This window comes from Panthera tigris, chromosome F3 (assembly GCF_018350195.1).
Source record: "Panthera tigris isolate Pti1 chromosome F3, P.tigris_Pti1_mat1.1, whole genome shotgun sequence".
Lineage (NCBI taxonomy): Eukaryota > Metazoa > Chordata > Mammalia > Carnivora > Felidae > Panthera > Panthera tigris.
Genome location: NC_056678.1, coordinates 2,924,037 through 3,045,932, shown reverse-complemented (window position 1 = coordinate 3,045,932; position 121,896 = coordinate 2,924,037). Strand labels below are relative to the sequence as shown.

Below are 121,896 nucleotides of genomic sequence, written 5' to 3'. Positions count from 1 at the left end.
CAGGGCGCCGGGAGACCCCTGTCAGTCCACACCAGCGTCCACGGAGTGCTCTCTGGATACAAACGCAGGGCAGGGAGCCCCGCCTTCGAGAACCACCTGCCGCCAGCACCGGGGGGACCGTTGAGAAGAAGGAAGCCCGTCTCTGCTCAGCCCCGGGGCAGGTTCGCGGTCAGCAGCGGCTCCAGACGGCTCCCGCACGTGCAAAGTCACGGTCTCCAGGGAGGGTCACAGTGCAGCTGGGACCCACCTGCGGTCCCTCTGAGGAAAGCCCTCCGAACCAACCACCAAGCGGGAGTAATAAATACGCTGAACAAGGTCTGCGGCCACCACCTGGGGGGCTTGGGTCTAAGTTCCGGGTCCCTAAGCGGTTGACGCGACACACACAGGCTTTCTTTGCCAATGCCACCAACGGGGTGAAAACAGCGAGTGTCGAGGCAGCCGGAGGGGCCCGGGGCGCAGGATCCAGGCAAAACCAAAGTAACCCTTGCAAACTCACCCCTCTGTGCAGGGATGGGGGTTCGGGAAGAAAGCATTTGAGACTTACTTTTGCATTTTAAAGAGCTGAGCTGTGGCAAAAGGGACAGCCTTCCCCCTGGAGAGCCCCAGGCCTCAGGAAGGCCTTCTCTCTTCCTGGGGACTCAGCCCCGCCTTGCGCTGGCCTCAGGGCTCAGTGTTGGGATTTTCCTTCTGACGCCTGGGTCCCTGTTCTTCCCCGGGCGAATGGTGACCCTCTACGTGTCCTGCCCGCTGCTCCTCGGCCCTCGGGGCGTCCGCATGAAGCTGAAGTCACGGCCCTGCCTCTGGGAGTGGTGGTCAGAGCGCCTGGAGCCCCCAGGCCTGGGGCCTGGGGGCCTGGTCCTCCGTGTTAGGACCGGGCAGCGCCCCCGTCGTCGGGGCTGACACACGGCTCTGGGGCCACACAGGGAAGGCATCTTGCTCCTGATCCCTTCTTTACGCCCCCTCAAGTGCAGCCGGGGACCGGCTCCAAGGCCAGGCCTGCCGCTTCTGAAGCCGGGGCAGAGGGGCAGCTGGAGCGTGTCGGCCCCACCGTGGCCCCCGCCCCACAGCGGCCAGAAGGGTGCAGGGACCGGGGCCCGACGTCCCCCGTCCCCCGCCGCTCCCACGGGGCCTGGGCCTCCCGGCCGGAGGTCCTCGGCTCTACCGCGGACTCGGAACTGAACAGTCTCCACCATGCACGGGACGCCCCCGGGTCCCGGTGGCTCCTTCTTGCCCCAGGAACTGCCGCTCAGGTCCGAGGGCCACCGCAGGGTCCTGGGTGTGTCCCGTGTGCTGCGACCTTCTCTGCGTGCCTGAAGTCCCTGCCCCAGACACCCGCGGCTGGGGGGCATCCTGCAGAAGCGTGAGCACCGAGAGGCCGCACCTGGGGTGAGCCCGGGACCTCGGGGCCACGCGTCACTTGCTCACGGGAACCCTACTTTGCAGCCGGCTGCCGTTTAATGAATCGGCTGAACTTCCAACAGCCCGAGCGGCCACCTCAGACTCCTTGGAGGCCACTGCCCACTGGCCGTCACCTGATGACGGTGACACTCAGGCCACAGTGGGCTGCTCCCCGGTGAGGCGATCCTCACGGACTCTCCAGTTCGGAAGCAGGTGGCAGCGGAGGGGAGCCTCGGAGGCGGGGGTGCCCAGGGGAATGGGCCTTCCGAGCCCACCGAGCCCTGTAGTAGGCCGCCCCCACCGGGCTCAGGGTGACACTTGTCACCCAGGAAAACCCCGCCTGTGTCTGGACTGCCACTAAACGTGCCACGGAGACTGCTCTTGCCTCTCTGCCCCGCCGCGGCCGGAAGGCAAGATCCTCTGCTCCCAGCAGCCTCCTGGTCTCTTCCTGGCCCAGACGACCCCGTCTTCACCCACCGGAAGGTTCTGCCTTTCTGCAGAAAACCAAGCCTGGTCCCACGCGTTGAAAACACACAGGATCGCATACACGGAAGCAGCAGCAGAGAGGCCTGGCTGGGTCAGGGGGGGAAAGGACAGGAAGACGGACACAGCCAGGGGTTTAGGAAGTGCAGCCCGGCCCCGGGCGGCCACGGGAGCAGACCGGGTGTTGGTCAAAGCCAAGCGGCTGGCCGAGGGGCCGGATCCGGCTGCCTCCGACTCGGGGCTGGGGGTGGTGGGTAGGGACTGCGGCTGGGGGGTGGGGGGTTCCACTTCTCCACGGGGAGCCCCAGGCCCGCAAACAGCTTGGAGCCAGACCCACGGTTTAGCAATTCCCGCGAGACGAAAACGGGCATGCAGATGTCCACCTGTCACATGACCTTGGATCTCCTCTCTCTTAACACTCGACCCGCAGTGGCCCAAACAACTTCCGTGAGCTCCTGCCCCCCTCCCCCTCCAGGATCCAACTCACAATCTTTACGCAGGTGCCGCAAAGGCCCCGACTGTCCCTTTGCAGTGGGAGGAACCCCCGTCACAACAGCAACGTCCCCGGGGACTCGTGCGCAAGAGGGGTTTCCGGAGAGAAGGGCACGACTCCTACGGTTTTCTTTTTTTTGCCACTCTATATCCCCGAACGCTCTCGAATGCTGGGTTCCCTTCCGTCGCTTCCTGAGGCCCAAATCTGACCTGAACCAACAAGGTGACGCTATTTGGCATTTTTATTGATCCCAATCGGCCCGACTGTTCACACGTCTCTCCGCAGAAACGGTCCTGTGCTTGACGGCGGGGAGCTGGTCCCGACTGGGCAGCAGGAAACGGGCGGTAAACGTCTCTCGTTCTTTCTCGGATCCGGGTTTTTGGAATTCCGAGACCCGTCCGGCCCCGAGGATTTCCGGAGGGCCGCGGGCCAGAAGCGGAGTTAAGTGTAACGAGAAAGCTTCTGGCCTTCGTTGGGGATTCTGGTCTGGGGGGTGGGGGTCACTGGCCTCCTTCCAGAGAAGCAAAGATCGAAACACAACCAGGCCCAGAGATTTCAGGCGTGAGGAAGGGAGTGGGCGAAGCGTGGGCTGCAGAAGGGAGAGGCAGGGTCAGGAGACGCTTAGGGGGACCCAGGGAGCCGTGCGAGGCAGGGGTGAGCCCAGAATGCCAGCTTCGCTGTCAGCAACCCTGACCCCACTCCCTACCCCACTTGAGATGCTCGGGGCTCCCGCGTCTTTCTGGAGCAGGGGGAGGGGTGGGCAGCCTCACAGCCTGCCAAGAAAAGCAGATGTGTTTTCGAAATAAATATCTTTCTAAATCGCCCCCACTTGGCGCTCCAAACCCAGGACACGGCAGAAGAGAAGACGTAAGGGTCCTTGTGCCCGCCGCTGCCTGGTGCGCCCCTCACGGACCACCCCGGAGTTCTTGGCGGCTCCTTCGGGCTCACAGCTGCTGTGGGATGCCCTGCTCCTTGTAGCCTGCGAGGAAGAAGCAGAGAGACGGGGTGAGGCGCTAGCTTCCTCCGGGATTTCCCCAGGAGGTGCCTGCGAACCGGAATATGTTAGTGAGGTCTTATTCTCACTGAAGTAGAAATGACTGCTATGCTTGAGGGGGAGGGGGGGTCCGACTTTTCCCAGGGGCATGCACTTTTTAATGGGAAACAGAAGGATGAATGGAGAGCCATGGAAATTTGGGTTTACTGGGGGTATCGGAGAGGGGGGTGTCCGGGTGGGGGCGGTAAGGTATTCAACGAATTCAAGGTATTCAAGCCACACCCCAGAAGTCACTGCCTGGTGTGACTTCCCAGGGCAGAGCCGTGGGAGGCAGTGGCAGTGTGACAGGCACCTGGGACGTGTGGATGGACAGGAGGACGGAAAGCAAAACAGAAGACAGGACGCAAAAGACCGTCACCGCATGTGTGAGCTCAAGCAGCCGGACGTGTGGGACACAAAGGGCTCCAAGCCTTTAAAACACCGTCAATCATTTTGAGGCCATTGGGAAAATTCAGCCACTGGAATCTGCTGAAAGGCTCCCCCCGTTAGCTGGTCACTCAGCCCCCAGAGGGAACTTCTGTGGACTTGACTGCTTTTTGTCTATTTCCCAAATTATTCACCAATTTTGAGTCCTAATTATGGGGGGGGGCGGGGCGCGGAAATGTAGGAAAGAGAGAAGATGTCCCAGATGACACAGGAGTGACCGTGAGTTGGCAGCTGTTGAAGCCGGTGTGGGCGCTGAGGGGCTCAGTATACCAGGCCCTCGGCTTTTGTCTATGTTTCAACGTTGTCCAAAGCAAAAGGCTAAAGATCGAAACAAAAAGAAAACAAAAGCAAAACCCGGGATACACAAAAGACGCAAAAATAAATACAAACAGATCTAAAAAACAAAAACAAAATAAAAGCCTGATGGCCAAATTGGTGGCGGGGGGGGGGGGGGGTAGGCGGGGAGCATCCGTGTTCTGGGGACGGTGAGGCCAGTGGCGGGTTCGAGGCCGCCCATCGCCCATCGGCAGACTCACCTTGGGAAACTTGGGGGCGACACAAGATGTGAGGCCGCAGGAGGGAGCGGAGAGAAAGAAAGAGAGAAAACAGGGTGAAGACAGGGTAAAAACAGAGGCCACGGGGGCTGAGGAGGAGGCTGTAGAAGGACTGTGCCCCGGTCCAGGGACCAGCAGGTGCGTGCTGGGCTGCAGGGGCTCACGGGAGGCTCCCATGGGGCCACCCCCAGCCCCACAGCTCAACCAAGCCCACTCCTCCCTCCGGGACCACCCCCTGCCCCTCACTCTCTCCTCGCCGCCCCCCATGGGCGCCTGGAGATGAATTCCAGGTGGGCCCAAGGAGAGATGCCTGCAGGACAGACTGAAGATTTGGAAGCGACCCATCCTGACCCCAGCCTGGCTGCGCCTGAGCCACACGGTCACCCTTTATAGGGACAGGAGCCACACACAGAAAACCTAGCGCCTCGGGAAAGCCCGAGGCCGGGTGGGGGGATGGCCAACAGATTTTGTCTTGTCGACTCTCCGGATCAGCGGGCAGCGGTTGTCCAAAGCCGTGTATCGAGAACACACACGACTCATCAGCAGGAAGCGTCCTGAATCCGATCCGCAGCGTCTGCCCCGGGTGCAGCGGCAGAGGGAGAGTGCCAGAGAACTGCCGAGGACGAATGGACCCGCGACCAGGACGGGCTGTCGTGGGCCGTACTTTGTCGTTATTCACATCAGCAGAGCAGCAAGCTCCTGCGTCCTCGGTTTTAACGTCTACTTAGCTCTGGGTTTAACCTGGTGGTCCTCTTGCTGGGGGGGTGTCTCTTGGGGGTATGTTTGTCGATGACGCTCGGGACAGGGCTGTGTGAAAATCATCCTGCTCTGTTCCGACCGAGAAGTTTCCTTCTTTTTTGCGGCGAGGGGCGGGATGACCCCAGAAAGGACAGCCCCCGTCCACCTGTTGATTCGGGCGGACAAGTCAACTGTGGGTCCTCCCCTCAGAGTGTCCATCCTGGGTGGTTTCCTCCTGCAGCCAAGTCTAAAGACTCTGGCGCAAAAAGAGCATCCCCGGAGCCAGTGTGGGGACATCCAAGGAGCCCAGTGACCACAGCGAAGGCCTGGGGAGGGGTGGAAATGGGGGTTCTCGCACTGGTATCCCATGGCCCACCCAGAGCGGCCACCCGGACATGGGAGGGGTTTCCGGCTAAGACCACAGTCTGGGGTGATGGAAAGAGAGGACGTGACCAGGTTTCCCCCCATCTTCTTGGGGTCTGGGCGGGGGGTGGGGCTTTCAATTATGTCTGAGATACAGACCCCGTGGTCCCTGGATTTTAAGGGTGACCCAGATAAAAATAACCAGAAAGCTCTAGGGATTAGGCGCCACCTCACTTTTACTGAGACAGGCCGGTGACACGACACGTTCCGCTCTAGTGGAAGGTTTCCTTCCTAAATGCCCAAGTGCCCCGCCGGCCATCGGCGCGATGGCAAAAAAGGCAGTCGAGGGGTCAGGCTTTGCCACTGAGGCTGAGGACGCTTCCCAGAGCAGACACACCTCCCAGGTTCCAACTGGGGAAGGGTCAGGAGCCTGTGGGCCGTCCCATAGGCCCCTAGGGAAGCGGCCAGTTCCCTCTAGGGAACTGTCAGCCTCGCTGCACCGCCTACGATCGATCGATCGATCGATCGCACCCTCCCCCCGAATGCCTGCGATGGCCCGCACCCTCCCCCGAGCACACAGGGGGAGGCTCCCATGACGGGCCTGCCTCGGTCTCTGTCTCCTTGCCCACCTCCACCCTGACTTCCTGAGGGGGGCGGTGTCTGCCCTGAGAACGGCCCTCCCCAGCCTCCCGACCACTCCCCTGCTTATCCCTCCCACTGCTGGCCAGGCTTGGTGCTCCCCTCCTGTTTCTCTGGCTGTCCCTGTCTCCCAGGGTCTGCCTGGTTTGCCCTGACTCTGGGACCCCCTGGCAGAACAGCCACCCCACGTCTTCCCTGACCTCTGCTGCCGGACGACCTCCTTCCCGGAAGCCAGTCTGACCGATCAACCACTGGTTCTGCTGGATCCCACTCGGGCTCCGGTGCCTGCATTTTCTCTGGCCGGGTGGCCTGCCCGGTCGCTGACCCACGGCCCCGCCTGGCCCCAGCATCTATGTGTGCCCCAGAGCCTGGACCCTCAGGGGACCCCGAACCCAGGCACGACAGTTGTTCCCGATCCTTCTAGGGCTCCCGAATTCCCCTCCTGCCTCTGCCGTCCCTACCTCTGACACTGAGAGTCGCACCCAGGAATGGTTTGCTGTGTGCAGGACACCACGAGGAGCCTGGGGTGTGAAGAGAGGGGCAAGGTGGCGCCTTGTCCTCGAGAATCCGTGGCCCCAATGAGGTAGACGGAACGCGTGGAAACAGCAAACCCGCACGGGGGCACCCGGCGACGAGTGTGGCTGTTTTCAGGCACGCGCGGTGTCTGTTCTGAGGTCTCGCTAAGGGGATTATTATTCTTTAATCCTTTCACTTTTCAGGGTGATGGAATTTCAGATTTTGGGCGGTTTGCAAAAATAGCACAAAAGCATTCCTAGGTACCCTTGAGCCATGTTCTCCCAATGTTAGCCTCACACATAAGCACGGGGCAGTTATCAGGGAAACTGTGCGATCCGCGGACTTCGTTCTGTTTTCGCGAACTGGTCTCCTAATGCCCCTTGGCTGTCCAAGGATCCAGTGCCCGAGCATAGACCGCACTTAGTGAATGCGACTCTTTCTCCCAAACCCGTCCAGTCTGGAAGTTCTCCACTCTTTCTTCCTGAGCCGAAATCAAGAGTCAGGCGCTCAACGGACTGAGCCACCCGGGCGCTGTGAGAACAGCTAGTTTTAAATTGAAAAGTGTGAAAGAGAATTCCCCTCTGATACACATTAAAAGTAAAGTCGTTTCCCCTTGAAGTGATGGCCAAGGAAACTGAACAGAAGCAGAAACTCAGATTTTAACGGCGGCCTTTCCTGGTTTCAAGGTCAACAACAGCACCCCCCCCACCCCCCCGGAGTGGGAACCCACCGGGGAACCCACCGCAGGGACGGACGGACAGGTGCCCTTCTCCCACCGGTGGTTTTCGTCACCAGAAAGCGTTTATCGAACATCTAGTTGCACAAGGTTTTTTCAACTATGTTCTGCAAAGGGAAAAACTTAATCGTGACATCCAAAGGAGATCCTGAAAGTAATTAAAATTCCATATATTTCTAGACATGGAAATGTGAAACAAACAAAAAAAAAAAAAACCTCACCAAATTTCAAACACGAACGATATCCATAAAATAATCCAAATTTTAAAAACTGCGTAAGATACATTTGAATATATTCTGTAAAGGCTCTGGAATGATGACCCAAATGTTGCCAGGGGTTCCTTCTGAATATCTTTAAATATTTCCTTATTCGTGCTGCTATTTTTTTTTCACTCTCTTCCTCATTTTCTGCATTTTTTTAAATAATAATAAGCAGTGGTTTTACGCTTAGAGAACATTAAGCCATTTTCATTTTACTGAAAAAATTTCCCCTGAGGATGTTTTGTACTTCTGAGAAGTATTAGTCACTAAGGTTACTAACACGGTTCCACATAGAACTTTTTTTTTTTTAATTGCCCTGGACGTCTTTGCAAGAAAGTCGCAAATATCTGGAGGCCTGCTTGTGTTCTTACCTTGAGGGGATATTTGTGAAACCACTGGAAACACGCCAAAGCGTTCTTAAATGAAACAAAATGGCTCCCTCCATGTCTGAAGAAAGACCCCGCATGAAACCTCAGTCACACCTCCTGCTCTCCTGCTCTGTCCAAACCACGACAGGAGATGCCTAGAGCTTAAAACACATCATGCTATTCTGCACTCGTGAGAATTCCTTAATGCACCGAGGGAGGTCGGCCTCATAGAGATCTCTCCTCTACTTGGCCAAAACCGTCTGCTTAGAAAGTTCAGGAAAGTCCCGGGAAAAGCAGACGTTGGGTGTTACCACCTCACCCTTCAGTCCATTTTTGGCAAGTATGGTTGTTGTTTCTTTACAAGTCATTTTGGAAGATCTCTTTTTATCGTTGTAGAGCCAAACAGCGGTGAGTGGTTTTAGTTCTTTGTGTGTGTGGGGGGGGGGGGGGGGAGAGGGGGATGTTATCATTTATTTACTTATTTATTTTTAATCAAAATATCTTTTTTTTCCAGGAATAGAATAGTGATTCATCACTTCCACAGAACACCCAGTGCTCATCCCAACCAGTGCCCCTCCCTAACACCCATCACATCACCCCTCAGCCCTTCTCCTCGCTCAACACCCCACCGGCAACCCTCAGTTTGTTCTCTGTATTTAAGAGTCTCTTACGGTTGGTCTCCTCTGTTTTTATATTATTTTTGCTTCCCTTTCCCTTATGTTCATCTGTTGTGTATCTTAAATGCCACACGTGAGTGAAGTCACGATATTTGTCTTTCTCTGACTTATTTCACTTAGCATGATACCCTCTAGTTCCATCCACGTAGTTGCAAATGGCAAGATTTCATTCTTTTTGATCGCCGAGTAATACTCCATTGTGTGTGTGTATATGTATACTCCATTGTTTGTGTGTATGTGTACACACACACACACACACACCGCTTCTTTATCCATTCATCCACCGATGGACATTTGGGCTCTTTCCATACTTTGGCTCTTGTCGATAGTGCTGCTATAAACTTTGGGGGTGCATGTGCCCCTACAAATTACACATCTGTATCCCTTGGGTAAATTCCTAGCAGTGCTATTGCTGGGTCATAGGGTAGGTCTATTTGTAATTTTTTGAGGAACCTCCACACTGTTTTCCAGAGCGGCTGCACCAGTTTGCATTCCCGCCAACAGTGCAAAAGAGACCCTCTTTCTCCGCATCCTCGCCAACATCTGCTGTTCCTGAGTTGTTAACGTTAGCCATTCTGACAGGTGCCAGGTGGTATCTCACTGTGGTTTTGATGTGTATTTCCCTGATGATGAGTGACGGTGAGCATTTTTTCATGGGTCGGTTGGCCATCTGGATGTCTCCTTGGAAGAAGTGTCTATTCATGTCTTTTGCCCGTTTCTTCACTGGATTATTTGTTTTTTGGCTGTTGAGTTTGATAAGTTCTTTGTAGGTGTTGGATACTAACCCTTTATCTGATATGTCATTTGCAAATATCTTCTCCCAGTCTGTCGGTTGCCTTTTAGTTTTGCTGATTGTTTCCTTCGCTGTGCAGAAGACTTTTATTTTGATGAGGTCCCAGTAGTTCATTTTTGCTTTTGTTTCCCTTGCCTCCGGAGACGTGTTGAGTAAGAAGTTGCTGCGGCCAAGATCAAAGAGGTTTTTTGCCTGCTTTCTCCTCGAGGATTCTGATGGCTTTCTGTCTTACATTGAGGTCTTTCATCCATTTTGAGTTTATTATTGTGCATGATGTGAGAAAGTGGCCCAGGTTCATTTTTCTTTGTGTCGCTGTCCAGTTTTCCCAGCACCACTTGCTGAAGAGTCTTTTTTCCACTGCATATTCTTTCCTGCTTTGTCAAAGATTAGTTGGCCATAGGTTTGTGGGTTCGTTTCTGGGTTCTCTATTCTCTTCCATTGATCTGTGTGTCTCTTTTTGTGCCAGTGTCTTGATGATGACAGCTTTGTAACACAGCTTGAAGTCCGGGATTGTGATGCCTCCTGCTTTGGTTTTCTTTTTCAAGGTTGCTTTCTCTATTTGGGGTCTTTTCTGGTTCCATACACATTTTAGGATTGTTTGTTCTAGCTCTGTGAAGAATGCTGGTGTGACTTTGATAGGGATCGCATTGAATATGTAGATTGCTCTGGGGAGTATCGACATTTTAACAATATTTGTTCTTCTAATCCGGGAGCATGGAACGTTTTTCCATTTTGGGGGGTGTGTCGTTTTCGATTTCTTTCATAAGCTTTCTATAGTTTTCAGCATATCGATTTTTCACCTCTTCGGTTAGGTTTATCTCCAGGTATACTGCCAAGTTATCTTTTAAAGGTTCATCAAGTCATTTTTGGTAAACTTGACTTTGTAACATTAAGCACTCGCACAGAACAGTTTTGTGTCTGCACCAAGTGTGGGCCAAATGATCGGCAAGGGTTCACGCAGCACAACGAACAACGCTGAGATCCCAAGGAGGAGGCAAATCGTGCTGTCCTGGCTGTCCAACGAAACAAAACACACGCCACAGTCACAGGGCGTCCCGTGGGCAGAGATGCCAGGTAGGCTCTCCTTCTTTCTGGAAAACTGCAGGATGGAGACAGGGGATGCCAGGCACGGGGACCTCAGCTCACGCGGGCCACACCCCGGCCACTCAAGGTCCTCGGGGGCTGCTTCCTTGATAAAGAGGAGGCCGATGCGTCTGAGCTGATGAGCAGCTCTGTCTTTCTTGCTCATGCCCTCTGGTTCAGGTCTCTGCCTGTCTGCACTCAGGATTCCCTGCAGGCATTGGGCCGGGCGCGTGGGGAGGGTCCCCTGTGCCAAGGGGCTGCAGACTCCAGTGACGAGGACACCCGTGAGCCCTCCTGAGCCCCGGGCTCCAGAGAGGGGCGGGCCTGCCTGCAAAGCGCCAACACCCCGCAGGATCACAGCCGCCCAGACCATTCGGCGCCTGCCCCCTCCCCCCGAATCCCGGCCCCCGCCCCAGAAAGCAGGGCGCTGGCGGGCTACTCACTGGCGAGGATGACCATGTCCATGCCCCAGAAGATGCTCATGATCCAGCCCACCATGACGATGGCCGTGAGGGTCTGGATGAGGGCCGCCGCGATGTTCAGCCAGAAGACGCAGCACACGTGCCTGTCCGGGAGGTCGGTGCGGGCTCCGCAGAGGACGGCGAAGGCCGAGACGAACGTCCCTGTGAGAGGCCAGAGGGGACAGCTTTCGGAGGGTGCCGGGGACACGGTGGCCTGCGTGCTGACGGCCGGCCAGGGACCCAGCTGCCCAACCCCCCAGGAGCTCGGAGAGGAGCGGCCGGCATCCAGCACCTTCCCACTCCGGCCCGGCCCGCCTCTTAGCCCCACGCCGGCGAGGCCCATGTGGCAGCCTGATGGGGGCGCACGGTCCTGGGGCCACGACGAGCCGTCCCTGCAAGTGGGGGAGGGGACGGGGAGCCTGAGATTTACCGAACATCCACGGGCACACAGAGCAAGGTTGTGCATGTGTCCAGGGCCCTTACCGGGTATGACTTCCCAGGTCCCTATGGGAAATTTCGCGACGCAGCTGTCATTTGCCTGGAGCCAGGCTGCCTTCCTACCGGGCCCTGGGCCTCGCGGCAGCCCACAGCAGGACGAGTGGCCGTCCCCTGTCTGCAGCAGCCACCACAACCTCAGCGGCTTCGAGCAGCGGGTACCATCCTCTTACAGCTCGGGAGGTCGCGAGTCTGGAACGTCCTCAGGGCTGGGTCCTTCCGGAGGCTCTTCGGCTGCCGCGTTTATGGGCTCCCGGCCCCTCCCGCACCAGCCCAGCCAGCGCCCACATCCCTCCTCTGCGACCCCTGCTCCCACACCCCACACCTTCACGTCTCTCCCTGACTCTGACCCTCCCGCCTCCCTCCTGTAAGAGCCGTGATGACGCTGGGCCCACCCGATCAGCCAAGGAGACCCCCCACCCCCCGTCGCAAGGTCCTTCCCGTAGTCACGTCTGCAGAGCCCCCTACGCTGTGGAAGGGAACATTTTCCCAGGCTCTGGGGGTCAGGGTGTGCACATCTCTGGGGGGCATCATTCCGCCTTCCACGCTAAGCAGGTGTCAGCCAGGAGTCCCTTGAGCTTTGACACCTGGTGTCCTGCCCCCTGCCCTGAGAGACTGCCCCCCCCCGAGAGACTGCCCCTCCCCCCAGAGACTGCCCCCCCAGGGCCAGTGATGGACTTTCATCTGCGAACCAACCAGTCCACAGCCCACACGCCAATCCCCTCCTTCACGGGCTCTCACACTCCGGGCCACCAGGTTCACACCCAACACGGAGCCCAAAGTGGGGCTCGATCCCATGACCCCGGGATCATGACCTGAGCCAAATTCAAGAGTTGGATGTGCAACTGACGGAGCCACCCAGGCCCCCCTAAAACCTAGGGGGCGTCTTTAAAGGGGCTGCCGACTCCCACTGCCTCGCAGGCGGGGGTGACTTGCCATAGCAGGTCCAGACGAGAGAGCAGGCCATTCCGGAAACAAGCCAGGAGACCGGTGAGCTCCCTCACCCCCTTCCTCCTCACGGTTCCCACGCCTCAGGGAAGCTTCCCCGGGGGCCCATTTCCTCCCTCTCTGCACCCTGGCTTCTGGCCTGTCCCTGCCCAATCTCGGTGGCCCACGCTGGCTTCCCGAGGTGGCCCTTCCCACGGGCCCACCCCTTGGTGCCTCAGATCCAAGGCTGACCCGAGTCCACGTGCTGATTCCTGATCCCGACCCCTGCCCACGCTCCTCCTCTTAACAACTGCCACCGACTGTGTTTCTGCCGCCTGAAGGGCTGACAGTCCCTCTGGGACCCCAGGTGGCACCCCATTCACCTTACTGTCCCCAGCCCCCAGCGCAGCGCCTGAATACGGGAGGTGGAATTCGAGGGTCCAAATGCACCCAGCATCCCGTGCGTGTCAGACCACCTGCATCACACCTGCTCCGTGTGCTAAACCTGCAGACGCCTGGAGGGAGTGACGTCACCAAGACGGCACCAGAGGTCCTTGCTGACGTCACTGCCTTTCCCCAAAAGGAGAGCCAACAAGTATTCATTAGCAAAACACCACCGAAGACTCCAAGAATGGGGGCGGTGAGGCGAGAGCACCCTCACACCGCAGAGACCAACACAGGCCACGCCGGACGGACAAGAGCAGCGGCTACACCCTGACCCTCCAGCCCCTTCCCCGGGCCAGCGCGCCACCACCAGAGGTCCCCCCGAGTCCCTTCTGGGCGCCCTCCCTCTGATCTCCTTCCACGGGACTGCAGGCACATCTCCGGCTCTGACGGGGGCGGGGGCGATCCAAAGCACCCAGCACAGACCCGGGTGGCCCACGTCACACCCGCAGGGCCCACGTCGCAATCCCCAAAGCCGGTGACACACGCTCACCAGGGGTCGGTGCAGAATCCGATCTGCCTGCTCTGGATCCCCAAACAGGATTCTGCCGGCCTTACAGCCCGGCTTGCCCAGGGAGGGAGCTGCATCCCAGCCCCACATGCTGTGCAGGGGACTTCCCAGCCACTTGGAACCCCGCAACCCTCCAGGCCAGAGGCCCCGGTAGGCTAATCACCCCGGGGGGCAAAGCCAGTCCCAACTGGAGGGTTTCCCTGCTGCGCATAGGCAAGAGGATTAATCCACAGCCAACCCCAAGGCCGGCTCCAGCCCCTCCCAATGGAAGGTGTGTTTGGAAAATTGAGAGTTGCTCTAAGCTGCCCTCCCTAGCCCCACCTGCTGCCCCATCTGATGAGCCCGGCCGGAAGCTCTGTGTGGGTGCTCCCGCCGGGACAAGGGCAGGCAAAGCCAGCAGAGGGAAACCAGTGCACCTGCTCACCCAGGGAACTAGGGGCATGGCTTGGCCAGAGTTAAGACAACAAGGAATGAGTTTTACCAGCCTCAGAGCTGCTTCTCCCGCCACACCAGGCCAGGACACTAGTTTGTAGCCCCGCTCACTGTGGAACACGCCTCCAGCATGCCAGGTACACGGGACACTGTGCGGCCCACGCAACAGCCCCGCTTATGGCAGCACCTGGACACAGAGCACAGCCTGTGGCTCTGCCCATCTGCAAAGCAAAAGTGGTGACCTCAGCCGACCCGGGAACTCAGGGAAAGGAGAACGAAGTGGGAAGCGTCACACTTCCTGATTGCAAGCTGTACTGTAAAGCTACGATCGTCAAACCAATATGGTACCGGCATAAAAACAAACAGACCAATGGGACAGAACTGAGAGCCCAGAAAGGAACCCAGGCGTAGAGTGTCGACTGCTCTTTGACAAGGGAGCCAAGAATACTTGACAGAGAGAAGACAGTCTCTTCAATAAATGGCGCTGGGATAAGTGGATATTCACATAGAAAATAACGAGACTAGACCCCTACCTCACACCACTCACAAAGAGTAACTTGAAATGGACCAAGAACTTAAACGTAAGACCTGAAACCAAGAAACTCCTGGAAGGAAACAGACACAGAGCTCTCTGACGTGGGGCTTGGTGATGGTTTCTTGGAGAGGACCCTTAAAGCTCAAGTAACTAATGCAAAAATAAACACGTGGGGCTACGTCCAACCTAAATAAAGGCTTCTGCACAGCAAAGGAAACCATCGACAAAGCAAAAAGACCACCTGTGGAATGGGAGAAACTATCTGCACACCATACATCTGATAAGGGGTCAGTATCCAATATACATAAAGAACTCCTACGACTCAATAGCAGAAAAACAAGGGCACCTGGCTGGCTCAGTCAGTTAAGCGTCCGACTCTCAGTTTTGGCTCAGGTCGCGATCTCACGGTTTCTTGGGTTCAAGCCCTGCGTCGGGCTCTGCGCTGGCAATGTGGAGCCTGCTTTGGGATTCTTTCTCTCTTCCACTCTCTCTGCCCTTCCCCCACTCCAACTCTTTTGGGGTCTCTCTCAAAATAAATAAGTAAACCTAAATTAAAAAAAAATAGCAGAAAAACAAATAACTCAATTAAAAAACGGGCAAAGGCAGGGGCGCCTGGGTGGCTCCGTTGCTTAAGTGTCTGACTTCGGCTCAGGCCATGAGCTCATGAGAGCCTCGCGTAGGGCTCTGTACTGACAGCTCAGAGTCTGGAACCTGCCTCAGATTCTGTGTCTCCCTTTCTCTCTGCCCCTCCCCCACTCGCACTCCATGCATCTCTCTCTCTCTCTCTCTCTCTCTTGCTCACTCTCTCAAAAATAAACATTAAAATTTTTTTTTAAATGGACAAAGGACCTGAACAGACACTTCTCCCAAGAAGACAACCAGATGGCCAACAGGCACATGAAAAGATGCTCAACACCGCCCATCATCAGGGAAATGCAAATCAAAACCACACTCAGATTCCACCTCACGCCCGTCAGAACGGCTAGAATCAAAAAGACAAGAAACAACAGGTGGGTTGGCGAGGACGTGGAGAAAAAGGGACCCCGTGCCCTGTTGGTGGGAAGGCAAACTGGTGCAGCCACTGTGGGAAACAGGAGGGAGCTTCTTCAAAGAGTTAAAAATAGAATGACCGTACGGTCCCGCATTTCCATTTTGATCCAAAGATACCTGCACCCCCACGTTCACTGCAAAATTTACCAAGCAGGTGGCCGAGATACGGAGGCAACCCACGTGTCCGTGGTGGATGAATGAAGAGGATGAGGTATACACACAATGGAATATTATTCAGCCTTAAAAAGCGAAGAAATTCTCCCATTTGTGCCAACGTGGGTGGACCCTGAAGGCACTGCGCTAAGTGAAACACGCCAGAGACAGAAAAAAGACAAATACCGCGTGATCTCATTTATATGTGGGATCTAAAACGAAACGAAAGCCGAAATCGTAGAAAAAAGAGACCAGAGGAGGGGTGGGGGCGGGGGAGCCGGAGGGAGGGGTCAGAAGGTGCACACCCCAGGTCGAGGTGAGCCCTGGGGGCGTCCGTCCAGCCTGGTGACGGGAGCTGGCGCTGCTGTGGGTACGTAGGGAGGTTCAGGGTAAGTCCTGAGAGCTCAACACGGGGAGAGGAGTTTGTTCTCTCCCTGTATCGTCTCTGCAGGAGAAGCTGGATGTGAGCTGAACCCCCCCCCACACCCCCTCTCCCCCCACCCAGGCGATCACTTCACAGCAGATGTCAATCAAACCATCACACCCCACGCCTCACGCTTACCCGGTGACGGGCGTCAGTTACTTCTCAGCAGAACTGGAAACAATGCAGATGCCTGGGTCCCCCCCCACCCCTGCCTTGGATCTGATTTTAGATCTGGGGGAGGGAGGCAGGCGAACCTGCATTTCTAAGCAAGTTCCTCGCTCCGCGCAAATGCCCACTGAAGTGTGACAACCGCGGACTTAAGATCAACCCAGGAACCGGCCCAGAGCCGGCAGACCCTCCTCTCTCAGCCAAGGACAGCCCGGCCGGGGGCGCAGAGCCTTGCTGGACCCCCCACTTCTGCGGGATGTGGCCGGATACACTACTCAGGTCTCACAGCGGCTCATCCAGAAACCTGACTCAGTCCCTGCCCTTGGGAGCCCCCAGATGAGTGAGCAGGCCCCTCATCCTCCACCCCACCCCCCACCCCCGCCCCGGGTGTGCCCCAGTTTACAGAGGTAGGGCACTTGAACTCCAGCCTCCTCCCGCAGGCAGGAGCAGCGCGGGGTCCTGTGGGGGCAGGTGACACGGGGTGGGGGGTGCTGCTGGGGCACTGGCCAAGGGCTGGGAATGCCTGGAGAGGGCGCACGCCCCTGAGCAGAGGGAAACAGAGCTCGGCCAGCACTGGGGGCAGGAGAGTGATCTAACGGGAGCAGTGATTCAGGACAATTAATGTCAGCAGGTGCTGTGGGTTGCGAGTGTCCAAGACCGGAAGGCAGCGGCTGAGGAGCGATGGGGACACGGACCCAGGGCTCGGCAGTGGACACAGGATGAGACGGGGGACTTAGGGACTCTCGGGAAGCGTGCGCCCCCAGCATGTGGCACGTGGTGGGAAATGAGACAGACCCGCGTGGACAGTAGGGAAAAGAGAACGCTACAGGAACAGCAAGAAAGCAGACGCTGAACATGGGCACGTGGGGGGAAAATCAGGGAAAAATGACACAGATGCCACCCCCCACACACACACGTACGGTGCGCTAGACCGCGCTACCCTCCCCCTGCCTACCGCACCTCTAACCCTTACAACCGTCGGAGGGAGTTATTACTAACCCCACGTCTCCGAGAGCCTAGGTGATTTGGCCACACAGCTGAGCCAAGATTTAAGCCCCGAGCTGTCTAGTTTAGAAGCCTGAGCTCTTTGTGTTACATCCTTACGGTAAAAAAATAATAATAATAATAATAAGGTAAATTAGGTCGGCTGCTGTGGGAAACATATGGAGGCTTCCTCAAAAAATTAAAAATAGAATTACCACATAAGCCAGCCACTTCACTTCTGGGTATACACCCAAAAGAACTGAACGCAGAGTCACAAATAGATATTTGCACACCCATGGTCACGGCAGCGTTGTGCACAATGGCTAGAGCCTCGGACCCCTAGGGGCGCCTGGGTGGCTCAGTCGGTTAAGCGTCCGACTTCAGCTCAGGTCACGATCTCGCGGTCCGTGAGTTCGAGCCCCGCGTCGGGCTCTGTGCTGATGGCTCGGAGCCCGGAGCCTGCTTCGGATTCTGTGTCTCCCTCTCTCCCTGCCCCTCCCCCACTTGCTCTCTCTCTGTCTCAAAATAAATAAACATTTCTGGGGCTCCTGGGTGGCTCCGTCAGTTAAGCGTCGGACTTTGGCTCTAGTCACACAGTCTCACGTGGATCTCACAGTCCGTGGGTTCAAGCCCCACCTCAGGCTCTGTGCTGACAGCTCGGAGCCTGGAGCCTGCTTCGGATTCTGGGTCTCCCTCTCTCTCTGCCCCTCCCTTACTCATGCTCTGTCTCTGTCTCTCTCTCAAAAATACACATTAAAAAAAAAAATTTTTTTTAAACACGTGACTGCCCCAAGTGTCTACAGGTAGATGAATAGATAAGCAAACTGTGGTGCGTAATACACTGGAATGTCAATCATCCTTAAAAAGGAATGAAATCTGACCCCTGCTACGACATGGATGAACCTGGAGGAGGTCATGCAGAGTGAAATAAGCCAGTCACAGAAGGACAAGGACTGTGTGACCCCCATTTACGTGACCAGAACGCTCAAACTCCTAGAGACAGAAAATAGGATGGTGATGGCCAGGGCCTGGGGGAGAGGAGAAGGGGGCTTAGTGTTTAATGAGGACAGAGTTTCAGTTTTGCAGAACAACAAAAGTTCTGGGGATGGGTGGCGGTGGTGGCTAGGGAATAACTACGAACTCTCCTAATCCCACTGGACTGTGTGCTTAAAAACGGCTGGGGCGGTAAATTTCTTGCTGTGCGAATTTTAACGCAATAAAAAAAAACAACAAGTGAAGAACCCTCATCCTTCGTGATTTGCAAAATATCCTTGAAGCTCTCCCCACCACCACCCTGCCCGGGGCCAGAGTCCTTCATGGGAGACCGTGAAGCAGAGGGTCTCTGTGACCTGTGGCCACAGTGCCCGGACTTGGTGGGATCTGGCTGAATTCCTGTGACCCTCTGTTCTGTAGCTGCGGCCAAGCCTCAGGCTCCCGGCCTGTTTTCCTTGGGCCAGACCACGTGAGATTACCACGTTCATGGGTCAAGAATAGCCGGGGAACAGCGATTTCATACGGCTCAGCCTGCTGTATACACGGACGTCTTGAGCATCAGGCAACTGTCCCTGAGCTCAGAGGTTGTTAGAGTTCAAAAGGCACCCGTCCATCAGCTGCCCAAAGAGGGAACCTGGCCAGAATCACCAAGCCCATCAGAGGCCTCTGGGCCTCTACGTACCCCCACCAGCCCGCCACGGAACCGGCTGCTCCGTGGGCACGCGGGGCGGTGCGAAACGGCAACGCTGGCCAAGACACCGGCTCATCTGCCAGGAGGAGACGGGCTGGCCACGTTTTGTCTGAAAGAGGAGGCGACCTTTCGTGCGTGAGGTGTGGGAGGGGCGCCCAGCCACTGCCCTCTGACCCGCGTTGACATGCTCGTGATAACTCTTGGGCGCAAAAACACAAGCGTCGCGTGCACGCACTGACTTGTACGACACGTTACGTATGTCACCAGCAGCTGCGTCCGTGTGGATAAATGAAGAATCCATCATTGGGGCGCCTGGGTGGCGCAGTCGGTTAAGCGTCCGACTTCAGCCAGGTCACCATCTCGCGGTCCGTGAGTTCGAGCCCCGCGTCAGGCTCTGGGCTGATGGCTTGGAGCCTGGAGCCTGTTTCCGATTCTGTGTCTCCCTCTCTCTCTGCCCCTCCCCCGTTCATGCTCTGTCTCTCTCTGTCCCAAAAATAAATAAAAAACGTTGAAAAAAAAAATTAAAAAAAAAAAAGAATCCATCATTAACCGGGACCAATAACTTCGCTAATTAGGAAATGACGATCATAGGTCCCTTTTGCCATTATAAGCTTACAGGTGCCACAGGAAGGTTAGAGGTAAGGGCCTAGCTTCACCGTATGAAAACATCGTTTTAGTCTTTTCAGCAGTGAGTTTGAAAAACGGCTTTAGCACATTTCCGTACGAAGAGGTGTTAATTGTCTTCAATGAGTCTCACCCGCTAAATAAAGAGCGGTACCCAACGGTAACGTGTTAGTTCTAATTTATTCCACTTGAGCGCCAGCCGTGGGCCAGTGCCGGGTCCAGGGAATGTGGAGCCCAGGAGGGAGGGGGCTTGGCCCACCGCCGTCTCGGGAGCTCACACCCTCACGGGCACACGGTGCCTCAAAAGGAGCGGCGACACAGGGTGCACACAGGGGAGCGAGGGAGACAAGGCCGGCTCATGCTTCAGTAGAAAAAAAATAGGGGCGCCTGGGTGGCTCAGTCTGTTGAGCGTCTGACTTTTGATCTGGGCCCAGGGTCGTGGGATCGAGCCCCAAGTCGGGCTCTGCGCTGAGCACAGAACCTGCTTGGGATTCTTTCTCTCTCTCTCCCTCTGCCCCTCCCCACTCTTGCACACTCTCTCTCTCAAAAAAAAAAAATAATAATTTAATTTGAAAATAATAGAGTGGGGCCCAGGGGGGCAGTGGTCAGACTGGAGAGGCCCTGAGGCCTGGCTTCCCTCTCCAGCCGCTGGCAGCTGCTGGGAAGGGATTCGACAGGGGACTGATTATACGGTCGGGTTTTAATTACAGAGCACACGCTGTGACCCCGAGAGGAGAACGGGGCAGAAGGGGTGAGGCAGGAGGCTGCGAGGAGAGAGGGTGCCAAGATCCCGGTGACGGGTCAGAGGCGGGAAGCCAGGGTGGCCGCGGGGACAAGGCAGGAAGACCCGAGGAGGTGGTGTCCCCGGGACCCAGTGAGCGGCTGCACGGAAGGAGGGGAAGAGGGCGCAGCCGGGTCTGGGTTCAGTTTTCCGCTCTACAAGGTGACCCGGGGACCCATGGTCGGGAGAGCGTAAACAGGGACTCGGGATGCTGGGCTGCGGGCCCAGGGACCGGGTGGGAGCAGGGGCGCATCCGGCCACGAGTGGCCTCTGCAGGGAGAGGTCTGACAGGGTGACAAGGCGGAAGCAGGGGGTCAGAGGTCTGGGAGAGAACGAGGTGCGGGATTGCGGGACAAGGGCGAGGACCACGCTTTCAACAAGCACATTCAAGAAACGTAAGCTTGTTTACCTGCTGAGAGGATGCTGCTTGGCGGGGCGGGAGTCGTGGGCCGTGGGGAGTGGGGGGGTGGAAGGAGGGGTGAGGGCACCCGATAAGATGAGGAGGGGAGCGCGGGGGAGGGGTCTATAGCAGTTTCCAAACCAATCTGCCCATCAGAATCCTCTAACTGACCATGAAAAGGCAGGTCAAGGGCCCCGCCTCCAGACCACCGACGGCACAGGGATCCAGCCAGGAATTACTTGCTTAAAAAATGAAAACAAACACGCCCCATCGGGCGCTAACGTACAATCAGGTGTAAGAGCCCTTCTCTGAGGGGGCCCCCCAGGGGGGCTCAGTCGGTTGAGTGTCTGACTCCTGGTTTTCGGCTCAGGTCGCGATCTCACGGTTCGTGGGATCGAGCCCGGTGTCGGGCTCCGTGCTGATAGAGCAGAGCCCGCTTGGGATTCTCTGTCTCCCTCTCTCTCCTCCCCTGCCCTGCGCTCACTCTCTTTCTCTCTCTCAAAATAAATAAATTTGAAAAAAGAAAAAAGAACCCTCCCCCGAGGGGAGGAGAGAGCGGCCTCAGAGATACGGAATGAAAGCGTCACACACCCTGGTGGGAAACTAGCACAAGACTCTGATCAGCCCCCCACGACGCGGAGCCGGGGCGGGGAGGTCACCCTCTGCGGCACAGCTGGGGGACAGGAGCCTGGGGCCCGGTCCCGCTCCTGCCCAGAAGTGACTGGCACGTCCTCCCCACGAGGGGCGGCTCTGCTCCCTGCGGACAGGGCGCGGGGACAGAGAACGGGGGCCAATGATCTGTTCCTGCAGCCCTACAGGTTCACCTGGGTGCTGCGGAGGGCGCTGGGTTTGGAGCGGGGTCCCAGGGCCTCTTGGAACTCGGAGAAGGCCAGGGCTGTCTTCCGAAGTAACCGCTCCTGACAAAGGTGACCCCCAGCCCTGGGCCGGCGGGTCAGGCAAGTCTGATCCCGGACTCGGGCTCTGCGGTCATCGGTCATCGAGCCGTGCTGCTGTCAGCGGCCGAGGCTTGCCTCGGGCAACCCTCCGGGGACGGCTGCCTGTGCACAGCCCTGTCAGGGGCACAACCTTGAACCTGAGCTTTGGGGAGCACGGGGGAATGTAAATGGGAGGGTGACCGCACCCGGGGACAGAGGTCCCTCCTCACTGCGGTCTGGTCCGGCCGGAACCAGATGAATGGAAGGTCACAGTCGGCCCTAAGAAGCTGCGACTCTCAGGCCTCGGGGGCGGGGGGCATCAGAAGCAACAGAGAGGGTGCAAAAACACGGTCCAGGGCCCCAGCCCCAGAAAGGCCAAGACAGCTCGTCTGGCTGTCGGCTTCTCATTAACGTCACTAAGCCCACCCAGAAGCGGGAGGGAAGGCCTGCAGGTTCACAAACGATTCGGGCCAAAAGTCCTGGCAAGGAAGGTCAGGGAGGCTTGAACTAGGTGCCCGCGGCCTCGGTGAGCCAGGGGGCCGGGCCTCCACAGGGCTCGGCGCGTCCCTCCCTCACGCACACACCTCGCTTCTGGTTTCTGGGGGGGGACAGAAGCGGGGGACCTGGGCCACCTGCGTTCGCACCCTTCCATCTGGTGACCCCAGAGCAGAGTGCAAGGTCACGGCAGGAGAAGCGGGAGAGGAAGGGGTGTCTGGACCGCATCCAGTGGGACCGTGTGTGTCACGCAGGGTGAAGGCAGTCCCCAGGAGCCGGAGGACGACCGCCCAGGGTTCGAGGCTGCGGAGGTCGGTGGGGACGCTGTGTCCTCCTGGGTTCTGTCAACCGGCCTGTGCCTCACGCACTGCTCGACGGGGAACTTGCAAAGAGGGAGACTCTAAAAGCTTGAGACAGGAGAGCAGGGCAAACACAGTGCTCCAGCTCCAGACCACGCTCCACGTTCCGGAAAACCCACCCGCCGGCGGCTTCCACCCGTAAATGTCGGACCCGCGGTGAAGGGATCTGTGGACGGTTTTCCACACCCCGACAGCACACGAGCTCCTTAATGGGGGGCCCCGGCCCGTCGCACGCTGGAAACACGTCAGTGCGGTGATCAGGCTGTCGCCTGCGACCCTTCTGTCCCCCTCGACCACTCAGAGATGGGGAAGTGAATTCATCGTGACTTAAATCTTTCCGAGCACAGGTTTCAAAGGAGAAAAGGAATGAAGGGTGGCCGGGGTGCCTGTGTCCCTCCACAGGGACGGGGTGTCCTCGGCCTCAGCTGCTTGCCCGCGCCCGGCGCCCTCCCCGCCGACCCCCGGGTCAGAAAGCGCCAGCTCGGGGTACACGCTCCTGTTCTCCCCTGGGACGCACGCACAACAGAGGGCGGCTGGGGGACCTGCGGGCGGGGCGGCTTGGGGACAGGAGGGGGCTTACAGGTGAGACCCTGGGGATAACGGCCCTTAGCGGCTACCACTCCCTCCCAACAAGGAGGACAGCGAGCACCCCCCCCGCCCCGCCCCGCCCCGGGCTGCCACAAAGAAATCTGGCGTCCTTCTCGAGGACAGAGAAAATGAGATCAGCTCCCTCTGTCCTTCTTTGCGCCCCCACCGTGACAGGCTGATCACCCCGCTGGAGGCGAGGTCGACCGGAGCCGCTAATTGATTTTAGTGGCCCTGGTGCTGAATCGGCCTCCCCGGGCTTGTCCGCAAACCTCCTCTGCGAGCCCCCCAGATCCACGACACGCTCCCTGCCCTGGACGGACGGCGAACAGAACTGAACATTTTAGGTCTATCTGGCGGGGGGGGGGGGGGGTAGGGACCGGGAGGGGACCCCGGGATCTCCCCAGGATGTTGAGCCTGAGCAGAAATTCAACCACATGGAATTCTGGGTTCCCCAGCTCGGAGCCCTAGTCACGACAGAGTCTGGGCTTAAATGCCAGAGGGTGAGCTGGGGGGTGGAGGGCGGGGGCAGGAAGGGGCTGCAAGGGCGCTGAGGCCCTGGGGGCCGGGCTTTGTCCTCCCCGCCTTCCAGCCCGCCCGGTGTTACAGCTGGCCGGTCAGGTGCAAGGGCAGCAGAGGACACGTGTTGGAGGGGACGGCACACTTCCGTCTGCTCAGGATCCGCAGCCTGACAAGATGAAGTTTCCGCGGATGGGCAGACACGGCGATTGGAAACAGAGAGGGGCTCGGGGCCAAGGTCACAGCCGCCGGGAGCCTCCGTGAGATGAACGCAGTGAAAACTGAAACCCTCTTCTGGGGCCACTGGCCTCAGTGGCTCTTTGATCCACAGGGGCGCCGCTGAGACTTGCGGGCTCGTGGCCGAGCCTCATTCAGCCACTCGAGCCCCCGGGGAACACCTGTCAGGTACGACACACCTACTGTGTGCTCAGCCCCCGGCTTGTGAAACGGGGTCACGGGCCCCGGTCCTCTCAAGCCGTGGAGGCAAGATGCCCTGGGCCTCCAGCGCCAAGTGCGAGTGGGGCCCGGCGTGCCACGCACCGGGGACCTTCCCAGCCTGGCGGACCACCGCTGGGGGTCCAGGGGCGAGCGGTCCCCAGGCGCCCCAAGTTGTGCCACACCCCCTGGCATCGGGAGGATGCTACACCCCGCATCCTGCCCCTCAGCCCCCGGCAGCGCAGGCCTGCTGAGCCTCCCACGTGCATCGCGGGCAGGGGAAACGTTCGCAACCACACGGCCCGGGCCTGGAGGCCTGCACTTCTGGGCACGAAGCCGCCTCTTGCTTAAAATCGATACGATTCGTTTCGTCCATTCTGTTCCCCCTTGTATCCAGGTAGCACTTATGAAGCCCTTGCTGGGAGCCAAGACCTGAGCTGAAGCCACGTGTGCCCCCACAGAGAGGAAGCGTCCCGGCCCTCGAGACCCTCAGAGTAGTGACGGACGCATAAGCCACGGAACGCAGGGCCATGTGGTCAGTGCTGTGACGGGGGCGGCAGCAGGATGATGCCGTGGGTACAGAGGTGGCCGGGCACCAGAAGGCCAAGGGCCCGAACCCCAGCGGGACCACCCACAAGACGCGAGGTCTGGACAAGTGATGTAACTTCTCCAGGCCTCAGTTTCCCCCTGTGCAATCACGGTAACGACAGCAGCCCGTCTCACGGACGTGCGGACCAGAGAACACAGGGTGCACTCGGTAAGGGGTACGTGGGAGCATGAGGGGGGGGCTGCCACCCAGACTGCGGGTCAGGTGACCCGAAAAGTCTTTCCCAGGGGCCAATGCCAGAGCAGAACCTTGAGGAATAAGGTTATTTGCTGGGAATTCGCTGGGATTTGACGATCCCAGTGAAGCCCGTTCTTACAGCGTTTTGCGGCCACTGGTGGTACCCCTCACCCTACCGTCGAAAGAAACGTATCCTAATTGCTAGGTTCAGGATGTCCCAGCCTCTCGAAGCCCGAGGCCCGGTGCCCATCCACATGCCACGGCCTGAGGCAACCGGAAAAGTGGCAATCAGGAAGGCTACGCGGCCCGACACGCGAGTCTTTTCAGGACAGTTAGGACCACGGTGTGCGCGCTGTTCAGGGGGCCATCCAACAGTGTGTTCACGCTTGCGGACAAGGACCGCAGGGTGTGACGCTGCTTTTCTTTCAAAACGAGATTCTCTTCCCACTTTGACGGAAGTGCCCGGCACCTGTCAAGTGCATCTCAGTGGCCACAGAGAGGCCCACACGGCGGCCAAGCAAGCCGGGGGACAGAAGCCCACAGGCACCCGACACAGAAAACAAAGGATGCCGTGTGACTGTCCTGCTGCCGTGACAAAAGCCCCCGAACTTCCAGGAAGGGCTCCGGGATGTGGCCCCCATCCAAGGGCGTCCTTCCCAGTTAACCAGACAAAGCGAGGCTCTCGGCTAAACAGACGGTCTGAGCTCACCTGCCGGGGCGGGGGAGGACGCCGAGGGTTCCTGTTTAGAAGCCAGGGAAGGACTCCAGTCCCTAGAAACCCCGAGGAACCACCGCGTACCATCTAAATGGGCTCCAGCCCACGCAACTGAAACCAGCGGCCTGGACAAGAGGGGCTGGGCCACTCCGACTTCTGTGCCTCCTGGACACAGAACCTCATCCCCTCGAGGGACGGCGGCTGGCTTGGGTGGGGGGAGCGCAGAGCAGGACTGCAGCAGACCTAGAGGCCGTGGGGAGGCACAGGAGGGGCTCCCCGAGGACCCTTCTAGGTGCACAGGGACAGACTAATAAGCCACCGAGGTGGGAAAACAGAGACCGGCTTTACGCTGTCTTCTGGGCTGACCTGTGCACCTGTCAACCACCAATGCCATGGGGACCAGCGGCCCCGGGATTAGGACTACGAATCTGCGGGGTACGGAGCACTCAGGAGACGTCACTGTGTCACTGTGTGGCCCTGCCCGGTGGCCACAGCAACCTCGTCTTTACTCCCCCTTTGAACAGACAAGACCCAGGACAAAAGGCGCCTCAGCCAGTGGAGCTGACTGCACAAGTGACCCCGGTTCTGGAGAACTCTCCCTGCGCCCATGCCCTTCGACACGCGACTCCGCACGGCCTCTCGTTACAGGACGGGGTCTGCTTCCCCGCTCTTGGAATCTGGGCTGACCGTGACTTTCACGGGCAGACTAACGTGGCAGAAGTGGCACGCTCCGAGCCGAGGCCACCGGGGCCACACGGGCCTCCACCCGCTCTCGCCCTCTGTCCGGCCACCACGCGACAAGTCCGGGCAGCCTTGCTGGAGGAGGAGGAGGCCACCCTGGCTGAGCCCAAATCGCAACCCGCAGCATGCGGACTAAATAAGCGGCTGTTGTTTTAGGCCACGAAGCTTGGGAGGGGGGTGGTTGTTACACAGCAAAGCTGACTGAGACACCAGCACACGCCCGTCTGCACAAACCCGTGGCCGCCAGCAAAGGGGAAGGAGAGGCTGGGCACTGGGGCTTCTGCCGGGACCCCTTACCCTGGGGCTGGAGGACGCCTTTCCGGAAAACAACAGCCCAACAAACTCAGTCCAGCTTCCCACGGACCCCCAAGGCCCCCTTGCTTGTTTCCTAAAGGGGCAAAGAACAGAACGGATTTGAGAACCCCTCTTCCCGCCCGGAAACTTCTGTCAGGAAAGGACTGAGAATTACAACCGGCTGTCCTGATGACGGAGGCCTTCCCTCCGCGAATCCGGGCGGCCCGGACTCGACCTCCACCGGCGCGGGGCCACGCGGCCATCCCAGTGCCGGCCTCGCCACCACGGAGCTGTGGGCAGGACCCCCGGGACGGCAGCTTCCAAGGGGAGGCTGGAGGCGCTGGGGCCAACGAGCCTGCAGGGGGTAGGCTGAGGGACCAGGCCAGGCCGGCTCAGAAAGGGGCTCGCCAGTGGGGTGGCAGGACGGCGGGCCCACGAGCACCAGCTACAAGTCCCTGAGGAATCTGAATTGACTCGAATCGCTGCGTGTCACCCATGTGAGGACAAGTGCCGGGTGGGAGGGGGCCCCAAGAGCTTACGCCTCGTCCTCTGCACAAGCCATGAGCCCCTTGAGGCTGTGCAGCCGAGGGCGGGGGTGCCCTGGGGGGCTCCGTCGGCTGAGCGTCCGACTCTTGGTTTCAGCTCAGGTCACGATCTCACGGTTCGTGGGTTCGAGCCCCGCGTCGGGCTCTGTGCTGACAGCACGGAGCCAGCTTGGGATTCTCTCTTTCTCTGCCCTCCCCTGCTCGCTCTCTGTCTCTCAAGGTAAATATAAACATTAAAAAAAAAAGAGGGGTGACTGGGTGGCTCAGCCGGTTAAGCATCCGACTTCGGCTCAGCTCACAATCTCACAGCTCTTGGGTTCGAGCCCCGTGTCGGGCTCTGCGCTGACAGATCAGAGCCTGGAACTTGCTTCAGATTTGGTGTCTCCCTCTCTCTCTGCCCCCCTCCCCTGCTTGTGCTCGGTCTCTCTCTCTGTCTTTCTCTCTCAAAAATAAAGAAATAAACATTAAAAAAAAAAATTAAAGAAGAAAAGGATACCGACTCTGAACACAGGCTGCTTGGGGTTGAGCCCCAACCCTGCCACTCATCAGCGTCCTGTGTGACTCTGGACGGGTCACTTAACCTTCCTGTGCCTCGGTTTGCTCCCCTGAGAATGGCAGCAATCATGTCCACCTCTCGGCGTTGCCCTGAGCAGAAGAGGACGGGTGGGGGGTTGGACAGCACAGGGCACCGGTGCCCTCGCGGACCATCCCAGCTGAGAAGCCAAGGAGACTGATCGGCCCCTCCTGGTCCCTGCAGGCAAGGGACGGGCTGGGTCCCACCGAGACAGGCAGACTCCCTGCACACCCTCCAACCTCAGGGCTGCTTAGGAAAGGCCGCACGGTAAAGGGACGTGGAGCCGTGATCCTGGCCTCCAGACCGCCTCGGGCCCCTGCCACCCAGGACCTCGGCCATCACTCCCCCTCCTGTATTTCTTAGCTAGATTTTGTTTTAAAGTTTATTTATTCATTTTGAGAGAGAGAGAGAGAGAGAGAGCACGAGCAGGGGGAGCGGCAGAGAGAGAGGGAGAGAGAGAATCCTGAGCAGGTTCCACGCTGTCAGCACAGAGCCCGGCTGGGGCTCGACCTGTCATGAACCGTGAGACGGTGACCTGAGCCGAAATCAAGACTGACGCTCAACGGACTGAGCCACCCAGGCGCCCCCACCATCACCCGCCCTCCTGAGCACCGCCTCCTGGGACGGTTATCACGGATGTCATTACTCCTGGCACCAGCAAAATTCAGTGAGGGGGATGCTGGGCTGGGCATCACTTTGCCTTCTGACCGTGAACGTGGCCGTGCAGGTCAGTAAGTAGGTTCCTCTCCCTCCCACAGGCCTGGCAGGGTCTGGGGAGGGGGCAGGAGAGGGACAGAAGCCTGACGAGACCCAAAAGCCCTGCAGAGAAGGGACTATGAACAGCGTAAGGACTTTATGTTCCAGAGCGTCACAAACAGACCCACACACAAATCAGGGGGAAGGTCCCCACAGGGTCTGGGGACCAAGCCACAACCCCGCCCCCAGGGAGAGGTCAGAAACAACTCTGTGACCTGCCCCTCACATCGACAGGGGGCCCCACCGTAGGCAGATTCCCTCTCTGACCTGCTTCCTGTTCACACTTGCTCGATCAGAACCCGAACCCCGCACAGCGGCCCCAGGACCCACGTCGGGATTCAGACGCGGGTCTGGGTCGAGGCTCTCCATCCACAGAAGTCAGGTGACGCGGCTCGATCACCACCGCGGTCACCTCGCTCGGCTGCAAACATCTTCGGCCGTTTCCAGAAGTGAGTTTCCCCCTCCTTGGATACATTCTGGAACAATCTAGAATTCTCGAAAGAAGGCGCTGCTGATCCTGACAGCGGATCCCCGGAGGGTGCTCGGCTTGCTCTGAGCCAACAGCGGCCCCGGCCGGGGCCAAGAACACTCAGGACAAGAGCATCTCCATAAATGTGCATCTCGTCAACGGGAGCGGATTTCATGCCTGAGTCACCCCTTCAAAGGTAACGGTGTTCAAAGGCAGTTCTGTTCTCTTTCGTGCCTTTCCTGGCGCATCAGCGGTGGGGATGGGCGCCCAGGAGGCCTGGAGGGGGGGTCAGCACGGAGTCAGGCCTCCCCTGTGCTGCCAGACTCAGCACGTCACCTGCTGACGTGCCCCGGGCCACCTCCACGGGGCTTGAGAAGGTGCAGGGAGAGAGAGGCATCTGGCGTTCACGCTGTAAACCCGGGTGGGATGCCAGCTACGCCCACCGAGGTCCTGGCGATATGGGAGTGTATACGTAGCGACTGGCTGATGAACCAACCAAAAAAAGGGTCATTTGTTCCATTTTGTCTATATTTACACTTACTGGCGGGTGTAGGTCAACATCGCGGCTGGTGAGTTGCCCCTGTTCTTACGCACTCTTTCCAAAGATAACCCACGGAAGGATCCAGCCAAGGAATCTAGCTACTCAGGGATGAGATCTCTTAGGATGCTCTGGGCTGGACGGGACACAAAAGCAAGCCACACGAGCTTACCTGGCACGAGGCATTATGACCGGCAGCTCGGAACTGGGCTCACTGAGCAGTGCGACTGTCACCGAGGGCCCGGGCTGTTTCCGTGTCTCTGTGCTGCCTCTCCTACAGACGGCCTCACCTTCGGGCTGGTCCCCAGATGGCTGCAGCCGTTCCGGGAGCCTCGATCCAGACGTGACGATGTCAGGAAGGCAGGGAACAGACACTTCCCTGATGAATGACAACCAGGTCACCTGTCCCACGTCCACACCGGTCACCCACGAGAGGGGTAGGGTGACAAGACCGGTGTGGACAAGCCGTCTGGGTTGGGGAAGATGTCGACCTTCAATCTGGCTCCCGCCACCCAGGCCGCTTACCAGGGTGGGGCTCCCCTCTCTCTCCTCTGGGCACCCCTCCCAGGCAACCAGATGTTCCAAGTCAACCCTGGAGCCACCGCACTGAGATGTCCCAGCTGGGTATCTGGAGGCCCTGAGAACAGCTCTTGCGTTTTTGTTTTTTTTTAAATACTTCCAGATCCTTTTTTAAATATTTATTTTGAGAGAGACAGAGAGCGTGCGCAAGTGGGGGAGGGGCAGAGAGCAAGAGAGAGAGAGAGAGAGAGAGAGAGAGAGAATCCCAAGCAGGCTCCGAGCTGTCAGCGCAGAACGCGAAGCGGGCCTCGAACCCACGAACCGTGAGATCGCGACCTGAGCTGAAACCAAGAGTCGGATGCTCAGCCGACGGAGCCCCCCAGGTGCCCCCGGCCACTTCATTTTAAAGACGCCCAAACGGCCATCAACAGATGAAGGGATGCGACGCAATACTCTTCAGCCTTAACAAGGAAAGAAATTCTGACGCGTGCTACCACGTGTGTGAAGACCAGGTCAGAAAAAAATTCACCGCCGTGTGACTGCCCTTGAGGAAGAGCCCAGAGGAGTCAGAATCACAGACACAGAAAGGGGAATGTGGTTGCCACGGGACAGGGAGGAGAGAACGGACAGCTGCTGCTTAACCATTCTAGAGCCCCTGTATGGGAGAGAAAGTTCCGGAATGGATGGCGGTGGTCGCACAACGCTGTGCATGTGCTTAACCCCGCTGAGCCGCACGCTGAAGAATGTCGAGAACGGTAAGTTTCACGTCACGTAGATTTGACCACGGTACGAAAAGCACCCTTCGGGGACATCCGCGGACTCGCCAGATCGTGGCAACCCCACTCTGGCCCCGGGACGCACACGCTGCCCTCAGCAGCCCTGGGGAGCCTTGCTCACGCGGGATCTCCCCACGACGGGATCCGGAATCCCTTCTTCTTCCCTGAACGCCAACCTGATCAGAGAGGCCCAATGCGTAGGGGCCGCGGGGTGTGCACGCCAAATCGGGGCGCCCGGCCGTCGAGGGGCACCCCAGCTGGGAAGCCCAGAACGCGCACCCGTGGCACGGTCCCTCTAACGCGGCTTCTGCAGCCACGCCGGCCAGCAGCTCCAGGAGACGGTGCGTCACCCGCTTTAACGAGGTCCTTCTGAGCCCCGGAGGAGGGACGAGCCATCCATCCACCTGCCAGGGAGCCGCTGGGAAACGCCAGCTCCTCCTGGCCACCGTCCGATTACTGAGCTCAGCAGGGACTCATGGGGCCGCGGCGGCAGCCGACGGACGGGCTTCTCGAGGCAGAGCTCATCAGGTGCAGGCAGACGAATCTGGGGCCCTGCAACCCCGGGCAGTACATTCTGGAGCCGGGCGGGCAGGACTCGGCCCCGGGCCGGGCGCCAAGGCAGGCCCTGGGGAGCCGCTCACCAGCAGACATTTCCTATTAGGGCAAGAAGACTCTGCAGCGTGACAGGTTGAATTTGTGTGCGGAGCGTGGTTCCCTTTGATGTTCTGGGAGTGGAAACCAGCCACCGCAGGCTCCAGGCCGCCGAAAGCGGGGCTGAAACACCGCTGCCGTTTCTTCCTCTCGGAGGTGGCCCCGGGACGTCCTGTCCCCTGCCGGCCTCCCGGGGGCACCCCCACGTTTTCCCCGGCGGCCACGGTGTAGGCGGAGGCTGGCCCATTCACCGCCCCCCACCGTCCCTGCCGTCCCCTGGACGCTTCCCCTGAGCTCCCCACCCCCGGACCCCAGCCTGGTCCACCCGCCGGGCTTGGGGACCTGCTCTCCAGCGTCCTGCCTGCCTCTCAACGTCACCCACCCGGCCACCCCGCCCCCCCGCTGCCCGTCTTTCCAGGAGCCCTCGGCACCCCGCTGGGGGTGGTCCCAACCGCGGCCCCCTTGCTTCGTGCCCACGTCCTCAGGTGCCCAGGAGAGCAGAGCGACCGTGCTCACTGCCACCGCGGGCTGGCTCGGTGCTGGGCCTGGTCACGTGCTCTGCCTCGTTCGGGCCTCAAAGCCCGAGAGCCGGATGCCGCTTGCAAGGGAGCAGGGCGTCCGTGTCGACCTGGCTCTGCCCCCCTCTGACCCGGAGCGGGTCGATCGGGGGCTCGGCATCTCCGGTCCTCCTTCCGCACGACGGGGCTGACGTCACCGGCACCTGCTTCACGGGGCACCAGACGGGCCCGTTAAACAGCAGCCATTCATATCTCACGGTTCTGGAAGCTGAAAGCCCGCGATCGAGGCGCCAGCCGGTGCGGTGTCTGGGGGGAGCTCTCATCTGGCCTGGTAGACGCCTTCTCCGTGGGCTCCCATCTGGCAGAGCGAGGGAGCGAGCGAGCCGTCTGCGGTCTCTTCCGCCCGGGGCGCCGACCCCATCGCGGCAGAGCCCCGTACTTCTGACCTCCCGTAACCCTACCTCCTAAAAGCCTCGTCTCCAGACACAGACACACGGAAGGCTAAGGCGTCAACATGCGACCCTGATGGAGACACAGTTCAGTCCGCGGCAACGGGGCTGGTGTGACGAACGAGGGAGCGAATACACGCAGGGCTCCCGCCACGGAGCTGGACACACGGCCAGCGGGGCCTCCAGGCGTGGGACCCGGACCCCTGCCCTTCACCACGATACCGGGGTCACCCAGTCTCGTAACTGAGGATGGGGACAGGGGCAGTGGTCCACACCTGCTCTCTCTGCTCGTCCCCCGTGAGTGCTGGACACGCCTTTCCCTGGGGGGTTGTGAGACCCTCCGCCCTGGGCCCCTGGGCCCTGGCCCGTGCCCCGTTCCATTGCTCTGGCTCGCTCACTCGCACCCCCTTCTGGGGCCCGGCCGCAGCCCTGGGGACGCGGAGATTCCTCCACAAGGAGTCCCACCCCTCCTCCCTCAGAACGGCACCAGCTGCTCACACACAGCGAAGGCCGGTGGCCGGGAACCAGGCTCACGGGCCCAGGCCTGTTACCCGACGTAAGTCCCCAAGGAAACTCCTCAGTGGTGCCCTGGGTGTGTCAGGGACGGACAGTCTGTCCAATACCGTGTTCCCATTCCAGGCCTGCGGGACAGTCACCTCGTCCCTCTGCTGTGCTCTGCTCTCTCCTCTCTGAGAGCCGCCAACAGGGACATCGGCACCCTTGGCTCCCCGAGATGTGCATTCTGTGATGCCACCACAACCCCCTGCCCTGTCTGGTCATCTGTTACTTCTCTCCAACTCCTAAGGTGGGCACTTCGGTCCCTGGGCCCCAGTGACCGGCTCAGAGATGGGCTGAGGACCAAAGCCAGGTCAGTGTCAGCAGTTTCGCTGAACCAATGGGGCGGGGGGTGGGGGGAAAGGGGGGAAGCCCTCTTTTCACTGGGATTGCTCATTTAAAAGACAGAGTCACCACGGAGCACCTGGGAGCCACCACGTACAGGGAACTCAAACCACATACGGGACTGAAAGTAGGGTCAAGAGCTGGGAAGAGAAACTGAGTCCTGAGGACATCTCTGAGCGCCTGGATCCAGCAAGACCTGAAATCCAGCAGATCAGTGAAGCGATACATTCCCTTGTCTTTTTTTTTTTTTTTCCAACACTTATTTATTTTTGAGAGACAGAGAGAGACAGAGCATGAGTGGGAGAGGAGCAGAGAGAGAGGGAGACACAGAATCTGAGCAGGCTCCAGGCTCCGAGCTGTCAGCACAGAGCCCGACGCGGGGCTCGAACTCAAGAACCGCGAGATCGTGACCTGAGCCCGAGTTGGACGCTCAACCGCCTGAGCCCCGCGGGCGCCCGTCCCTCTTCGGTTTAAGCCAGTAGCGCTGGGGTCCTCATGCTCCTACCGGAAAGACGCTCAGCGGGCACCTCCGAGAGTTCCGCGTGCATTAACTCGCATGTGGCGAAAAGCCTGTGAAGTCGGTACTAGCAGCTGCAAAGAGCCTACCCGGCCTGGCTGAAGTTAAAACGGGCGGCACCAAGTACCCGGCTCTGGAAACCAGACGCGTGTAGTGACTCACCTGTGTGGGCACCCGGGTCACCGGCGCCGGGACCGCCCGGATGACACTTGTGGTTGCCGGACTGACTCAGCCGCTTGTATGTAACGCGCGACCCGCACCTGGCCCAGGCCTCGGGCGCGACCTCCAGCCCGCCTCCCCGGCTCTCGCCCGGTGACCTGGCAGCTCCCCTCTTGCCTCTGAGCCTGGCCGTCCACGTCTGTGAAACGAGACACGTGGATGGCACGTTCCCCAAGAAGCCTCCCAGCTCTAAGCTCCTGTGACCCTGGTCCCGCAGGACAGAAGAAAGCCGTTCGGGCAGAACCAGAGCTGGGGGGGGTCCTCGACCTTCCTGCTCAGCGACGCACGTGCCCAGAGGCCGTCCCAGCAGCCTGCAGGTGGTCGTGCCCCAGGGCAGGCAGCCAGGGAGCCTGGTTCCCAGACCCAGGGACTGCGGGCACTCCGGGCGGCTTGTCCCCATCCACCTGACCCGCCTGCAGGAGAACGGCACCGTGGCCCGGACTTAGCCCAGCACCCACTGGAGGCACTTCATGAAATGCTTGCCAAGAGCTGTTTGTGAACATAGTAGACGTTAGAACAACAGGGGGGCCTGGGGGGCTCAGGCGGTTACATGTCCAACTCCTGGTTTCGGTTCATGTCACGATCTCTCAGCTTCGTGGCTTCGAGCCCCACGTCGGGCTCTGAGCTGACAGCGTGGAGCCCGCGTGGGATTCTCCCTCTCCCCCCTCTCCCTCTGCCGTTACCCACTCAACCTATCCCTGTCTCTCTCAAAATAAATAAACTTAAAAAAATAAACATTAAAAAGAAAGGAAAGGAAAGGAAAGGGAAAGGGAAAGGGAAAGGGAAAGGGAAAGGGAAAGGGAAAGGGAAAGGGAAGGGAAAGGAAAGGAAAGGAAAGGAAAGGAAAGGAAAGGAAAGGAAAGGAAAGGAAAGGAAAGGAAAGGAAAGCTGACCGAGGAAGGCCCCCATTCATGCTTCCCGAGGAACTCACAGGTAAGGCCCTCATGCTTCCAAGATCGAAGGACATCGTGATGGCCCTGACCTTGGACATCTGTGCCGTAAATGTCCCTCTGTGGAGGGAGGCAGGCGACTGCACGGGCCTCTCTGCCAACCGGGGTCACCGGGTCTCACAGCAGCACGACACCACACTGTCCGTAGTCTTTACACATTGGCCATGCTCGTTCAGGAGTGTCTCACTGTCTCTCTGTTCTGCCCGTCTGTCTGTCCATGCCCGCGTAGCAGCTCCAACAACGTGGGTTTTTAAGCAACTTTGTTAACAGGCCTCGGGGGCCACAGAAGTAGGATAGAGCAGGGGCTGCCCAAGGGACCTCTGGGTCAGGGTCTGACAGCACAGAGCCGGATGCGGGGCTTGAACCCACCAACCGCGAGATCACGACCTGAGCCCCTGGGGATCCGTGAGCTGGGACTGAAAACACTGCTTCCGTGTTTACACTAACCTCTAACTCAATTTCAGCATTTCCGTTCATTATCAGATGCAGGCAACAGCCGCAATAACATTAGGAGAACCTGGCCTTCATCATCAGTAGAAATCACAGATATTTCCGGACCCCGGTGCAGCCGAAGAGCTTTCTCCAAACATCATCGACACTAATCTCTAAAACATTTCAAAGTTAAGGCACTTGTGAGACCCACTGCTGATCTTATTTAACGCATGAATACAGAAACAGAGCATCTCTGCGCACAAAGCGGGCCTTTAAATATGTCGATGATTATTTTTTAGTATCTTTGGTGGTCTTTGTGAGTCTGTATTAAAGGCATTTATATATTTTTAAGTTTATTTACTTTAAGAGAGAGAGAGAGAGAGAGAGAGAGCAGGCAGCAGGGCGGAAAGAGAGAGAATCCAAAGCAGGCTCTGAGCTGTCAGCACGGAGCCCGAGGCGGGGCTCGAACTCACGAACCGTGACATCACGACCTGCGCCGAAATCAAGAGTCAGATGCTTAACCGACTGAACCACCCGGGCACCCCCGTATCAAAAGCATTTAAGAGGGGTGCCCAAGTGGCTCAGTCGGTTAAGCGTCCGACTTCAGCTCAGGTCGTGATGTCACGGTTCGTGAGTTCGAGCCCCGCCTCGGGCTCCGTGCTGACAGCTCAGAGCCTGCTTTGGATTCTCTCTCTCCCTCTCTCTGGCCCTCTCTGCTGGTTCTCTCTCTCTCTTTCTCTCTCCAAGAAATGAGTAAAATAAAAAAAAAAAAATCCTAGTATCAATTTAAAAATAAATAAAGTTTTAATAATAAAGGCATGTAAGATGCATTTTTAAGAAACCCAGTATTCTGAGAAGGGGTCCGACTCCCTCAGGCAGCTAACGGGTCCAACGGCACCACAACAAGGTTTGGAACCTCTGGGTCAGGGTCTGATGTCTCCTCCGGGGCTCAAGCCTGCCATCTTCCAGCTCAGGCTCGGGAGGGAGGAGGCGTGACCAGGGCAGAGCCCCCCCCAGGGATGCTGGTCGGAGAACGGGAGCCCCGTGGGGGCAGGTGGCTTAGCAGGTGGGTTGGGCCACTCTGGTCTACACCCCGTCTCTGGTCTACACCTGTGGCTACTACCTCTGCTCCGGGCTCTGAGCATCCCTCCCGCCGGAGGCACTCTGCTTCGGTCTCTCCCCCTCTCTGGATTTTGTCGCATTTTACAGGGTGCTGGCGGGCACGGCCGGATGTCCGTCCCGACGCTGCTGGCGTGCTTGGTGGGAGCCCCGCTGCTAAGACACAAACCCCAGCTGTACCTCCAAGCACGGCGCCCCATCAAAGCCCATTCCTCCCCCCTCAGCGGCACTCTGTCCCGTCCTGGGGCCACTTGGGTTAACCCGGCAGCTGTTCTCCGAAAGGTCTCACTCGGAGCCTTCAGGAAAACCCGATGCACTGCTCTAAGTATCCAGAGAGGCCACTCGCGGAGCTCAGGGTGACGGCCACGGCAGAAAGGACGCCACCGTCCTGGCCCCAGCCGCCCGCAGACTCCGGGCAGGGGGGCTCATGAGGGACGGCCCCCCCAGAAGGCGCCCGCCTGGGCGGAGGGGGCAGGAGGGGCCCTGAGACGTGGGGGGCCACCTCAAGGGACCAGTGAGCCACCGCCCTGTCCCGGGCTGTCCTGTCCTTTCAGTGGTTCCAGGAGCCACTGGCCTCACTGCTCCCTGCTGCAGAAGGTTTCAAGTTAAACATGCTTTAGACCAAATCCGACCACAGCCTCTCTCCCTGGGAGGCCCCAGTCTTCCCTGCTGTTTCTTTTCTCTTCTTTAAATATTTTTAAAAATGTTTACTTATTTTTTGAGAGAGACAGAATGCGAGCGGGGGAGGGGCAGAGAGAGAGGGAGACACAGAACCCGAAGGAGGCTCCGGGCTGTGGCACAGAGTCCGACGCGGGGCTCGAACTCACGGACCGCGAGATCGTGACCTGAGCCGAAGCTGGACGCTCAACCGGCTGAGCCCCCCGGGCACCCCTTCCCTGGTGTTTCTGACCGCCCCGGGCACGGGCCACCCCCCTCCCCTCCCAGCCCCTCAGGGCTGGCCCTGCCAGCACCCACCCTGGTTTCCTCCTCCTCCCCCAGCCAGGCTTCAGCAGCATGTTAGGGTGCCATGGACTGAGGCTCCCCAGCAGTATTTCTCAAATGGGGTTCTTCTCCATAAATGCAAGTTCCTCGGCCCCTCCCCATTCCTCCTCCTACTAAATCAGACCCTCGGAGGGCGGCAGCTGGAATGTGACATCTCACAAGCTTCCCCAGGGGATTCGGAGGCACCTTGAGGTTAGAAAACCACGGTGGGGGACCACACCCATATTGGCCACGTCCCCGACCGGTTACTGTGTTCCAGAATTTCTGAGCACCCGCCGGGAGCCAGGCAGTGTCCCACGTCCCTGGTGGAGCAGAGGTGAGTGTGCCCACGGCCCACCGTCCAGGGGCCCTGGTGGCTCGCACGGCATCCGTTCTCTTACAGCTAGACACCCCCCCCAACATGTTCCAAGATGACAATAATATTTAATCGGAAAAAAAAATAATCATACAACGGGCAGAGGACCTGAACGGACATCTCTCCAGAGAGGACACACAAGTGGCCAACAGGTGCTCAACATCACTCATCCCCAAGGAAACGCAAATCGAAACCACAGGAGACGTCAGAACGGCCATCAGGCGACAGACGACAGGTGTCGGCGAGGATGCGGCGGACGGGGAACCCTCGTGCACCCTTGGCGGGAACAGCGTGGAGGCTCCTGAAAAAAGAGAACCGTGATCCCGCGATTTCGCTCCCGGGTACGGATCCACAGGAAACAAAAATCACGGCCCCAAGGAGACACCTGCACCCCCACGCGCATCGCCACGTGATAGCCAAGATCTGGAAACAACCTACACGCCCCTCGATGGACGGATGGACGGACGAGCAGATAAAGAAAACGCGGTCTGTGCACCGTGGAAGGTTATTCCGCCTGAACACTGGAATGGAACCTTGCCATTTGCCAACGACGTGAATGAAACTTGAGGAAGTAACGCTAAGTGAAATAAGCCAGACGCGAAAAGACACACGCCGCACGATCTCACATGCCACAGCTTAAAAAAAAAAAAAAGAAAAAACCTCCAAGCTCAGAGTAACGGCCGGTAGAACGGTGGTTACCAGAGGCTGGGGCATGGGGGGGGGGGGGGAAAGGGGAGGCAAAAATAAATTCCTTTAGAGCCTGGAAAGGAAATGTAACCCTCCCCGTGTGCCTAGCACTATTCCAGGCGGTTTGTGGAACAGCCTGTTTAACCTTCCAAAGAGCCCCGCGAGGCAGGTACTATCGGTATCCCCATTTTGCAGACGAAGAAGCAGAGAGGTTAAGTCACTTGCCCGAGGTCACACAGCTCTCACACGGCAGAGTGGGATCCAGGAGGGTTCCCCTCAGCCAAAGAAGTGCTACCCAGCCAGAGGTCACCAGGACTCAGGGAAGCACTCACACACAAAAATTCTGGGTCCTTGGCTCCCCATCATGAAATGCCCTTTTGCTCGAGAACCCAGAGGGGACCTCTCCCTCCCACGTGCCCTCCTCCGGGCAGCGTGGCAGGTGAGTCTACTTCCGCTTCCTGTTTCCTCCCAAAGGGTGAAATCTTCCCATTCCCCACACGGGGAGCAGGGGCCCGTCCCGGCCTTCCTGCACCCTGGAGCATCACAGAGCAGCTCATAAGGCAGCACCCCGAGGGCAAAGCTCCCCACAGCCCAGGGCCGAAGCCAAGGGATGTACCTGCCTCACCCCCCCCCCCCCCACTGCAGGATCCTTCCTTCTCCTCACCGCCCACCAGCCCCTGCCAGCAGCCACGCTGCCTGCTAACGAAGCATTCCTTTAAAAAAAAAAAAAAATCAACTTTCTGTGACCTTCTGTGCCCCCGCAGGCGTGAGGCTTGAGGACGAGACCGTGCAGAGTGCAGCTGGCACTCTGCGCCTTTCCAGCGAACCTGAGAGCACACCCTTGCCCAGTGCACATGCCGGGCAACGGCGTGCCGGCCCACACGCGCACAACACACTCTCCCGGACACCTCGGCTTGGCTTTCAAGGAACCAAGATCAGCCCTCTGCCAGGCAGGGGAGTCTGGCACATTCTCCTCTGGGGGGCCCTGTTCGGGTTTCTGGTCTTACGTGAATAAAAACAGTCAACACGAGGGCTTTCTAGTAATTCATAATTCCTTATGATTCATGGTTCTGTATGATTCAAACCCGTCGGCTGCGCCCCGACTCTCAGTTAGGCAGCGCCTGCCATCACGTGCCCGGCGTGACACTGGAGAGCCTCGTGGATCATCTCGTGCTGACACGTTTCCACCTGTAGCTCCTTTTACCGGCTGTTGCTTTCCCAAAACATTCTGCGTTGTTAGAAATTTCTCTCTTATTTATTCTGCTTCTCCCTTGATCTCTCTGTATATTCCTTTCTCTGTGAAATGAAGCTTAATGGCGAAGCCTCCCCGTGAGCCGAAACAAATGTCTAGCGTCATTGATAAAAAGTTTGGCGCCACTGGGACCATCTAACTCTTCTTCTAATTGAACCGGCTTCTTCTCAACTGCTGGCATTCAAGAGGACCTTAACACAAGAATTTCTTACACAATGTCTCCTTGTTTTAACAGCTAACATTTGTTACGTTTTCACTTGCTATTATCTTCCGTTGCAAACGTTCAGCACTTCAGCAGTACCGTGCATGATGTGGGAAATTGTTTTTTCTTTTTGGATGAATCTGGTTCAAAGGCAAAAAGAGGCGTCAGGCCCTTTACCACCCCTCGGGCAGCTCCGAGGTCGGATCCCCCCAAAGCTTTGTGGGTCGCTCTGACCTGGGCAGAACCACTGATAAGCCAAGGGGATGCCTGTGACCCATCAGCCAGCCGGCTGGGCCCCTTGTCCCCTGACCAGGCCCACTCCCCAGAAGCCTTGGGTGTTAGGTTTAGGGGCTCGGGGCTCTGCCGGGGTGCGGATCCTTGGAATCAGATTTGCAGTGTTTGAGGGAGGCGGCACTGGACCAACTGCCAGATTCGCCACCTACCTCCCCCCTCCCCCCACCAACACTGCCTTCAGTATCAACCTCAGCCTTCAATGTGCAAAAATCCCCACCGAAATCATGTTTATGGAAATTATATCACCATGGCAACTGTAAAGGTCTCACAAGTATTTTTAAAATAGCAAATTAACAAAACCCACTTATGAAAACCTAAAATCTGTTCCTTGATGAGCATTAGCGAACATACAGATGGAACGAACACAAAATGCGTTTCGTGGCCCGAGGGCCCAGCCGTCCGTAAAAACGGGCTCCTGTACTGGGGCGGGGGGGCAGGGGGTTTGAATCTGGGAAAGCGAAGTTTTATTTTCCTAATGAGAGACTGCACTTTGGAGTTATTCTGGAAAATGACACCAAGATCTTCTGGTGCCGAAAAATGCGGGTAAGAGACCTGAACGGCTGAAAAGACTAATTTTTTACTTTCTATTTTCACATCACTGATATTATTACCTTCTCCACTCTGCAAGACAATTCCATTTTTAACTCACAGGCTCTTAGCAATTGCATAAGCTTCTGCCGCTGCGATTTAGCCTGGCTGAATCTCTATTATAAAACCCGCTTCTCAGAAGTCTGCACACAAATCACACAGGAGGGGGAGAAAGCCGGATTCAGAAGTACCCGACTAGAACCTTTCTGCTTTTTCAAAACGTAATTGGCATGGCTATCGCAGGGGATCCTTTCAAGCAGACGACGCACCGCTTTGGGGCGTCTTTTGTGAAGACTTAAAACATAATAAGCGTGTTTTGATGACTCTTCTCCTAACAAGGAATCGCCGGGGGCTTTAGACAACTCAAACAGCGGAGGCTCTCGCTGTGCATGGAGGAAGAAAAATCAAGCCACGCGATGACGATTTCACGGTGTTCCTGGCCCCGGGCTCCGAAGGGGGCGGGTGGGCGACAGAAGGGAAGAGGGGGGCTAGAGAGCAAAATGGTGGGTCTTTGGGAGTGGACAGTGCACCGGACGGAGGAGGTGACTGGCTTTTAATGGCCCGTGGTTATCTCAGGGAGCCAAAGAGGAGTAGCTGTGCCAGGCACGAACAGGGGCCAGACGGTGGCTCTTCCAAAGTGATGACAAAGCTGGAGAAGTGTCCCTGAGGATTGCCGATGGACGGGGAGTTGGCGAAAGGCGGACGTCTGCGGACTGTGGGGAAGGGGAGAGGCGGAGCGGGTGATGGCCCAGAGGCAAAGGCAGGAGGAGGGGAGGGTGCTCCCGGCACGGCGGAGCCTCCAGAGCCCAGCTTTCCTGGGAGGAGAGGTCGGCCCTGAGCTCCGTGAGCCGAGCGCCGGGCCCAGAGCCACCCCAGGGAGGCCAGCCGAGGTTGGCGGCAAAGCAAGAAGGCGAAAACCGTGGAGGAAACCCAGAAGGGGACCCCCGATGTGCAAGCTGGGGAGTCACGTTGCCCTGCCCCCCCCCCCCGGCCCACTTGGGAGCATGGCATCTCACGAGCACGGGAGCCGTTTGGCAGCCGGACGCCCACGACCTTCCGCGGGCAGGAGGCTCCGGCTCGGGGTACTGGCTGTTCCAGAACTTCCACGAGGAAGACCGTGTTAGAACCGGCTTCTGCAGGACCACGGGGGAAGTGGGGGGGCGGTGGTGGGGCCAAGCTGGCGGGTCAGGATCCCCCTGCCCGGTGAAGGGGAACGCGCTGGAAACAGCCATCTCTGCGCCAGAGGGTCCCAGCAGGAAACGGCTGGGGCTGGGGCTGGGGTGACAGAAGGGGGCTGCGGGGCAGAAGCCACGGCCACAGGAGGAGCTGACAGCCAGCCTCCGTCCCTCTCTTCCGTCCCCTGCCAGTGCCTCCCAGTGCCCAACACCCCTGGTGAGGCAGGCCAGCACCCCGGGGCCCAGAGCAAGTCAGAGAAGGGATGGGGCGCCAGGGAGACAGGCGGTGGAGGCCTCCCCTCCTGCCCCCACCTCCGCAAGGGCAGGGCTCACCCCTTCGGGAAACAAAAGCACGAAACCAACCAGGGCCAGCAGGACAGGCAGCCGGAGTGGGGCCCCCATTCGCCTCCTGACAAAGGTACAGGCTGCCATGGTCCTGCTCGGAGATCTTCGACCGTCTCAGCATAAACACAGAGGCGGGACTGCTCGCCACCCCGGCTGTGGACAGGCACACGGTGGGGCCCAGACGGGGGCACTTCCCCTCCCAGGCAGTGACGGCACCATTCCCCCCGGCGGCCGGGAGCCCCAAACGGAACACGAAATGACAGGATGCAGACAGCACTGTGGAGACCCGGCTGCCTTTCCCCTGGTCTCTCCGAGCATCCCCGAGTCCCTGCGTCCTGACACAGGGGAGAGCTGGCCCTGGGTCCTCGGGGGGCCCCACACGGGGAGATCCAGAACATCCCGTGGCGGGAGCTGCGTTGCGCTGAGGTGAGAGCTGGTGGGGAAAATAAAACGCACGGCGGAGGGTCGTCCAAGAGCGGGCCCAAGCGACGGGCCCCTGTGGCTTCTCCCCGCTTTCGTTAAAATCATTTCCGAAGCACCGAGGCCCCGCTCCTTGACGTGCGTCAGACTCAGAGTCAAGCCACGGACGCTGAAGCCCAAGACCAACCGAACCTTCCGACCTCAGAACCCCAGCTCTCTGGGCCAAAGACGGTTACGTTTCCATCCGCTTCCGAGCCGGGCCACAGAGTGATTCCTGGGAAGATTCCATTTGTACGTTCAACCCCAGGGCCCCCCTCCCCGCCGGAGCAGCCAAGGCCGAGGGGAAGTTCTGTGCTTGGCGTGACGACGTGATGCGCTCACTGGCCGTTGGCTGGAGGTTGGTTTCTCTGAGGTCCACCGAGGATTCTCTGACTCCACACGGAGATGCCAAACAGGAACAAACAAGAAAAGACCTCTCCAAAATAGATCTGGAGCCCTGGGATCCACTCCAGCTCTGGCTGAGGCGTTCAGATTCTTGGTGCGCCCCAAAGGCAGGCTGCACACGCAGCGGGTTTAGTCCCAGCCGGCCGCTGCAGAGGAAGCTGCCTATGTCGCCCGGCCTCCTGGGAAACTCATTTCTGTGACGCTCAAGCCTGCGCGGATCACACACGCCCACAGGACTGCGCCAAACTTGCGTGTGACCTCGGGGGTTTCAACAGGGGGAGTTCCTGGGAAAATCTCTTAAGGGCGTCTGGGCCCTACAGGCCAATGCCACCTGCACCACGACTCCCGTCCTGTGGCCCCAGACGGCCCCCGAGTTGGTCAGAACTGGTAACAGACCTTAGGGGAGAAGAAAGAGCCTACTCAGAGTACCCTACTTTGCATTTAGTTGAACCCTAGGAGTATATTTGATTTTTAACCATATATTTTTTTAATTCTTCTTTTAATGTTTATTTCTTTTTAAGAGAGAGAGACACCAGGAGAGGGGCAGAGAGAGAAGGAGACAGAATCCGCAGCAGGCTCCAGGTTCTGAGCTGTCAGCACAGAGCCCGACGCGGGCTCGAACCCACAAACCGTGAGATCATGACCTGAGCCGAAGTTGGACACTTAACCGACCGAGCCACTCAAGCGCCCCTTTAACCATATTTTTTAACTTTTAAAATACTCCCAAACTTGCAGAGAAGTTTCAAGAACAATCCAGGGCACTCCCATCTATGCTCTACCCATCACCGATTCTTGCTACTTTGCTAATTTAGCGACTTTCTTTCGCTCTGTGTTATGATTCCTTTTTCCCGACCCATTTGTGAACAGGCTGCATACGTCACGGCTCTCGAGTCCCTTAATCGTGTGTCTAACAACAAAGCTGTGTTCTTACACAGTTGCCGATTTGAGGAAACGTGACAGCAGATACGGTAACGTATCTAATTGAGAGCCCAATATTCCGGCTTTGCCACTTTGCTTCGATAATGTCCATGTTGGTACTTGTTTTCCCTTCAGTACAGGATCCGATCCAAGATTATGCTCTGTACCCGGCTGTTGTGTTTCTTCAGTCTTCTTCAATCTTTCACGACACTGATATTTTGGAAGAACGCTGCCCAGCTATGTTGCAGAATCCCCCTCACTTTGGGCTTCCTGGTGTTTCTTCAGAGTAGGTTCAGATCACGCACCCCCCAACGCGACACAAGTGTTGCTATGAACCCCCCCCACCCAGGAGATCCCACCAAGAAGCCCGCCATATCTTTGCGTCCCGCCTCGGCGATGTAAATTTTTAACAGCTTAACTGAGAGGTAATTCATGTGCCGTCACATTCACCCATTTAATAATTGAGTGGCTTCTGGTATATTCAGAGTCGTGCAAAGCAGCACATCCAATTTGAGGACGTCTCTGCCACCCGGGAAGAACCCCCGTATGTATCCGCAGGTCTCCCCGTGTTCTCCGAGCCATGCCCCTCGGCCACACTGTCTTCCACCTCTGTGCACCTGCCCCTTCCAGATAGTCCATAGAAATGCGCCCGTACAGTGTGTGGCCATAATTCTTTCAAGGTCTAGGCGATATTACTCGGTTCACCCGGCGAGATGCTGTATGACTTTTCCCTTTGCAGGTTTTTTTTTTTTTTTTTTTTTTTATAATTTTTTTTTTTTAATTTTTTTTTAACGTTTATTTTTGAGACCGAGAGAGACACAGCATGAACGGGGGAGGGGCAGAGAGAGAGGGAGACACAGAATCGGAAGCAGGCTCCAGGCTCTGAGCCATCAGCCCAGAGCCCGACGCGGGGCTCGAACTCGCGGACCGCGAGATCATGACCTGAGCTGAAGTCGGTCGCTTAACCGACTGAGCCACCCAGGCGCCCCTGCAGGTTTTTTTTTTAAGTTTCTTTATTTATTTTGAGAGACAGAGAAACAGAGACAGAGAGTGAGAGCAGGTGAGGGATGGGGGCGGGGGGAGAAAAATCCCAAACAGGTTCCACCCTGTCAGTGCAGTCTGATGCGGGGCTCGAACGCATGAGCCGCGAGATCACGACCTGAGTCGAAGTCAAGAGTCAGACGCTTAACCGACTGAGCCCCCCAGGCGCCCGCCCCCACCGCAAGTCATAAGCATTCTGTGGAGACACTTTGAGGTCACGCAAACATCCTGCTCTCCGTCAAAACTCCCCCCTAGATGTAATGTGATGGCTACTGCCCAAGCCAATCTTGATTAAAACGGTTTACTAAGATCGATCACCTCCCCTGTCGGCCTCCTCCACTTATCAGCCATTAGCTGCATAACTCGAACGGACGGATGGAGGCCCGGTTCTTCTCAGTAACCTCATGACTGTCCCCAGCGAAGCTCCCGCAGAGCAGGCCCTCTGCCCCAGCGAAGGGACAGCCAACATCCCTCCCCGGAGTGGCCGGGACACCAAGGACCCCTCAGAGGCGCACATGCTCCGGTACAGCACGCCCTCCACTCCGCCTGCAGCCGGAGAAGGAGGTCCCCCTACCTCCGGCTGAGCTGGGAAGGCGGGGGGGGGGTGGGACACGAAAGCCTGTGTCCCTCGGGTTGGGGTTCGGCAGATGAAAGGAACAAGGCGCCCTCCACCCTGCTTTGCCACGGGAAATCAACGTGCGTTTCGTTCCACCTGCCCGGACCAGCGGTGGGAGGCCCCACCAGCAGGTGACAGACACTTAGCCCGCACCGCCACGGGAAGGACACTCTAGATTTAAACAGAAAAAGCAGGATTTCAAGGGAGCAAGAGGAACACGGAGGCGGCCGGACGGTGCCGGAAGGAGGAGCGCCCCCACGGAAGTGGTCAGGAGGCCACGTGAGACGGGCCTGGACGGCTGGGCATCCCGCCCGTGACGGAGGGGGGCAGATGTGCGACAGGCGCCAGGGCCCAGGCGGCACCCTGGGAAACCAAGCGGCCCCGCTGGACTAAACAAACCACTGAAGCAGCGTGGATAACGTTCACGGGTCCCGCGGGCCCAGCGTGGCGTCCGAACCGAGCCCGTGCATGGACGGCGGGGAGCTGCCGAGGGCTTCGGAGCAGAAGAGGAAGTGGTCAGAGCGGGGACAGGGGCACAGATGTGATCTGGGGACACGGAAGCCCCGTTGGCACAGCAACGTCATGGCCCGGCCGCACCACACGGTGACCCGGGAGGGGCCGCGGCCACGCAGCCCGGCCCACGGGGGACGCTTCCCACACACGCCAGCGTGGCCAGAGCCGGCCTGTCCCGCAGGGCAGGGCTCTCTCCACCCCAGAAAGGTCCCAGGGTTCAGCTTCCGCACTGGTGCCGGGCCGTCGCGTCTTCCCTGGGGGGGTTGGCCTTCCGCGCCGGACGCGTCTTGTCACCATCCGCCACAGCGACCCGGGCCCGGCCTGCCCGGACGCGCATGCCTGCGCCAGCTGACCCCGAGGCGGCCACGCCAGAAGCTTCCTCGGAGGCACCTGTGTTGGCGCGTTCCCGTCGCATGGCGCTTCGGAGGTTCTGAGAGAACGCGGTCAAGTAGCGAGACCGCAAGACAGGACGGGGGAAGGCACAGAAGACGATGGATTTGCTAACGAACAACAAACACGGAATCACACACTTTGAAAGGTGCACACGGTACGTACAGGTGGACCTCAGGGGCACTGCGGGTCTGGTTCCAGAACGCCGCAGCAAAGCGACGGTTACAATAAAACAAGTCAAGGGGGCGCCTGCACGGCTCAGTCGGTTCAGCGTCCGACTTCGGCTCAGGTCATGATCTCACAGCTCTTGGGTTCGAGCCCCGCGTCGGGCTCTGTGCTGACAGCTCAGAGCCTGGGGCCGGCTTCGGATTCTGCGTCTCCCTCTCTCTCTGACCCTCCCCTGTTCATGCTCTGTCTCTCCCTGTCTCAAAAATAAAACGTTAAAAAAAAATAATAAAAATAAATTAAAAAATAAAAATAAAAAAAACAAACCAGACAGGAGTGCCTAGGTGGCTCAGTCGGGTAAGCATCCGACTTCGGCTCAGGTCATGATCTCACAGCTCTTGGGTTCGAGCCCCGCGTCGGGCTCTGTGCTGACGGTCGGAGCCTGGGGCCGGATTCTGAGTCTCCTTCTCTCTGCCCCACTCACGCTCTGTCTCTCCCCAAAATAAATAAACATTAAAATTTTTTTTAAAAAGCAAGTCAAGCGAACGCCAGCCATCTGTGCGTCGGAATCATAAACGTCGACGACAGACCACTATAGCAACTGTAATAACGAGAAAGTCAGAAATATCGCGAGAGTTAGCCGAACGTGACACGGAGACAGGAAGTGAGCAGATGCGCTGGGAAAACGGCCCCCAGAGACTTGCTGCCACGAACCTTCCATCCGTGGGAGATCACTATCCACAATGCGCACGACAGGCCTGCGAATTCACCTCCACGAGGCCGTCAGGAGGGGCGCAGAGGCTGGCAGTGATGAGGAGGCCCTGGCGGCAGGTCACACGCCGTCCCCCACACCCTTCAGTACATCTCTGCAGGGCCCGTGCGCACATTCGATTTGACAAGTGGCAATCGGGCGCCCACTACGAGCGGCACCAAGGCGGCGGGAGGGTCACTGCCGGAGTCGGCGGGGACAGACCCAGGGGAGGCCCCCCGGGCAGAGGGGGCCCCTCTCGGGTAAAGCTCCCGGCCCTGGGAAGGCCGGACCATTTCCTTTGTCCAGGTTCTAGGACAGGCTGTTCTCTACAGACACCGGATTATTCTTGGCATCGAAGTCAAGCTTCTCTGTAAATGACCAAAGCCGACGGGGTGCTCGGCTCCACGGGCGAACCCCGGCGGTGCCCAACCCCGCATTCTGGGCTCCGGGACGGCCCTGGCCTCAACATCAGCTCACTCCGTCCAGGAGAGCAACCTCTCCAATGGATTTAAGGCCTTTTATAAAGGAAATGCAGAACAGGCCCCTGTGTTTTGCCATTTGAATAAGGAAACGTTGCCCCCACGCCGTCGCCTCGGCGTCCCCTCGAAAGGTCGTCCCGGGTGCGGGTGCGCACGGCTCAGACTGGGGCACGGAGACCCAGCACTCAGTTCTCGCGGGGAAGTTCCCACGCTGGAGACGCACCTGCCCGACGTACGGCCAAGGCCACCCCCACCTTGCCCAGGTGACGGGGCTTCACGGGGCACCACACAGGCCTAGGAACCGCCTCTGCCTACGGTAAAATAACTCGAGGTAAAGGCTGGGGTGGGATTTGTGTGTGCACATGCATATGCGTCCCCCCCCCCCCCCCACACACACACACATTACCACTCGGATGCTCCCACGGCCTCTTAGAAAACTGTAAAGTCAGCCTCAGTCCCTGGGTATGCGGTGTGCACCATCAACAACCCCCCACCCCAGAGACGTCACACTCACCCCCCAGCGTGTGGGGCCTGAATGCTCCTGGTGTCCTGCCCACGAGCCCGGAGCCTCTGCCAGAATGGCCCCAGAGATCACCTTGAGAACCCACGAAATTTTCCCGATGTCCACTCATAACGAAAAAAGACAATGACCTTGACAATGACCTTGTGAGGCGGCTGGGCGGGAATTATGTCCATTTCACGGATGGAGACACAGAGGCTCGGAGAGGTCACGGGGCCTGCTCCGGGTCTCACGCTCTTGAGATCCGGAACGAGCTCCGAGGCCTCCTGACGTCCGTGACACTTGCGGCTTCGGGACTCTGATGCACAACCGGAAATGTCACTTCATTCCGTGCCCCCCTCCCCTCTGGGTCATTGTTTTTTTGGTTTTTTTTTTAATATTTATTTTTGAAAGAGAGACAGAACACGAGCAGGGGAGGGGCAGAGAGAGAGAGAGACACAGAATCCCAAGCAGGCTCCAGGCTCTGAGATGTCAGCACAGAGCCCGACGCGGGGCTCGAACCCTCGAGCCGCGAGATCATGACCTGAGCCGAAGTTGGACGCTTAACTGACCGAGCCACCCAGGTGCCCCCCCTGCCCCGGGTCATTCTGTTCAGCCCATGGCTCGTTTTCCCTGAGGCCAGTTTTGCCGACACGCATTCCCTCACCTCTGTGCACCGCATTAGCTGGGCCCAGAACATTCTTCCATTAACACACACGCCCGTTGCTCCGGCCCCCCTCCCCGACAGCCAGCCAGCTCCTAGAGGGCGGGGCCTTGTCTCCTCTGACTCCGTTCCTCAGCTCGAGTACAGACCTGGAACACAGTAGGGGCATACTGCGTGCCCAGCAAGTGACACGCTGCTGGGGGCACCCGGAAGTCACTGTCCCCTGCTCAGCACTCGGGCCACGCTTCTTTGAAACACAAACTTCTTCCGTATCCCCTGCTGACCAACCACTTCCAACAGCTCGGGCCCTCGAAACATCTCAGAAGAAATGGGGAGGCCAGCTGCGTTACTGAACTGGACCCAGTCACCCCTGACCCAACCCATAACGGGACACATCCCACGGGAGAGTTACTGAGCGCATCACACAGCTCGCGAGAGTGACGGGGAGCCTCTGACCCCCTGGCCACACCTGACACGGTGGCAGGTGAACACCGGAGTTCAACGATCCTGCAGCGTATACCTAGACAGAAAGAGTCACCACGTGGGGTGTAGACACAGAGGCCCCGAGCATCTTAGAAGATGCCTGTTGCCATCGTCCAAACTCTGCCACATTCGCATCGGAGCATCATAACCCGATGAGAAGGATGTTTGCTCAAGACGATGTTTATTCAGCTTCTCCAGTTAGAAAAGTAATACACAGGGGCGCCTGGGTGGCTCAGTCGGTTAAGCGACCGACTTCGGCTCAGGTCATGATCTCACAGTCCATGAGTTCGAGCCCCGCGTCGGGCTCTGGGCTGATAGCTCAGAGCCTGGGGTCTGCTTCAGATTCTGTGCCTCCCTCTCTCTCTGACCCTCCCTCGTTCATGCTCTGTCTCTCTCTGTCTCAAAAATAAATAAACATTAAAAAAAATTTTTTTTTTAAAGTAATACACAGGGAAGCCTGGGGGGCTCAGTCGGTTGAGCGTCTGACTTCGGCTCGAGTCATGATCTCACGGTTCGTGGGTTCGAGCCCTGCGTCGGGCTCTGTGCTGACAGCCTGGAGCCTGCTTCAGATTCTGTGTCTCCCTCTCTCTCCCTGCCCGAACCCCGCCTGTGCTCTGTCTCTCTCAAAAATGAATAAACCTTAAAAAAAATAAGTAATACATTTTATGTTCATTTTAGAAAATTTGGAAAATACAGAAGAGTATAAGGAAGAAAAATAATCCCCCAGGCTCTCGCCACCTGTTACCATCTCAATGTGCCATCTTCTGGTTCTTTCTACCCATCTGTCTATTTACCTAGCTACGTTCCACCTTGCGTCGTCTGGATTTTAAGAGTCTGTCGATCATAAGACACGCCGCTAATCTGGCAACTTTTTAGGAAAGAAAGGAAAAAGATCGTGTCTCTTGGTATCAGTCTCCCGTTTAGAAACATCCCAAATGTGGGGAAAGGAGGTACCTTGGAATCAAGCAAACAACAAAGATTTGAGATCCTACTGATGGCACAATTTCAACCTACTTTTTCCCCCTTCTGCCACATCATCAGAAACTTTGTAAACACTATTTTCATAGGTATATAATATTCTACCATAAAGACAGCCGCGATTTATTTAACCTTTCTTCCATTGTTGTCACCTGGGTTTATTTATAACACCATTTCTTAAATTTTTTTTAATGTTTTATTTTTGAGAGAGAGAGAGGGAGCGCAAGCGGGGGAGGGGCAGAGAGAGAGGGAGACACAGAATCCAAAGCAGGCTCCGGGCTCCGAACTGTCAGCACCGAGCCTGATGCGGGGCTCAAACTAAAGGACCACGAGATCATGACCTGAGCCGAAGTCGGAGGCTCAACCCACTAGGCCACCCAGGTGCCCAAACACCATTTTTTAAAGTAATCTCTGTGCCCAACGTGGGGCTCGAACTCACAATCCCAAGATCAAGTAGTCACACGCTCCACTGACTGAGCCAGCCAGTGCCGAGTTTGTTTATGATTTTCGAGGTTATAAATAATGCTTCGTGGCACATTTTTATGCATAACTTTTTGTCCCTGTTTTTGGTTGTCTCCTTAGGATGAATTCCTGAAAGCAGAATTACTGAATTAAAGGGCATGAACATTTTAGGACTCTTAATATGTAAGGGCCAAACTGGCTTCCAGAAAAGATATCCCAATTTACGTTCCTATTGACAGGGTATAAAAGTCCCTTCTCTTTCCATAGCGTTGATTCTTATCCTTAAAAAAAAAAAAAAAAAAAAAAAAGCAAGTAGGGCACCTGGTGGGGGCTCAGTCGGTTGAGCGTCTGACTCTCGATTTTGGCTCAGGTCATGATCTCATGGTTCGTGGGTTCAAGCCCCACATCGGGCTCTGCACTGACAGCATGGTGCCTGCTTGGGATTTTCTCTCTCTCTCTCTCTCTCCTCCTTTCTCTGCCCCTCCCCCCCCCCAAAACAAATAAACTTAAAGAAAAAAATCAAGTAATACAGGTATATAGTTTTTTCCAAAAATCAAATAGGGAAAAAGGGGCTTTCAGGGGAAAGCAATTGTCCCCTACGTCACCTCTCCCTGCTCCGCGTCCAGCTTCCCAAGGGCAATCACTTCTTTTCTTTCGGGAGAGATCACGAGCCAGGGAGGGGCAGAGAGGGGGAGAGAGAGAATCCCAAGCAGGCTCCGTGCTATCAGTGCCGAGCCCAACGCAGGGCTTGATCCCATCAACTGTGAGATCATGACCTGAGCTGAAATCCAGAGCCGGACGCTTGACCGATGGAGCCCCCCCGGGTGCCTCAAAAGGCAATCACTTCTATTTCTGGTTTTAGCATATATATCCACCCCCCCCCCAAACCCATCATCCATCCAGCTTCTGTCTGTGGAGCCTCTGTTATAAACCAGGCTCTGTTCCAGGGTGCAGGGGTTACAGCAATGAACAACACAGACCAGAATCAAAACCAAACAAACAACAAACCCTGCCCTCCTCCAGGAGACAGACGGTAAGAAAAAATAGTGCTCTTAAGGAAAGCGGAGTAGGGAAAGGTAGGGGTGTGGGGAGGTGGGGAAGAGCTGCAGTCCCAAGTAACGTCCTCTGGGAAGGTGTCTGAGCTGCACTGCATCCCCTCAAAGTCCCCAAGTTGAAGTCCCCACCCCCAGCACCTCACGCCAGCCTCCGGAACTGCGAGAAAGATAAATTCCTGTCGCTCAAGCCGCCCGGTCTGTGGTGCTGGCCGTGGCCGCCCCGCCACACCAATACGTGGCCTCGCGGCATCGGCGACACGGGAGCAGAGATCTCAGGACGCGAATGAGCGAGCCACATAGATCTCTGTGGGACGAGGACGCCAGGCGGAAGGAACAGCAAATGTCAAAGCTCTAGGGTGAGAAGGTGCCTCTGAAATATTCAAGAAATGGCAAAGAGGCCGGTGGGGCTGGAACAGAGTGAGCGAGACAGAGAGGAGGCGATGACCCGCAGGACCGTGGGAAACAGATGCGCTGGCCGTGTCTCAGTGGCCCGTGAGCCCCGGGGCGGGGCCGCTTCAAACTGCGACGTGTCGTAAGCGAGCAACACACACCAGGTCTTGAACACTTAGCCTGCAAAACAAAAACACAGAACCTTCCACTGATCATTTTTATTTATTTTTTATTTTTGAGAGAGCGAGAGAGAGCAGGGGAGGCGCAGAGAGAGAGAGGGAGACACAGAATCGGAAGCAGGCTCCGGGCTCCGAGCTGCCGGCACAGAGCCCGACGCGGGGCTCGGACTCACAAACCGCGAGATCGTGACCTGAGCCGAAGTCGGTGCTCAACTGACTGAGCCACCCGGGCGCCCCAATAATTTTTATTGATACGCATCGGATGATAAGTACTTTGGACATATTGAGTTATATATCTATTAAAATCCATTCCTCCTGTTCTTTTTTATCTTGTATAACGTAGGTACTTAGAAAATCTTAGGTTATACCTGTGGCCCATGTTCTATCTCTTTGGGAAAGTTCAGGCCCAAGGCCTCGTGGGTTGTGACAAAAACTTGGGCTTCTGCCCCGAGTGACACGGAGCGATTGGAGGGTTTCCAGCTCAAAAATGACAAGACCTGACTCCATCCTATTTTCAAAGGATCCCTCTGGCGGTCACGGTGAGGGAGGACCACTAGGGACATCAATAGAGGTGAGCAGGTCATTTACGGGGCCACTGAGATCATCCGGGAGAAGACGGGCTTGGGCCAGCGAGGCAGAAGCGGCATGGTAGGAAGTGGTCAGATGCCGAAGAGATTCTGAAAGCAGAGCCAGAAGCGTTTCCTGGCAGATTGGGCGTGGGGTGCAAGAAAAAGCAGTCAAGGATGAGTCCGGGTTTTTGGCCTGAGCTCCTGGAAGGATGCCATTTGCTGCGAGGGTGGGGGGAAAGAAGGGAGAGGCAGGTCCAGGGAGGAACAGCAGGGGTTGGTTTTAGAGAGGTTACGCCTCGATGTCTTTTGGTTTCTGGGTGGAGACGTTAGGAAGTCAGTGGGGTACGAGACCTTGGAATCCGGGGAGAGCTCTGAAACCAAGATCTGGCTTTGGGAGTTGTTATTATAAGGACGTAATCGAGGGGCGCCTGGGGGGGGCTCCGTCGGTTCAGCCCCCGACTCTTGATTTGGGCTCAGGTCGTGATCTCAGGGTTTCGGGAGTTGGAGCCCCGTGTCAGGCTCTGTGCTGACAGCGAGGGGCCTGCTTGGGATTCTCTCTCTCTCCGCCCCTCCCCTGCTTGTGCTCTCTCTGTCTCTCTCAAAATAAATACATAAACTTAAAAAAAAATTTTTTTTTAAGGATGCAACTGAAGGCCAGGAAACAGCAGGAACATCAAAGGAGCAAGCGTAGGTGGGAAAAAGAACAAGGTCAAAGAGAAGGCGGAGACTGAGAGCCTCAAGTGCCCCGGGGACCCCCAAGTTTGGAGGCTGCCGAGACGACCACGGGAGACAGAGAAGGAGCTGTGAGGTGCAGAGAAAACCAGGACGGGAGGTGTTCCAGGGGAAGATAGTGTTTCAAGGGGGAGGGAGTGGGGACGCCGTCCAACGCTACCGAACGTTCCAGAAGACGGAGACAGAGACCTGACCGCTGGATTTAGCAACCTGGAGGTGCCGGCGATCCCGACAAGCACAATTCAGGTGAGTGATGGAGGCAGAGGCCAGTGGGTTCGAGGGGAGGTGAGAGAAGAGGGGTGGGTGACCGCCAACCCGCATACTTCCTGCGGGAGCCGAGAGAGAGGGCCGTGGCCGTGGTGCGGGGAATGGTGCAGGACCGAGAGAGTCTAGTTTTAAAAGGCGGGGCACGATTTCAGCAGGTACACGCACCACTGGGAATGAGCCAGTCGACACAGAAACCTTGGTGATGTCAGAAAAGGGTGGGAACTCTTCTGGTGTTTTCCTGATCTCCAGAGCACACTGGTATCGCTTGTTCCTAATTCATCAGCATTGGCCCTTGACTTTCTGCTAGGCTAGGTGGGATTAGCTTACTGACATCACCCGTCATCTTCCTGCCGTCCCCTCCAAAATTATCCCAGGAGATCACTACTGCCCCACTGTCCCTATAACTCTAGCTCAGTTCATCGACTGATCACCTTGGCAACCTTTATGATCACCTTGGTAACCTTTATTTCTCGGTCTGCCAACTACATACAGCATCTCGCTTTATAGGAGTAGGGCATTCACACCCTCTACCCTACCCCCCTCGCCAATGCTTGACGACAACAAAACCTCAGCGACTCATGCTTCCTTCTCATTCACATGACACGCGGTGCCCGGCCTCTGATGTCCTCTTTATTCTGGGAGGCAGACTGCCGAGCAGACCCCACCGGCCATTCTCACGGGAGAAAGAGAAGAACGATGCCAGAAATTCACAATGCCTCTCTAAGTGTCTGCTCGGTCACCGCCACTCGCATTCAACTGGCTGAAGCCAGTCACACGGCCAAGCCCGTTATCGGTGGGCAGGGAAGGAAGTATTCCCCTCCCACAGGAAGCATGGCAAGCCATATGGCATCAGGTGGGTAAGTGCCATCCTCTTTCAGGGAGGACACTGAAGAATCGGGAACGATAATTTAATCTACCACAATCCACTTGCCAAGTTCTACGAGCTATGGTTTTCATTTTATGTCGCCCGGATGGAAAATCTTTACATCTTCCGTTATAGCTGTTATTAAGCAGTCTTCGGGGCTTTGTCTGCGGTTGCGTTGAAGACTTGAAAACTACCGAGCAGCATTTATATTATTATGACTAAGCAAGTATTCTTTGCTGCAGAGTCAAAGAGGAGCTGAGAGCCCATAGTGTGGGCCACTGTTCCAATGAGACAGGCCCTACGCACTTAAAAGAGCCTTTCTTATATTTCACCATCTGCTCAGTATCAGGCCACATTTTGATTTGTTTCCTATCTGAGTTATGCCTTTCATGAAAAAGGTTTGGTTTTTCTGAAGTCGCTGATTACGTCTCTTTTTTCTATTGTTGGTAGAGGAAACGTGTGCTGCACTGTATCCCCACTCCCCTCCAAATTCTGTCTCACTCCATTTATCGTGTGGAATATTTTTCTTCTTCTTTTTCGAAGCCTGCTGACCTCCTGATCTAACTGGGAGGGCTGCTTCATTTTTGGATCCTGATGCCTTTGCACAGCTTTTTGTCTTTACTGCAGTTACTGATTGCTTTCTGTTTTTTAACAAAGCTTTTATTTCTGGCAGTCCCAATGACACTCTTTAACTCTATGGAATGTCCCCTTCTCACATCATCCTCAGAAAACTCTTCCCCTGTGCCTTCATCCTCCCCCTCTAAAGAAGACTGACTGCTCTCAGACCTGCTGAACAATTTTTCCTCTGGTGGATGTTCATGGCTGCCCTGAATTGGATCCATTGTTTCCTGGATCTCATATCTTCTCTCTTGGTTTACTCTCTGGTTTTGCTGAAATACGTACTCAAATAACTTCCTTAAGAAGGCTGAATAGGATGTAAACTTCCTTGGTTCTTGAATCCTCAGGACTGCCACACTTAAATATAAAATAAAGGCATCAGACCGGATGATCTCTAGTCCCTATTCCAGGAGTATGCTTCTAAGTCCATATTCATTCATAAATAGCATAAATAGCATAGCATATTCATAGCATAATTAGCATAAATATCAAGGAGAAATTTAAAATCGTTGCTGCTTTCAAGGAACTCATGTTTAGAGTGGCAAAAAGTAAACTCTTAAAACAGTGACAAAAAGCCAACAGTACAAAGGATGCCACAAGAGAGGGCAATATTCGTCATCGGTTTGAGCCTCAGGGCTACGGGGAATTAAGACAGAAGCGGAGCCGGCCTGCGGTGCTCTTATTAGGGAAGCAAGACTTCAGCTGAGTGTCAAAGAGTTAGGCAGTGTATCAGAGATTAAATATTTCTGAATGTCCAACCGCGGATGGATGGCCAACAGGATTCTGACAGAATGGCTAACCGTCAGTAGAGGCTCTCCTCCCCACCACTCCCCTGTAACCAACGTTTTCGTCTCACCAAGTCAATGGAGACAGATAAAATCTTCAAATACAAAAGTGTGATGTTGCCCCTGACCAACAGACAAACCCTCCGTCCACGCTGGGTCCTAACAATGAACTTTCGCGACACATATGAATAATTGTATAGAAACTTAAAAATGCCCTACTTTTTGGACCGTGAAGTTACCCACGATGGTCTTGATGAGTAGCACTTCACCGAACGGGACAGGGGGACATGGGGGGGGGGAGCTGCCGGGAGGCACTCTCTTTACCACCATCCGTTTTTAAATTTCTTTTTAACGTTTATTTATTTTTGAGAGAGAGAAACGGAGTGCGAGCAGGGGAGGGGCAGAGAGAGGGAGACACAGAATCGCAAGCAGGCTCCAGGCTGTAAGCTGTCAGCCCAGAGCCCGATGACGCGGGGCTCGAACACACGAACCACGAGATCATGACCTGGGCCGAAGTCGGACACTTAACTGACTGAGCTCCCCGGGCGCCCCACCATCACATCCATTTTTAAAATTTGTTTTGTTTTGTTCCCATGAGGAGTCAGAGTGATCACAGATCACTGCTCCTTCCCTTCCTTTCCCCAGGGGAGGAAGCATCCCTCTGACATCCTAACAGCACGGACACTTGCATCGAGAAGGCCCGGGCATTATAAGGACTCGGCATCTCACGCAGACCCTGCACACTGGGTGAGCCAGAGACACCTGCATTAGAGGAAAAACATGGCCTCATTCAGCCCCCCACTTGCTCTCTCATTCGATTTGCAAATGAGGAGAGGACTTGCGGAGAAAGGCATTTCCAGAAAAAAAGAAAAGATCTTTGGGCCAACGGTCTGACCGGTTTCCAAAGAGTCCCGGGTAAAATGAGGACCCCCAAATGCTTGGGGCCGTGGGGTTGATTTCCTCGGCAGGGTCTAACCTACTACTGCGCCCCTGGGAGCCTTTCTCTGAACCCCACTTCCACACAGGAAGAATTAACTAACTGCGCACAAACGCTCTGTTCTTGCTGCCAAGACAGCATTCACCAAGTTCAAAGTTTGCATCAATCTTCCCCAACAGTCTATAACGCCTTGACTGACGTATTCATCGTCAGGCCCGGTGGAATGCGTTTGTGGAATGAATGACAGCGCGTGGACCGAAACAGGCTGCGTGTCACAAAAGGGCAGAGCCAGACATAAATATTCAGTTAATATTCACAAATATTCAGATAAGCCACAAGGACCTGGAGAAGAGGGTCTCGGCCAAGGAGAGGGTTTCCAGGCACTGGGACCACCGACACCAGTCATGGAGGACAGAACAAAACCACCTGTAAGTTTCACCGGGACTGCTCTGTTATCGGGGCTCCCCTGCGGGTCGAGGGGAGCAGAGAGAGCCACAGGACTCAAAGGCCCCAAAGAGCACCCCCCACACATCCAGAGGTGGGGGCAGGGCTCGCTCTGCAGAAAGGCCAAGGGCAAGAGGAACCCACCACCCCCGGAGCACCGCCCCTGCGCCCCACCCCAGAGCTTTCTATCATTTAATTCGATCCTCTCAAGGACCCAGAGTGACAGGCATCCCCGACTAACAGAGGAGAAACACCACCCAGGATCAGGAACCCCTCCCGCAGCACGGAGAAGGGCGGGGGCTGTGCGCCCAGTGAACTATACAAGGCAACCCAAACGAAACGGAAAAAAAAAAAAAAATGCCCGGATTCAGTTGCTGAAAATTCAGACATCTGCACCCCGTCGGCTCACCGGTTTTAGCCCTTTGGCGGTTTGCTTATTTTTCTCTTTATTCTCTCCTGCCTTCCCAGGAAGGTTTCTTACAAAAATCCCGTGGGATTCGGGTCTAACAAAGAGAAGCGTGAAGAGCTAGACCCCTCGGGCAGGAGAGCAGGGGCCCAGGAGGAGCGGCAGGCAGGACCGGGTGGGAAAGGTACCTGGGGAGGTGAGACCCGGGGAGGCCTGCAGGTGCCCTGGTGGGCAGCTGCCCCTCCTGGAGGTGATCCCCTCAGCCGGCCCCAGCCTGGTACAGCATCTCCTACCCGGCCACATGCATCTGTTTCCTCAAAGGACCATATCGGGTGATACTGACTTCGTCACATGGAAAAAGTGAAGACACACGATCTTCACGTCCTGGAGAGATGGCTGGGCGGTGCTCTGTACTCCAGCAGGTGGGAATCTCCGACGCAATTCACATCGGCCAGGCTTCCTCCCGGAGTCTACACTTGCAGAGAGCCGGCCTGATGACCCCCACTCCACCCGGGGGCAGGGCGGTGCAGGCTGCTGGAGGTGCCGCGAAGGGGACCCCTAACCGCCTGCTCGGACGGCTCCACGACCCTGGCCGGGCGGCCGCCCAGCGCAGAAGCACCAGTAGGCGCGAAAGGGAACGTGAATCCGACCCGAGTGGGTGGGTGGGTGTGACCTTCGCTATGACGGCCACGGCCAGAGGCCCGGCTGAGCGCGCTGAGCCCGAGGCCGAGGCCGTGAGAAAGGCCAAAGTAAAACAGAAAAGCACTTTCAGCTGACCTCTTTGGGAACTTGGAGCCTTATACGCTGGCAGCCGGCTCGCTCCTGGGAGGGCTCAGAGGCGCCTGTCGCTCCAGTCCCGCAGGCATTTGGGGGGTGGGAGGGGTTCCCGGGCAGGCAAGCTGGGGGTTGGGGGAGGGCAGATTGGGTTGGGGGAGGGCAGATTGGGGTGGGGTAAGGAGACGCAGGGTGGGGAAACTTCTCATTCCCTCCGGCTACGCACCCTTCGGCACCCGTACCTCTAGGAAGGGGCTTTGTTTTAAAATTTGGGACACTGGGAACCTCAGGGCCCCCGCGGGCAGCCAGGGTCCGACACAGAATTGCCCCGGCGCGCTCCCCACTCCGTCAGGAACAGAAGGGCTGGGAAGGAGCCACGGGGTCCCCTCCGGCCGGCCGGGAGCGCTGGAACTAGCGAGATGGTCCCCCCGACCCGCGGGAGCTAACGGGCGCTGGCGGAACCGAGGGCACCCGGGAAGGAGGCGGAGGACGCGCGCCCCCGCACGGTCCGCACCCCGCGAAGGCAGGCGGGCTCGCGGGGTGTCCCTTTTTCTCTCGCCGCCGCGCTCCTCCCGCCCCCCACGCCGGGCCCCGCGCCCCTCCAAGGAAGGGGCTCGCGGGAGGGCGCGCGCGGCGGCGAGCAGGGGCAGAGGGTCTCGGGGCGTCTGGAGCGGCGCCTCGCCGGAGCCGGGGGAGCCTTTCCGCGCCGCCGCCCGCCGGCCCCCGCTCTCCCGGACAAGTTCGGGCTCTCGGGGCCGGACCCCCGCGCTCACAGGTGGGGGGAGGCGCAGGGCGGGTTGGGGGAGGGTGCCGCGCGGCGCCTCCCCCGGGGCGCCCACCCCACGCGCCGCGGCCACCTGCCAGCGGGCGCCGGGAGCGCGGGGGCCGGCGCGCGGGGGCGCCCCCCGGGGGTGACCCCGTGCCCTCCGCGGCGGGACCCGGGGGCGCCAGGGCCGCGGCCGCCGCGTCTTACCCAGTCCCGGCACGAAGGTGTTGAGGAAGAGGCAGATGACGGCCACGGGGAAGGGCATGTAGGGGATGGCGGCGCGCAGGGGGCCCTTCTTCTCGCGGACCTGCACCACCACCCCGCTGGACGCGGACGCCGCGCGGGGGTCCGCCTCCGCCGCCGCCGCCGCCGCCGCCGTCTCGGCGTCTTTGTGCGAGGGCTCCATGGCGGGGCGCGCCCAGGGGCGGGTGGCGGCGGCTCCGGGCCCCGGGCTCCGCGCCGAGCTCAGGCGGCCAGCGTGCTCCCGCGCCGCGCGGCTCGCCCAGAAGCCCGCACTCCCGCGTCCCCACGCGGCCGGCGCTGCGCCGCGCCCACACCCCGGCGCGGGGCGGAGGGGGCGGCGCCACACGCGGCGGCCGCGCTCCGACGCCCCTCCCTCTCCCCCTCCCCCGCGGAGAAATGCCACTTACGGGTGGGGGCGGAGGGAGCCGCTGGTCCGCCCCCTCCCCCCGGGAGGGATGGACGCCCCGGGGCCCCCCCCCACCCCCGGCAGCCGAGCCGACGCGAGCCTCGGCCCCGGGACGCCGCCAAGGGGGCCGGTGTGCTCGGCGGGCCCTGCCGCGAAAGCCGGGAGTTGGGTCCTCTAATCAGGAGGATGCACACGACGCGGCGCAGGTGGGGGGCCGGGGACGCACGGCGCCTGGTGCCTAGTAGGCCAACAACTCCTTCCGATTCTCCTGGATTTGGTTCCGGTCGGTAATAGGGCTGCAGGCAGGAGACAGCTTTTCGAACAGGTTCGAGTCTGCTTAAGATGGGACCCTCCCCTGCACGCACGTGCGCACGCCCTCGCACTCAGATGCGGAAGGCCTGCACCTGCTGCCGGGAAGCGGGGATGTTGGGATCCAACCCCTGGACGGTCGTCCGGGAGGAAGACTTGGCCTTGTGCGCGCTCGACGTGGTGGTTAAAAAGCCAGCGAGGGCACAGCGCCGTCTGGTGTTGACAGTGCGGCAGTTGGTGGAAGCGAGGAGAAGGTTCGGCCTCAGGGTCCAAGCCGCGGCATGAGGCCCCGTACGGAGTTAGGGGGGTTTGGTTTGGTTTTGGTTTTGATTTTTTTTTTTTGGAAAAATGCCGTCCTCACCTCCACACCTGGAAAAAATGAACGGACAAAAGCATCCGCCTCTTTTTCAATGCGGCGAACTGTCCGAATAATCGGAAAAATCAAGTTCTCCGTCTTCAGGAATAAGAGTTATTTGCATGACCCTAAAACAGCCCAGGGGTCAGAGGGAGGACGCTATAAGACCATAGGGTATTTTATGCGGATCTTCATAAAATTTAAAGGCAGATGCTCAGCAGGGGGTAGTGGTGATACCCTGGACACAGACTCCACACACACACACACACACACACACACACACACACACACACACACACAGTAACTAGCTCGGACCTGGCAGTCAGAGTGAACAAGACTGAGCGTTTCAGTCTCTTCTTAGCCGCTAATTACCTGTGTGGCTGAGAAGAACTCACATGAGCCTTTTCTGGGCTTGAGTTAGTGCGATTGTCACATCAAAGCCGGGTTCGACACACGTTTGTTGGAGGTCTCAGAAGACTCAGGTTCTGGGGACAGAGGAAGGAGTAAAGCCCAGGCTCTCGCATCATGGGTCTAATAGATAAACTGAGTCAGGGTGATAGAGTCAGACAGTGACAGAAGCCAGGGCTGAGGGTGCTGAGCAAACGTGGGCCTGTCCCGGAAGCTGCTACCGGCCAGAGCCAGCAATGGCTTTAGCCAGCTGCTTGCAGGAGATGTGTCATGTTTTTTATTCTTTTTTTAATGTTTACTTATTTGTGAGAGAATGCAAGCAGGGGAGGGGCAGAGAGAGGGGGACGGAACATCCAAAGCAGGCTCCACACTGACGGTAGTGAGCCCAATACGGGGCTCGAACTCATGAACCACGAGATTGTGACCTGAGCCGAACTCAGACGCTCAGCAACTGAGCCACCCCGGTGCCCCTGTGTTTTATTTTAAAGAGACACTTCTTTATCCAAATACTCTCTGCCAGGCACTGTACTAAGCACCTTACCCATTTTAATTCATTTAATCCCCCGCTCCGTAACTCTGTGGGGTAAGTATTCTTTATGCCCTAGTTTACAGGTGGGGAAAGGGGGGCACAGAGAAGTGGAGTATCTTGCACAAAAGTCACCCGCTAATAAGTAATAGAGCTGGGATTGGAATGTGGGCAGTGTGGCTCCAGAATCCGAATGGATGACGGTTATTTTACTCAGAAACCTAGGAGATAACCCACGTTATTTGAATATTCTTTCGAACTATTTTAGGGCCGTGCAAACACTATTATTCCTGGCGGGGGGGGAGGGTGGATTTCAGGGAAGAAAGTGGATTTACATCCCTCAATGTGCCAGAGGATTCACTTAATATCTGGATGTCAGAAAGATATCCAGACAGAGCAACAGCACGGATGAAGCATGGAAGTCAAGAAAAGTAGGGAACATTCCAGGGATTACAGTGTGTTCGGGACCCCGTCTCAGGCACGAGGGGTAGGAGCTGGCTCTGGTGGTGGGCAGGAACCCAGGAAGGAAGGGCAAAGGAATTCGGGCTTTATCCCGGTGGCAATGCGGAATCACGGGGAACATTCTGAGCAGGGGTGTGGCCTGGCGTGAGTGTTCCGTTTACTATTACTATGTGACAAACTACCCTAGAATTTCGTGGCCTGACCCAACCATTTTGTAATGATCACAAATTCTGTGGGTCTGGAAACATCTGGAGCCTCAGCTTAGAAGACGCAGGTGGTGGCGGCCAGAGCAGCTGGGGTCGAGGACTCACTTCCAAAATGATTCTCCCATCCGGTACCTGGACTGGGATAACTTGAGAGCTGGCTCAACCGGGTCCATGCCCCCAGGGCACCTACCCGTGGCCTGACCACGTGACTCGGACTTGTCACAATATGGCCTCCAAGAGGAAACCCCGCCCAGAGGGGCCCCCAACGAGAGCACGGGCAGGGCCAGTAGAGGCTACGTGGACTTCCTGCCCTGACCTCAGCTGTCACCCGGTGTCACTTACGCGGACCCTGTTGACAAAGCAGTCACAAACCTGCTTAGGGGACAGCCCACCTCTCAATGCAGCAATGTCCGAGAACTTGGGCCCCTGGCTCTAAAACCACCATCATGAGGTGTGGTTTGGGGGACCAGAGGGTCCCTAGCACCATGGAATGAGGCGGAAGGAAAGAAGGGGGGAGAAGGAAGTTTAAAAGGACAAACACTAAGAGGTCTCATGGAGGCCAGATCTTTAAGCAGGTGTCAAATGCGTGGGGGGGTTGGTAAGACCCCAAAAGCACCTGCAGGATATTTTGTCTAGTTTTAAAATATCCACCTTATTCCATATAATACTTAAGGAGGTATCATTTATAGCGGAGTCTCAGCGCAAAAGTCTCTCCCACCGTGTCCATTTTCATCCACATTATTGAACGTGTCGGCATACAATTATTTATAATACCCTCTTATCTCTTTCGTGTCTGTAAAATCCGTAATGATGTTTCCTGTTTCGGTCCTGATACTGTTCCTGTGGGCTTTCTCTCTTTTCTCCGTCGTTCCCGCGAGGGGTTTCTACTATGTCCACACAACAGGGCAAACGTCTCAAACGGTTACATCGGCCAAAGAACAACATATCCAGGCTGGGCACTGGGTCACGAAGATAAAAATATGAAAAATAAAATAAACTATAAAATAAAACAAAACAAAACAAAACAAAACAAAATAAAAGAGGTGCCTGGGTGGCTCAGTAATTTAAGCGTCCCACTTCAGCTCAGGTCACGATCTCATGGTCCGTGAGTTCGACCCCTGCATCAGGCTCTGTGCTGACGACAGCTCAGATCCTGCTTAGGATTCTCTCTCTCTCTCTCTCTCTCTCTCTCTCTGCCCCTTCCCCACTTCTGTTCCCTCTCTCTCTCTCTCTCTCAAAATAAATAAACTTTAAAAAAAAAAGCTTTAAAGTACACTTAAAAATGTTGTTTGGCCTTGTTCTGTCAGCAGAATAAAGTACCTCTACTTTGGAACTCTCTTTAGCTGAAAAACAAAATTATTTTGCTGAGATCAGCTTCCAAACTGTACAAGAAATTCATTCGCCACTCGGGTGGCCCCTTGGGCAAAGACGAGCATCGTAGCATTGGCAGTAGAGAGACTTTGTTGGAGCTCTGTGTCTCTGAATGACTTCTTAACCCTGCTGAGCCTCGGTCTCCGAAATTAGAAATAATCCCCGTCTCCTCCGCGTCGGAGTGAGGATTAAGTGAGAGAACATACGTAAGGCACGTGAGACACAGGACCGGAATGAGGAGCTTTTTTCATCCCAAATGGTAGAAAGCCAACCCCAATTTACCTTTCAGGATACAAAAAGAAAAAAGAAAAAAAAAGAATTTATGGATATGATGGCGAGGCCAAACTACAGTCCCCAGAACCGCTTCCATTCGGGGTGGGCTACAAGTGACGATCTCTGCAAAGGGCTGGAGGACAGAGGGGGGTGTGTGGCCATTCCATGCACCCTCCCCAAGGCGTTCAATCAAACACGAATAATGTAGGTGCTGCAGCGAGGGAGTTCTGCAGGTGTGTTAAAACCCCTAGCCGGTTGACTTTAAGTTAGTCAATGGCAGGTTGTCCTGGGTGGGCCTGACTTAATCAGGCGTCAAGGGGGGGCACAGGCCTTCTCTGAGGGAGACTCTGAGCCGCCCAGCTCCTCCCTTCCCCCTGGGTCTTCCTTTCTCACTGCAGCCTGTGGACACCTAGCTTTGACCTTGCCATTGGGTTCCAGCCTGCTTGTGAACTTCCCACCCTGAGGGCCTGGCTTGTGGGCCTCAGATTTGCTCAGCCGGCCCCTATGTGGACAAATCCATCCCTCTGTCGTCTGTCTGTCTGTCTAATCTACATGATTCTGCTAGTTCTGCTTCTCTAGTTGAACCCTAGCTGACACAATATGCTCGTGTGGCCAGGAGGCCCAGAGAAGCCCCGGGTTACATCAATAAGCTACCTAATGGACGAATGCCTCTCTCTCTGTCGTTTTCTGTGTCTCTCTCAAACGATCTCCACTCTGTGTGGCTTCATTCGGCCGACTGGGTCTCCCCATGCGGTGAGGAAGATGGCCTCTGAATGCCCCGGACTCACATCTTCCCAAACAAGCCCAGCAGAGAGAGAGATCTCTCGGGGCGGGTTGAGCGTCCGACTTCGGCTCAGGGCACGATCTCCTGGTTGGTGAGTTCGAGCCCCGCTTCGGGCTCTGTGCAGACAGCTCAGAGCCTGGAGCCTGCTTTGGATTCTGGGTCTCCCTCTCTCTCTCTGCCCCTCCCTCCCACCCCCCCCCCAAAATAAACATTAAAAAATTTGGAAAGAAAGGAAGGAAGGAAACATCTCTCTCCAGGGGCTCTTGGCTCAGTCACTGTGGCCGGGTACTAAACGTGGCCAGGCCCGTGATGAGGGGTTTTCAGGGACCGACAGCCCCCTCCGCCCTCAAGGAGTGGGTAGAAGGGCCCCCAGAGAAATCAGTGGCACCATAGCCAGAGCAGGGGTGTGGGGAGGCGTGCTGGACACACAGCTGTAGTAGTGACCGCTGTCTGCGACGACGACAGCGACTGGGCTTCTTGATCATTAACCTTCTAGGTCACGGATCTCGACCTGCGGGAGCCACGTGTTTGGACTCTTCCCACCCCGTGCTGACTTCCGTGGACATGACCTCCGGTCGTCTTTCCCAGACGCACCTACTCCCGGGAAGCGTGAGCTCAAAGACAGAGAGCCCAGCGTGGCTTGTGCCCCCCTCTCACGCCACCCTTACCCAGCCGTGCGACCCCCATCAGAGCGCGTCGTCTCCCTCTGCCTCCACTTGCCCGTTTGCTGAACGGGAACGTCCACACCCAGCCTTCACCTTCCGGGAGACCGAGTGTGGACTCAGCTCACAAGTTAGAAGAGGAGGGTTATTTCAGGCCTTTGGACCAGGTGGCCCCCGTCCCTGCTATCTCCGTGGAGGCAACTTCTCCCCTGCCGCCCCGTAAGGACGTCTGCCCTCCGCACTGCCCCCCTGGAGCCAACGCGCTGTGCTGGGCTCGGAGCGGACCCCTGTCCCGACGGAGGGGCGCTGCCCCTCCGGGGCTCCTGTGTTCTCCCGGAATGGGGTAAGCGTAAGAGTAACGCTGGCGAAGGAGCAGTAATCAGATCCGGCTGTCGAGATTTGGACACCAGCTGTTTACGGAAGCGTCTGGAGAGCCAGTGCTCGCAGGAAGGCACGCTCAGAGGCACAGGTGCCGGTGCAGAAGCTAATCCACGCTGCAGGAAGCTGAGCTGGCGGGGACGGGCCGGGGTGGCCGTCCAACAGGCTTGCTCCTTGCCCTGCCTGGTCTTTGAGGACCGAGGGGAGAATCGTCATCACACAGAACTAACTCACCAGTCTCGACGACCCGAGGGAGACGTGCGCAGGCACGGGCTCTAGCGAGGCCTGGGAGAAGGAGACCGCCGTCTCCTTCGGGGCCCCCCAGCCGCCCCTCAGAGCTGGCGCTGCCCTTGGGGAGCCCTGCTTCGGACGCAAGAGTTTTCCGTGTTTCTAAGGTTGGGAAGGCTGCGGCCGCGGACCAGGTCGCCAAGGAGGGCGTCAGATGCCCTTTAAGAGGATGGGAGAGCCAGGGCCTTTCCGATCTGTTGCAACGGGGCAGACGTGCACTCTCTGAGGATCCCAGGACTCCTAGACCCTGCGCGCCGGCGCCTGGACCCAAGTCCATTTACCATCCGGTTCCCCACCGCAGGCCCCAGTTCAAGCGCTCCGTGGCCACACGGGCCCCAGCAGCTGCCACGCCCAGCTGTTTCACACACACACACACACACACACACACACACTCTCACTGCAGGGGAGGTGTTCCTTATGCCCATTTCACAGATGAACGCCTTGCAGCTCAGCAAAGTTGAACAGTGAGCGGGGCCAGACGGGTTCCAGAGCCTTGGGCCCCCTTCCTCTCTGCCTGCCCCAGCCCCCCCTCCTCCATCCCCGCCCCCGGGGTCCTCCTGCGTCTCTCCCTCTCTCTCCCCTCACCCCGGCTCCCAGCTTTCATTCTTTCCTCCCTCCGAACACAGCAGGCAGGCAGGCCTCACTCGGCCTACTCCCCATGGGGCCTGCACAGCCCCTAATAAATCTATTAAGTTGTATCAATCTATAAGTCAGCTCTCCTGATTAAATCTGGTGGGCATCGGGTTTGCGTTTCCCAGTAATTACAGCTGAAGATCCAGGCAATAAAGCAAAGTGACTGACAGAAAAAAATGAGGTGACCTCAAAATACCTTTCCTCTTCTCTGCCGTGGTCTGTGGCCACCGACTACGGGCTCCCTGCTGTGCTATTCCCCACCTGTCCCTGAGGCTAAGGGTGTGGGGGACAGACCTCTGGCCTCGAGCCCGAAGGTCACAGAGAAAAATGTCTCCAAGGGGGACAAGACCCCCCAAGGGCCCTCATCCCCTCCACTCAGGACAACCTCTCCTCCTCCGGGTCTCGGGTGATAATTCTTTCCCTCCACTCGGGGAGGGAAAGAGGCAGACGGGACCATCTGAGAGCTGGCTGTCCCCTCCGGGCTATTCCCAGCAAAACAGAAGGGGGACTGCAGGAAAGCAGGGGGCAGGCAGAGGGGACCAGAGATGGGGAAGGCGGAGCCAGGAGCACAGGGGAGGGAGATACCCCGGAACCTGAGAATTAATCTCCCTCTCTTCTCCCTCCCCAGAAACCCAAGTAGGGGTGGGGCCACTCGGTTGGGGCAGGGCCGCAGACCATTCATCCCCCACTCCCCTCCTGTGAGGTTCCTGGCCGGCCAGCTTGGGCTTCTGGAACCTTCTGCCCCACCGCCACCCCCACCCCCCTCGCTGCAACACTCCCACACCCGGGCTTCGCACAGAGGCTGCACATCCCGGGTGTTCGATCAGTGTGGACTGACTTCGCCCACTTGTGCAGGCACCAATCAATTCCTGTCTCCCCGCGCAATTTTCTCGTTCGGCTTCCCCGCGCGCCCCACCCCCCACCCCCCACCCCCAGCCACTGATGTCTTCTCGGAAGCAGTGGGTGTCCTAGAACGAGATGAGTCGTTGGGGGACGAGAGAAGCCAGGGAGAAGGAAGGAGAGGAGTGGGTCTGGGTGGGGGAAGGGGAGAGACGGACGGACGGACAGAGGGAGCTTGCCTCTTACCCTAAAGGTGATGGGTGCCAGGACGCAGGGCGGCTCGTGCACCATTGTACTCACGACTCTGGCATTTAACTAAGAAGGTGACAGCGTGACATAGGCAACGGGGATTAAGAGCGCGCTTGTCGCACTGAGCACTGCGTGGTGTATAAACTTGTTGAATCACTGTATTGTGCAACTGGGACGAATATAACACCGTGTGTTAACTCTGCTGGGATTAAGTAGAAAGGAAGGGAGGAGGGAGGGAGGGAGGAAGGAAGAAGGAGGGAGGGAGGGCAGGAGGGAGGGCAGGAGGGAGGGAGGCAGGAGAGAGGGAGGGAGGGAGGAGGAAGGAGGGAGGGAGGGAGGAAGGAAAGAGCTGGAAAAGGAAACAAAGACCAGCAACCCCAAGTCCCGCAGCCTGGACATCCCCCATCGCTGACCATGGGTCGCGCAGAGACCCAGTGTCCCCCCACTGACCTGTGTCTGAGTCCATCAGCTGAACCCCTAACACTGACCTCTGGCCCTAATGCTGGGGGTCCTGGCCTGGTGGCCCTCCCCCAGGCGACCCCTCCAGCACCCAGGAGGGGGGGGGCAGCAAGCAGGGCTGGGCTGCTTCGCCCACTTGTGGGGCTCACGTTTCCCGTGATGACACATGGGGACACAGAGCTCTGGGACTCTGGGCAGTTAGCTCCGGGGGGGGGTGGTTGGGGGGGGGCGGTAGTGGTTCCCTCCTGAGCGGCCAGCTCAGGCCTGTGCCCTGGGCAGCCCTCCTGCCCCGTCCCACCCCCGCCCTCCCAGGGCCCCCAGGGGCTGCCTCAGAGACCCCGCGTGTGGCCACACTCCAGGGAGGAGCCAGGCACACGCTCAGGGAAAACCAGGTGCTCCGGCCGGTGAGGAACAGCGGGATGTGTGACACGCCATGAGGGCTCCTGCCTCTCAGCCACCATGAGACCCTGAGCAAGATATTGAGACTCAGTTTCCACACCTTTAAAATGGGACAATAACACGGGGCGGCTGGGCGGCTCAGTTGGCTCAGCATCCGACTTCGGCTCAGGTCACAATCTCGCGTTCCGTGGGTTCGAGCCCCGCGTCGGGCTCTGTGCTGACGGCTCAGAGCCTGGAGCCCGCTTCGGATTCTGTGTCTCCCTCTCTCTCTGCCCCTCCCCTGCTCGCGCTCTCTCTCTCTCTCTCTCTCTCAAAAAGAATAAACAGTAAAAATAAAATAAGATAAAATAAATGAAACTAAATAAAGGGAGATTGTCCCGGGTGAGCCTGACCTAATCAGGCGAATGCCCTTAAAGCAGAACCGGGCCCTCCCCGAAGTGGCAGGCTCTGGCCATAGTCTGAGGCTGTGCTGACGAGGCCCACGTGGCAGGGAGCCAGGGACAGCCTCTGGTCACGAAGCCAGCCAAAAGCACAGCTCGCATTCCAGAGCTGCAAGGAGAGAATTTCCAGAGTGAGCCTGGAAATGGGGTCTTCCAGGGAGAGCCTCCAGAGAGAACGAGGCGGGCTAACGCGGGGTTCGCAGCCTGGTGACACCCCGAGCAGAGGACCCGGGCAGGCCGCGCCCGGCTCCTGCCCCACCCGCGCGGCGAGAGAACAATGTGTGTTGTCCCCTTACGCTGGCATCCTGCGGGACAGCAACAGAAAACTAATGAAAGCAGAGCGCCCTGGGGCAGGGGGTGGGGGTGCCGCACATGGGGGGGGGTCAACTGTGGCGGGGGGGGGCCCACCCGGTTTTTATCTCCCGGTGGAAAGGGCCCTGTTGCTCCCTGAAAGCTTTTGCCTGGAGCTGCCCTGAGGAGGGGGTCATTCCTGAGTCACGCAGGGCTATAGGGGAAGGACCAATCAGATCTGGCTCCGGAGCCGCGCCCCCCTCTCCCTCGGTGCCCCCAGGGTGGCCCTCTCATGACAGCCCTCTCCCCACCTCTGGGCGGACAGGGCCACTCCTGGGGAAGCAGGCCCATCACCCCGGGACCGGACCCGCACGCTGTAGGTACAGCCCTGTGCGGGATGCTGGAGCCGCGGGACCCTGGCCGCCCCGCTCACCTCCCTCGGCCCCGCGTCCCTCCCCCGACCCCGTGCGCGTCCCCACCACAGGTGACCCGACACGGGGACCTGCTATCTGGGGGACCCTGCACTTGGCCCGCTGCAAAGGGCATCAGACCCGGCTGGAAGGAGATTATGGTCCCGGCTCGGTCCATCCCCTCCGAGGGGTGGTCCAGGCTCTCTTTGGATGCTTCCCGTGATGAGGAACTCGCTCTCTTACAAAGCAGACATCTTACCGAGCAGCTGCTGTGAAGCTGTCCTCAGTCTCCCTCCAACGCTCACCCGCTGGCCCTGCGTCCGGACTCAAGGAGTAAGTCACGTGTGGCCTGGACTGAGGGACGCAGAGTCCCCAGGCCACTCCCCTCAGAGGCCACTTGTGTAGACTGTCACCCTGGGGGCCTAAGGACCCGTGCCTCCCAGGATCCTTGTGTTCCCCTGCGTGTTCCCCTGTCTCGTGTCTCTCGGATCGGCCATGTGACTTGCTGTGACCAATCAGATATTCACTGTCAGGAGGCCTGACCGGACCTTGCAAGTTGGGGGTTCCTCCCTTAGAAAGTCGCTTTCTGGGGGCGCCTGGGTGACTCAGTCGGTTAACCGTCCGACTCTTGGTTTCCGCTCAAGGTCACCGTCTCACGGTGTGTGTGTTTGAGTCCCAGGTCGGGCTCTGGGTTGACGGCCCGGAGCCTGCTTGGGATTCTGTCTCTCCCTCCCTCTCTGCCCCTCCCCTGCTCGCTCTGTCTCTCTCTCCGCGTGTGCCGGCCACAGGTGGGCCCCCGCATGGGTGACCGAAGCCGGTCACCTTCTCCGCAAGGCACCGGCCCAGAGACAATAGTCATTTCAAGCCACCGCATTTCGGAGCGAGTTGTCCTGCTGCGATAGAAATGGCCGAAAACCACTGATAGACTTTCCGCCAGCGAGGTTCCGGGATGGTTCTGGGATGGGACGGCCCAGAGTGTTTGTTCCAGGCCAGCCACCCGCCAGGAGGCCAGACCAGCCGGCTCAGCTGAGAGGGAGAAAACATCTTTACCGGGGACACCGGGAGCCCGCCGCTTAGAATCGCATTGGAAGAAGCGAGTCAGGAGAGGTTGGCTTGAGACAGTCACAGAGGCCTGGCCGGCTGACAAATTGTGCAGAACAGCTTGGCTCTTGGCACAAAACGGGACTGTGCTTCAGTTCAAGTTCTTGGCCGCTTCCAAATTACTTCTTATTTTATTACCCTGCAGACTGGCAGCCAAACAGGCGCGAACGCCGTTCGGGGTTCGCCAGTCGTTCCCCAAAGCCGCGAGGGTGCCAGTCGGGCACCATCCCCAGGGGTTGGGGAGGAGATGCTTTTTCTTTCAAAAAAATAGAAAGAGGAGACTTGGGTACACGTTTGTGGTGATGACTCAGACGCAAAAACCAGCAAGATCGACTGGGGGCTCTAACAGCATCCCAAACGGGGAGAATTCACGTGAAATGTTCCAGAACGTTCCTGCCCCAGCCTCCATGAGCATGAGGGGAGCGCCTACGGCCCCTGCCTTCCTGGAGCTCACTGGTGAAGAGGAGAGTCAGACCAGTGAGCCGGCAGGTGCGAGACTGGGTGAACACCAGCAAGTCTGGGGCCGGGGAAGCTTCTAGAAGAAGCAGTGTCTAAACGGGGAGCGGAAAGGTCGGCAGAGCAATCCGGAAGGTGGGAAAGGACGCTGAGTGGCCGAGGTCACCCGCTCCCGCCGGGTACACGTCCATCTCTCTTATGGTTAGGTACCATTTTTGGCGGTGGGCAGTGTCCGGCTAAGCAACGGCATTTCCCAGACCCCCTTGTGGCTGCTGGTGAGTAATGTGGTCTGAATGGAAGTGCCCAGGGCTTCTTAGAAGGAGTCCTGTCTCCCCTGCAGCCTGGTGTCCCCGCCTGGAATATGGACTCGATGGCTGCAATCCCAGCAGCCATTCTGTGCCATAAAGCAGGCGTCAGGAGGGAAGCTGCGAAGCATGGCGGGCGGGGGGTCAACAGAAGCCTGGCTCCCCGACAGCTGTGGCGCAGCTAGACCAGCCCTGGAGAGCCTTCCTTCCGGCTCCTTCCACACGCGAGAGGGACGAACGGCATATTCAAACCCCTCGTGTGTCACCCTTGTCACGTGCAACCGCCATCTCACCCGAACTGACACGGCCGCGGTGCCAAGGCCCAGAGGCGACAGAGCCCCAGGCATGGTCCTCCACCTGCAGGGTGTGTGGTGGGGAGGGGTAGGGAGGGCCGCAGGGGTGAGACTGGAGTTCTCGGGGCAACAGGGCGTAGGGGGGCCTCCACGTCGCTGCACTGATGGAGGGTCTTAAAGAGAACTCCTCCCCTTCCTGTCGTCCACATCTGGAGAACGGAGCCAGATGCCTCCGTCCCCAGAGCCTCGGGACCAGGGAACAAAGTGTCCCAATCAGCGGGTGTCAGCACTGGGGACCCGGTCACAGACGACAGCCCTCGTGTGTGACAGCGGCCTCTGGGCCGTGTCAGATTCAGCCTCCCCTCCTTGAGCTGTGCGAGATTAGAGGACAGAACTCGTAGGAAAACCAGGAAAGGTCTCCAGCCTGCCCTCACGGGTGGCTCCTGAGAGGCCCGAGGCCCAGGCTGGCATGGCCCACGAGCTACGCCCGGGCACAGGGACTCTGGAGCGGCCCAAGCCCGCGGCTCGGTTGGCCTCCCACACCCACCAGCTGCCCCAGCAAAGGTCTGACACCCCCGGGCTCCAAGGGGGACATGGCCCCCCTGAGGAGCCCCCACGCCCAGCCTTTCACCTTTCTTGGGGAAACCTCCCCACCCCCTCCTGGGTCGGCCCCCAGCCCAGAGGAACTCAGCCCAAACCTCCTGAGCAAGCCTGAAACCCAGCACAGACTTACCCCCACCTCGGTCGCCCGCCCCCCCCACCCCCACGGGGACGAGTTAGGCCTCTTCCACCATCGCTGACAGATGGGCCCCTGAAAATGACGCGGCGGACCAAGCTGTCGCTCCAGATAGCGAGGACGCCACCCAAGACCCCCGGGGCGCAGGTCAGAGGGACTCCGGAGCCAGCGCAAAGAGGCTGTCCCCGCCAGAGACGGGAAGGCGTGTGGCAGTAAGGTCAGGGGCGTCAGGAGACTGAAGCAGGTCAAGCGTATTTAAGTCTGTGCACCTGCAGCGGCATTATAAAAAATAGAAAGAGGGGCGCCAGGGTGGCTGAGCCTTGAGCGTCCAGCTCTCGATTCGGGCTCAGGATCTCGCCGTTCATGGGACGGAGCCCCGTGTCGGGCTCCGTGCCGTGTGCAGAGCCGCTGGGGGATTCGGTCTCTCCCCCTCTCTCCGCCCGTCCCCACACTCTCAAAATAAATAAATGAACTTGAAAAAAGAAAGAAAGAAACTAATCGGTTATCAGTTAAGGATGCTAATAAACTAATTCGTTATTTTGCAAACTGACAAATGAAAGGGAAAGCATCAAGTGAGAAGCAAGGACAGAAAGAAACCAGTCTGTTCTGAGTAAATATATCCCAAGATGTTAACGGAGGAGGAGGAAGAGGGGAGGAGGGGGTGGAGGAGGGCCAAGGGGGGAGGAGGAGGGAGAAGGAGGGGGAGGGAGAAGGGGGCAGGGGGAGGGGGGAGGAGGGGAGAGTTTAGCCTGCAATGACTCTGAAGTCCTGGAAACAGGACTGTGCCCTGCAGGGTCAACGGACGGAGTCCCCGGGGCCAACAGGCAGGGGTCCCGGGACATGGTCCCGGACAGAAAGTCCCGCGAGCAGGGACGCGGGACCTTCTCTTTTTAGGCCTTTTTAAAAAAAAATAGAGACAAAACCCTGCAGTGGCGGAGATCAGCCCTCCCGGGAGCAGACTGGCCTGGCGTGAGTCCCAGCTCCGCCAGGCGCCAGCCGCGTGAACTTGGACAACTCACCTCCCCTGTGCCTCGGTTTCCCCCGCTGCGAACGGGGACAACACCGTGGGAAAGGCTGGCGCAGCTCCGGTCGCAGAGCGGACGGACGAGTCGTGAGCAGCGGTGACCGTAGTGGCAGAAAGTGGATCCCTTTCCTCGGCCGCGCTCTCCTCCGCGGGGGTCTCTCCGCGGCTGGGGTCACCCGGGGCGCCCTCCTGCCCCCATCCTCCCCGAAGCCTGCCCCCTCGCGGGGAGGGCGCCTAGAAGCCGGGCTCCAGACACAGGCTTTTCGCTGGGTGCCCCCTCGGTGTCTTCTTGTTAAATCCCCGCTTAGACAGCGGGGGACGGAGGTGTCACGGGGTTTTTTACAGGGGAAGGGAGTCAGGGGGTCAGGGCCACACAGGGCTGCGGTGAGAGCCAGCAGTGAGAGCCCAGCTCACGGCGGTCCCGGCACCCCCAGCCCACCGGGCTCCAAATGGCCTTTGCAAGGTGGGCTTCCCGCCCCCACCCCCAGATCTGGTCTCCCGGCCAAGCTTTAAGCCTGCCCCGAGCGGGGGACCCCAGTTACCAGGAAATGCCATCCAGCACGCCAGGCGCAGGGCTGGGTCCTGCGAGCTGGTGGCCAGCACCAGGGCCTGTGGGCGGCGGCTGTGACAGGAAGTCACGGGAAAGAGGCAAGAGAAAGGGGGACTGCTGAGTCGCAGCTGGGGGTGGGGGGTACCTCCTAGTCTGGCGGACAACCAGGCAGGTACAGCCCGGCCCATCCACCTGCCTCCCCTCCCCTCCCCTCTTCATCCAAGCGCGGATCCAAATGAGGACCTCGTGGCAGAGGGACCAGGAGGGCAGAGGGCAGAGCCGGGAGGTCTGAGGCAGCCCGGAGCCTGCTCAGGATTCTCTCTCTCCCTTCTCTCTCTGCCCCTCCCCCGCTTGAGCTCCCTCTCGCAATAAACTTAAAAAATTGTTTTAAATTTATCACAGATAAATCTATTGCGTCTACTGAGGTGGTTAGACAGCTTTTCCCTTTTAATCCGTTAAATAAGGCAAAGGTAGGGGCGCCTGGGTGGCTCAGTCGGTTGAGCGTCTGACTTCCGCTCGGGTCACGATCTCGAGGTTCGTGAGTTCGAGCCCCATATCGGGCTCCGCGCTGACGGCTTGGAGCCCGGAGCCTGCTTCGGATTCTGTGTCTCCGTCTCTCTCTGCCCCTCCCCCGCTTGCACTCTCTCTGTCCCTCAAAAATAAATAAATATTAAAAAAATAAATAAGGCAAAGGTCCACCTCCAGTTCTCTTAGAGCAAACCATCCCAAACCTCCAGGATAAGCCTAACGTACACGTAGTATATTATTTTTTCATGCCGTGTTGGAGTCTTATTTGCTAATACTTTGTCTAGTGGTTTTGCATCTATATTCCTGAGTGCGATGGGCCCGTCTTTTTCCTTCTGACGAAGTCTTTGGGTTTAGGGTCAGCATTGGGAGAGGAAAGTACTAGAATCCAGCTTTCATCTCGGCACAGAAATCCCTGGAAGCTAATTGTTTTTTTCTTTTTGTTAATGTTTTTTATTTCTGAGAGAGAGAGGCAGACAGACAGAGCGCAATCAGGGGAGGAACAGAGAGAGAGGGGGAGACACAGAATCCGAAGCAGGCTCCGGGCTCCGAGCCGTCAGCACGGAGCCCGACGCGGGGCTCAGACCCACGAACCTCGAGACCGTGACCTGAGCCGAAGTCGGACGCTTAACGGACTGGGCCACCCAGGCGCCCCTCTGAAAGCTCATTTTTAATAAACAATCAACGACAGCTGGTAAGGACGGCTTTGTTTCCCTAAGTCCCTAAAAATCAAGTACTGAAAACTTGTTTGGGGAGCATTTTCTTGGGGGTTGACATCACACTCGGCAAAATGCAGTCGTAAAGCGTGTCTTGTTTGTTTGCAAAGATCTGGACGCATTTCCCCGGCTCTGTTCCCCCAGCACCTTTCCAAGCTGCCGTGATTCCTCAGAGTGGCCGGTGGTGTTCCACACACCCGTGTGACTTTGCCAGCCTGGCAGGGGTCCTGAGAAGTGCCAAGCTGGCTGGGTGTGACGTGCGGTTTTGGGCAGAGCACGGGACCCGACGCGTTCCTCGAAAGAAGTTAAGGGCACGGCGAAGTGATCGTAAGCTGTGGGCTCCCGGGTGAGGGCACTCTGGTCATCATTCAGACGGAAATTTCTAGATTTTCTTCCGGGCAGGCAATTCAGCGTGAGGGCATTTTGCCCCCCGGTGGCCCCACTCAGGAGCAAGGCGCCCTTGTCACCGCAGGAGGGGCTGGGGCCAGGTCTCCCGGGCAGGGCCCGGCAGGGCCCAGGCACGGCCGTCTCTGCTGTCCCTGGGTCCCCAGTGCCCGAGATTCCAGGAAGCCCTCAGGGCAGGGAGGGGTGTAGCTGCCAAGTTCAAGTGCAGGAAGACACCTGACCTGTGCCCCCCCCCCCCCCAGCCATGCATCACGTATCACTGGCATTTCTCCTTTCCTCTTGGCTGCACCCAGGCCGGGGCCAGACAGGCGCCCTAATCACCAGATGGGGCCCTGCCCGGGAGGCCCCCGCGATGGCAAAGCCTGCCAGGCTCCACTTTGCATGAAACACAGGGCACACTGAGGGGTTCCTGGAGGCCGAGGGGGCACCTCATGAGGTGGCCGGCTGCCTACAGAGAACGGGTCCGCGCTTTCTCCTCTCGCCCCCTCTCCTTCCTTCCCCACTGGAAGGAGAGAAGAGAAGAAAGTAGGAAGCGAGAGAGGAAGGGAGGGAGGGAGGGAGGGAGGGAAGGAAATCCGACGGAAGAGAGAAATGTGGACGCATACAGGCAAGTTTTAAAAAGAGAGAAATGGGGCGCCTGGGGGGCTCAGTCGGTTGAGCATCCGTCGTCGGCTCAGGTCACGATCTTGCAGTTTGTGGGTTCGAGCCCCGCGTCGGGCTCTGTCCTGATGGCTCGGAGCCTGGAGCCTGCTTCGGATTCCGTGTCTCCCTCTCTCTCGCTGCCCCTCTCCTGCTCGCATTCTGTCTGTCTCTCTCTCAAAACTAAATAAACATTAAAAAAAAAAATAGGCCTTTTGATTTTTTGATTTTTTACTGCTGCAAAAACGAACCATCCCAAAACTTAGTGGCTTGAGCCCATCAACAAAGAAACACTCTCTCTCGTGAATCTGTGGGTTGATTGAGCAGTTCTGCTGGGTTTTCTTCCGCTGCGGTGCGGTGGGGGGGCTGGGCTGGACGATCCGAGGTGACTCACTCACACGTCTGGTGCCTTGGTTGGGGGTGGAGGGAGGCTAGCGTGGGCTTTTATTTTGAGAGAGAAAGAGAGAGTGTGTGTGCGTGTGAGGAGGGGAGGGGCAGAGCTAGAGAGAGAGAGACCCAGAATCCCAAGCAGGCTCCAAGCTTCGAGCCGTCAGCCCAGAGCCCGACGCGGGGCTCGATCTCCCAAACCGCGAGCCCGTGATCTGAGGCGAAATCAAGAGTCAGACCGTTAACCGACTGAGCCACCCAGGTGCCCCTAGGTGGGTGCTCTCGCCTGCACACAGCTGGACCCCCTCCACCCAGGCAGCTGAGTCCTAAATTCCAAGAGCTCACCAAGGAGGGAAGGAAAGTCGCCAGTTGGCTGCGTGCCCCGTCCCGTCCCCTGCCCCTTATTGGTCACAGCAGCCACAAGACCAACCTAGGTGGAAGGGGAAGAGAAAGAAACTTCACCGCTCAGTGGGGGAGAGTGACAAAAACCGTGTTACCCTCATTAATCCACTACAAAACGTGAACATATACGTATTAGCTTCTGGCTTTTAAACTGATGAATGGATAAACCAAATATTAAAAGTCACCTCTGTTACAGGGCGCCCGGGGTGGCTCGGTCAGTTGAGCGTCGACTCTTGATTTCGGCTCAGGTCACGATCTCACGGTTTGGGAGTTCGAGCCGCGCATCTGGCTCCTTGAGGACAGTGTAGAGCCGGCTTGGGATTCTCTCTCTCCCTCTCTCCCTGCCCCTCCCTTGCTCATTCTCTCGCTCTCTCTCTCTCCCTCAAAATAAATAAATAAATAAACAAAGAAATTTTTAAATCACCTCTGTTAGTAAAAGTTACCTATGCAGGGAGAGAGAATGGAAGTCAGACTCTCCTGAATAGATCTGGTTATATAGTTTTGACTTTGAATCAATAATTTATAATAATAAACAGGCAATATACCTGAAACTCACATAACATTGTATGTTAATTTCGCTTGAATAAAAAGTAAAAACCAAAAGTTAAAAACAAAACATGGAAAAAAGGCAAGTCTTAACAATCGAAAGCAGAGGCTCCCGGCTCGCTCGGTTGGTGGAGCGTGTGACTCTTGATCTCAGGGTTAGGAGTTCGAGCCCCATGTGGGGTGTAGAGATCATTTAAAAAAAATTTTTTTTTGATGTTTACTTACTTATTTTTGAGAGAGAAAGCACGAGCGGGGGAGGGGCAGAGAGAGAGAGAGGGAGACACAGAATCCGAAGCAGGCTCCGGGCTCTGAGCTGTCAGCACAGGGCCCGACGCGGGCTCAAACCCATGAACCATGGGATCATGACCCGAGCTGAAGTCGGACGCTCAACCGACTGAGCCACCCAGGTGCCCCTAGAAAACCTTTTTTAATTGAAGACAAAAGGAAAGAAATTCACCTAACTGCAAATCCAGTCACTAGCATAACAACAGAGAGAAAATAATTGCTTCCAATGACTTTCAAATACAGAATTTCGATTATACAGTCCTGGTAGGATATATTCTAAGACAAAACAAACCAGAAAGAAATGTTAGGCCCCACTCAGTAATCCTATTCTTAGCCCAATAGGCACACAGCTATTTTGAAACTATTATAGTTTTATTGTGGAACCAGGCAAATAAGGGATTGTGTTGAAGTCACTAAAAAACAAGCTTTCAGCAAAGAGAAAAGGAAGGAAAGCATAAATTCAACCAAGTTAAGTACAAACTCTGTAATCTTGCAAGTGAGTTGGAAATATCAGTATGAACTCATAATTCTTTGCCTTTCAAAAATATGAGCATAAAAACATCGCATTTTGTGACATTTGTATAAATTTCAAAACCGAACAAAGCCTCTGACGTTAGAAGTCAGCTGGGTGGTCTTCTTTGTGAGGGGTTAGTGCCTGAGATGGGAGATTAGGGGGCTTTCCAGGTGCTCCCATCCATTTCTCAATCCAGATACTGATTAGGAAGTGTCCTCGTTCTATGTGAAAACTCATCAAGCTGAACGTTTACGATCTATTCGCTTCCCTGTAATACGTGCTCGGTTTCAATGAAAAGCTTAATTAGAAACAAACAGGGGCGCCTGGGTGGTTCTGTCCGTTAAGCATCCGACTTCGGCTCAGGTCATGATCTCTCGGTTCACGGGTTCGAGCCCCATGTCGGGTTCCGTGCCGACAGCTCGGAACCTGGAGACTGCTTCAGATGCTGTCTCTCAATCTCTCTCTCTCGCTCTCGCTCTCACTTGCTCTGTCTCTGCCCCTCCCCCACTCGCACTCTGTCTCTCTCTCAAAAGTAAATAAACATCTAAAAAAAAACAGTCCTTTAAAACAAACAAACAAAACCCCCTGAGCTGAGTGCCATCAGGACTGCAGGTAATGACAACCCCATAGCACTGAGCACGGCTAGTGACCAGATGCGGTTCTCTATGCACCATTTCCTCCCAGAGTAACCACGGCTCCTCGGAGAAATGGACAAGTCTAGGTCTGGGGCAGGAAATGCCTAAGAAGAGCGTGGGGTGTCTTGCTGCACCAGAAAAAAAGGAAGGGCTGAGGTCACATCAAAAAGTCAGAGGAGCCAACCCTGAGACGTACCCACTGACCTAAGCAGAGACCATCTGAAGAACACAAAAGAATAGTAATTGCAGTAGATTGGAGGCATCGCACCGATAGAAATCTGTGTGCCCTAATGTTACCAAAAAGGGGCACCTCGGTGGTTCACTCAGTTGAACATCTGACTCTTGATTTCGGCCTAGATCGTGATCCCAGTGTCATGGGATCAAGCACCACATCTGGGCTGAGCGTGGAGCCTGCTTAAGATTCTGCCTCTCTCTCTCTCTCACACACACTCTCTAAAAAGATAAAATAAAGGTTACTAAAAACAATAAAAGCCACTGGTCAATATTCAAGGCTAGGGCATAACTCCTTACTCTGAATACTGACTAAAAGGAGAGATATCCTTCTTTGTAAGAGGTAATCGTCAGACAACAAATCAGAAGAAATGATAGCCTGGAAAAATCACAAGTTTGCAACCTCTAAGGAAATCACGGATCTGAGCTGCTAAGCCCATCTCGCTGGTACGACCTGAACCCACCTGACAAGACAAACCAGACCCCGCGCCTCGTGCCGGACTCGGTAAAGAGCATGCAACACGACCCGTAAAAATCTTCTTGCCTGAAAAATGCAACTGGGACCCAGTGGCCAAGGAGGGGGTCGGGGGAGGCAGGGGTCCACCCGTGTGCAGGCGACAGAGAATTTTAAACCAATAATAAAACCAACACAAAGTCAGTTTGCTTTTTATTATCACCGGGCACCGGCCGCCCTGAGCGACGTCAGTGATAAAATTCCTCTTCCTCCAGGAGATCTGTCCCCGGTGGTTCTCCGGCCTTCACACACCTCTGCCTGAATAACAGCTTACAGAAAATATGGAACAGGGAGGAATAAGTCACCTGACATCATAAGGCAGCATTCATCGCAGTCCGGAAGACGGAGCATTCTACGGGACAGACGGCCAGGGGTCTCCAAGTGGGGGAGGGAAAGGAATGGAGGGGTCCAAGGAGACAACCGATGAGCGAATATGCAGGCCTCAGGGGGCGCCGATTGGACAAACCAAGCTGGTTAAAGACCATCCGGTACAGGTCATTGAGTTAACACGCGCTAGGCGTGACAGTGACCTAACGGCTGCGTCTTACACGCGAACATATCAAACCAGTTCAAAATGACCCAGATTCGTTCTGTCCCAAATGTCACGGCCTCTAGGATCGGCTTCAAAATTCTCCAGCGAACAAATGAACGCCAGCGAAAGCGGGCGGAACCGAGCAAACAAGATGGGCCGTGACTTGGGTGATGGATACACAGGGATTCCTCACAATCCTGTCTCTTTCTTTCTGGCTCCCGTTTTCTCATAAGCAAAGAGAAGCAACGTACGTACAGGAGTAAGTGCCGTGGTGTCCTCGCTGCCGTCGTCACCGTCAGACCCCGGGCTGGGGCTCGGATGCGAAGCAAGCGGCATTTAATTGGGAGGGAGCGGCAAGAGCCAGCTCAGGTGTGGCCCGGTGGTCACCCCGGGGAGCTGAAGAAAACGTCACCGCAAACAGGTGGCACATGATCTAGGCACAGGGCTGGCGTCAGGAGCTAAGGCAACAGTCGGACATCCTTGGGGACGGCCACGTGGTCTCAGGCCTCAGGGGACAGGGGGACCCAGGGGGCTAGGGACAAAACAAGGGGCTGGTAATAGTGAGGAGAGCCTCCCTCCACGGACGGACCGTGACACGAGTCATAAACACATCATCACCGACTCAGGTTACAAGGGGGCCCTGAGCTCAGGAACAGGGGGCGGGCTCCCAGGTCTGGATCCAGGTTTGGTGGGGGGGGGGGGGGCGGTCCCTGCAGTGACGCCCAAAGTGGGGCTAAGCTCTTGGCATCTCCCCACCCGGGACACGACCGCGCAGCCCCAGAGGCCCGGGCACGGGGGGAGCCCACGGAGGGGGCGGCCTGAATACGATGGTTCTCGCCCGGAGACTGCAAAGGGGCCTAAAGGCAGATCTGTGTCACCCAGCGCTGGGCAGGACGGCCAGCACCAAAGACACCCCCGCCCCCAGGCGCATGCTTGCCAACTGCAGGCGAATTTCAAAAGCAGTGATAAGGGGCCACCTGCTGCTCGGTTGCTCCAGCTTGAGGGATGGTTAGGGAGCGGGGTTCCTGTCACACGGCCCTCCATGCGCCCATCTCCCTCTCTTTTCTCACTCCTCCCGTCTGCCATCTGTATCTGAGAATGTGCGTGTGTGTATGTGTGTGTTTACGCGTGCGTGCCTGCACACGTGTGTGCGTGTGTGTGTGCATGCTCGTGCACACGCGCTTGTCCCCTGTGCGCGTTCGTGTGCGTGTGTGCCATGCGTGTGTGCACGTGTATGGGCGTGCGTGTGCCATGCGCTTGTGTGTGCGTGCACACTCGTGTGCACACTGTGTGCATGCACTTATGTGCACGTGTGTGCCTGTGCATGCTGTGTGCGTGTGCACACTCGTGTGCATGTGTGAGTGTGCTTGTGTGTGCCCGCTGCGCGCGTGCACACTCGTGTGCATGCCGTGTGTGCGCACTTATGTGCATGTGTGTGCGTGTGCATGCTGCGTGCGCGTGCACACTCGTGTGCATGTGTGCGTGTGCGTGCATGCTGCGTGCACGTACACTCGTGTGCATGTGTGCATGCACACTCGTGTGCGTGCTGTGTGTGCTTGTGCGCGCTTGTGTGTGCACGCGTGCGTGCTTGCGTGTGTGTGCGTGCACACTCGTGTGCACGCTGTGTGCATGTGCACTTATGTGCATGTGTGTGCGCATGCATGCTGTGTGCGCGTGCACACTCGTGTACATGTGTGAGTGCGCTTGTGTGTGTATGCTGCATGCGTGCACACTCGTGTGCATGCTGTGTGTGCGCACTTATGTGCATGTGTGTGCGTGTGCATGCTGTGTGCGTGCACACTCGTGTGCGTGCTGTGTGTGCTTGTGCGCGTGCTTGTGTGTGCGCGCGTGCGTGCTTGCGTGTGTGTGCGTGCACGCGTGTGTGTGCACGCACGCTCACGTTGCTGTTGTGTGTGTGTGCACTTACGCACGTGCACGTGTCTGCGTGAAGGTGCGTGTCGGAGTCAGGGGAGGTAGCATGTCGGTCTCACACGCCCTCTTCTTTCACCGGCCTGACCTTTTTGTCCCCATCCCCACTTCTGTGCCTTCAACTGTGCGAAAAGACCCCGCTGTCCCCTCCAAGAACCTTCCCGGTCCGGGCTTTGCCTGGGGCGGGAGCGGGTCAGGAAGCAGCGTATCTTGAGCTCACTGCTGGGGCTGAACCAGGGAGGAAAGGAGGGACCGGTGGGCTGGCCCAAGTGACACTCCTGTCCCCCGAGGTCCTTCCTCTCCGCGCCCCCCCCCCCCCGCGCCCCCGGCCCCACCCCCACTCCCCGTGCAGGGCCGATGCCCTCCTCCGAGGAGGGCTTTACGCCGTCCCTCCGGCACAACAGCAGGGCGGGTGTCACACGCTGCCGTGTGAACGAAAGCCCACTTAGGAACCGCATCCTGCCGTCTCTCCCCCCGCCCCCCTGCACCCCAGCTGCCTGCACGGGCCAGCGAGGTCCTCTTCTTGGGGACAGAGGGGTGACCTTGCCCCAGCCTCTACGGAACCCTCCCCCCCACCCCCTTACAGCCCTCTCAGGATCATTCTGAGACACCTCGGCATCTCCACTCCATGGAGACGCTTTAATTCGTTCCAGAGCTGCTAATTAAAGGGAGAGCTGCTGTGCGCGGGTCGGGGGCTGGGGGGGGGGGTGGTGCGGAGGGGACTCCCAGCAAGCTGGGGTCCGGGTGCTGTGTGAGCCGCGGCCAGGCCGTGCTGGGGGGGGGGGGGGTTAGGGACACGCCACGAAACAGACGCAGCTCCAAAGACCCCTCTGATGCTCACGTGTGGCTGTTTGGTTGTTCTGATGAGAAGACACCCGAGCCTCATCATGACTGGCGGGCCAGCTCGCAGACAAATGACGGACACACTCCAGAGCGGGGGCGCACCGCGCTCTCTGTCCAGGGGACTGACTGACGTCTCTACGGAGATGCTTTCAGACTTCCATGCGGATTGAAGGATGGCCCCAGGGGACAGTGAAAGGCCAGTGGGGGCCTGGCTGTGGCCCCAGTGGCATTAATTGGCCTTTTAAGACCCTGGTAGCTTTGGGCCCCTCTGCTCGCCAGCCCCGTGAGAGTCCCCAGTCTTACACTTGCAGACTCACCCCAGCCTCGCAGCCTGCCCGGTTGGGGGGGTGGGGGGAGACATGCAGAAGGGGCTTTGGCGAGAGAAGGGGCTGGAACTGAGGAGGGGAAACAGAAAGGGGTGGGGGAACCCGGGAAGGTGTCTCTGGTCACTTGGGCGGGGGCTCGCCCGGAAACGCAAAGCCCCCCCCCCGAGAACGTTCCCAAGGCCCCGGGACCTGCCCTCCCTCTCTGCCCACCTCCCTCGGGAAGGCCAACCTTCCAGCGAGCCGTGCCCACCCCCCCCCCCACCCCCATTCCCAGGCAGGAGCACCTGTATGGAGACCTGGAGTGAGTCACGGCCCCCCTCTCCGCGCACCTCTGGGCTGGTTGGGGGGTTGGGTGGAATAAGGTAACGGATCCCCTCGCAGGGCAGAGGGCCTCCTCCCTGCCCCCGGGGGTGCCCGCACGGCCCTCCCCAGCCAGCCGCCTTCCCTGCTCCCCCAGACACCTGGCTGGCCTGGCGGTGCCCTTCACGCCCGCTGCACTTGTTCTGCCCGCGGGCTCCGCCCGCGCACATCCAGGAGCAGAGATCATCAAAGCCTGCCTTTGCTCGCTGCCCTCCTCCGCCTCCCCCTCCCCGACGGCAGGGGCGGGAGCCGATCTGCCCTGTTGGCTGCTGCACGCGCACCGGGTACCCTCCAAAGAAGGGAGCGGGTGAATGTGCTGCCTCCACGCCTGAGCACCCCAGCTTCCCCTGCCTGCACCCCCTTTCCTCCAAGGTCGTCAGCTCTCCGCCTGCCTCTGGAGGCCTTCCCTGAGCCGCCCCGCCCCGCTCGGAGCCCCCCTTGGCTCTCACCCTGCGGGACCAGTGTTCAGTGGGCACCCTTCCCCGCGCGCATTCAGGACGTCAGCCCCAGGGCCCACGTTCCAGACACAGAGGTTCAAAGAAAAGCAAACGCCATGCACACAATTGGCGCGGAGGGGGGAAAACATCTCCTTCTCAAAGCCTCCAGCCCACAGAACTCCCCTAGTCCCTTCCGGGGAGCACAGATGCTCGGCGACAGTCGAGATCCGTCTTCCAGAAGCAGGAACTGGGGAGTATTTCTGGCCCAATTAAGCTTTAGTGCTTGACAAGAAGCAAAGGCAGCCTGGTCTCTTTCCACGCCTAATGTGCGAAACATACGGGCTCCGCGCATCTGGGCGTCTCGCCCACCTTCCAGCACCTGCTGCCCGCCCGGGACCGAGCGTGCACACAGGTCACAGGTGGGCGTCCCGAAAGGGATGGGGTCTGCTGCGGCATCAGCGTCAGGCAGTGTATACAAATCCTGATGTACAAATTACCAGCGTTAGAAATCAAGGGGCGTCTGGGTGGCTCAGTTGGTTAAATGGCCCAGTTTGGTTCAAGTCACAGTCTTAAGGTTTGTGAGTTCGAACCACACATCGGGCTCTAAGCTGACAGTGCAGAGCCTACTTGGAATTCTCTCTCTCTCTCTCTCTCTCTCTACCCCTCCCCCACTTATTCTCTCTGTCTCTCTCTCTCTCACAAAAAAGAAAAACCATTAAAAATTTTTTAAGAAGAGAAAATCGAGCAATTATCTCCATTTCAAAGGTACGAGAACTCTAACTGCTTGTTATGGTCACCAGCGGCCTCTCGGGCTGGTGCGTGAGAACAGCGCCGCGGGGCTAAGGTGGAAACTTCCAGGCAGGACAGATCGTTCGTCATCAGTTTCGGCCGGGATTGGGGCTGGAGTCGTGATGTCTGGTGGAACAATGGATCGGAGGGTAGATGCGAAGACAGATTGGCACTTTAAGTACACACGCCTGCAAAGCTCTGAAAGAAGGCAGCCCGGATCTACCCGCTCTAATACAAGCGGCCCCTGAAACAGACCCCGTTTAGTGCCGTGAGTGTCTGGCTGTACTTAAAAAGGAAGCCTCTAGCAGGCGGCTGGTCCTCCGGGCTGGACCCACCCTGCCCTGATCCCCGGAGGCCTGACCCTCCGGAAGAGTGAGAGGCAGCTTGGACCATCAGAGCGAAGTTATTTAGAATAATATTAGGCTCCAGTGCCTAATTGAGCACTTTAATTAATTGAGTCACCATTAATTGAGCACTTACTGTATGCCAGGTGCTTTACAGACTTCCAACATACCGACCTCACGGATCCCCAGTGAGAAGTATGTTTAGCCTTATGTACCAGATGAGGCAACCAAGGCTCAGAGGGGGTAAGCAACTTTCCCAAGGTCACACAGCCCGTGACGCAGCCGGTTGTCAAACCAGGACAGCGCGATGTCAGAGCCTGAGGTCTTGACTGCTACCTCTCCCCTCCATTCCCCCCCCCCGCCTCCTCTCAGCAAGAGCAAACAGGGGGCGCCTGGGGGGCTCAGGCGGTTAAGCGGCTGACCCTCGATTTCAGCACAGGTCATGATCTCACAGTCTGTGAGTTCGAGCCCCTACGATCGAGACCTGTTTTTCTATCCAACCGTCATTCGGTGGGACCAGCCGGGGCTGCTGACCAGCTGGTTTGCACTGTGCGGCTGTACCTGTGGATAAAATGCTGAAACCCGTTCCCACTGTGGGCAAGGATCCGCTGTCCTGATGCTTGCCTCCTCGGCCCCATCACCCCGACCTCTCAGGAGCCCCCCCGGTAGGGCAACACCCAAGCCTGCCTGGACCCCCGCGGGACCCTGGTGAAGCAGGCTGGCTGGAGGAAGGGCCCAGGGCCGGGGGGCCACTGTGGCCCAGAAGGGACCAGAAGCTCGGGAAGTCAACGCTGGAGAGTTGGCCCTGAGTGGAGCGGAGCGAGGTGAGGTCAGAGGGGGAGATGAGCCTCAAAGACAGAGGCTGGAAGAGTAAGGACGATGTGGTTAGAGGCTTAGGAGGGGGCCCGGAGCTGGGATTCCAGTCTAATGACGCCAATAGCATAAGGGAGCCTGCGGCCTGTTTCCCGGGGTCCTGGTGTGCGGCCCGCGGGCCCTGAGACCGGGTGGGAGGAGGCCCAGGGCCGACCCGGGAGAAGCAGTTCTGTGGAGGCTTGACTGAGGAAAAGGAGGGCAGTACCGGCCCCTCTCCTGCCCCCGAGCCCCCGCTGTGTCTGCGCGGGGCTCCCGTCCCCGCGCTCTGACTGTGGGCACACCAGCCCATTGAGGACAACTCGGCCTGTAGCCTCCACCCTCCCGGGCCTCCCCTGCGCTGCGTGCGGTTCAGTGGGGTTTTTATTACAGTTGGAATCAAATAAGTCAGAGACAGCTCCAGAGGGCGGTGTGTCCAGCAGAGTCCAGTGGGGCCCAGGCACGACCCCTCTGGCCCCTTCTCTCTGAGCCTTCCTCCCTGCGGTGCCCACCCAGACAGCTTCACTGCTCTCAGGGCCGCCAGGGGGCTCAGCAGGGTTTAAACCCAGGGTCCCCTTCCCTCCCACCAAAGCATCGCGACGAGGTGGGGCTTGGGGTTCCCTCCCCGCTGCCTTAGAAGGCTGAGCGAGGCCCAAGGAGGCTGAGAGCCAGAGGCTGGGGGGCTGGGCCCTGACCAAGCCATCGGGACCCCACCTTGTCTCCTCTCCAGCCCTGTATGGTCTGGTGAGTCGCCCCACTTTCTCCTCTGTAAACTGGGGATAAAAACTCCTGCAGGGGGGTGGCGGGAGGGTCGGATGAACTCAGTGAGGGACCTCTGCTCGGGCTGAGTCCGTCCGCACTCGTGTGCCTGTTATGTTTTATTTCTACGTCTAGCGCGTGACCTCTCTGTCTCCGTACATTTTCCCTTCTGTCGGAATCTCCTTCCGAGTCTGAGCTCAGACCCCTGCAAGGTGGGCCCAGGCAGCAGACTCGGGTTCAGGACCCGGGACACATCCGCACAGACCGGCTGGACCAGCCCTTCCTGGATAACACAGATGCTTCGTCAGGGCTCGCAATGCCCCAGACCCAATGAACACCGCAGACTTAGAGCAGGCTTGCAAATTAAATCCCGTTACTGGCTCCACAGGGCATATCCTGCCCCCAGGGCCGTGTGCCGGGAGAGGCAGACATCAGGCTTGTCTGGCACCCGGGGCTTCCGCGTGTGCTGCGTCAGGAGACAGGCACGCCCATAGGTTCATTCCAGCCTTGTTCGGCTTCAACGACAGCCTCGGTGTTCGCACAGGAGCCTGGCAGTCAAGGCATGGGACCCCACTCCTGCCATGAAGGAGCACGCGTCACTCCTCGGGAGGCAGCGAGGTGGCAGGTGACGTGGGGAGAGACTGAGGCGGGCCTGGCTCGGCCCTGGGTCTGCCGCTTACCAGCTGTGTGATCCTGGCCGACCCGGTCAGCCTCTCTGAGCCTTGGTTCGTCGTCTGCTTGATGGGGAAGACCCGCCTTGAGGGCCGATGGCGAGATGAAAGGAGATAATGTCTGCAACGCACCTGCTCGGCAGAGGCTCGTTCGTCCCCCCCCCCCCCCCCCCCCCCCCCCCCGCCCAGCTCATCCAGACGGTCAGTTACCAGCACACGTGTCTGGTTCCCAGCGGACGACGGTGTGTGTCTCCCTCCAGAGCCGATGAGGGTCAAAGCCAGTCCCTGCCCCAGGAAAGGTCCTGGGGGAGGCGGGGGGGACAATTTGAGTTCAATCCCTGTTGGTGGAAGAGACTCTCCGGGCCCTTGCGTGAGAATCAGTCCCGCCCCCCGCTGTCACAGGGGCCCTGACTGTCTGCCTTGCGGGTATTCCAGCTCAGATTCCAGGACACTCGGCTTGTCCCCGTGGCCCTCCCTCTTTCTGTAACTCAGTCCCCAGAACCGTATTGCCACAATCTGCCTCGGTATCCCCACCTGAGCCATGCCCTGGGACTAGGTATCTTACCTTCCCCAAAACTCAGACCCCACTCATTGAGCCAAACCCCACTCCCGGAGGACGAAGGTCCCCAAGGTCAACTGCATGTGCCTGTTGTCCGAGACGTCCACCTCCCTGGGACGGCGGGGTGCCTGCGGGCTGCCCGCTCCTCCTTCCCCCTCCCCTCAGAGCTGTCTGAGCTCAGCCCCTGCTCGGAGCCCTCAGGGGATGCCGGAGAGGCCCCGGAGCCCCAAACGGTAGCACAAGACGCGTCTACAGGTCCTTGTCCTCTCTTCCTCCAAATCCCCCCCACCAAGAGGAAAGCAAATGCATTCTTTGAAAGTAAACCCAAAGCCTAGGAGAAAATGAGACGCGATAATTATAGACAGGAGATTTCGACAAAGTTTAAAGGAGACGGAAAGCAGATGGAGAAGGAAAGTTGGCAGAGGGGGCTGTAAACTAAAGCTCCGGCGAGGCAGGTTCCAGATGAGAAGCGAACCCATTTGCCTGCGGAAGACCAGACACACTCGGGATGGGGAGGCAACAGGTGCAGAGAGTAGTGGTCCCAGTTCTCGGTCCAGGGCGGAGAAGGGGGGTGGGGGGCTCGCGTGGAAGCCTGCTCGAGCCGGACCCCAGAGTCCCTCCCCCGCCACGCACCGGGGCGAGAAGCCCAAAGCTTGTTCTCTGGAGAAGCTTGGGGATCCCAGGCCGAGCGTGGAGGGGAGGAAGGTTCAGGAATGCAGTCCTGAAACTTCACGGTGGATTTCCGATTCCCGTCCTCCGCTCCTGCCGAGGCACCCTGTCCCCGGGCAGGCAGATAGAGGATTCTCCTTTCTGGTAGTTGAAGTGCCTCCGGAGAGAAAGATCCCCGAAGACCAGCAGCCCCCACGCATTCAGAGCGTGCGGTGGCTTCACAGAGCTTCTCTGGAAGGTGAGCAGACGGTCAAGGGCTAACAGATATTCATCATCTCACAGTTTCGCTGGGTCAGGGGGCTGAGCACGGGCCGTCTGCAGCCCCATTAGGGCCCAGATCAAAGCAGCCGGGCTGTGTCCTCATCCGCAGGCTCGACCTAGGAAGAATCTTCTTCCCGACTCACTCAGGTTGTCAGCAGAAGCATCTCCCCGTGGTTGCGTGACTGAGAGTCCCAGCTCCTTACTGCCGTCAGACCTACGGGCCACAGGAAGTCCCCAGAAGCCACCACGGTTCCCTGCCTCGTGGGCTTCTCCACCTCGGCCGCGGCCTCTGTCAAGCCCACGGGGACGGCCTCTGGTCCCAGTCCGCTAAGAAGGAGCCTCATCCAACAGTAAGGGGCAGTAACCCCCCATCGCCTTTGCCACACTCAAGGGGGGTGAACGCCAGGAGACCGGGATCAGTGGGGTCACCCTAAATTCTATCCGCTCACCCCCCTCAGGCCTCTGCCAGCACTTGTCGTGGTCGGCCGGGACTTCCCCGAGCACTCTGGGACACTGGGACACACAAACACCTTTTTTCCCCCTGTTTTGATTACTGATAGCAAATGCCAGGCGGACTCATCTGCCCCTCATTTTTTTGCACTTAATAGATGCCGAGATCATTTTACATTGGTTCATAAAGAGATTTTTCATTGTTTTCCCGCCGCTGGGGAAGCCATTCCCAGCCCTTTCCTACTGCAAATATCTCCAGGGGAGGCCGTTGTGCAACTACAGCTGCCTCTGGGGAGTGGGACAGGAAAAGGCAGGATCCACTGTGACCATTATAAGCTTTTGTAAGTACTTGATCTTGACTCTGTACACACAGTACTTCAATAACTATAACAAGGACCATGGGATCTCCTCGGGGGTGGTGGGGGGGAAGGCTGGCTACACGGGGAGGCCCTCCTGCCCTCACCACCATTAGCACAGGCTTCCAAGTCACCGTGAACTGTCACCCGCCCCCCCCCACCCCCCGCCAAGCCTCTTTCTTCTGCAGGGCTCAACATTTATTGAGCATTAGCTATGTGCCAGGCGCTTGGAGGATGGGACGCGAGGGGGAAAGAATGCTTCTCTTTTTAGGCAAAATGTCCCACGTGTCCCTCTTAATATGTGAAGCCAAAACACCAACACAGTCCCCGAGTGTCCAAGGGGCGGGGGGGCGAGACCCTGTGATCCTCGGCCTGCCGCCCAGCTCTGTCCCAGGTGGACGACAGACAGGGTGTAGTGTTTGTAGCAGTGAGGCAGGTACACAGCATCTTCACTGGGTAACGACACCACGCCTTGCCGCTCAGTGTTCTGTCCCCGTCCTCCCACAGCAATGCTGCCTGATGTCACCGTCAGGGACGTTTACTGAGTGCCCTCCTGTGATTAGACCGTGTAATCCTCACAAGACAGCAACCCGACAAGACAGTATCGCTGCTATACCTTCTTTATAGATGAGGAAACTAGACCTCTGGACAGCGCCAGCGATCTGCCTGCAGTCACACAGCTAACGAGCGGCAGAGCTGGTATTTAAACCTGTGTCTGCTCATCTCCAGGCTCTTAATCTCAGCACCGTGGGGTTTGTCCCATAAATGCACAGCAAAAACATATTTTCCATTTTCCTTCTGGCGAGCACTGGCCCTCTTGACGACCCACGCTGACGTCCGTCCAATGACCACAACTGGTTGGGTGTGGTCTCTCTACATGTACAGATCCACTCAATGCCGCTATCGGCCGGCCCACATTTTTTCGGTGTGGCTGAAAGGACTTGAGACCGTCCTCAAATGCCTTGCCCAAGTCAAGCGGGCAAGGCCACCTGAGATCCCATCAAGGTTTTCCCTCTAGAGCTTCCCGAGGGGACAAAGTATCAGGGAGCCCAGCAAGCTCCCTGCCCATCCTGTCCCCTGCTTCATCCTTGGCCGCTGGGGTTGGCCTTGCTCAGGGGGCTCTTCTGCCCTCCCAAAAGCCAGATCACAAAGGCAGCTGCTCGCTGGGAAGTGACAGGAGGAGGCAGAGGGTGAGATGAGGGGCATTGCCAAGTGGCGGAAGTGAGATTAAAATGTATCTAGAAGCATCTGGTGCTGGGGAGCCACGCTGGCTCGTTTATCAGCCCAGGACAGAAGCCCAGAGGACAGGCCATTGGGACCGGGGGTCCAGCTCTTATCACACCCTGACTGCTAGAGGCGCAGGCGTGGCTCAGGCCCCCACCCCAACAGCTTCTGTCCTTCAGTCAAGTGGACCCGTGATGCCAGATCTTTCTGTTTGTCAAAGAAGCTGCAACTCCGGACTTTTTTTTTTTTTTTTTTTTTTTTACTGAAATCTCCCAGTTTTTCCATCCTGGCAAGGAATGCAGTGGAAAACACACACACACACACACACACACACACACACACACACACACACACGTGGGTCTGATGGCATCAGCCCAGGGGCCACCCTCAGGCTATACAACCTGCCCTGCACAGGGGTCCCTCTACCTCTGGGGCTTGGGAACCTGGCCTGGCAGTCTGCCAAGCCTCCCGCCCCCGCCCCCACACTCTCCAGGAACACAGACCCGGAAGCACCCCAGGGAGGCTGTCCCCTGCTCCCCAGATGACCCCTCGCACCTACCCAGCTGGCAGAGGGAGAGCCAGGGAGCGGGACAGAGGCACAGCCCGTGCTTGATGGACAGAGCAGGGGAGCCGGCTGCCCTGGGCCTCTGTCTCCCCTGAACAGAAAAAGGCTTGAGTCACCTTCTGTGATGGGATCCCCAGATCCTGGGCCCCTGGGCTGGGGCCACCTGCCTTTGACCGTGACCGCACTGGCTGCCGTTATTACCCGGGATGCAGGGCGGGGGAGGGATGGCGGCAGTTACAAGGGATACGTCAAAGCATACACGAAGGACGAGACGCCCGGCTGTAAAGGAGCCCAGAGAAGTCCCACAGCTGTCGTCTGCCCGTCCACGGTCCCCGGGGCAAAGGGACAGAAGTGACCCCCTGCCGGTCCCTGCACCCTGGCTGGACCGGGAGGGAACCTCTCCCTAGAGGCGCAGGTGTCCTCACTGAGGGGTGGGTGCGGCCTCCCAACAGCCTCCAGAACCTTCCCTGGGGGTCACTGCCCTCCAAAGCTCTTCCCTGCGAGGACCCTGGAGGCATCTTCCGGCCCTCCCTGCGGGGGGGGGGGGGGGTGGACATCTCCGAGGGGCGGCGGTGTACCTCAGGTGTTGTTTCTGCGGGCTTCACCGGCCCTGGAGGGGAGGAGGTCAAAGGAAAGGGCAGGGGTGGGGGCGGCTGCAAGCCCGAGCCCCTCCCGCTTGCAGCCCCCGCCGTCTGCCTGCAGGAGGCTTTTCATAGACTCCACCTGGCTCTGTGCTGAGGCGGAACCGCTCGGGCGCCTATCAATAGAACGCGGCAGAGGGTGACCAGGCGACAGATTGAGGGGTGGGCGGAGCGGTTCCTCTTCGTGCTGGGGGGGGGGGGCGGTGAGAGCCCGAGGCTGCGGGCGCCCCCGCCCCTGCTCTACGCCCTTGCTCTCCCCGCACCCCAGCGCCCCCGCCCCTGCTCTCCCCCCCAGCGCCCCCGCTCCTGCTCTCCACCCCTGCTCTGCGCCCTGAGCGCCCCTGCCCCCAGCTCTCCCCACTGCTCTGCTCCCTGAGCGCCCAGCCCCTGCTCTCCACCCCTGCTCTGCGTCCTGAGCGCCCCCACCCCTGCCCTCTGCCCAGAGCGCCCCCTCCCCTGCTTTCCGCCCTGACTGCCCTTGCCACTGCTCTGCACCCCTGCTGTCTGCCCTGAGGGCCCCCTCCCTGCTGTCCGCCCTGTCTTTCCCAGGCCCTGCCAGGGGGACTGCGGAGCAGAGAAGCTTGGAGATCCTGGAGACTCCCTGCTCCGGGACTCGCACCCCCCCCCCCCCCCCCCGCAGTGCTGGAACTCGCCCTGTGGGCCAGGTGTTTGCAACCCTTCCCTCTCCCCTTGCGCCCTATTTTTGGACTGAGTTCTTCTTCCCAAAAAAGCCTTCTCTCAGGGGCGCCTGGGTGGTTCAGTCGGTTAAGCACCTGACTTCGGCTCAGGTCATGATCTCACGGTCTGTGAGTTCGAGCCCCGCATCCGGCTCTGTGCTGACAACTCAGAACCTGGAGCCTGCTTTGGATTCTGGGTCTCCCTCTCTCTCTGGCCCTTCCCCTGCTTGAGCTCTGTCTCTCTCTCTCTCTCTCTCTCTCTCTCTCACTCAAAAATAAACAAACATTTAAAAAAAATTTTTAAAGCCTTCTCTCGAACCTGCGTGCCCTCCACACGGCCGTTGCACGTGGCACTTCTTCACCATCAAACTTCGTAAGTTACGTCCTCAGAAGGCCTCCCTGCCCCTCGATCTGGGTCAGTCTGCCCAGCAAGCCTCTCCCACGAGCCACGAGTCCCCTCCGAGCGCGCCCCTGCTGGGAACTGCCCACCAGGCTGTCCACGGGAAGGCGGGGTTCCCCCAGCGCCTGCACCCCCAGATGACTAAACCACTTTTTGAAATTAAAAAACTTGCCAAAGTAAACAATGTGTCATTTAGAGGCACAGAGGGACGGCTGGGCGGCTCAGGAGGTCAAGCACGAGTCCGAGTCTCGATTTCAGCTCAGGTCTCGATCTCCCCTCCCCGTTGGTGGGATGGACCCCTGCCTCGGGCTCCTGGCTGTTAGTGCAGGGCCTGCTTGGGATTCTCTCCCCCCGCCCCCGCCCTTCTCAAAAGAATTGAAAGCAGGGGCTCGAACAGGTAGGTCTGGACAGCGATGTTCACAGCAGCATTATTCCCGGAAGTCCAAAGTTAGCAACCCGAATCCCCACCGGCAGGTGAACGCGGAACTCGGATGGTGTATCCATACAGGGCAAGATTGTTCGACTTTAAAAAGGAAGGGGGGGGGCGCCTGGGTGGCTCAGTCGGTTGGGCGTCCGACTTCGGCTCAGGTCATGATCTCACGGTCCGTGAGTTGGAGCCCCGCGTCGGGCTCTGTGCTGACAGCTCAGGGCCTGGAGCCTGTTTCAGATTCTGTGTCTCCCTCTCTCTCTGACCTTCCCCCATTCATGCTCTGTCTCTCTCTGTCTCAAAAATGAATAAACGTTAAAAAAATAAAATAAAAATAAAAAGGAAGGAAATTCGGACACCTGCTACAACATGGACAAGCCCGGAGGATGTTATACTAGGTTAAAGAAAAAAGAAAAAACCCACGATGACGTCACAGCAGGGGGAGGGGAGGGATCCACAGAGGGCGCCGCTGTGCTGTGGGAAATACGGGGGCTCGTTCTGTTAGACTCGTCTCGTTCACGGCCTGTGCCCACACCTGCCTCCTCCGTGGCCACATACGGATGCTCTGTGTCCTCCTGGTTCTCAGGCACACATTTGTAACACGTAACCTCTCGGAAATCGGGCTGCATCTCACGATCGGTGGGCTAAGAACCAAAAAGCCTCGCGCCCTAACGTGTTTGGTAGGCCGCTTTCTCCGTGGCACCTGGAACCGAGATGCTTCTGGCGATCGATGATGCCTCAGAGGAGACGAGAGACGCCGCCCGTATCCGTAAGGAGAAATATTTCCGAATAAGTGTTTCCAGAACCGCTTTATTGAGAGGTGAGGCACCTACAACACGATTCACCCGTCGAACGCGTACCGTTCATTGGCTTCCAGCGTATTCACAGAGCTGTGCAACCACAGCCAACCGGAGATCACGTTCATCACCCCCACGAGGATTCCCTGCACCCCGACATCGCTGCCCATTGCTCTGCACGCTCTCGGTGCCCGACAGCCACCAACCCACTTTCTGTCTGCACTGATCTGCCTTTTCCGGACGTCTCGTATCGACAGACTCAGGCAACAGACGCGGGGACCGGTGTCCCGTCACCGGCTTCTTTCACACCCAGGGAGTTTTCAGGGTTTATCCCCGTGGTAGCATTTTGCCTCATTTCCCAAGCGGTCCCATCAGCCCCCAGCTCACTGGAATCCGGCTGCTGAACCCACCACCGCCTTGACCTTGCCTGTGTGCTCCCTGGCTCCTCCTCCCCGGCCCTCCTCGCTCTGAGGACAGGAATCTTGAGAGGCTGGCCCTGACGCTCGTCCCCTCCGCGGTCCCCCCCCCCCCCGCAGTCCCCAGCAGCCTGGCGTCCCCAGTGTCAGGACCAAGTTGCGTCTTCAGCCCCGACCTGTTTGCAGCTGCCTGCACTAGACGTTTCTCTCTGGGTGCTTCACCCACGGTGTGAAATCTCTCCGCTGGGTGACCCTGTCCTTCCGGCTTCTCTGAAGCCACTCCGGTTCGGCCTGGTACTCGGTCATTCGGCACCAGTTTGCAAGCCGTGCACCTGCCGGAGGCAGGTTAAGAGGAGGAAATGAAGCCCCTTCTCCCGGGAAGCTTCCACTCTGGGGCGAGAGACAGACGCTAAGATCCACACGCGGTGGGTGATGGGGTCCGTGAAACAAAGCAGGCTGGACGGGTAAAGCGTGACAGGTGCGTGTGCCGGCTGTCCCCCGCCAGCTGCTCCTCTCCCCCCGACCGTCCGCTCTTTCTCCTCCGTGTCCCATGCCCCCGGAGGCCGACCCGTAAGTGATTCCTTCACCCGCGCTCCTTTCCTCTGACTCCCGGTCGGATGAGGCAGAAGGAAGAGATGCCGGGGACACCGGGGTGGCTCAGTTGCTTAAGCGACTGACTCATCCAGCTCAGTTGGCTAAGTGACTGACTCATCCAGCTTCAGGCCCAGGGCTGGGAATGGCTTCTCAGCGATGCCTGGGGGGGTCTCACTACCCTAGTCAGGTGCTTCCCCTGCCTCTGACTCATTGGGGCCCCTCAAGATTCCCGTAGAATGCACCCCGTTTCCCGCGGGGCCTGGAGTCACACTGGAAAGCTGCCCTTTCTCACAGAGCGTGCGGGGATGACCTTTCGGACGCGTCCACACTGAGGCAGAGGAGGGTGGGGTGTCGCTTGGGCGCTGTTCTCGTCCCCCCCCCATCCCCAGCCTGGTAACCACCGCTCTCCTGCTCGCCGTCCCGCGATTCCAACCCCGGCCGGCCGCACGTGTCCGAAGCGCACGGCTGGACCGTCCAGCATCAGGACCTTCTGTCGCTTCTCCTCTGCTCGCTAAGAAGTGTTCCTCGTTCCCCCGAACGGTCTCGATGCTTCGTCCCCCGTTGGAATCTTCCGCGGGGCCCGTGCCAGTGAGCCGATGCTGGCAGGAGCTGGAACAAAGTCCCCCTCCAGAAATCGCAGTCCTCCAGGAACACCCCACCGTCCTCTTACACAAATTCCTGGATCTGGGACCAGAAAGGGTGATTTACATACACTTAGAAGATGAATTCAAAAGCCACTAAACCCGAGCCAGTGAAGGTAGAACTCAGCGCAATTCACTACGGTCGCACTTAAAGTCGACGGGAAGGTGACGCGGTATTGTGAACGTTCTCCTTGTACAGCAAACACCACCGGCCGCCACACGCCTGGGGGGCCAGGGGCTGAGCAGACACCGCACCTACTGTGGTTCTGCTGCCCAACCACCGCCGCCCCTGCCCCCCCCCAGCCGGCTGGTAACCCCTCTGTGACTTTGAGTAAAGCAGATTGTCCTCCACGATGTGGGTGGGCCTCGTCCAAGCAGTTGAAGGCCTACACACAACAAAAGACTGACCTCCCCTGAGCAAGAGGGGATTCTGCAGCGGTGGCCCTCACACCAGACCTGCAGCATCGGCTCCTGCCGGATCTCTGCAACCAGGTGAGCCGACTCCTTCGACACGCTTTTGTGTGGACACACCCACTTGGTTCTGTTTCTGAGAAGGACCCATCACAAGGCTGCAGCGGTGACTGGGTTCAGCAGCAGGTTCCCTTAGGTGGGGCTTAGGGTTCAGGCCAAGAATTCGGGTGGGGTGGTGTTGCGGTGGAAGCCGGGGTCAGGGTCAGTGTGGGGGTAAGGTCAGGGCTCATCCTAGAGGGGGGTTAGCGTCAGGGTTGGGTTCAAGTTACGGCTAGATCGGGGTTAGGGTTAAAACGGTACAAGTGCTGTGGACGGACACGGATGGGATATTAATCGGGGTGCGGCTGGAGGCTAGCTGGGGAAACTGAGTCCGAAGGTGAGCTGGAGGAGTATCGCGGCCGCTGGAAAGCCTGCTCTCCCTCCTTCCCCCCTTCCCAACGATCGCCTAGACCTACCTCCTTGGCTTGCAGCCCTGGGCGTCAGGTCCCTTCTGGGGAAATCCCAGGATGTGGCAGTGGCAGCTTCACCCTCCTGGGAAATTTCACCCGACTCCTCGTGACCAGAGCTGCTCGCCCAACACGCATTCTCCCTCCTCCCGGAAACCGACTCCCAGATTTACTCTGCGTTTCTAGCAGTGCTCTCGGCGAAACCTCCGTTGCCAGAGCCTCATAGCTCCCGGGGTGGCCTGGTGACCACAGCCTGGACTGTGAGAAGGGCGGGGAGCAGCTGGAGGGACTCGTAGGACGTCTTCAAGAGGAGGCCGTGTGCCTCCCTCCCCCCAGACCTCACAGCATCGGCTCCCAGCTCGTGCGTAGCCTGGTCGGCACCCCTCGGAAGGTCCATAGTGAGCGCCCTTGTCCTTACTGTCAAACGGGGGGTCTTGGCTTCCTCGGTCCCCGTGTCTGGCTTCGAGCACCCAGGGCCCCCGCGTCCCCAGCGCACCTGGGGACAGAGCCGCCCTCTGGCCACGCAGTATCTTACAGAGTGTGATGCCGTGCCTCTCCGTCTGGGGCGACCCACCGGGACGACAACGACGCCGTGGGCAGATCCCGCCTGCGGCGAGACTCCTTCTACAATGCGGTGACCACAGTCACGTGTGCGGTGCCCTGAGAAGCCACCGAGACGCGAGGCCGTCTGGCCACCTGCCCAAGCAGTGCTCACATTCTGGCTCCCGGCTGCCCGTCCATAGACAGCAAACAGCAGTTAACGATGGAGATGATTATAACTGAAGCTGAGAGTAGGACAGACTCTGTTGTAAATGCTCGGCCTGGATCGTCCTGTGCAATCCTTACACTAACCCCCTTTCCACAGGTGACTGTGGCACCTAACGTGCCGGGGGTCACGGAGCTGGGAGGGGGTAGGGCGTGTTTGAAGAAACAAAGACAGATGAACGTAGGGGATGGGAAGGAAAAATAAGGTCAAACCAGAGAGGGAGGCAAACCGTAAGAGACTCTTAAGTACAGCGAACAGGGGCGCCCGGGTGGCTCAGTCGGCGAAGCGTCCGCCTTCGGCTCAGGTCACGATCTCGCGGTTCGTGGGTTCCAGCCCCGCATCGGGCTCTGTGCTGACAGCTTGGAGACCGGAGCCTGCTTCGGATTCTGGGTCTCCCTCCCCCTCCGTTCCTCCCCTGCTCGCGCTATCTCTCTGTCTCTCAAAAATAGAGATTTTTTTTTTTTAATTAGAGGAAAAAAATACAGAGAACCAACTGAGGGTTTCTGGAGGGAGGTGGGTGGGGGAAGGGCACGAAGGAGGACACTTGTTGGGACGAGCCCTGGGTGTCGTATGTCAGCGATGAATCGCTGAACTGTACTCCTGAAACCATCGGTACACGATATGTTAACTAGCTTGGATTTAGATAAAATAAAATAAAAAAAATAGTCCCTGTCGGTTGAGCGGATATAAAGGCCAGGGGAGCACAGCCACGCCCCCGACAACAAGGACCGATGGGCCCCAAATGACCCCAGGGTCCGGAAGGAAGTTCTGCCCCCCCCCCCCTTGCTGTGTTCCCACCACTCCTCGGAGATGGGAGCTGTTCTAGGTGCTGCCGTACCCGTTTTACCGGTGAAAAAGCAAGCCGAGCCGGAGATGAACGAGTGCCCCCAAAGTCACAAAGCAAGCGGATGGGTCCCTCAGCCCGCAGTGCCCGGGCGCGTAGCGTGTCCGCTCCCGCAGGCTTAAAACCACGCAGATGTTGTCCTTTCAGGGTGCTGGAGGCCACACGTCCAGGATCAGTAATCTGGAGCAAACTCCAAGTGTGGGCAGGGCCGCGCTCCCTCCAGGGGCTCTGGGGAGAACGCGGCTCGCGGCCACACCACGCGCGTCCCCGAAGCCTCCCCTCCAACGCCACCCGGCCTTCTCCTCAGCACGTGGTCGGGCCTCCCCGCCCTGCCTCCTAGGAGGACACATGCATGCGATCGCATTCAGGGCCGACCGGGGCTAGCTCAAGTTCGTCTCCCCATCCCGAGACATCTAACGTATTCACCTTCGCAAAGATCCTTTTCCCAAACATGGCAGAAGTGACAAGTTTCGCGGATCATGGTCTGATTCTTTGGGGGTCGTTATTCAGACCACCACACAGACACCCTCCCGACACGGCCTCGCCGTAACTACATGATGTCCGTTTTAGGGATAAGCCAGGCTCCCGGGGGGTGACCAAGCTGCAGGTGCCGAGGGCCAAGTCTCTGACATCTAGAAGCTTACTTCATCGGAGGAAGCCAAAGCCCGTGCAGGAACTGCACGCCCACTGCACATGCGGGCACAAGCATCCACTGACCTGACATGACTTGGCCTGACGATAATCATTGTAAGTTCAGAAAAATTTTTAACTGTAAATTGCATGGCATTTTTACAAAAAATGCATTTTAACATTTATTTCTTTTTGAAAGAGAGAGAGAAAGACAGAGCGTGAGCAGGGGAGGGGCAGAGAGAGAGGGAGACACAGAATCCGAAGCAACTCCAGGCTCCGAGCTGTTAGCACAGAGCCCGACACGGGGCTGGAACTCACGGACCACGAGATCATGACCTGAGTGGAAGTCGGTCGCTCTACCGGTTAAGCCACCCAGACGCCCCTTAATGGGAGCTTTCTGAAGTCAGAGACCTCGTGGGTACTTTACCTACCGATACCACACACACACACACACACACACACACACACACACACTGGTAACCTCTCTAGTGTTCACAAGACCCTTTCACTCATTCATTCATGGGCCACCATTAGTTGAGCACCTACTATGTGCCGGGCACTACGGAAACGCGGCGGAGCGGAAAAACAGCTCCCGTCCCTGCTTGGGCGCTGCTCAGGCCTGAGCGGAGCGGCCCCGGCCCCAGGGACCAGGAAGAAAAGGAACAGGGCTCCGCGAGAGGGGTGGTCCCCGCGGTGGTAACACCACAGCCCAGGGCGGACCCGCTCAGACGAGGCCCAAGCGCCACGGCTCCCACGGGCTCCCACGGGCCGCCGTGTCCCCCAGCTGCGGCCAGCCCGAGCCCTCTTCGCCAGCACAGCCAACCCCGGTGTGCGCTCACCGGAGCAGAGAGAAATCACTGAAAATGATGCGTCTCCAGCGTTTTACGTTTGTGGAAATGACGTAACCGTTGTTCCGGTCTCGCAGTGTGCAGTCCGGGCCTTTCTGTGCCTGCAGGTCTGTCGTCTGGACCTGACCCTCTCTCTCAGGGGAAGCTCTGTTGCCTTTTACCCGGGGTTTCCACGTGCGACGCCTCTCCAGCGAAGGGAGGCGCAGAGACGCTCGTGAGGCCATCTGCCTTCAGAGCCCTGGCCGTTCAATGTCGTTTCCGCAGTCTTTTTGAGTCTCACCCACTTCTGGTTTTTCTGGTTTATCCTTTCTTTCTCTCTTTTCTTCCTTCCTTCCTTTCCTTCCTTCCATCCTTCCTTTCTTACTTTTCTTCCTTTCTTCCTTTCTTCCTTTCCTTCCTTCCTTTCCTTCCTTACTTTTTTTCCTTCCTTCCTTCCTTTCCTTCCTTCCTTTCTTCTTTTCTTTCCTTCCTTCCTTTCTTACTTTTCTTCCTTTCTTTCTTTCTTTCCTTCCTTCCTTTTCTTCCTTCCCTCCTTCCTTTCCTTCCTTCCTTCCCTCCTTCCTTCCTTTCTTACTTTCCTTCCTTCCCTCCTTCCTTTCCTTCCTTCCCTCCTTCCTTCCTTACTTTTCTTCCTTTCTTCCTTTCCTTCCTTCCTTCCTTTCCTTCCTTCCCTCCCTCCTTTTCTTCCTTTCTTCCTTTCCTTCCTTCCCTCCCTCCTTTTCTTCCTTCCTTCCCTCCTTCCTTCCTTTCTTACTTTCCTTCCTTCCCTCCTTCCTTTCCTTCCTTCCCTCCTTCCTTCCTTACTTTTCTTCCTTTCTTCCTTTCCTTCCTTCCTTTCCTTCCTTCCCTCCCTCCTTTTCTTCCTTCCCTCCTTCCTTTCTTACTTTTCTTCCTTTCTTCCTTTCTTCCTTTCTTTCTTTCCTTCCTTCCTTCCTTTTCTTCCTTCCCTCCTTCTTTTCCTTCCTTCCTTCCCTCCTTCCTTCCTTTCTTACTTTCCTTCCTTCCCTCCTTCCTTCCCTCCTTCCTTCCTTACTTTTCTTCCTTTCTTCTTTCCTTCCTTCCTTCCCTCCTTCCTTTTCTTCCTTCCCTCCTTCCTTCCTTCCTTCTTTCCTTTGTCTCCTTCATTCCTTTCCTTCCTTCCTTCCTTCCTTCCCTCCTTCCTTTTCTTCCTTCCGTCCTTCCTTCCTTCCTTCCTTCCTTCTTTCCTTTCTTTCCTTCGTTCCCTTCCTTCCTTCCTTCCTTCCTTCCTTCTTTTCTTTCTTTCCTTCATTCCCTTCCTTCCTTCCTTCCTTCCTTCCTGTATGACTTGTTTTTATTAAATCCTCCCAAGGCATTTACATTCACTTTCCCAATAGTTTTTGCACTCAGGTTTTTACCAGTTTACGTCTTATCAGTTAAACTGTGTAAGGTTAAAGCTGCAATGGCAACTCCGACGGCATGATCAGGTTCTGGGACAGCTGATTCTTGCAGCGTGGCAGCTGTGGGAGCCACACGGGCCGGATGCTGGCGGGCTGCGGCCGTTACATTTTGCAGAGGGCCCGGCAGCGAAGGCCCCGGGCCCCCTGGAGGCTGGTGGGATGCTCCCTGCGAACACACCTGACGCAGCGGTGGGACGGCGGTGGCACACGCCAGGGGAGGGGCGCGTCCGGGCCCGAGGGCCGGGGCCCCGCGGAGGCTCTCCCGCGGCTGCCATCATCGTGTTTCTGGGGCCCGGTTAACTAGAGAGGAGGAAGCCAAGGGGCCCGGGCAGGTGGCAGGGAGGCGAGGCAGGGCTCCCCCTGCAGCAGCCCACCGGCAGCTCCCAGAAACTTCTGGAAGCCCACCGGCAGCTCCCAAGGTCATCGGAACTACGCTCCTGAGGGCTTGTCCTCTATCTCTGTAAACTGGTTCTTACCACGGAAGAGAAAGTCACTTGCTACCCATTTCTCAGCAAAAACTCCCCCCTGCAGGGGAAGAAGGAAGAACCCTCCTCTCCTGTAGAGCTGGCTCCGCACCCGGGTCGGGCCCACAGCACCGATCGAGGCACCGAGGCCCCAGCCCCACTGCTTGGCAGCCCCGAGCCTGAACCGGGCTGCTCTCTCCTCCCTGACAGTGCTTTTCCTGCCTACCCGGGGCTCATGCTTCCCCCAGGGAGCCCCCCGGGATCACCCGCAATATCTCCCACGCGTGCAGCTCACACAGGCAAGCACCCGTCCGGGCTGAGGTTGGTTAGGGGTGTTCCCACGTCTCAAAGTGCAGGATGGACAGGGACCCCCGTTTTGCTCCCGGGAACACGATGCGGTATGCTGTCTTACCCCGGCTTAGTTCGGGGTGGAATAAGAAACCCCACGATGATCTCAGATGACACCGGGCGTTGGGGGGATTTGAAAGCTGCTCACAGGCCGCATCGGGCTACGCCACAGACCCCCGAGAGCAAAGTGCCCGTCCTCTGCCGTCCTGCGCTTGGGCCTTTAGTGGCTCGTCCTGGGGAACGGTTCAGACAAACTGAATTCTGTCCATCATGCTGACCGCTAATCGCTAGACAGAAGGAATTCTTCGTGTTTATTATTGGCGTTAGTCTTACGGCCGCAACGAGATGGGAGACGTTCAAGAACAGAAGCAAGGGCGGGGCGCCTGGGGGGCTCCGTCGGTGAAGCGTCTGACTTGGGCTCAGGTCATGTTCTCACAGTTCGTGGGTTCGAGCCGCGCGTCGGGCTCTGTGCCGACCGCTCGGAGCCTGGAGCTGCTTCGGATTCTGTGTCTCCCTCTCTCTCTGCCCCTCCCCCGTTCATGCTCTGTCTCTCTCTGTCTCAAAAATAAATAAAAACATTAACAATAATAAACACATCCTGTGTCTCCCTCTCTCTCTCTGCCCCTCCGCCGCTCGTGCTCCGTCTCTCAAAAATAAACAAACATTACAAAAATTAAAAAAGAAAAAGTAAGCCTCCAGCAACAGACAAGTAGAGAAACAAAATGTAGTATATCCACACCATGAAGCGTTACTCGGTGAGAAAAGGAACGGCGTCCTGACCCTTGGCCACAGGGGTGAACTCCCAGAACATTACACTCAGGGACAGAAGCCGGTCTCCAAAGAACACCTGCTGTCTGATTCCATTCACAGGCAAGGCCCCAGTAGGCCAGCCCTGTTCTTTCTGTGCTCGGGACAGAGAGCAGATTCCTGGCTGCTGGGAGGGGTGAGGTTGGTGAAAAAGGAGAGTGAGAAGGGAGCTGAGCTGACTTCCCAGGGGGTGAGACGCTCTAAGGTGACCTCAGTGGGGTCCGCGCGGCCCGTGAACTACGAAAGCCACTGAAATGTACTCTCTCCGCGGGTGAATTGCCTGGTGGGTGAATTACGTCCCAACAGAGCTGCCTTTAAAAAACACAAACAAAAAGCAAGACACAGAAGATGACGTATGAGATAGTTCGCTTCGAAAGCGGTTCAAAAACGAGAGCAGACAAGGTATTTGGTAGGGTCCACGTTTCTGTCGACGTCCAGAAGAACCCTTTCAGTCAGTCTTAAATGAAAAGCCCTAAGCCACAAGAATACAAAGGAGGGGGGGCGGGGGCGCCTGGGTGGCTCAGTCGGTTAAGCGGCTGACTCTGGCTCAGGCCACGGTCTCCCAGTTTGATTTGTGGGTTCGAGCCCCCCTTCGGGCTCTGCGCTGACAGTGTGGAGCCGGCTTGGGATTTTCTCCCCCTCTCTGCCCCTCCCCTGCTCTCTCTCTCTCCAGCACCTCTCTTTCTCTCTCAAAACTAAATAAACATTGAAAGAGAAAAAAAAAAAAAAGAATACAGAGGGGAGGGGAGCTCAGGACTTGCAGGGGTGGGGATCTTGGGATTCTGGAAGGACTGGAGGGGCCGGGAAGGGCGCTGGAGGCGTTTCTGGGAACTGCACCTGGGACCCTCCACGATGCCCAGAGATTGCAGTAGTGGGGGCAATTATTCAGTTACTCACTCCTTGTTGACCGGAGCCCTTCTTCAGATGTGACCCAGCTCCAGGTCGGAAGCGGAGACGAGGACCCTGAAGGGCTGCCGTGAGCAGGTGGCTTTTATTTACCATTGATTCGTTTATATCTGCGTCTTTGCAGATATTAAAAAAAAAAAAAAAAGCACCGAGGAGAGGGAGCGCCTTGCATCTTTCTGAATCTCATTTCTTCACCTGACGAGTTGAGCTCCTGATGCCAAGCGCCTGGGGGACCAGGGGACCAGGCGTGAGGCTCCAAAGATTAAGTGAGAACACACAGGGCCTGGGGACGAGTATAGCTCTGGGCCGCCAGCCCCTTCCCCCCTAAGTGCTTGTGCTCGGTTAGCAGGACTGTGCACAAGGAGAGAACAGGGGTGTGAGGGCCCGAAAGCCAAAGTCCTCTGTGACTGCAAGTTGTTACTTCTGTCTTTATTATTACTTGAAGCGCCTCGCGGCCATAAACTTGACGGAGGAAATGCAGTAACAGCTTGTCCGAGAACCGCGTGTGTTTTATGGCTCTCTCCCAAAGCTCTGATGGCTGGGGGACGAGGAGGTGGGCAGGGAGGCGCTTTTAGAAGGTGCCGGAGGGGAGAGGGAGGGAGGACTCACTGTTCTCTCCCCCCTGCCAGCGAGGAGAGACAAGCGAGCGAGCCCTTCCGCTGGGAAGCGCGTCTGGACTCCTAAGGGAGGTGGGGGTCCCCCCACCCCCCACCCCGCTGTCAAGTGCGGAACCAGAACAGAGCCTGGATGGCAGCCCCTCGCTGATCCCGTACCGAAATGTGCGGGGAAAACAGCCCAGCTGACTGCCTCGTTCCTGACCGGTTGCAGAGAAAGCTGGACAGACACTGGGTCACCAACCCCACTCCTGAACCAGCCTCCCCTCCCCTCCCCCCACGCCAGGCCGTGCTCCAGAGCAGCATCTCATCCAGGGCCCTTCTCCAGAGGGCAAGGGCAGCCTTATTTGAACCCGCCTCTGTTCCCCCGCTCACTCACCCCCTAGGCACCCACACTTCCCTGCGTTTAAAAACACACTTAGGGGCGCCCGGGTGGCTCAGTCGGTTAAGGGGTTAAGCATCTGACTTGGGCTCAGGTCGTGATCTCACGGTTTGTGGAGTCTGTGCATTCGAGCCTCCTGGGAAGGGAGGCTCCCGAGAGGGGGGCGTGGGCCCCCGGAAGGTTGGGGGTGAGCTCCCAGCCCCCACCGACTAGGCCGTTGTTCTCTGCTCATCTCGCATCCCTCCAAAGTGGATGTCAGCTCCACGGGGGTGGGGGCTGGTGTATGTCAAGCTACAGGGACCCTCCTACAGTCACCAGCTTTGATGTCACCAGGGGAAACCAACCAGAGGCAGCGTTTTTCGGACTGTATCCGTTATGGGATGTGTTCAACGTCACAAAGATCAGCCAGTATAAAGTCATCTAAACGGACTCTTCATTTGGGACGTACCTCCGCGAAGTCAGGGTGAAAGGCCACGCACGCCCCTGAGATTCTGAGCCACCCGGTCAAACAGACATTCTCTCCCCCCACCCCCACCCCCCACCCTGCCACCCCCCCCCCCCCCGCAGCAGCTGGGGAGGCCACAACCTGATGGCGGGACCCAGTATGAAGATACGCGTCAGAGGCTGGATTTCGTGCAAAATAGCGGACTCGCTTACGTCGATCCTAGATCCGGTCACTTGTATGTGCTGACTCTGTCCCCCGCCGTGTCCGCTGGTAGGTCTTGTGGGCATGCAAATGAGGCATCCGAATATATTAATGCAGATAGGATGAGGTGGTTTTCATCAGGATGCAGGCCGCCCTGGGGGGGGGTGGGGCTGGTAAGGGGTCACTGTTCATACACCACGCGAATGTGCTGCCGCCTTCCTTAGAACAGAACCGTATTCTGTCAGTCCTTCTCAAGCTGCCCTTCCCCCAAATCCCTGTAGTGAGCGAGGGGGGGGGGATGAAACCAGAGCTTAATCAGGTTCCTCCCCATCCCGTGTGTACAGAGCGTGTAACCATGTAGAGTGTGGGGATCACATCGTCTGGCTCCTGTCATCCCTACCTTGGCACTCCTGCAAACAGCCACCCGGGGACCCGAGGAGATGTGGATGATGGTGGCAGAGCGTGTGCTCCCCCAGAGCCCCATGGGTCCACGAGCGACTGGCCCGACGGAAAGAGAAACCCCCGAGAGCCTCATTTGAGCAGCTGATTTAGCTGCGTCTAACGGGACAGCAACCCTGTTATATATACGAACAGAACTTCTATTTACAAGGCAGCTTGGGTTTTCTGTTCAACGCAGAAGACCCCTGTCTCTCTCTTTTTTAGAGTAATCTGTACACCCAATGTGGGGCTCGAACTCATGACCCCGGAGTCACATGTTCTTTCGACTGAGCCGGCCAGCAACCCCCACCCCCCACCCCCGGTGAAGTTCTGATCATTGTGTCTCTGTGCTATTGTTTCCATAGCGTTCTGACAGCTCAGGGCCCGGAGCCTGCTTCGGATTCCGGGTCTCCCTCTCTCTCTCTGCCCCTCCCCTGCTCGCGCTCTGTCTCTGTCTCTCAAAAAATGAATAAACTTAAAAAAAAAATTTTTTTTAATGTCCTAGTGTTTCCCAGACAGAATTATTACCTACTAACGTATCAGTTGCCCCCTTGGCCAAGCAGGTCTGTGTAGTTAGACTGGAAGCAGGACATCCTTTTCGGGATGGGTCCACCCAGCATCTGTTATGATCTCCCAGAACCCAACACCGGTAGCTCACAACCTTGATCAGGATAATATTCCACACTTACACTTACCTAGGTATTTTTAAAAAAATTTTTTTATAAATGTTCTTATTTATTTTTGAGAGACAGAGAGACAGAGCACGAGTGGGGGAGGGGCAGAGAGAGAGGGAGACACAGAATCGGAAGCAGGCTCCAGGCTCCGAACTGTCCGCACAGAGCCCGACGCGGGGCTCGAACTCGAGAACCGTGAGATCGTGGCCTGAGCCGAAGTTGGACGCTCAACCAACTGAGCCACCCAGGCGCAACCCCCCCCCAGGTATTTTAATGTAGGGTTTAGTTATTCAGTCCAGGAGATCTAATGTCCCCTGCTCTCCAGGGGTGATCAGGCCTTGGCCAACTGATTTAACTGAAATTCCAAAGGAATTATTTGAGGAACCAGAGGACTATTTATTAGTTTAGAATGAGAGCTATAATATTTAATATTTAATTGACAAGAAGGTCAGACACATTGTCCGCTCGGCACACTGTCTTCCTGGGAAGAAAATCTACTTGAGGAATTGAATTACGAAAGCCAGCGGGTAGATACGAAACGGGGAGGTCACGTGGCTTCTTTCTCTCAAGCCGGAATCGCCAGATGACCGAGCTCGTGCGGTGGTCAGATGGTCATTTCCTCAGGTCAGAGCACCCGCTCCAACAGAGTCACAGAACGGTTCCCTTCTCCACCTCCTTCCCTGGGCTTTCGACTGTTCTCGTCATTCAAGGTCAGTTTCAGCAAGACCCGGAAGAGGGTAATCACGAATGAGAAGGATCTGGGGGCACCTGGGGGCACCAGCATTCGGAGCAGGTCCCATCCATCTCAGGATATTCTCACCTCCCTTGAGGTGGTTGGTTCTAGAAAGCGCATGTGACCTCATGGAAGCCAGCAAGGCATACAGCTTCTGCGAAATGAGCCTCACTTTCTTCCCGTGGAATGTTCTCTGGCCTGACCCCGAGACTGAATTGGGGCTACCGGCCTGCACCGGCCTGAAGACGAAGCCAGCCCAGAGGAGGGTCGAGCGACAGAAACAGAGCCAGAGGCTGCGGATGGCGTCCACCCTGACACCCGCCCCACCCGGGGACCCAGGGGCCAGAACGTGCGGGACGACAGCGGTCCTCGTGGTTCAAGCGAGTTGAGCCGTGTTTCCTATTCCACACAGCCGCGGGCACACTGGCCGAAACCTCCTCTCCCTTGAGGAGTATCTGAGAACGCCGGACGTCGTTAATCACCAGGGAAGTGCAGATTAAGTCCTCGATTCGATACCACTGGAGCCCCACCAGAGTGGCTCAAATGTAGAGTTCAAAGCGTCGATGAAAACACAAAGCCGTCGGAAATCTGCTCCTCGCTCCGAGCGTGAGACAGAACGGCTCCTTTGGAAAGCGGTCGGCCGGCTCCTTATCAAGTGAAACAGCCACGTTTTATGTTTACTCCGAAATTCTACTTCTTGACAATTGCTAAAAAGAAATGGAAGCGTATGGGGAGGGGGGGGAGGGGAGTGTCCCGGCACCACCCCCGGGAAACCGCAGCCGGCGTGAACACCAGGCTCGCACAAAGAGAAGGGCTTGGGCCAGCCTTCTCCGGCTGGCCTTCCCCGGGCTGCGTGTCCAAGCGGTGGGGAGTCCTCCCTCCGGGAGGGCGCAGAGCTAGGAGAGAGGGTTGTGCGCTGTGCTCTCCCCCCGCACCCCACCCCAGGCGCCGTCGGATCCCTTTGGCGAGAGCCGAGCCCTGCTAGCTCGTCCTGTCCCATCTGTTAGGCTCAGACACCCGCCACCTACAGACACGCGTTACCTCTGCGGCTCCCCGGGGACCCGGCAGGCGTGCTCCGAACCTGTCCCAGCTGTCCTGTGCCAGCTGCCGCTCCTCTGTCTCCCGCTCTCCAGGAGAAGGCCCCTCCAGCCACCATGGCCCCGGGAGCCCTGTTGCTGCAGCCCGGACGGCCACCACTGGCGTGGCTGAGGCTCTGGACCCGACCCTCTTCTGACCCAGCAGCGGCCCCTCCGGGGCACGGGCAGGTTGGCCCCGGCAGGTGGCCGTGGGCCACGACTTCACACTCACGGGGACGTGGGGGGGTCAAAGGTGGGGTTCTGACTGGCTCTCAAATCTCACGGCTGGTGTCCACACGTGGGCAGCGGACACAGCCCCCCACCCCCGGCCCTGTCTTCAGCTCCTGCTTGCCCTTCCAGAAGGAAGACTTCCAGAGGCGTGAGACTCAGCCCCTGGGGTACAAAAGTCTCTGACCACCAGCACCACCCCCCACCCCCGGTACTCTCGGGCCCAGAGGAAGACGGGGGGCAGAGCTCACCCCCCACCCCCGAGCCCAGAGAGATGCCCCGCCCTGCCGGAGGTAAGCCAACAGCTCCAAAGCGAAGCCTGGATGTCCCTCTACAGGGTAACCTAATTTGAGGCCCGTCCTGGTCCAGCGCTGTCTCCAGTGCCTTCATTAGCGCGCGGGAGTCTGGAGCCCGCAGGCGCCGGCTAATTGAAAATTGATGACAGCCTCTGGGTGAGGGACAGGCAGGTCCTGCTGCAGGCCTGGGGCCTCGGGGCCTCACCCCAAGCTGTGTTCCCGCAGCCCCGTGCGCCTCCCGTGACGGACAACGTGTGTGTCCTTCCCAGCCATTCTAGTCCATTCCGTGGACACAGAAGTATTAGATTCTTTTTTATTTTTTTTACTGATTTTAATGTTTATTTATTTTTGAAGGAGAGAGAGAGACAGAGCGTGAGGGGGGTTGGCAGAGAGAGAGGGAGACACAGACTCCGAAGCGGGCTCCAGGCTCCGAGCTGTCCACACAGAGCCCGACGCGGGGCTCGAACTCACGAACTGCGAGATCGTGATCTGAGTCGAAGTCGGACGATCAACCGACTCAGCCACCCAGGTGCCCCGCGAGAGCTGTCTCTAGAGACTTGTCCCAGTAAGAGCACACGCACCACCGCCACCCTCCTGCTGTCCCTTTGCCCCACAGGGACACCCACACCACGAGCCTCAGGCTCCACAAGGCTCCATCCGGCAGCACGGAGCCCCAGCCCTGCCACGGCCACGGCTTGGGCCCCCCGCTGAGAAGCCAAGCCCTCCCCAGCACGACCCGTCCTCTGCCCAAAGCCAGGGCCACTATTGGGGAATCATCATTCAGCAGCGCATGAATAAAAGCCTGATAGGAGCTCCCAGGAGCCCTGCCCGCAGAAGTCCCAGTGGTCTGTGTCCTCGGGGCTGGCAGGCCGGGGCCTCGGTCCTCAGGGAGGAAATTTCTGGCTGGGGCCCTAAAGGGCTGCTATGGACAGAGGCATTCTTTTGCCCCACTTGTGGGGGCTGAAAGCTCCCTTCCCACCCTGAGAGGCCTCGCCACCCAGTCGGCCCAACCTCTGGGCTGCCCACCCGCCTGCCTGTGGCCCCCACGGCCCCCTGCGGGTCTTCTGTCCCAGAGAGGGGACTCTTCTCTCGCTGCGGCCCAGCCCCCGCACATGCTCTCTCCCTCTGCCTCTCGGTGCCCCCCTCACTGTCCCCTGTTTCAATGCACCCCCCTCACTGTCCCTTGTCTCTCTGCGCTACCCGCAAACCCCCAGTCCTTCTCTCCGGGGGCCAAGAGTCTCTCCGTGTGGCTCTTGGCCGAATGATTGAACGCTTCCATTTATCTGCCCAGGAGAGGTCTCCGGAACCCACAGAGCAGCAGGCCAGCCACAGGGACATGTAACGCAGCCCCCAGAGGGCTCTGGGACGTCCTGCGGGGAAGGAGGCTGGGGGAAGCAGCTCAGGGCTTCTCAGTGTCGCCAATCGCCAGGATCACACGATGCCCCCCAGCCCCACCCCAGGCCAATTAAATAAAGCCTCCGAATTTTTGAAAAGCTTCCCTGGTGATCCTGAAGTTCACTCGGAGAAGAGAGCCACGGGCTCAGCGATGGCTGCCGCCAGGGGGCGGGAGCATCGTGGTGGCCCTGGCCACACGCCTCCCCTGCAAGGCCGTGCAAATGTCCAGAGAACCAGGAGACGGGGTGCAGAGCCCGGCCTAGGAGGAGACGGCCTTGCAAAGCTCTTGGTTTCCCAGGCCAGAAGGGGTCCCTGTGGCTCAGATGCTCCAGGAAGTGATGGGGGAGGGGGTGGGAAGCAGCCTCTTGCCTCTGCTTCCTGTCTTCCTAATGAGTCTCCCCCTCCCCACACCCGGCCATCCCCACCCTTCATTCCTTCCTGTTCACAAAGGCCCAGCTCGGACGGCACCTGCCGTTCCTTCAACAAGCAAACACAAGCACTGCTGTGCGCGGGGCCCTGGTTTCTAGAGCCAGAAGTGGAGACAGGGTTTCTGCCCAAAGGTACCCGCGGGCAGGGGCAGCGGGATGCCGGGAACCAGGGCTGTCTGTGCCAGGGGGGCTCTTAAGTCACCCAGGCTCTGCCCAAGGGGGCTGGAGGTTTCCCGGGACGACAGGACACTGAGCCGAGTTGTAAGGGGCAGCAGGTTCCCTGAATGTTTTCTCGGAGGTTCAGCTCCCTTCCCCGTGAGCACCGCGCACCTCACCTTTTCCACCCCAAGTGTGCCCAACGGATGTGGGTGTGCATCTGCGAGCCGAGGTGAGGCCCCGGGTGCCGGGACTCGGACCTCGCAGGTCCTTACACCGACGTCAGGCCGTCTGCGCGGCCCAGGACGCGCGTGCAGGGTGTGGGGGTGTGTATGTGTGTGTGTGTGTGTGTGTGTGTGTATGAGTGACCTCAGGCCGTCTGTGAGGCCCCGGGATGTGCGTGCAGGGTGTGTGTGTCTGTGTGTGTGTGTGTGTGTGTGTGTGTGTGTGTGTGACGTCAAGCGGTCTGCACAGCCTGGGACGCGCGTGCTGGAGATGTGTGCGTGCAGGGGACGTGTGTGCGTGACGTCAGCTCGTCTATACGCGCGCCCCCGGGACGCGCGTGCAGGGGACGAGTGCGCGTGTGTTGGACGCCACCTAGTGGTCAGTGGGTCCAACTTCTTTCCAGGCTAAGGCACCAACTCGCCAAGGTGTAGCGAGGCTTCCTTCGGAACATGGCCAGATTTTGTTTTATTTGTTTATAAACTTTATTTATTTTGAGAGGGGAAGAGCAGGGGAGGGGGCAGAGAGAGAGGGAGACACAGAATCCCAAGCAGGCTCCAGGCTCCAAGCTGTCAGCACAGAGCCCTACATGGGACTTGAACTCACAAACCATAAGATCACGACCGGAGCCGAAGTCAGAGGCTTAAGTGACTGAGCCCCCCCTGGCACCCGTAGAACAAAGCCAGATTTTCGAAGCAAGGATGCTGTGACCCCACGGTAAGGTCAACGGGGCACCGCTGAGTGATGGCCTGCTGCAAAGTGGTGGGCCAGGGGAAGGGGGACGAGGGGGACGCCATGCCCAGCGTCACCTGGCTTCTGGGGCCTGGCCAGGAGCAGTCCCCCTCGTGTGCCCTGGGCCTCAGCTGCCTCATCCGTCACAACCGGCTCTAACCTCCGGGGCCTGTTAAACCCCGCTCCCCTGCCCAACCACAACTGTCCTAGGAATGATGCACCTGGTCCCCTAAGCCGGGCCACTTCCCTCCAAGGGAAACGCTAAGCCAGGCGGACACCAGGAGCGCAGGTCCGGGCAAGCCAGGATGAATGGCCGCCCACCTGTAAAGAGACAGCTTTGGAACCGTCAGTGACAGCCACATGCGCCCCACGCTTGTCCCAAGCGTAGGAAGGGCGACAGTCCCTTGTCCAGAGCACCTTACAGTTTTCTCCGGAAGCAGACCTGACAGAAGGATGCTCCTGGTGTCTACTGTGGACAGGAGGGGGAGGGGGGACAGTCACCACAAGGGCTGCTTCCTCAGGCCAGTTGCCTCCGAGGGCAGCTGAAGCTTAATCCTGATGGGAGACCCTGGAGATTCCAGAACAATCCCACCCCGGGGGTCGGGGGGCCGGGGGGGTTTACACATCCTCGGCCAGCATCAGTTTCGACTGCTGGGGGCTCGGAGGGCACAGGCTCCCGCTCAGGTGGGCGAGGCAGTGCTGAAGCTTCGAGAGAGGAGCAGAGTGGGGGGCCCTCCGGCAGGGAGCAGGTCCGGCTGCTGGGATGGGGGGGGCAGGACGTGCACTGAGAGGAGGACACAGGAGGGGGGGGCTGCCCCCAGAGTCCGCGGCGCTGGGCCTCGGGGAAGGTGTCATTGGACCACGTGGGCAATGTTTCCAGGGAAAAGAAGAAAAGAATGAGAGATGGCCTGGCCTGACGCACAACGAAAGATCGAGAGTTGTAAGCATAAGAGGAGCCCAGGAGGGCACCCCCCCCCCCCAAACGCACCACCGGTCATGTGATGGGGGCGGATTCTTCCCCACTGCCCGCGGGAGAGACTTCTAATCCCAGGCCCGGCCTTCCTCCCCTCCCTGACTCACCTGTCCCCAGGAGATGGAGGTTCCCAGTCGTCCCTCTATCCCCATCGCCCCCGGGGTGGTCCCAGACGCACCCCCAGAGTGGGCTTTCTCCTGCGGTCGGGTGTTCGCCACTGACCCAAAGCGCCGTCCTCCACGCTGGCCCGCATCTGTAAGAAAGGGCATGGTTTTCTTTCCTCCGGTTTTATTGCTTCATAGAGAAGGGGAGGCGTTTACAGGGGAACCCCTTGGACACCCAGACAGCAGGCCGAGGCCGAACGAGGGTTCTGTGGTTTCCTGCCTCTCCCCCCCCCGGACCTGCACCTTGCCCCCCCCCCCCGTTGGCAGTCCCTCGAAACGGCCCTCAGTGATCCTCTGGGTGTCTTTCCCCTACACGCAAAGAGAAATTTGGGAACTGACGGGAAAAGGTCAGCACAGCAGAGGATTTGGAGGTGCCGGCTAGGACAGTCCTGGCCACGGGGAATGCGCCAGCCCGGCCGCCCTGGGTCTCTGATCACAGGTCTGGGCCCTGCTGCGGTGCTCCCGGAGCTGGCTGTGGCCCCCACCCCTCCCAGGGCCCCCCCGTCCCTCTCAGGACCCCCCCCCACCTCTGCTCCACCCCTGCCCTCTGTCCAGGGGGAGTCAGCGGCGAACGCAGGATCCCTGCCCACCTTTTGCAGGTGAGCTGCTGAGGCTCCAAACTCGGCCAGTTCACAGGGATGGTGCAGTGCCCCGGTGACCCCGGAGCGCAGGGCAGTCTGTGGCCCCACAGCCTGCGGACTTCGGCCCTGCAGACCCTCTGTCCGAGCCACAGACACAGGACCCTGCTCTCCCTTTGGATTCTCAAAGGGCACCCTACCTTCTTTCCTAAAAGGATAACAACCTTGCCCAGTCGATCCCAAGTTCAGGTTTACTGAACACCAGTTTCCCATGGTAAATTAATCAACTGCCATCCAGATGTTTCTTTGTTGTTAGGTTCATTCATTTTGAGAGAGCACGCAAGTCGGGAGGGGCAGGGAGAGAGGGAGAGAGAGAATCCCGACCAGGCTCCACGCTGTCATCGCGGGAGCCCGACTCGGGGCTCGCGCCCACGAACCGTGAGATCGTGGCCTGAGCCGAAACCAAGAGTCAGGTGCTTAACCGACCGAGCCGCCCAGGCGCCCCTCACGTATAACCTTTTTCAAGAATCATAATGGTCATGTGCTCATTATCCGACTGAAACAGAATAACACCGATGACTTCGAATCTCCCTGAGATGTATTCCCTTCCGTTCCGCCTGAAATAACTACTATTGAAAACGTGCGTTAATCATTTCCTTGCTTTTCTTTAATGTATTACGACATACGTGAGGAACTTTAAGCAACACGTTGTTTAGTTTTTCCTCACTTTGAATTTTACATAAATGGATCTAGGCTCAATTAATTTTTCTCTGACTTAATTTTTTCACCGAGTACTGTCTTTGCGATTCATATATGTTAATGCATGGGCTGTAGTTCACTCGTTGACATTGTTGTATAGTATTCCACTGAATGGATATACCACAACACGTTTATCCTACCATTTGTGGGGATTTGGGTTGTTTCCATTTGGGGCTGTTGTGAACGATCCTGGTACAAGCATTTTTTTTTTTTTTTTAATGTCTGGTCTTCTGACACCAAGGGGCAGGTGTTTCCTTAGTAGGTCGGAGGAGACGAGCAAGTTCAACTCTATCAGGCAATGGGCCGGCCGTGATTTTAGTCTGCTCCGGGGTTGGCTCCAAATATGGCGGTTGTCATTTATTTTGCAAACATCTATGGAGTTATTTTCGTGCCAGTCGCTGTCCCAGGTACAGAGCTTCCAAGATGAGCCAGACACTCAGGGCGCCTGGGGGGCTCAGTCAGTTAAACACGTCTGACTCTTGGTTTCAGCTCAGGTCATGATCTCACAGTTCGTGGGTTCAAGCCCCACGTCGGGCTCTGCGCTAATAACGTGGAGCCTGCTTGGGATTCTCTCTCTCTCTCTCTCTCTCTCTCTCTCTCTGCCCTTCCCCTGCTTGTGCTATTTCTGTCTCTCTCAAAATAAAAAAAAACTTAAAAAAAAAATGAGCCAGATAATGGCTCTGTCCTCGAGAGTTCACAGGTTAGATGGGAGAGTGCATGAGTTTATACTAGGTTCTGATCAGCTTGGAGAGACGGATGCTTTGGTTGTGTCCCCACGCCATAGTCCCTGGCTCTGGAGGGGGACAAGCTGTCCACGCCCTATCGGTGGTACAATCCCGGTAGACCTAGCCCGTCTCAGGCCGACCTGCTTCCTGAGCCTGAATCATCCCAGGCTCGCTCACCGATGCGTCCTTACACCATTGCCCAGTCTCTCAGTTGGAGACTGCCTCTTTCCAGAACAGGAGTCCTCAACTGGTCTAAGTTCACCGTGTTCCTGTCCGGGCAGCACGAGGGAGCAATGGCCAGAACAGCTCAGCCTCCCACCCTGCCGCCCTAGCCGGCTGCCCTTCGGGGAATCACCTCTGCCCCGCTGTGAATCCAGGAGACCAGACGCAGCTCAGAGATGCCTCCCTGTTTGAAGAGTCCCGGGTTTTGCTCCTTGTTGTTATATGCAGGGAATTAAATTTGACTCGATTATTTCTCAATAATTCAAATAAATCACGTCACGATGGGGTTCCGCCGTAATTCAAAACCTCCAGTCTTAGAACATCAGATCATGTGCGCGTATTTCGTTCTAACTAAATTTCCTGCCCTCTGACATTGCAGAGGAAGGAGAACCACCGAATTTTGATGCAATTTTCTTTCTTTTATTTTTTAATATATTTTTTTAAAGTTTTAATGTTTGTTTGTTTTTGAGAGAGAGAGACAGCGTGGGAGCAGGGGAGGGGCAGAGAGAGAAGGAGACGCAGAACCCGAAGCAGCCTTCAGGCTCCACACCGTCAGTGCAGAGCCCCTCGCGGGGCTCGAACTCACGAACCGTGAGATCATGACCTGAGCCGAAGTCGGGCGCTCAACCGACTGAGCCCCCCGGGCACCCTGAGAAGCTGTCTTTTCTAATCCCCTGCTGCAGGTGTCCTCTGGGAGGGGTCTGTTCAGGTGTTGCCCATGACTCAAAAAGTTCCGAGCCCCCTCTTTGTGAGGTGTGGCCTACACAGGGGCCCTGCCCAGTTCTCCTTGACATGAAGACCCCATACCGGGCAGGGGGATGGCGGAGGGGGGGGTACCGGGAGAAACAGGCAAGACCCCAACCCCCCGCCCTCCCACCCCCTCCGCCTTCTCTGACTGCAATGGTTCCATAGGAGGTGACAAGGCCCCCGGGACACCAGCGCCCAGGCCACTGGAGAGGGGCTCCCTTCTGACACCGCTTGTGGCCTGCGTTTCCAACCAAAGCACCAGGCTTTCCTGGCCGCTCCTGTCCCCCTGCCCTGAGCCTGCAAGGCCCGGTGCCCAGGGCGCCCCTGCAGCTCAAACCACACGTCTTTGTCTCGCATGAGGCAGAGGGGGCGGTCCGCCCAGGGAGGGGGACCCGTGGTCACGTGTGTGCCCACACTTGCGCCCGGGCACTGCTCTGGCATTAGGGCCACCCGGCAAACAAGAGCCAAGCCTCAGAGCCCCGGCCGGGGGTGCCCGCCTGCTGGGGTGGCCCCCGACCTCCCTCCCCATCCCCGGAGGAATGAGGCTGGGTGTTGTTTTTACAGGCTGCACACAGGAATTACAGATCAGGAGGGAAAACAACAGAACCGTGGATGTTGTGGGTTTTTAGGAAAGGGGCCTCTCCCTCACGAAGACGCCCCCCCGCCCCGGCCTCTCCCAGCGCCTCCCTCAGGCCACAGCTTTCTCCTCGGGCCGCCGCGTTAACGAACGGAGCGTGTGGGAAGGAGCACTTGGGACTTGGGAGCAAACGGGGAAATAAAGTCAAACATGTGTATGTCATTAAAAAAAAAAAAGCAGGGGGCGCCTGGGTGGCTCAGTCGGTTAAGCTTCCGACTTCGGCTCCGGTCACGATCTCGTGGTCCGTGAGTTCGAGCCCGGTGTCGGGCTCTGGGCTGATGGCTCAGAGCCTGGAGCCTGCTTCCAGTTCTGTGTCTCCCTCTATCTCTGCCCCTCCCCCATTCATGCTCTGTCTCTCTCTGTCTCTCTCTGTCTCAAAAATAAATAAAAATAAAAAATAAATAAAAAATAAACGTTAAAAAAATTTTTAAAAAAAGCAGGAAGCTTAGTATAAAGTACAACATGGGGGGATTTTTTTTAATGATAGTAGGGGAAATTCACAGAGGAAGAAATTGACATAGCTCATGCCATACGAAAAGATACTTGGTCTCCTCGGCAATCAGACACTACATAAATAAAAATAACATTACAAACGGACAATACTAGGGTCGTGGGATCGAGCCCCACCTCGGGCTCTGAGCCGAGCTTGGAGCCCGCTTGAGATTCTCTCTCTCCCTCTCTCTCTGCCCCTCCCCCCCCATAATAATTATGATGATAATAGTAAATAAAAACCAAGGAAATTACCGGGAGATAGACTGAGTACATGTCGTTTAAAATACCTCATGTCATTTAAAATACTCATGTCATTTAAGATACCAAGTCCCTGTGAAGTCAGAGAAGAAATGCAGTTTTTTAAGTTTATTTATTTTGAGAGAGAGAGAGAGAGAAGAAATCCCAAGCAGGCTCTGAGCTGTCAGCACAGAGACTGACACGGGCCTCGATCCCATGGACTGTGAGATCACGACCTGAGCCGAAATCAAGAGCCGGACGCTCATCTGACTGAGCCCCCCAGGCTCCCCAGAGAAGACATGATTAAGGTACACGGATAGACCCATACGACACGGGAAAAGGAGAAAGAGTACCTGCCATCACTGTGCTCCGATCACCTCCTATTCACCCGCGGGTGAAGGAGGGATCCCTGCCCTAAAAGCAGGACAGGGCCAAACAGGGGACACAGGGCAGCTGAGGTCGGCAACCCACACTCACCGCTGGGGAGGGCACATCGCCCGCCCTGAGGGGCCACCCGGGCTGCACCAGGGGGCAGGGTAGACAAGCAGGGGCCGGGGGCGGGGGGCAGGCTCCGTAGTGATAAGGTAGGGTGACGATGGGTTTGTTGAGTGATTTTTCAGGCTGGCAGGAAGGTGACACCGAGACTGAGGTCCAGGGGGCTGGGGTGCAGCGGGGCCAGCTGGCAGGGGACCCAGGCGGGGAAGGGGGGCCTTTCCTGCTGGGTCGGGGGTGGTCCCGGAAACTCACAGTTAGACCCTGTGAGGCCCCAAGATGTCCAGACAGCACCTGGGATCACAGCCCTTCCGATACTCCATACCCGGGGGACCAATACCCCAGAGAGTCTCCAAGGGCACATAGCAGGCAGGGCGGGCTGTGCGTGCAAAGCCCCACGAAACGCTTGGGAAGAAGTTCACCACAGAGGCGGGAGAGGGTTAGGGGAGCTGCACGCCCAGACACCACGGGGCGGGGGGTGTCTCCCAGGCCACAGTCAAGGTGACGAGGGCACATCCGGCGTGGGGGGCCCGGGAGCGACGGCGGCTCCCGCGGGCAGAAGACAATCCACCAGGACCCCCATCACGGGAGCGCACGCCCACCCTTGCTTCCCCACGCACAATCCCCGGCCACGGGCTGTGGAAGACAAAACCAAAGACAAATACATACGACCTCAAAGACACACGTGAGCAGACAACCCAGAGCCACCACGTTTGAAGACCACCCACACCGCGAGAGCCACATATGGTCAAACCCAGTGAGGGCTCGGGTTCTGTGTTCAGGTGATCGGGATGCCGCCCTTCCTTCCTCCTTCACACCTTGGTTTTTAAAACGACCCAAGATATGGGGCGCCTGGGTGGCTCGGTCGGTTAAGCGTCCGCCTTTGGCTCAGGTCATGATCTCGCGGTTCGTGAGTTTGAGCCCCATGTCAGGCTCTGTGCTGACAGTTCAGAGCCTGGATGGAGACTGCTTCCGATTCTGTGTCTCCCTCTCTCCCCACCCCTCCCCTGCTTGCGCTCTGTCGCTCTCTCTCTGTCTCAAAAATAAACACAAAAAATTTATTGAAATACATAATATTCATCTAGAAACTTGTATGAAGAATAATTATAAAGTGGGAAATAGTGTAAACCCTATCTTTTTTTTTTTTTTAAGTTTTTATTGAAATTCCAGTTAGGGAACAGACACGTTCTATTCGCTTCGGCTAAAGTGATTCAACACTTCCCTACATCACCCCGTGCTCATCACGGCAAGTGGCCGCTTTAATCCCCATCATCTGGCCCACCCATCCCCCACCACCTCCCCTCTGGCGACCACCGTCAGTGTGCTCTCTAGAGTTAAGAGTCTGTTTCTTGGTTTGTGAGGACACAGTTATTTTTACCGCAAAGGCCACTTCCTGCTGAGGAAGAGCAACGACCCAAGATGGAAACACGGCAGACACTGGCAGGTGTCCGGAGACATCTGTCCCGGACTTCTTCCCAGCCACGGGCCAGGCTGTGTCCCCACCCACCTCGCGCCTGACCTGTCATGTGTCTTGTGCTCACCTGCTCGACAGGAAACCCCTCGGGACCCCCTTTTCAGTCAAGACGTTGTTTGCACCTTCTTTTATCTTTTGGTCAATGCTGCCAGGTTGTCTGAGTTTTGTTTCAACAACTTTGGGCAGAGAAGAATAAAGTTACGGGTCTTACACTGCCTGGTCTCAAAACTTATTAGAGAGCTACAATAATCAAAACAGTGTGGTCCCAGCAGGAAGGCACACATATCGGCCAATGGAACAGAATAGAGAGTCCAGAAATCAAACCCTTGAGCCGGTGGCCGATGGCTCTTCAACAAGGGTGCCAGGACTATTCGACGGGAAAAGGACAGTCTCTTCGACAAATGGTGCTGGGGAAACTGGACATTCACATGCCAAAGAATGCAGCCGGACTCTTACCTTACTTATACCTGTATCTTACCTTTGAATTTTGTGTATACAGAAATTAACTCAAAACACATCAAAGACCTAAAAGTAACAGCAAAGACTATAAAAATTTAGAAGAAAACATAGCAGAATCGCTTCTCGGCCTTTTGGCTAAGATCGAGTGTAGTATTTGTTCTTATCGGTAGAAGAAAACACAGCGGAAAGCTTCCTGACGTTGGGTTTGATGGCGACTGATTTCTTGGATATGACCCAAAAGCACAGGGGACAAAAGGAAAAACAGATAAACCGGACGACATCAAAGGTTAAAACTTCTGTGCGTCAAAGGACACAATCCACGGAGCTGGCAACCTACGGAATGGGAGAAAATATGTGCAAATCACACATTTGATAATGGGTTCAGTTAATATCCAGAAGGTAAATACAAAACTCCCACAACCCAACCACAAAGGAAGAAACCAAAGAACCCAACTATAAAACGGGCAAAGGACTTGACTAGACCTTTCTCCAAAGACATCCTGGTGGCCCAAAAGCACATGAAAAGAGCCTCAACATCACTCATCATTAGGGAAATGCAAACCAAAACCACAATGGGATACCACCTCACATCCATCAGGAGGACAACCATCAGAAAAAAACGGAGAACAAATGTTGGTAAAGATGTGGCTATAATGGAACCTTTGGGCATTGTGAAAATGGTGCCACTCCTGCGGAAAACGGTGCAGAGAATCATCAAAAATTTCAAAACAGAATCACCATATGATCCGCCTGTGGGTATTTACTCAAAAGAATCGGAAACAGGTTCTCAAATGGCTATTTGTACACCTATGCTCATAGGCCCATTATTCACGACAGCT

General features: G+C 57.5%; 1 protein-coding gene, 1 long non-coding RNA gene and 1 pseudogene across 3 annotated transcripts; 1 reads left to right on the top strand and 2 right to left on the bottom strand.

Annotated features, from left to right (window-relative positions):
• Positions 1-2,597: 2,597 nt before the first annotated feature.
• STUM (stum, mechanosensory transduction mediator homolog) lies at positions 2,598-60,402 on the bottom strand. 2 transcript variants are annotated; one of them, XM_042976013.1, is made up of 3 exons: positions 60,166-60,402; positions 11,025-11,204; positions 2,598-3,353 (listed from the first exon to the last, which is right to left on the bottom strand). In XM_042976013.1, the coding sequence occupies exons 1-3, from the start codon at positions 60,362-60,364 to the stop codon at positions 3,319-3,321; spliced, it is 414 nt and encodes a 137-aa protein (XP_042831947.1). In that variant the 5' UTR covers positions 60,365-60,402; the 3' UTR covers positions 2,598-3,318. The 2 variants fall into 2 exon arrangements, with proteins under 2 accessions (XP_042831947.1, XP_042831948.1); XM_042976014.1 differs by lacking the exon at positions 60,166-60,402 and adding an exon at positions 11,358-11,781.
• LOC122235809 lies at positions 37,857-59,689 on the bottom strand. The gene is made up of 2 exons (XR_006213862.1): positions 59,435-59,689; positions 37,857-38,106 (listed from the first exon to the last, which is right to left on the bottom strand). It is a non-coding gene; the product is annotated as an uncharacterized LOC122235809 (long non-coding RNA).
• Positions 60,403-121,172: 60,770 nt separating the features above from the next.
• On the top strand, positions 121,173-121,324 carry LOC122236071 (annotated as a pseudogene).
• The last annotated feature ends 572 nt before the right edge of the window (positions 121,325-121,896 follow it).

Bases quoted from the DNA above. Each gene is read 5' to 3' on its own strand.
- STUM (XM_042976013.1), bottom strand. From the start codon at position 60,364: ATGGAGCCCTCGCACAAAGACGCCGAGACGGCGGCGGCGGCGGCGGCG. The intron at 11,205-60,165 runs GTAAGACGCGGC...GGCCTCTCACAG, and splicing joins CACCTTCGTGCCGGGACTGG to GGACGTTCGTCTCGGCCTTC. The intron at 3,354-11,024 runs GTGAGTAGCCCG...TCTTCCTCGCAG, and splicing joins GGACATGGTCATCCTCGCCA to GCTACAAGGAGCAGGGCATC.